At 40.0% G+C, this 144,179-nt stretch overlaps 1 long non-coding RNA gene across 1 annotated transcript; it reads left to right on the top strand.

Annotated features, from left to right (window-relative positions):
• The first annotated feature begins 52,837 nt into the window (after positions 1 to 52,837).
• Positions 52,838 to 112,728, top strand: LOC308608423. Its single transcript, XR_014014164.1, has 33 exons — positions 52,838 to 52,912; positions 56,365 to 56,446; positions 56,577 to 56,649; positions 60,102 to 60,183; positions 60,314 to 60,386; positions 63,839 to 63,920; positions 64,051 to 64,123; positions 67,576 to 67,657; positions 67,788 to 67,860; positions 71,313 to 71,394; positions 71,525 to 71,597; positions 75,050 to 75,131; positions 75,262 to 75,334; positions 78,787 to 78,868; positions 78,999 to 79,071; positions 82,524 to 82,605; positions 82,736 to 82,808; positions 86,260 to 86,341; positions 86,472 to 86,544; positions 89,996 to 90,077; positions 90,208 to 90,280; positions 93,732 to 93,813; positions 93,944 to 94,016; positions 97,468 to 97,549; positions 97,680 to 97,752; positions 101,204 to 101,285; positions 101,416 to 101,488; positions 104,940 to 105,021; positions 105,152 to 105,224; positions 108,676 to 108,757; positions 108,888 to 108,960; positions 112,412 to 112,493; positions 112,624 to 112,728. It is a non-coding gene; the product is annotated as an uncharacterized lncRNA (long non-coding RNA).
• The last annotated feature ends 31,451 nt before the right edge of the window (positions 112,729 to 144,179 follow it).

Genomic DNA, 144,179 nt, shown 5'->3' with positions numbered 1-144,179 from the left:
TTCTCTTTCTCTACACTTTTTGCAGAAATCTTCCTAATCATGTAACAGTTCTGTTTAAAAAATTAATGGCTCCAATTATACTTCCTCCCACCAGTAGCTCCCAAACTTGCACACTCTCTTTTCGCCATGACCTCCATCATGGCCATGCTTTAGTTTTGTTTTTCTTTATTTAGAGTGCCTGTGATGGAGATGACTTATGAGTATCTCAGGTGACAAATAGATAGTATACAGATAGTTAAGCGGGTGAAGCCATACGTTATCCAAAGATATTGTAGATTCAAAGTAATAATAGTGCTTTTATAAATGTTCAGTGTTCGCAAAGAACTCTGACATGCATTATCTCCTTTGAGAGTCACAATTCACAACCATCCTATAAGATAAGCTAATAATTAAATTATTTGATTAAGAAACTGATATTGAGAAGTCTAATTTACTAGTTCAAGGAAGCCCAGGTGTTTATTAGCACAGATAGATTTCATCTCCAAATACTTTTACTACAAATTTCATTCTTTTCACCACAGCAAGCTTGCCTAAGAGGACAAAGGGCGTATATTTGAAGATCTCTTTGAGTTTAAACACTAGCATAGGAAAATAGGGCATTAGAGGACAATGGCCGAGAGGAGTCTGACATTTAGAAGGGTCATCAGTGAAGAGTAATGTTAGGAGAGCAAGGGAGGAAAATGATACAAGTAGGAAAGAAGATAAATAGTAATGTATTACAGAAGTATCATATACAAATTTATGTTGAAATTCACAACAAGAACTGGACAAAAACATAATCAATTAATGAAACAATAAAATTTGAAATTAGTTGACCATAGTGAGTTGACATCAAGGTCTGAATTATGGCTTGGAAGTAAGTGGATGAACAAACCAAAAACACTGTCTAAAAGATGTTGTGTTATATAAATACAGGGGTGGTCAGCATTATTAAGATGTCCAAGAAAGAATAATTGATGTCATAGTGTTATTAGGAAAATAAAAGACATCTTGAAAATCTAGATCAAACTAGAGTTATACCATTAGTTTAATTCTTAGGTCTACCACTGAGTGATGTTGGCTAAAATAGTTTACCTTTCTTAGATTTTTTGTTTGTTTTGTTTTTATTTTAATAAGCTACCTCTAAATTATAAAAATTTTGGATTTCCATAGTGAGTTTTAGATTTTATAGCTATACACATATATTAAGCAAAACATTTGTTATTTAAAATCCTTATAGAAGAGAATAATTTTTATTTGATGCTCTTAAAACTCTTTTCAGCACTCTGCTTCCTTTTTCCATTAAATAATTTTTATAAAACAATGCTTGATGATATGAAATTTCTTATGAACCAAACTAATAAATGAGATGGTAGAGTAGAACTTCAGCATAGAATTGGATTGGGAGTTAGATTTCATCTGGATAGATTTTACAGCCTATTTAAAGTGCTGGGAGTTGACCCCTAATTGCGGAAGATTGAGGAATGAATGGCAAGAGTAGATTTCTGTGTTTAAGAACCTAATATTAAACGAAAAACGATTAAAGGAAAAACTGGCTGGAAAATGAATTTCTGTTCTAGGGATATTTGAGCATATTGTGGTTATGGGAAAATGTCTGTGACATGAGAACAATTAAAGGCACTAAGGAGGAAGGATTACTGATGAACCAAGTCTTGTAAGAAGCTGTCAGAAATAGGGGGCCAGGTATTTGTTGGACCAAACTGACACTAAGAAAGGAGGTTCCTTCTAGAAGTCTGGGAATGGTCTCTTCTATCTGCCATTAGTCACTGATCTTAAGTCCCATTCTATTCCTTAAGGCTTGGGTTTTTCTTGAAATATTTGTCTTCATAAAAGTTATACCACGGGCTTCCCTGGTGGCGCAGTGGTTGAGAGTCCACCTGCCGATGCAGGGGACACGGGTTCGTGCCCCGGTCCGGGAAGATCCCACATTCCGTGGAGCGGCTGGGCCCGTGAGCCATGGCCACTGAGCCTGCGCGTCCAGAGCCTGTGCTCCACAACGGGAGAGGCCACAACAGTGAGAGGCCTGCGTACTGCAAAAAAAAAAAAAAAAAGTTATACCACTCATCTAATATCTATAAAAGGGAATCACTATTAGCAAATCCTTTGATTAGTATTTTATTTTTAGTTCTACCATGATAACCTGGTTTCAGTAATACAAAATGCTATGATACAACTGTCAGCCTCTGGAAATATTGAATAAGCCTGACTTCTTGAGCCAATGAAAAAATGGAGACCTTGAAATAATAGAGTGGTTAAGATATGAGCATGGCTTCTACTCCTGCTACTTACTAGACATGGATCTTGAAAGTATTACTTAAACTAAATGTCAGTTTATAGTTATAATGTATAACTTGGAGAAATTTCAAACTCATAGGGCTCTAATAGAAAAATATTACCATGGAAACTGGCATCCAAGAAGCAATATATTACAGCTGTGATTTCTGTTATTATTTTAATACTCTTTCTTAGCTGATGTACATGATTGTAGATGAAAAGTTCAAACAAAGATGATTTCATTCTTTTTACATGTGTTTCATTTTGTTTACATGGAAGCAAAATATTTAAATAGTTATTAAAACTGTACTGTGATACTATGTTCAGAGATATAATGTAATAATAACACAAACAACAATTCAATTTATATTCACATGGTACATGTTCTTAGAGCTTTATAAAAAGCCCCTGTAGGGCTTCCCTGGTGGCGCAGGTTGAGAGTCCGCCTGCCGATGCAGGGGACACGGGTTCATGCCCCGGTCCGGGCAGATCCCACATGCCACGGAGCGGCTGGGCCCGTGAGTCATGGCCGCTGAGCCTGCACATCCAGAGCCTGTGCTCCGCAACGGGAGAGGCCATAACAGTGAGAGGCCCGTGTACCGCAAAAAAAAAAAAAAAAAAGCCCCTGTAAATGAAATTAGTCTCTTCACATTTTAATTATTTGGTCTCAGGGTATATAATTTGTGGTATCATCATTCCTTCAGATAAAAGCCAAATAAAATGCTTAAGTCTACCAGTCAAGTAGATAACAGGAGATAACCTATTCCAAATGGTTTTGATTTCCTATTTGCATGCAGAAAGTAGTAGTTCGTTAACACCTGAACAATTTAAAAACTGGGTCAGAAATAAGGGCTGCAAAAATCTCAAAAGATTCAGATGATACCTCTGAGGTCCTGATTAAATCTGAATAAAACATTTTCCTAAGAACTAGTGTTCTAATATACGAAGCACTAAATGATTTGTGATCTCCAGACCTTTTACACATTAGTCCGAAAGCATGTCGTTTTTAAATTTATCCTTTTTACCTTTCTTTAAGCAACAAAAAATCTAGTTAAAAAAAAAGAGAGTGGGTATTTATGTCAAGGTAGAATTTAAAGAGCAGAGCAATTGCTCAGTACAAACATATAAGAGTATTGTTGTGGAGACAAGTCTTGATGAAGGCAAAATTATTTTCCAAGTCATGACTCTCAGAAACTGTCACATAAACAAATTAGCTGAATTTAAAAAATTAATCACAAGTAAAAGAAGCAGCCAAAAGAAGCATGATGGGGGATATATGCTAATCTATACACCGTAATTTTTTCCTGTAAGTGAAAATTGAAATGAATTGTGAAAGCCAATGAAGCAGCAAAAAGATGGTTGACTATAAATCCCAGCCAATGTCCTAGATATGTCATTCTCCACGAAAGGCATGCTTTCTGATGTTGCATTTTCCATTAGCAAATGGGGCAGTGGAACACCAAAGTATGTGCTTGCCTGGCTCATTTGCATGTCACCATTTATAACTTTCCACTGCCCTGCGGCATTGTGGCACCCGCCTCCCAAATGAGGAATATGCAACACTAATAATTTTTTGATAACGCCCTAGTAATTACATGACCCTTGAAGGGCTTCTTTTCAAAATTCAAACCTCACCTTCCCTCTCTTGAGTGTGAATTTAATCTCATTCCTGGCTTGGAACCTGGTTATTAACTTTCCTTTTCTTGACAGATAATGGTGGGTGATGGTAGAACAAGTCAGAGAGGAAGGTCAAAAAGAAGGAAGTTGGAACCAATAGATTTACTACAAGTAGCCTAAAGAAAAAAACTTAAAAGATGCTTACCTCTTGGAAAATTGACAGTCACCGAAGAGGGCCTCTACACAGTGACTTAATTTTTATTCTAAATGAAAAAGCAGTATATTATGAATTAAAGGGATTATATTAAGAACAGCAAAAAAAATGCTGGATTTCATATGTGGACATATATGTATTTAAGACTCGAGTAAAATAGGTTCTGACCGTTCAGTAGTGTTTGTTTAACTATGTGGAAATCCCCTTGTAGGTTTTTTTTTGAATTTTATTTTATTTATTTTCTTATACAGCAGGTTCTTATTAGTTATCCATTTTATACATATTAGTGTATATATGTCAATCCCAATCTCCCAATTCATCACACAATCACCACCACCCCTCTGGCTTTCTCCCCTTGGTGTCCATATGTTTGTCCTCTACATCTGTGTCTCAACTTCTGCCCTCCAAACTGGTTCATCTCTACCATTTATCAAGGTTTCACATATATGTGTTAATATATGATATTTGTTTTTCTCTTTCTGACTGACTTCACTCTGTATGACAGTCTCTAGATCCATCCGTGTCTCAACAAATGACCCAATTTCGTTCCTTTTTATAACTGAGTAATATTCCATTGTATATATATACCACATCTTCTTTATCCATTCATCTGTTGATGAGCATTTAGGTTGCTTCTATGACGTGGCTACTGTATATAGTGCTGCATTGAACATTGGGGTGCATGTGTCTTTTTGAATTATGGTTTTCTCTGGGTATATGACAAGTAGTGGGATTGCTGGGTCATGTGGTAGTTCTATTTTTAGTTTTTTAAGGAAGCTCCATACTGTTCTCCATTGTGGCTGTATCAATTTACATTCCCACCAGCAGTGCAAGAGGGTTCGCTTTTTTCCACAACCTCTCCAGCATTTGTTGTTTGTAGATTTTCTGATGATGCTCATTCTAACCAGTGTGAGGTGATACCTCATTGTAGTTTTGATTTGCATTTCTCTAATAATTAGTGATGTTGAGCAGCTTTTCATGTGCTTCTTGGCCATCTGTATGTTTTCTTTGGAGAAATGTCTATTTAAGTCTTCTGCCCATTTTTTGGATTGGGTTGTTTGTTTTTTTAATATTGAGCTGCATGAGCTGTTTATATATTTTGGAGATTAATTTTTTGTCCACTGATTCGTTAGCAAATATTTTCTCCCATTCTGAGGGTTGTCTTTTCATCTTGTTTATGGTTTCCTTTGCTGTGCAAAAGCTTTTAAGTTTCCTTAGGTCCCATTTGTATATTGTTGTTTTTATTTCCATTACTCTAGGAGGTGGATTACAAAAGATCTTGCTGTGATTTATGTCAAAGTATGTTCTTCCTATGTTTTCCTCTAAGAGTTTTATAGTGTCCAGTCTTAAGTTTAGGTCTCTGTTCCATTTTGAGTTTATTTTTGTGTACGGTGTTTGGGAGTGTTCTAATTTCATTCTTTTACATGCAGCTGTCCAGTTTTTCCAGCACCACTTATTGAAGGGACTGTCTTCTATCCATTGTGTATCCTTGCCTCCTTTGTTATAGATTAGTTGACCATAGGTGTATGGGTTTATCTCTGATCTTTCTTATCCTACTCCACTGATCTATATTTCTGTTTTTGTGCCAGTACCATATTGTCTTGATAACTGTAGCTTTGTAGTATAGTCTGAAGTCAGGGAGTCTGATTCCTCCAGCTCGGTTTTTTTTCCCTCAAGAATGCTTTGGCTATTTGGGGTCTTTTGTGTCTCCATACAACTTTTAAGATTGTTTCACTCTAGTTCTGTAATAAATGCCATTGGTAATTTGATAGGGATTGCATTGAATCTGTAGATTACTTTGGGTAGTATAGTCATTTCCACAATATTGATTCTTCCAATCCAAGTACATGGTATATCTCTCCATCTGTATGTATCATCTTTAATTTCTTTCATCAGTGTCTTATAGTTTCCTACATACAGGTTTTTGTCTCCCTTGGTAGGTTTATTCCTAGTTATTTTATTCTTCTTGTTGCAGTGATAAAGGGGAGTGTTTCCTTAATTTCTCTTTCAGATTTTTCATCATTAGTGTATAGCAATGCAGGAGACTTCTGTGCATTACTTTTGTATCCGGTAACTTTACCAAATTCATTGATTAGCTCTAGTAGCTTTCTGGTGGCATCTCTAGGATTCTCCATGTATAGTATCATGTCATCTGCAAACAGTGACAGTTTTACTTCTTCTTTTCCAATTTGTATTCCTTTTCTTTCTTTTTCTTCTCTGATTGCTGTGGCTAGGACTTCCTAAGCTATGTTGTATAATAGTGGTGAGAGTGGACATACTTGTCTTGTTCCTGATCTTAGAGGAAATGCTTTCAGTTTTTCACCATTGAGAATGATCTTTCTTGTGAGTTTGTCATATATGGCCTTTATTATGTTGAGGTAGGTTCCCTCTATGCCCACTTTCTGGAGAGTTTTTATCATAAATCGGTGGTGAATTTTGTCAAAAGCTTTTTCTGCATCTATTGAGATGATCATATGGTTTTCATTCTTCAATTTGTTAATAGGGTGTATCATATTGATTGATTTGCAGATATTGAAGAATCCTTGCATCCCTGGGATAAATCCCACTTGATCATGGTGTATGATCCTTTTAATGTGTTGTTGGATTCTGTTTGCTAGTATTTTGTTGAGGATTTTTGCATCTATATTCATCAGTGATATTGGTCTGTAATTTTCTTTTTTTGTAGTATCTTTGTCTGGTTTTGGTATCAGGGTGATGGTGGCCTCATAGAATGAGTTTGGGAGTGTTCCTTCCTCTGCAATTTTTTGGAAGAGTTTGAGAAGGATGGGTGTTAGCTCTTCTCTAAATGTTTGATAGAATTCACCTGTGAAGCCATCTGGTCTTGGACTTTTGTTTGTTGGAAGATTTTTAATCACAGTTTCAATTTCATTACTTGTGTTTGGTCTGTTCATATTTTCTATTTCTTCCTGGTTCAGTCTTGGAAGGTTGTACCTTTCTAAGAATTTGTCCATATCTTCCAGGCTGTCCATTTTATTCGCATAGGGTTGCTTGTAGTAGTCTCTTAGGATACTTTGTATTTCTGCAGTTTCTGTTGTAAGTTCTGCTTTTTCATTTCTAACTTTATTGATTTGAGTCCTCTCCCTCTTTTTCTTGATGAGTCTGGCTACTGGTTTATCAATTTTGTTTATCTTCTCAAAGAACCAGCTTTTAGTTTTATTGATCTTTGCTATTGTTTTCTTTGTTTCTATTTCATTTATTTCTGCTCTGATCTTTTTGATTTCTTTCCTTCTGCTAACTTTGGGTTTTGTTTGTTCTTCTCTGGTTCCTTTAGGTGTAAGGTTAGATTGTTTATTTGAGACTTTTCCTGTCTCTTGAGGTAGGCTTGTATAGCTATAAACTTCCCTCTTAGAACTGCTTTTGCTGCATCCCATAGGTTTTGGATCATCATGTTTTCCTTGTCATTTGTCTCTAGGTATTTTTTGATTTCCTCTTTAATTTCTTCAGTGATCTCTTGGTTATTTAGTATCGTATTGTTTTGCCTCCGTGTGTTTGTGTATTTTACGTTTTTTTTCCCTGTAATTCATTTCTAATCTCATAGCGTTGTGGTCAGAAAAGATGCTTGATATGATTCCAAGGCTTGATTTGTGACCCATGGCTTGATTTGTGACACAAGATGTGATCTATCCTGGAGAATGTTCTGTGTGCACTTGAGAAGAAAGTGTAATCTGCTGTTTTGGGATGGAATGTCCTATAAATATCAATTAAATCTATCTGGTCTATTGTGTCATTTAAAGCTTGTGTTTCCTTAGTAATTTTCTGTGTGGATGATCTGTCCATTAGTGTAAGTGAGGTGTTAAAGTCCCCCACTATTATTGTGTCACTATCAGTTTCCTATTTTATAGCTGTTAGCAGTTGCCTTATGTATTGAGGTCCTCCTATGTTAGGAGCATATATATTTATAATTGTTATATCTTCTTCTTGGATGGATCCCCTGATCATTATGTCCTTCCTTGTCTCTTGTAACATTCTTTATTTTAAAGTCTATTTTATCTGATATGAGTATTGCTACTCCAGCTTTCTTTTGATTTCCATTTGCCTGGAATATATCTTTCCATCCCCTCACTTTCAGTCTGTATGTGTCCCTAGGTCTGCAGTGTGTCTCTGGTAGAGAGCATGTAGACGGGTCTTGTTTTTGTATTCATTCAGCAAGCCTGTGTCTTTTGGTTGGAGCATTTAATCCATGCTCATTTAAAGTAAGTATCGATATGTATGTTCCTATGACCATTTTCTTAATTGTTTTGGGTTTGTTTTTGTAGGTCCTTTTCTTCTTTTGTGTTTCCCACTTAGTGAAGTTCCTTTAGCATTTGCTGTAGAGCTGGTTTGGTGGTGCTGAATTCCCTTAGCTTTTGCTTGTCTGTAAAGCTTTTCATTTCTCCATCGAATCTGACTGAGTTCATTGCTGGGTAGAGTAATCTTGGTTGTAGTTTCTTCCCTTTCATCATTTAAAATATGTCATGCCACTCCCTTCTGGCTTGTAGAGTTTCTGCTGAGAAATCAGCTGTTAACCTTATGGGAGTTCCCTTGTATGTTATTTGTCATTTTTCCCTTGATGCTTTCAATAATTTTTCTTTGTCTTTAACCTTTGCCAATTTGATTACTACGTGTCTTGGTGTGTTTCTCCTTGGGTTTATCCTGCCTGGGGCTCTATGCACTTTCTGGACTTGGGTGGCTATTTCCTTTCCCATGTTAGGGAAGTTTTTGACTATAATCTCTTCAGATATTTTCTCGGGTCCCTTCTCTCTCTCTTCTCCTTCTCAGATCCCTATAATGTGAATGTTGTTGCATTTAATGTTGTCCCAGAGGTCTCTTAGGCTGTCTTCATTTCTTTTCATTCTTTTTTCTTTATTCTGTTCCACAGCAGTGAATTCCACCATTCTGTCTTCCAGGTCACTTATCCGTTCTTCTGCCTCAGTTATTCTGCTATTGATTCCTTCTAGTGTAGTTTTCATTTCAGTCATTGTATTGTTTATCTCTGTTTGTTTGTTCTTTAATTGTTCTAGGTGTTTGTTCTTTAATTCTTCTAGGTCTTTGTTAAACATTTCTTGCATCTTCTCGATCTTTGCCTCCATTCTTTTTCTGAGGTCCTGGATCATCTTCACTATCATTATTCTGAATTCTTTTTCTGGAAGGTTGCCCATCTCCACTTCATTTATTTGTCTTTCTGGGGTTTTATCTTTTTCCTTCATCTGGTACATAGCTGTCTGCCTTTTCATCTTGTCTGTCTTTCTGTGGTTGTGGTTTTTGTTCCACAGGCTGCAGGATTTTAGTTCTTCTTTCTTCTGCTGTCTGCCCTCTGGTGGATGAAGCTATCTAAGAGGCTTGAGCAGGTTTCCTGATGGGAGGGACTGGTGGTGGGTAGAGCTGGGTGTTGTTCTGTTGGGCAGAGCTCGGTAAAACTTTAATCCACTTGTCTGCTGAGGGGTGGGGCGGGTTCCCTCCCTGTTGGTTGTTTGGCCTGAGGCGACTCAACACTGGAGCATACCCGGGCTCTTTGGTGGGGCTAATGGCAGAATCTGGGAGGGCTCACACCAAGGAGTACTTCCCAGAACTTCTGCTGCCAGTGTCCTTGTCCTCACGGTGAGACAGAGCCACCCCCGCCTCTGCAAGAGACCCTCCAACACTAGTCGGTAGGTCTGGTTCAGTCTCCTATGGGGTCACTGCTCATTCCCTTGGGTCCCGATGCGCACACTCCTTTATGTGTGCCCTCCAAGTGTGGAGTCTCTGTTTCCCCCAGTCCTGTCGAAGTCCTGTAATCAAATCCAGCTAGGCTTCAAAGTCTGATTCCCTAGGAATTCCTCCTCCCATTGCCAGACCCCCAGGTTGGGAAGCCTGACGTGGGGCTCAGAACCTTCACTCCAGTGGGTGGACTTCTGTGGTATAAGTGTTCTCCAGTCTGTGAGTCACCCACCCAGCAGTTATGGGATTTGATTTTATTGGGATTGCGCCCCTCCTACCGTCTCACTGTGGTTCCTCTTTTGTCTTTGGATGTGGGGTATCTTTTTTGGTGAGTTCCAGTGTCTTCCTGTCGATGATTGTTCAGCAGTTAACTGTGATTCTGGTGCTCTTGCAAGAGGGAGTGAGCCCTTGTATTTTATATTTTAGAAATTTAGAATTTTATTTAAAGGAAACTATGCAAATGCAAAGGAAACAAGCCATATACAGTTCATGATTGGCTGTGACACACAATATCTTAAGGAAAACCTTGATTCATCTTCTGATTTTTTTTCAGGCTCTCACATGTACAATGAAAATCCCTAGATCAAAGCATGTTGTCTTGAACTTGTTGGCTATCCGTATACAAATTAGAGTACTTACCTACATAAGTCAAGCAATAAGTGGTTCCCAGCGAAACTTTAAATGATCTTAGATGCTTGGTTAGTAAATCTTAATGCTTCATTGCTAATCACTGAGCTCTCTTAGAAAGGGGGTCATGAACAATGGCCTTTTCTCTGTTGTAGATTCCACTGTTAGTAAACTCCCCTCCCTGCTCTACCTTGGTGGAGAGCCACTCTGTTGTGCCACCCCATTGGCTGCAATGCACTGAACAATTCCATGCAAGTGCTATTTACATACAGAGAAATATGGATGGTGCCCCTTAAGTTACACAAGGCATCAGGCCTACCATGCTAATTTATTAAGCACTTATTTTTTGCCACACATTTGGCTAGGTCCAGAAGATATAAGATGAGAAAAGTTTACATGGCCCTGTTTGTGACAATTAAATGCTAATGGTGGGTTGAGATGTTAGTCAAGTAATTTCATGAAGAAATGCAAATCATAATCATGACAAATACAGTGAAGGAGAGGGTCATGGTTTAGCACTGTGCTATCCAATATGGAAGCCACTAACTATATATGATTTATTAAATTTAAATTTGAATTTAGTAAATATAAATAAAATTTTCAAATTCAGTCCCTCAATCACAGTAGTCACATTCCAAATCCTCAGTAGCTACATGTGGCTATTGACTACCATATTGGACAGCAAAATATAGACGATTTCTATCATTGCAGAAAGTTCTATTGGACAGTGCTGAATAATATATAAAACAGGATCAGGGAAACTTTCCTTTAGGAAGTGACAGTTGAATTGAGAACTGAAAGATGAGCAAGAATTAACTAGGTAAAAAGGAATTTTGGGAAAAAATGGAAAGTATTTTCTTTCTCACAAAACATTAGAAACTTTTAGTTTCTTAGATTTGTCAGTAAGATTGCAAAAAAAATAAAACAAAATCATTACCTGAAAATGTGCAGTTTGATCTCAGAGATTAAAACTTTGTAAACATGGTAAAAATAGCACTCATGTAACAGTTAGATGAGCTCTAAAAGAACAACAGTTTTAATATTTACTGATAAAAAGACTGGGGACCTAAGATGTGTTACCCTGTTCTCTAGTTCTAATAGGTCAAGTTCAAACAGCGGCAGAGTTAGAAAATATGATATAGTCATTGATTCCACTTCTTGTAATAGTCTTAAATTATTTGGACAACTCTAAACATTTCTTAAAAGTATAAATTTACATATATTTATGAACATGTGTAATCATCCTATCATATTTATTGTTCAACTAAATGAATGACAGAGGTTATTCAGTTGTAATTTTGCCTGAATTCATCAAAGATCTGAATGTTAATGGTTGAAAAAGCAGACATAATGTTTTACATGTCTATGTACAGTTTAAGCCATAGTTTAACTTTTTCTGTTGAAAGGTCATGAATAATATGCACCATTATTATTCTTGCTCCATCTATTTGCTGAGTTAAGTGTGAATGTGATTATCACAGTGGTTCAATCTGCTGCTTAAGGTACGGAATCTCTTTCAATTTTTATAGTTTTACCTTGGTTTGCTTGAGGTTTACACAATAGGATATAGTGATTTGCCCTGTGATGAATCACGCTGTGTGTTTACAAACATATTTTTAAATAATTTGATTAAATAAGAGATGTAAAATTGCTACTCTTGTCTGTTGTAATATTGAGAAAGTTATTACTTTTACTCAGCTAACCAATGACCTCTTTTTCTACAGTATCTTATAGAGTCCTACATAATTTATTCTCTTAATGTATAAAAATAATACAATAAGTTAAATTCACTTCATTGTGCTTTTGTATCAAGATTCAATGTAGATTAAATCCATCTAGAAAGATTGTTACCGAAGAAAAAGCCTAAGTAAACTTCTTCAAACAGGAAAACTGGACTATGTGACAGACACACTGTTATGGATACTACAACAGAAGCAATAATCAAAAGAAACAACAAGTCTTTAGTACTTATTAATTAGCTACTTCCATAGAGCTTAAATTCTATTGTGGGAAAAGAGACAGTAAAGAAAATAAAGAAGTAAAACATTATCTGTTGTTAGATGGTGCTAGTATTATGGAGAAACATAAGCCAAGGGAGAGGAACAAGGAGTATGAAGGAGGGTTTGCTGTTTTTAAAAGGGGGGCCAAGAGAGGCCTTATTTAGAGAGTGATATTTGAATAAAAATGAGAAGTAGGTGAGGAAGAAAGTGAGGCATGTGCATATCCAGAACAAAGCAATATAGGCAGATGCAGCAGCAGATGCTAAGGTCATGAATTGAGCTAGTGTTTAGAGTCAAGGAATCACGAAGAGAACAGGTGCCTGAAGAAGAGTGATCAGAGTGGAGATAATAGAAGATGAGGTCAGAGACTTGAAGAGGGGAAAATTCATGACATTTGTTGGCCATTATAATATAGCTTTAGTTTCTACTCTGGTAGAGGGTGCTGGAGAGTTTTGAACAGAGAAGTGATCTGATCTGATCTATTTTTCATGTTCATTCTGGATGTTGTGTTGAGAATAGACTAGGGTAAGGAAAGGTTAGACGTAGGATAGTTAGGAAACTATTGCAGTGGTCCAGGTCAGAAATGCTGATGCCTTGGACTTAGCAATGAAAATGAAGAGAATTAATGAGATTCTGTATATGTTTTGCACTTATATCCCATAAAGTTTGTTAACAGATTGCATGAAGGACATGAAGAAAGAGAGGAGTCGAACCTGACTCCAAGGTGTTTAGCCTAAATAACTAGAGAGATGGAATTGCCAATAATTGGCTTGAGGAAGACTGAGGAACAGGTTTGTGAGGCAAGGTGAAGAGCTGAATTCTATTCATTTTAAGTAGAAGATGTCTCTTAACCATCCAAGCGGAGATGCTGAGTAATCAGTTGAATATATGAGAGTAACTCAGAGAAGAGGACCAGCTTGGAGTTATAAATCATGAAATCGTTGATTCAGAGATTGCTTTTAACGCTTCCTGACACCAAAGTTGAAGGGTTAGAAAGAGAAGAGGTCTAATGATAGCCCTAAATTAGAAGTCATGGACATGAGAAGGAAATACCAAAAATGACTGAGATGACACAGCCAGTGAGTGTGGGTGGGGTTTCCTGCACTCATGTTTTGAAAAACCAAAGTCATAGAAATAGAGAGTAGAATGGTGGTTGCCAGGGGCTGGGGGCTGGGGGCTGGGGGAAATGGGGAGAGGTTGGTGAAATGGTACAAGTTTTCAGTTACAAGAGGAATAAGTTCTGAGGATCTAAAGTACAGCATAGTTAATGGTACTGTATTGTATACTTGAAAGTTGCTAAGAGAGTAGGTCTAAATGTTCTGATCACACACACACACAAAGTAGTCATGTGAGATGATGGATGTGTTAAATAAACTTACTGTGATAATACTTTTGCAATATATACATGGATCAAGTCATCACGTTGTACATCTTAAACTTATGCAGTGTTATATGTCAGTTGTATCTCAATAAAACTGGGGGGGGGAAGTGTTTCAATGAGGAGAGCGTGAACATTTGTCAAATACTGCTGATACATTAAGAAAGATCAGCATGCCAGATTTAGCAATGTGTAGATCATCAATGACCTAGTGAAAGTAGTTTTGGAAGCATGGTGGTTGAAAAACCTGATTGAGAGTTGGGTTTAAGAGCCATCAGGAGGAAAAACAACGGAGGTAATGAGCATATGCACAAGTCTTTCAAGAACTGTGATACGTAAAGGGAAAGAGAGAAATGGAGTGACATCTAGAGGAATAAACTGGAACAAAAGCAATTTTTAAGATGAAATATCAGCATATTTGTGGGATCAATAGAACAAACCAGCTGAAAGGGGAAAATGATGATGCAGGAGACAATGACAAGAATTGTGGGAATAATGGCCTTGAGTAAGTCATCTATGAGGAACCTTGCCCTGGGTGTACAGGTTGTCCCATGTTGGGAACATGGAAACGCCATCCATAATAATAGGAAGGAAGATTGAAGGTAGGTACAAAGATATAGGTATGCGAGTGGATGTTGTGGAGGTAGCTTGTGAATATTCTTCAAGATAGGCTTTATTTTCTCAGTGAAGTAAAATAACAGACCGTGAACTAAGAGAGGGAATGGAGTTGAGGGGCGAGGTATTGGATTCAGGGAAGGTATGAAATGATTTTTAGGAGAGTGAGAATAAATGGACTAAGGGAAAAGGGTATGATTTCTGGGATATATTAAGGGCACACCTGACCAGTCACTGTGGTGGTGTCTTTTTCTTAAATTATATTCAACTACTCAAAAATAAATGCAAAATTGTGGGAGAGTTAGATTTAACCAGAACTGTGGTTTTGTGAGGTGTACAGGCTGAATTGTGTTCCTCCAATATTCATACGTTGTGGTCCTAAAGCCCATTATCACGGAATGTGACTGCCTCTGGAAACAGAGATTTTAAAGATGTAATTAAGGTAAAATGAGGTCATATGTATGGGCCCTAATCCAATATGACTGGTATCTTTATAAAAATAGTAGATTAGGACAATGCACAGACGAAAGATTGTGTGAAGAAAAAGGAAGAAGATGCCTATCTACAAGCCAAGGAGAGAGACCTCAAAAGAAATCAACTCAGTGGACACCTTGACCTCAGATTTCAAGCATCTAGAACTGTGAGGAAGTAAATGTGTTGTTTAAGCTTCCCAGTCTGTGGTATTTGTTACAGCAGGCCAAGCAAAATAATACATTTGATCAGAGGTTTAACCTATCATTCTACTTTCCTCCCAGCAAGGTGTGCAAGTTTTGGTTGGTCTACATCATTTACAAAACTTGATTTTGTCGATCTTATTCATTTTAGCTGTTGTAATGCATGTGTAGTGGGCCTCGTCGTGTTAATATTTTCCTGATGCCTAAAGATGCTGAGCACTTTTTGATAATGATGGTTGACCTTTAATATTCGTTTCTCAGTGAAGTTCCTGCTCAAGTCTATTGACTACTTTTCTTGGGCCCTTTGCTGTTTTATCTTTGACTTGTAGGAGTCCTTTTGATATTGTGCATACAAATCTTTTGTCACATATATGCATTGTGACTATTTTCCTCCCACTATGTAAATGGCCTACCTATTTTCTTAATGATGCCTTTGAATGAACAGAAATTTTAAAATGTTAAGAATTTAATATTTATCTATTATTTTAGTGTTTCCTGGGTTCCATCTAAGAAATGGATGACCTCAAGCTTATGGATATATTCTTCTGTTTTCTTATAGAAATGTTACACATTTTAAAATATTACATGTAGATCTATCATCCATCTTGAACTAATTTATGTGTGGTGACTGGTAGATGTTTATATTCATTATAATCCCTACTTTTATATAGTTGCTTCAGCATCATTTGTTGAAAAAAATTTTTTTCTCCATCACATTGCTTTAGTGCCTTTGTCAAAAATCAGTTTACTGTTTAAACATGGCTTTATTTCTTTGGCCCCTATTGCATTCCATTGATCTATGTATCTATCTTTTTGCCAGTACCGTAGTCTTGACTACTATAGCTTTATATTAAGCTTTATAGTTTTCCTTTTCAAGAGTATTTTGACCATTATAGATCCTTTGACTTTCCATATACATTTTAGAATCAACCTGTGAATTCCTATTTTAAAGAGGCTGCTAGGATTTTGATTTGGATTGCACTGAAATTATAGAGCAATTTAGAAACAGCTCACATTTTAACAATATTGAGTATTCCATTCCATGAACATGTTTTATCTCTCAATTATTAAAGGTCTTTGAAAATTTCTCTCATCAGTGTTTTGTTTATTTTAGTGTAGAAGCCTTAGGCATAAATTGTTAAATTTATCTCTTAATATTTTATTTTTGACACAGTTGTAAGTGGTAATATTTTAACTTTCATTTAATTGTGCATTTTTGTATATTGACCTGGTACATTCTGTGACTTTGCTAAATTCACTTATTTGTTCTGATGGATTGACTGATGATGGATAGGTACGTAGGTAGATAGGTAGGTAGGTAGGTAGATAGATAGGTAGGTAGATGATAGATAGATTTAGATTGCTTTAGTTTTTGTGCATATGTAATCATGTTGAATAAGACACTTCTGCTTCTTCTTCTCCAGTCCTCATGCATTTTTATTTCTTTACCTTGACTTGTTGAACTGTCTAGGACCTCCAATGTAAAGGTGAAGAGAAGTGGGAGTCTCCTTGCTTCATTCCTGATCTTAGGGATATAGCTTTCCCTCCTTCAGCATTGGGTATGCTGGCTGTCTGTCATTCATAGATGCCCTTTATGGGGTGGAGGATCAACTTTGTTCTTAGATTGCTGAGAATTTTTATAATAAATTATTTTTACATTTTTGTCCAATGCTTTACTGAAACTGTTGAGGTAATTACATGATATTTTCGTTATCTTTTTAACATTAATATGCTAAATTACATTGCTTGATTTTAGAATGATAAGTAAACCTTTCTTCCTGGGATAAAGCTTACTTTTTCACTTGGTATTAACCTATGTATTTCAGAATTATTTCTGCTAATACTTATAGATATTTGTGGATGTTCACGAGGTCTAGTTATCTATAATTTTCTTTGATCATGATTTTCTTGTCTGGTTTTGGTATCAGGTTTATATGCTGGCGTCATAAAATGAGTTGGGGAATGTTTGCTCCTCTATCTTCTGGAATAATTTGTTCAGAATTGGTATTTCTTCCTCAAATACTTGGTAGACAATTTATTTTGCAAATTTGTTCTAATATAAGCATGTAAAGCTTCACATTTTATTTTAAGCATTGCTTTATGGCCTTCTACAAATTTGAATATGTTCAGTTTATTTTTATTTAGTTCAAAATATTTTCTAATTTCACTTGTGATTTCCTCTTTTACCCATGGGTTATACAGAAGTGTGTAATTCCTAAATATTTCTAAATACCTGGTAATTTTCCTGGTATCTTTTGCTATTGATTTCCAATTTAATTCATGTAGTCAGAGAACAGACCCTGTACTCTTTTAATCCTTTTCAAACTGTACTGAGGCTTCTTATGACCCAGAATATAGTCTCTATTGGTGAACATGCCATGGGTACCAGAAAAGAATACGCATTCTGTGGATGTTTTGTGTTATGGTTATAAAAAATGTTAATTGGGTAAAGTTGAATATTAGTATAATGCAAATATTTTATATGTACTACTTTTCTGTCTCCTTGTTCTGTAAATTACTGAGAAAAAATGTTGAAAACTACAACTTTAACTGTTGATTTGTCTATTTATCCTTTTAGTTCTGTTAGTGTTTACTTCACGTATGCCTAGATTTATCAATAGGCTATGTACCTTTAGGATTGCTATGTATTTTAAATGAATTCACCATTTTATAACTGTCGTTAACTCTAGTAATATTCCTTATCCTGAAGCCTACTTTGATATTAATATAGATTTTCCAACATTCTTATTTTTATGATTTGTATGTTTTGTCTTTGTCATCATTTTATTTTTATCCTATCTATATCTTTATATTAAAGGTTCACCTGCATGTTTTGTAAACAGCATAGAGTTGTCTTATTGTTTAAAATTTCTGCCTTCTAATTGGAATTTTTAGCCCAAGTACATTTAACTTCATAGTTGATAAGCTTGGGTTTCAGTCTGCCATCTTGCAATTTATTTTCTATTTGACCTATACTTAGTTCTCTGTTACTTTTGCTCCTTTCTTAACTATTTTTGTATTGCATATTTTCTTATGTTTCATTTTATTTCTAATATCACTTATTATTTAAATAACTTTTTTCTTTTTAAAACTATTCCACTATAGTTTATAATGCACATCTTTAAATTATAGTATGCAACATATCAATGTTATATAACTTTGTATATAAGAACATGACACCAGTATACTTCTACTTGTCTCTCTCCAGCCCTTTATGCTATTGTTGATATACACTTTGTTTATTTATTTATTTATGGTATGTGTGTATACACACAAACATATATACTTGATATCCGTCTGTCTACTATCATCTATCAGATCTTTTTTCTCTCTGTGCTCTAATTTGGATAGTTTCCACTGCCCTGTCTTCAGTTCACAGATATTTTCTTCCATACTGCTCTTTCCTAATCTGCTGTTGAGTTTTTACCATTAATTATTCATTTCAGATATTATATCTTTCAGTTATAGAATTCCTCAATTGTTCCTTTTCATAATTTCCATTTTCTATAAGATTCTCATTATGTTTATATCCTTGTTTAAATTAACAAATGTATTTATAACAGATTTTTTAACGTCATTTACTGCTAATCCCATTTCTGCATGTTTCTATTGAATAATTCTTGCCTAGATATAGGTCACAAATTTCTTCTTCTTTTCCTGACCTAGAATATTCTAAGTTATACATGTACAGCTTGGTATTCAGTCAAAGATTCAAGCAGATCCCTAATGCAGATTTTTGGAGCTCCTTCTCTTTATAAAGTCTTCTTTTTTTTTTTTTTTTTTTTTTTTTTTTTTTTTTTTTTTCTTTTTGCGGTATGCGGGCCTCTCACTGTTGTGGCCTCTCCCGTTGCGGAGCACAGGCTCCGGATGCGCAGGCCCAGCGGCCATGGCTCACGGGCCCAGCCGCTCCGCGGCATATGGGATCCTCCCAGACCGGGGCACGAACCCGTATCCCCTGCATCGGCAGGCGGACTCTCAACCACTGCACCACCAGGGAGGCCCTAAAGTCTTCTTTTTTGATACACTGCCCCACAAGTTCCAGCTACTTTGGAAGCTCTGGACAATCTTGGCCTCCCCAGCTCAGCAAGAGATCTTTATGCTCCTTTTGGGATCCAACCCTGTGCCACGATCTAGAAGGTGTTTCCAGACATAAACCCAATCGCTTTGTTTGCCTTCTCTCAGGTGTATCAGTCCTGCCCTGCTTTTTATCTAAGGTCTGTAAATAGTTGTTTCATACACTTTGTCTAGTTTTATAGTTTTTTACATTAGAAGGGCTATTCCAGTGCCAATTATTCCACCAATGACTGGATGCAGAAATCTGTTATTTTTCATTCAATTTTTAAATCAGTTCATTAATTCATTATCTCCCTGAACAGATACTTATTAACAGCAGATGTTGACAGTAGTACACACTGATTAATAAGATACTGTCCCTGCCCTGAAGGAGCTCTCAGGTTACTGGAGTAGAGACTGATAAAATAATTTCAGTGCAATGTGATCAGCATAAAAAGGGAAGATTTAAAAGTGCTCTTAGATAAAAGCACAAGTATTTATTATACATTTCATCCAGACCAAAGTCAAGTTTTATGGTGCCCTTTAAAATCATGGATCTCAACCATGGCTGGAACATTGGAAGCCCTGGGAAGCTCTAAAAAATACTGATGCCCGGGTCCTACCCCAGATTTCTTGACTTAGTTGGTCTGGGGTGTGGCCTGGGCTTTGGACTTTTAAAAGTCTCCTGTTAATATTTGCTTTGAAGCCAAAGTTGAGAATGTTAATCTATGGTGATTTTTATCAGATAGATCTTATGAATAAATGTGTGGATTGGTAAAAACTACTACTGGTGTTCTACAAAAATGTATACTCTGTGTTTTCTGTTGCCAGTGTCTCAAAATGGTTGTTTCATATATTTTTCCAGTATTATAGTTTCACCCTGTTTTGGTTAAATTATATTGATTAAACAAATTGGCAGTGCATCTTTTCATCTAACAAATACTTACTGTGTCATCTTTTTATATTCACTGTGCTAAGTGCTATAGCTTTAACATTGTGGTAAGTTGACCATAGCAAAGGGTAATATGCTACTTGACATTACCTTGACAGTGAAGTTTTCTCATAAGACTGATGTTTCAGAAGTCTGTTGGTCCATGTACATGTACATTCTTGTTAAGGCACAAATACTCTCCACATGTGTTATCTACAGACCATTCAGTATGTCAGTGGTAAATCTTTCTAATCTTGAGCCTCTTAGACCCCTGGGTACAGCAATGACTAGAGAAAATCTGAGATATTTTCATTCTCTATTTCTCTACAGGCCTAAAATCACTTTCTCAGGAATACTTGTAAAAGAAAATAGAGAGTAAAACACCAATTAGCTCTATCTTTTTCCTGTGTCGAATGCCCATCTTCTGATAGATGCTTAAATAATTTAAAGTGACAAAATTATTTCTGTTGAGTTTAATACTTAAATCACTTAGCAGGCTTATATTCATTTTTAGTAAAAATATAGTGATGCTGAAAAGGCTTAATCTTTCCACCAATGTATTCAAATCCAAAGTTCAACCCTGACAAAGAGCACATGCATTAGGGCTGAGAACAATTTAAAATTAATATATATTGTCAATTTCATATTTAGAGCTCTAAGAACCAGATTTTCCCAAGGAGCATTTTAACACTATTTGTTTTTGTCTTTAAAGAGGCAGATAGTAAATATGTTATCTTTTTAAAATTTTTTATGTTTAAAATTTTATTTATTTTTTATTGAAGTATAGTTGATTAAAAATATCGTGTTAGTTTCAGTGTAGAGCACAGTGATTCAGCTATATATGTATATATGTGTGTGTGTGTGTGTGTGTGTGTGTGTGTGTGTGTGTGTGTTTATATATTCCTTTTCAGATTCTTTTCCCTTATAGTTTATTACAAAATATTGATTATAGTTCTCTGTGCTATACAGTAGGTCCTTGTTGGTTATCTTTTTTTTTTTGGCGGTACGTGGGCCTCTCACTGTTGTGGCCTCTCCCGCTGCGGAGCACAGGCTCCGGACGCGCAGGCTCAGCGGCCATGGCTCACGGGTCCAGCCGCTCCGCGGCATGTGGGATCCTCCCGGACCGGGGCACGAACATGTGTCCCCTGCATCGGCAGGCGGACTCTCAACCACTGCACCACCAGGGAAGCCCTGGTTATCTATTTTATATATAGTAGTGTGTATATGTTAATCTCAACCTAATTTATCCCTCCCCCCACCCCTTTTCTCCTTTGGTAACCATAAGTTTGTTTTCTATGTCTGTGAGTCTCTTTCTGTTTTGTAAATAAGTTCATTTGTATCATTTTTTTTTAGATTCCACATATAAGCAATATCATATGATATTTGTCTTTGTCTGGCTCAGTTCACTTAATATGATAATCTCTAGGTCCATCCATTAACGCTATTAAAGTGATTAAAACCAAGTCCTTTTTATGGAAGTTGAAATTAAAACTCATTTTTTAAATTGAAATGTAATTGATATATTACATTAGTTTCAGGTGTACAATACAGTGATTCAATATGCATCTGTACAGTGAAATGATCACCACAGGAAGTCTCGTTAACATCCATCTAGTTTTTTGATGATAGCAAGGAGAAGAGATAGGACTAGAACAAAAAAATGGGTCATTTCACATGGATTCTATGGAAAGATAACACAAAGGTGACCCCACCAGAAAAATGGCTTACTCAGAATTACAGGCAATTAGTAGGTTGCAGGGGACAATATTTATGGCAATATTTTACTTCCAGGGTTGCCTTACTCTCCATAATTAGAGTGTAAGATGACAGTTGGTGAGTTTCATAGGAAAATGTAACACTCTTTTACCCCAAGAACTATCTCGATCTCTTCAACTAGACTCTAAGCTTTAGTGAAAACAAAGTGTGTCTGCTTTGCTTGCTAGTGTATTTCCAGAGCTGGGGGCTGGAATAACTGGATTTGTATGAATTGTAAAGTGTGGTAAAAAGGATCCTTACTGGAAAGTCAAGATACTCCGTTGCCCAAACCTTAAATGGTGCCCTAATATCACTGGACTTCAGACACGAGAAGAGAATGAGAGATTAGATATTTTTTAAGGTTTTCTTCAGCTCTAACATCTGTAACCTTAAACTGATAAACGCCTCAAAATCCTAACTTATAAATTGTGATTCTGCTGCAGATAATGTAGTGTAATGGGAGTATCAGGGCACTTGGAGTTACTTATTCTTAGCAGTGTGGTCTCAGAGATGGCATCAACCTTCTCTGTCCTGCACTTTCTGCTCATATACAGTAAAACTAAAAACAACCTCCAATTTGTTGTTATGATTAAATTAACAGTGTGTTACACAGAAACATAGTAGTTACTCAGTAAATGGTAGCTATTATAACTTTAACATTTTTTGTAAGTAATAATATAAGCTTCGTGGAGGTTGGAGCCATATCTATCCCATTTTGCAAATATCCTCAGTACTTGACCCCGTGCCTCATGTGTAATGGTCATTAATTAAATATATGTTGAAATAAAATTAATGATACTATTAATTATGGAGGAATTGGACTGAAGCCCAAACTCCTTATCTTGGCCTTATAATTCTGTAGCAATCTAGCTTTCAATCAACATTTATCCAGATATTTTTGTGTACATATTTTTGAATCATCATGTGTAATTTGTTTTACCTGGATTATTTTCCTCTCTCTCACCCCTTCTCCCACCTGAACGAAGGAACTGAGGCTTTTTTCTGAATTATCATTTCAGCTTCCTTTTCCTCTGTCCTGGCTGTGGAATGCTGACTACCTGACTCCTGGATAGATGAGGACTTCTTCCTTTGCATTTTGATACCAGGTACCTATTTCTGTGACACGGTAAGTCCTCAATATACATTTTTTTATACTGACTTAGATTTTGAGTGAATAAAGTGAGCAGAATGAATAAGATACATAGTAATTACATTTCAGGTACAAGTTTAGGACAAGATATGCAACAATTTGTTATTTCCTCTCTGTAAAAGGAAACCAGAGGATAAATCAATGTTGGAAATACATTTGTCATGTAACAAAACAGACTGCAAAATGGTTATTTCACCCCACCCACCCCCGCTAGCCCTGCTCACTCCCATGGGTCCTTTTTCAGATGGATCACACTGCTCACTATTATCTTATCTGAAAAGAACCCTTTCATGACTTTTCTGCTTAACTGACATAATCCTAAACGAGTGAGGTTGCCAAGCAGAGGTTGGTAGAGGTTGGTTTAGAGGATTAGAGTTGAGTTAATGTATCTTTATCGTATGATGGATTCAAAATTTAAATTATCCAGAGACGTGGACTTACAGTTTGTATCAAACCACACCCTCATGCTTTCGTTGGAATTGGTTTTTGAATTCACTATTAATTGCTCCAATTTCCCACAAATGTAACAACATGTGAAGGACACAAAAGTAGAAAAATCAATTTTTAATGTTCATTTTGTTCTTTTCTACGATGCTGTAGAAAAGAAAACAGATACTAATTATCTTGTTTACAATCATCTAATTATTGTCAGGAGAGGGACTAAAAACCTCCCCCTAGCAATGTCTCTCTAGATGTAAAACAAACACCACAATTAAGAAAAAATGCAGCAACTCAAAAGAATAAGGTTTTCCTAATTTGAGCATTCCAGGTGCTTAAAATTGTCTTCCAAAATGAACTAGTACTTTAATGAATAGCCCAAATCAAACGAGAAAAGTTACTGAGAATTCTAGTTCCTAGTGTCCAGAGGGAACAAACAGATAACGTAAGCTCTCCTGTCATTTACTAAACCTCACATTCAAAAATTCTGCTAGTAGAAGCTGTTTAACAACTTTAGTCTCTTTTTGCCTCCAGCAACAAAGAGTTCATGTAACAAAAGTACCTATGGAGAACTAGTCTTTTAAACATGTCAGTGGAACACTGAAATAATGTTATAAAGTGAAGGCCGTGAGAGCTGACAGCTGTTGCCCATTTTTCCCTATGTCAAGCCCCATTTGAAGTGTTGTACATACATTATCTAAGTTAAATCTTGGAGGAACAAAATGAAACAAAACATGAAGTAAGTGCTACGATTTTCCTCTTTTATAGATAATAGTGAATAAGTGTGAGGCTTTGTGAGTTGATGAACCTTTGTTTTTTAATTGAAGTATATTTGATTTACAATGTTGTATTAGTTTCAGGTATACAGCAAAGTGACTCAGTTATACATACACACACACACACACACACACATATATATATATGTCATATATATATGTATATATATATATATATAATCTTTTTCAGATTCTTTTCCTTTATAGGTTATTACAAAATATTGAATATAGTTCCCTGTGCTATACAGTGGGTCCTTGTTGGTTATCTATGTTATATATAGTAGTGTGTATCTTTTAATTCCAAACTCCTAACTTATCCCTCCCCCGCACCTTTTGGTAACCATAAGTTTGTTCTCTATGTCTGTGAGTCTATTTCTTTTTTGTAAATAAGTTCATTTGTATCATTTTTTAAGATTTCATATATAACCGGTGTCTTATGATATTTGTCTTTCTCTGTGATGAACCTTGATCAATGTCACACAACATCTACTTCAACACAAGCCCAATCAATCTATCTCTAGGACCCACTTTGTTTACTATTGATCTCACCACTAAGGTCACTTGGTGAGTAGGGAGACACCGTCACAAGAAGAGATGATGAGAGAAAGCAAAACACCATACCACTGATTTGAAATAAGAAGGAAAAAAGACTTCTCCTTTTTTTAAACTTGAGCATGAAGGTAATTAAAGTGTCACACTTCCTTCATTGCCTGATAGAAGTGACACCTCTGTAATTGTTGGAGTTTTCTAACTTCAAATGCTGTCTCAAGTGGCTGATTTAATATCCTGAAAATGTGGTTTATTTCCTCCAGTTTTGGAATTTAGTTGTCAAAATATTGTGTGTTAAAAACACCATGCAGATTTCTCCTTTACCTGCTTCTCCCTCCCTAACCAAAATATGAATAAGGTTTTATTTGTTTTGTTTTGGCTGATTTGTTTTGTTTTGAGTTCTTTTGTTTGTTTCATTTTTGTTTTGTTTTCCACAGGAGAAAATAGATCTTGCACTATGTGACACAAGAACCACAGATACACACATATATACATATTCACACTTTGGGAGCCTCTATATACCATTTTAGCACAATGTAGGCCATAAAGGGGCATTCATTGTAGAATCCTATTAAGAACTAATCTTGAGGGGCTCAAAAGAAGACCAGCAATAATGATTACCTCTTAGCGTCATGAATGATTTTCCTGGCTCCATTCCACACACGTGGCAACAAAAGCTTTGCTTTCATCATGAAAGGCTTGAAAGAAGAGAATTTGGGTTGTGTCCAGAGGAAGTAAATCTGTTTTGCTCTACGCAGAGCAGTTAAAAATCGGATAAAATAGAATAGTCACCCAACTGTTTAAAAGTCTGAAATAAAACAAAAAGCGCCGTCGCCCCAAATAGGACTGAAAACAGTGTCATTTGAGCTCTCTTTTGACCTCATTTGCCTTACAGTTAACAAATCTACCTGGAATCTACTTGCACTGTCCCAAATTGAAATCGATTGTATTTTAAAGGTAGAACTGAACAAGATATATGTTATAATAATAGAAGAAATTGGTTCCAGGATAAAACATTAGTAGAGCTCAAAACTCATGACTAACCATATCCTGTTCGCAGTGGTGTGCAAATGTAGGGCCTTTTGAGGAACAGCTGAAGGCAAAGTTAAGGTAATTAAGACTGTGCCACACACAGTGACCCCTAGCAGGTTTAACAGTGACAGTACCATTACATAGCATGCTGTCCCATTCTTCCTTTGAACCCTGAGTCATGGGATGGAGATAACTCCTGGTCTGCTTGACAAACGGATTAAAAGCAGAAAACGGTGGCATGCAGTATGTATGCAAGTAGAAAATTTTCATCTATTTTTTGAAGTAAATGGAAACTGGATAAGACAGTAGGACAATATTCAAAGAGTCCAAGAAACTGTAACTAAAATATATATTGTTAAAGGAAAGGAATGACTTCATTTATTTATTCAAGTAAAAAATAAACAAATATTAAACAATCTATATACACACAGAATTTTTTAAAGTTAATTGTGTATATTCTTTCTAATTGGAAAAAAAGTAAAATAAGTTTGGGGCCACTATGTGACTTTGAAAGTTTTACCTAAGTTTTAATGCTCATCTGAATAATACCTTTTTTTTTTTTTTTGGCGGTACGTGGGCCTCTCACTGTTGTGGCCTCTCCCGCTGCGGAGCACAGGCTCCGGACGCGCAGGCTCAGCGGCCATGGCTCACGGGCCCAGCCGCTCTGTGGCACGTGGGATCCTCCCGGACCGGGGCACGAACCCGTGTCCCCAGCATCGGCAGGCGGACTCTCAACCACTGCGCCACCAGGGATGCCCCTGAATAATATCTTTTTTTTTTTTTTTTTTTTTTTTTTTTTTTTTTAAGTTTATTTATTCATTTTTTTAATTAGTTTCTGCTTTATAACAAAGTGAATCAGTCATACATATACATCTGTTCCCACATCCCTTCCCTCATGCATCTCCCTCCCTCCCACCCTCCCCATCCCACCCCTCCAGGCGGTCACAAAGCACCGAGCTGATCTCCCTGTGCTCTGCGGCTGCTTCCCACTATCTATCTACCTGACGTTTGGTAGTGTATACACGTCCATGCCTCTCTTTCGCCTTGTCACAGCCCACCCTTCCCCCTCCCCATATCCTCAAGTCCATTCTCAAGTAGGTCTGCGTCTTCATTCCCGTTTTGCCCCTAGGTTCTTCATGACATTTTTTTTTTAAATTCCGTATATATGTGTTAGCATACGGTATTTGTCTTTCTCTTTCTGACTAACTTCACTCTGTATGACAGACTCTAGGTCTATCCACCTCATTACAAATAGCTCAGTTTCGTTTCTTTTTATGGCTGAGTAATATTCCATTGTATATATGTGCCACATCTTCTTTATCCATTCATCCGATGATGGACACTTAGGTTGTTTCCAGCTCCGGGGAATAAAAATAGTGTGTCTTGAGACCAAGAAGAAATGTATCTCATCTGTGCAAAATTAATTTTCAAAATACAGTTCAAGAAGGTGGTAAAATCCTAGATTGTGAAAATTAGCAGTCGTTTTCTCTACAGGGGACAAAAATACACATATACTCTTATTGTCCAAATTTTGCAGATGTTCTCAATCCTGAGTCATTTATTTATAGAACTGTGTTCCTGTTTTGTTCCTCTTTCAACCTCAGCACACAGAGAGAAGCCCAGAACACACACTCTGGAGAAAACATTAACTACTTTATTTTTTGATGAGCAACAATAAAAAGCAAATCCTGGCACCCGTGAAGAGAAAATGAAAGTTTGTTTAAAACAAATCTTGGGTTTTATTGTTTTTCCCCCAAATGTCAGACCCATGATACAAACTCATGGCTAGGAATCTGCTATTTGAAAGAAGCAGTTGGCTGTGGAGAGAGCCAAAGATGCAACTTTATAACCAGCAAAGGTTTGAATTATTCATAAGGAAAGTAGTTTTTTTTAATATATAAATCAGCTACCCAACTGCTAAAGTGAATTAAACTAAACTAAACTGGTCAACAAAAATAAGGACAGTAAAGATTCCAAAGAATGAGCATAGCAAAATATCCTTGGACTCAGCACTTTGCTGGATTGAGAAGAGAGGGTGGAAAATCTTGTACAAAATCTTTGTTTTAAAAGACAGTATGAATGTTTGGGTTGGAATTTTCTTTGCAGTGCTATTACTTGTGAATATTATCCTGTTAAATGTGTGTTCCCTAAATATTGCCAAGTGAGATTTCCCATTCCTAAAACAAATGCTGAAAAATATCATCTTCACTGGGTGAGCCCATTTATGTCTTGAATGCAGTATCTCACATTCTTTGGATGTGTTGATAAAGCCCTAGGTACTTGTCTATGAAGGTCAGAAGAAACATAATAAATATTTATGATTCCCTGACAACTTGGCTTTGGAACAACATTTTGATAGCATTTTTGATAATTGAGAAGATTTTTAAAGCCTGTTTTCACAAATCTTTTAATGCCTTCATTTTTTAAACTAGAGCAAGCAGATACCCATCTGTAAATACGAAATAATCCCCAAAGTCTTGTCGGTATAATTTGTCATACAAAAGATTTTAAAACTCAAAATATGTAAAATACATGTGGGTATACATGCATACATACATTTCTATACATTTTATATTTATATACATTGGGTCTATAAATGTATATTTATATACATTATGTATATAAATATATACATATTTATATACATACATTTTAAGTAACAGCTCATCCCAACATTTCCTTTGTCTTATATCTCTAAAATGCACAAGCATATAAACTCATTGCTGGGCTTCCCTGGTGGCACAGTGGTTAAGAATCTGCCTGCCAATGCAGGGGACACGGGTTCGAGCCCTGGTCCGGGAAGCTCCCACATGCCGAGGAGCAACTAAGCCCATGTGCCACAACTACTGAACCTGCACTCTGGAGCCCGCGAGCCACAACTACGGAAGCTCGCGTGCCTAGAGCCCATGCTCCGCAACCAGAAAAGCCAACGCAATGAGAAGCCCACGCACCGCAACAAAGAGTGGCCCCCACTCGCAACTAGAGAAAGCATGCACGCAGCAAGGAAGACCCAACGCAGCCAAAAATAAATAAACAAACTCATTGCTGTCGGTGAGGAAAAAAAACTGAAAATACTTGACCCGGTTTATTGCTCCTCTATGAATATTTATATTAATCTGAAATGCTCTCAATGAATGGTGCATTTTCAACTAAGTCTGCTCTGAGAAGAATGCATTGAATAATCTTAGTCTGGAATGAGCAAGACCAGTAAAGAGAGTAAATATTGATGAGGTTGATGGCAGAATAGACTTGTGAGGAATGGAGTCTAGACTGAAGAATGAGGCTTTGGCAACAACACCTAGAGTAATGCAATGTCAGAGAGAGTGAAGTGTCACCAATATTATTGCCAAATAAAGCCACGAGGAAAGAGCACTTTGGGAGTGGCACCTGTATGTGAGTCTACCTGAAGCCAATAAGTAGAAGGTTGTAAGGATTGTGTGATCGATCCATATGGACCAGTGAAATGTCAATCTCTTTTTTGGAACATTACATTGGCCTAAGGGTTAAAGTTCGATGGTACTGTCGGTGGATCAACCAATCAGTAATATTTGCAGGGACTCCATTATCTACTTAATACAGTAATGATTGTTTTTACCGAGGGTTGCTGTCAGAAAATAACTCAACACTTCCCACAGAAATAAACAAAGAAGAATGGTTGATCTGATCCTATTCTCCATTAGAGTAGTTCCCATAAAGACAGATGAGTGGCCAGGGTAAGTTCTTTGGACTTGATCCTGGAAGCCTGAGGGGTGAGAGGAATTGACACTTTGTAAATAGGGCTCACCTCTGCTCCTGGTAAACCGAGTAGGGGCTCAAGCCAACCTACATTGTTATTGTTTTGTCCCTACCTTTTCATACACTTCAGGTGGATCTTTCTCAGGACCTTTAAAGTACAGTCATAAGAGACGGCCAGGCTGAACCAGCTCACTGCAGATTAACCCAGAAAGTACCCAATGATTGGAGGAATTCTTTGCGGTATCGATCCCACCACAACCCCGGCTCAGGTCAGTTCCTTCTAGCTGTACATTGGGGTAGAAGACAGGCCTTTTGGCTTTTATTTGGCTCAGGGTGAACTTTCCAAGGTGCTTTTCCAACAAGCACTTCAAGGATTCTGCAGTTAGATTTCAGCATTTCCTCTTGACAGTGTCTGAACTTAGCAGGGGAGCTTGGCTCAAACACACATTGATTTCTATAATATATATCCTTGCAAAGTTCAGAGTACATACACCAACCAGATTTCCAAAAGAGTTAATTCAGGATTCTTAAGCAAATATACTGTAATGAAGAGATGACTAGGTTTGAATAAAGAGGGACTAACCCCTAGTAAGTTATATTCTTGGATATGCCCGTCCAAGAAAGCCTATCCAGTCTCTGATTGTGGAAGCTTCTGCAGATTTTAGGATAATCTGAGGGTGGATCTTATTTTCTAGAAATTATGGTCTAGTGGTTTTGAGTGGCACATAGTAGGCACACAACCATTATTTGTTGTATAAACTCATTTAACTGAAAATCTATTCACCTAACATCCAAATATGTATTTGCCCTTTTAAAATGTACCTCTTGGTTAATATTTAGTCATTTGCCATATAATCCGTAATCATTGACTATAAAGAAACCAAGTTAGATGTAAGTAATTGCCTGCTCCACCTACTCGTTAGATTAATTCATCAAATATTTATTAAGTACTAACCATGTACTAGGCACTACTGTGGGCATTTGTAATACATAAGTGAATAAAGAAGATCCATTTTTCTAACAATATTCTACATATTTTTCAAATAGTCTGAAAGTGAATGGGTCATCAGCAAATGTCTTTGATTCACATTTTTATAACTGATCCTATTTTTAACCATGTTTTAGCTGGGTAAAATTCTGTACCTCATGATAGCTAAGTTGCTTTGAATATTACTATGTCAATAATAAAAATAGAACCATAGGATAAGTACATAATGTATTTGTATTCAGTAGTATACACTAAAGTTTACAGTCAGAGCTTGACTTTTGACAAGTTAAAAGCATCTTGAATTGCCCCAGGTTGAGAAAAATTATTAAATGAAGCAGAGTTGTTACACTGATTTTATTTCAACTTTCTATTTGATAAGTGTTCTGAATACAGATTAATAAGTGTACTTTATTTGCTCAATGTTTATTGTTCTGCCTGACTTAATAAGAGAACTAAATTATTAAATGTCTTAAAATGTAAAAGTGCTATGAAAATAATTTTATTTTTGGGTGCTCTCAGTACTGCTATGTCACTTTTCCTGAACCCTGAAGAATAGTTAATTTAGTATAATTTAATGATTTCCAAATATATTTTTCTATGATTTTCTATGCTTGTGACTTATAAACATGACCTTGTTTTTATATATGCAAACTTCTTGGTAATAACTTTCATTAATCCTAGCTTTTCACCCACATTTCTTTTTTTTTTTTTTTTGCAGTATGCGGGCCTCTCACTGCTGTGGCCTCTCCCGTTGCGGAGCACAGGCTCCGGACGCGCAGGCTCAGCGGCCATGGCTCACGGGCCCAGCCGCTCCGCGGCATGTGGGATCTTCCCAGACCAGGGCACGAACCCGTGTCCGCCGCATCGGCAGGCAGACTCTCAACCACTGCGCCACCAGGGAAGCCCTCCAAAACAATTTTGGCTTCATTGAAGAAATAAACATTGATCAAGTTATGTAAAAGATAACATAATTTAGGGCTCCCCTCGTGGTGCAGTGGTTGAGAGTTCGCCTGCCGATTCAGGGGACGCAGGTTCGTGCCCCGGTCTGGGAGGATCCCACATGCCGCGGAGCGGCTAGGCCCGTGAGCCATGGCCGCTGAGCCTGCGCGTCCGGAGCCAGTGCTCCGCAACGGGAGAGGCCACAACAGTGAGAGGCCCGCATACCGCAAAAAAAAAAAAAAAAAAAGGATAACATAATTTAATTTCCTTAGGCTCACGTGTTTCAAATTAGAATATGAGGAATGTATAAATTCATTGAACAACCTATGTGTAACAAAGTGCCAAGGAAAAACTCAGAAGGTAGCTAATAATCAGTAATCATCTGTGGCTGAGAGTTTAAGCTCACAGAAACTCCGTTAACCATCTACATTTTATCTCTACTTATTCCAACCTATAAAAGATGATGCTCAGTTCTCCTCAGTCAGATTCATTTTGTCTTCCCTTTTTTTATTGTTTGCTGTATTTGATTTTTGATGGTACGTTAATATTCTTAGTTATAACTCCTCCTCTAGCATTCATTCTTTCAACTGCAATCTGACCTCAATTAACACTCCATATCAGCTCAGCAAAAAGGACCCGAGCATGTGTTTTCTCTTGAGAAAACTATGCAATAGTCACCAAACTTGAAGTAAAAGAAAGATGGAAGATGTAGCATTTATTTTTTGTTGGTCCAAGCCTCTCCTAATTATAGCTAATGGTTGTTGCTAGACAGGAAAAAAAAAAGTCATGTACTTAATATTTAATATTCTGCTCATGGGAGGCTTGTTATATGAGAATTTATTTACAAACAAAAAATAAAGAGGTGGAAAAAAGAAAATAAAAGGTGATGGGATAATGAAGAATCCAGGGCTGCCATGAACACTTGTACAAGATGTGCCTCAATCAAAAGTATTTGGCATTGAGGCAAGTGAGACTGAAATCCAGTTAGACTTCAGCTTTAGAGCGTATGCTTCCACCTGAGAAAATGGGCATTTTTCTAAATTTCACGAAGATGCTGAAACTGTGGATAAGCATTAGTTAAAACGATTTCACATGTAACCTGCTGTCACTAATCAAGGTCATTTTAATTGTTGCTACAAAAACCTTGCGTGTCCTCCAAGCAGCTCCTGGCTTAATAAGATGTTTGCCCAAGTTGTTTTCTAGGAACTTGGCGTCAGCTGGTCTAGCTCCAGCTGAGCTTGTTAAGAGTGGGTGTGACCACCAACCCTTCAACTGAGCATGCGCCAGTGTCCGTTGGGTGACCTTTGGCATGTGCGAGGGCCTGTAGCTTAGTTACACCTGCGCAGAACGAGGATTAACACACCTTTTTCCAATCACTACTCCGCATGCTCCCCATGCCTCAGACCATCTGCTGCTTTATTTGCTATCCCATAAATACCGCAAGCCTCTTGCCGTCCGGAGTTGAAACTGTGGCGTCTCTCCTCTCCTGGCTGCCTTGCGAATGAACCCTCGCTGCTGCAGACCTTGAGTCAGCGTTTTGTCTTGCTGTGCGTTGCGCAAGAAAAAGGTAAGTCCTGGGCGATGGGAGTGAGGTTGTTGTTTGTTTTTGAGATTTATGTTTTATTCGGCGGGAAGTGTTAGGACTTCAAGCCCGGGAGGCAACATCTCACCCTGAGAGAACTGCTCTGAAGGGGCGAGGTTATATAGAAGCCAGGTTATAGAGAAGTTTTGCAACAAAGGGCAGGCAGTCTTAACATCAAAAGATTATTGTTAATTAAGGAAAACCAGATATGTCAAGTTAAGGAATTTAGCACTTTTCTATGTACGGGAAGATGCAAGAGATTATTTTGTTTGTTCAGAGCAACGAATGTAATAAACCATTTTTAACCCTCCCCTCAATGATTTAGATAGGTGTTTTCCTCCTTTCTTTTGCCTTTCTCTTTTCTCTTCCTTTTAAAAAATCTCCATGACTTTTAACTTCCTATGAGCTTCTGAGGCTAATGAGGTAATCAGCAAACAACGACCCATGGGCCAAACTTCAGCGCATATGTTTTTTGTATGGCCTGCAGGCTAAAAAAGGTTTTTACATTTTTAAATGGTTGGGAACATTAAATGTCTTACGATATCTGGCAATTACATGAAATTCATATTTCAGTGTCCATAGACAAAGTTTTATTATAACGCAGCCCTGCCCACTTATTTATGTTTTGTCTATGGATCCTTTGGTGCTACTACCAGAGGTGAGTAGGTGTGCTGAAAACTGTATGCCTGCTAAGCCAAAAATATTTTAGTTTCTGGGCCTTTACGTGAAAAGTTTGCTGACCCATGAGCTAGCAGGAGTTGAAACTGTGGAGTTGAAATTAATCCTGTTAATTCACGTGTCGTATTGTTTTATTGTGTCTGTATTTCCACTGAGACCTTATCCTGGAAGTACAAAAATCTGAACTCATCACGGGTAGTCAGAACTCTTGGCAATATGGTTCCAAAGAGTCATTCAGTTCTCTGTTCGGCCCTAAGCACGATCTTCACACCCCCCCCCACTCCAATCACACTTAACATAAGCTTCCTGAGCATGTACTGTCACACCTCAGAGGATTTGCAGGTGCTCTGGGTTCAGGCCAGGGCTCAAGTCCCTTCTCTGGAACTTGAAAGTTTATGGCTTTACACAATTGCTTACTCATTTAGGTTCATGTTGTTGTCATTGTAGTAGTTTAATTTTTAAAAGAGAGTTGCTAATTTTCACAGAGTTGTTGTGATAAATTACAGAATGTGAATTGCCTGGAAAGTTATCTGATACATAGTTTCTTTTACTTTCCTTCAACTTGTTTTTCCTTGGGAAATACAATTCAAATTTCAAGGCAATTCAGGTGTCACCTCCTCTGGGCAGTCACCTTGGATCCTCTCAGGTAGAGCGAGGCAGTTTTCCAGCAATGCTGTCTGCTGCCCTGTGGTCCCATTGTCCTCCCAAAAGGGGATTTGGGACATAACAGTAGAAATACTTATAAGGTTGTTATAGAGGCTAATGATCTGTTATGAAAATGTCTTGTCAAAGTGTAAGCTCTCAATAAATGGTCACTGTTGATACATTAGTCCTTATTTGTAGCCCAGCTACTCACCTAATACCTAGCATGTGGTAAGAAGTTAGAAATACATGTGATAGATGAGTGAATAAATAAATGCATGAATGAATGGACTAGAGGAGAGTTCTCAAATTTTGGTTTACATCAGAATGAACCACAGGACTTGTGAAAACCCAGGTTGCCAGGTTGTCAACCTTAGAGTTTTTGATTCAGGAGGTCTGAGATGTGAGTCACTAATTTGCATTTCTGACAAGCTCCAATGATGGTGACAGTGCTGGTCTGGAGACTGCAATTTGAGAAGCACGAGATTAGATAATAAACTGAAGTAGTTCTCAGTACAAACTATTCTGTCACTTACCTGACGATCCAGCTTTTTCTGTTTTGTTTTTCACATTTGTCTTTTTAGCGCCAAAATACTCTACACTTGTTTAGCCACATTTTTACTGAAATGATAGGTGGAAGATAGGCAAGCGTACTTGGTTAAATTAGAAAATATTTTATGAAGTGTGGATTCGAATCTTATTTGTAAATAGTACTTTGCCACTTAAAGAAAAATAAGAGGTAAAAGGAAACCCATGATACCATATCATTAGTTCATATTTCAATAAATGAAATATTTTAATAAAATGAAAGGTTGAATACTTAAAATATTTAAAACTGTAAAATTAAAAATCATTGCTAAAGATCCATCCACCTTACTACAAATAACTCAATTTCATTTCTTTTTATGGCTGAGTAATATTCCATTGTATGTATGTGCCACATCTTCTTTATCCATTCATCTGTCGATGGACACTTAGGCTTCCATGTCCTGGCTATTGTAAACAGAGGTGCAATGAACATTGTGGTACATGCCTCTTCTTGAATTATGGTTTTCTCAGGGTATATGCCCAATCTGTCATGCAGAGTGAAGTAAATCAGAAAGAGAAAAATATATATGGAATCTAAAAAAAAAAAAAAAGGTTATGAAGAACCTAGGGGCAGGACAGGAATAAAGACGCAGATGTAGAGAATTGACTTGAGGACACAGAGAGGAGGAAGGATAAGCTGGGAAGAAATGAGAGAGTGGCATGGACATATATACACTACCAAACGTAAAACAGATAGCTAGTGGGAAGCAGCCGCATAGCACAGGGAGATCAGCTCGGTGCTTTGTGACCACCTAGAGGGGTGGGATAGGGAGGGTGGGAGGGAGACACAAGAGGAAGGAGATATGGGGATATATGTATATGTATAGCTGATTCACTTTATTATAGAGCAGAAAGTAACACACCATAGTAAAGCAATTTTACTCCAATAAAGATGTTTAAAAAAAATCATTGCTAAAGGTGATTTTTAAAAGAGATCATAAGTTGAGGTAGAATTTTACTGGCACTAGTGCACTGTCTCAAATGAAACTTCAACCTGCAATTCAATGTTTAAATTCACTGTGCTTATTTCTTTTTTTCATTTTTTAAATGAAGTATAGTTGATTTACAATGTTGTATTAATTTCCACTGTACAGCAAAGTGATTCAGCCATACATATACATATATTCTTTTCCATTATGGTTTATCATAGGGTATTGAATATAGTTCCCTGGGCTAAACAGTAGCACCTTGTTGTTTATCCATTCTATATATAATAGTTTGCATCTGCTAACCCCAACTTCCCACTCCATCCCTCCCCCATACCCCTCCCCCTTGGCAACCACAGGTCTGTTCTCTATGTCTGTGAGTCTGTTTCTGTTCCGTAGATAGGCTCATTTGTGTCATGTTTTAGATTCCACATGTAAGTGATATCCTACAGTATTTGTCTTTCTTTTTCTGACCTACTTTACTCAGTATGATAATCTCTAGGTCCATCGATGTTGCTGCAAATGGCATTATTTCATTCTTTTTTATGGCTGAGTCGTATTCCATTGTACCTATGTACCTCATCTTCTTTATTCATTCCTCTGTCAATGGACAGAAAGGTTGTTGTTTATCTATTTTACATATACTAAAGTTTGTGTCTACTAATCCCAAACTCCTTATTTATCCCTCCCCCACCCCTTTCTGCTTTGATAACTGTAAGTTTGTTTTCTATGTCTCTGAGTTTATTTCTGTTTTGTAATAAGTTCATCTGTATCACTTTTTTAGATTCCACATATAAGCAATATCATACGATATTTGTCATTCTCTATCTGGCTTGCTTCATTTACTATGATAATCTCTAGTTCCACCCATGTTACTGCAAATAGCATTATTTCATTCTTTTTTATGGCTGAGTGTGCTTGTTTCTTTATATTCTCTGAAAAGACTTTTTTTTTAACTATGGAAAATGATTATCAGCAGTATTCTAAAATTGTTTATTTCATATGTTTTTATTGGTGAATGACTTTTTTACAGAGATATATACCAATAAAATTTTTATAGATGGAGAAACATTTAGGGCCTTAAATTGACTGTAAAGTATACATCGCACACTGGAGATTGACACTTCATTATGATAGGATAATTCACATCTCAAGTGGCTGTGACTTTACTTGCTAGATGATATAGGGGAGAAAACAATTTTCCCTCTACCCTTCTAGGTTCTTGGTCAAGACTTCCCTGAAATAGAAAGATGGATTAACAGGAGAAAAACAAACAGATGTTTAATAACATGTATATTATATATGTGTGTATATACACATATATGTACATATATGTGTGTATGCATATATATACACACATATATATGTACATATATGTGTGTATGCATATATATATATAGATATAGATATATATAGGAGATACTCAGGAAAACTGAGTACCCTGAAATGGCCCAAGCCATTACCTTAAATACCACCTCCAGCTGAAGACAAAAGATGTTGGGGTGGAGGAGGATTCATTTATGGGAGGTAATCAAGGAAAAGCACATTAAACAAGGTTATAGTTGTTATGCAGATTTAAGTCTTTGCCTTCTCCATTTATAAGAGTTTCTAGAGATTTAGTCATCCTCTTTTCCTTAAAAATGGAGATTTGCCTCATAAATGTAAATGTCTCTTAGAAACGTTAACTTCTACTTGATTTTCAGAGCTTCTCCTATGTCTGGTGTTTCTTAAATAACTAGCTCAAAATAATCTTAATGCCAGAGACGTATTTTGGGGTGAGATATTAAATTCCCCTCCAATGAGCATGTTGGTTATGGCAGAAAGTGAAATAACTTTTTTCCATTTTATTTTTCTAAAGTCTGCATGTTAGAGGTCAAAGTGGATGCAAATTCATGTCATGAGCTGATTCCACAGGAGTCCAAGAAGGTACCTAAATCTACTTCTCCTTTAATGAAGGAGAAACTGAATAAATCCAGCACATCAAAGATAATACACGCACAGTTACGTGAACAATTACCTGCACGTGATTGAGTAACACCTTCAACACTTTAGAGTGGTCAGATAAGAAGAGTATTACATCTTGTGAATGTTGAGTCCTTCATGCTATTCTGGACTAGTCTGTTTACTTTATAAGAATATTTAGAATCAAAAGACAAAAATGAAAATGATCTTTTTAATTCTAAACTGTGCATATTTGTGAATTTCTAAGCTCATCTGACCTTTACAAGGCTGTTTCTGTTATCAGTGAGAACCAGCCATAGGGGCAGGTTAGTTACGTAATCTCCCTGAGCAGCCTTAGGGGAAATAGTCTGAGGAAGAAAAGTTGTATGTCATTCCTTTTCAGGAAACTTTTGTTCTGCACCCAAATCAGTAGCAGCATGCAAGTACTAGTAGGATGAATGGCAGAGAAACAGATGGGTACTCGCATATCTCTTGTTTATCGGAAAATAATGACCCAGTATTTCTCTTGGAGAGATTCTTTCGCAGATTGGCTAAGTGCAGGACTCTGCAATCAAAAAGATCTGCACTTTGCTGTACACCTGAAACTAGTACAACACTGTAAATCAACTGTACTCTAGTACAGATTAAAAACAAAAATTTAAGGAGGAAAAATGAAAAGACCTGCCCTTAATTCTCAACTCTACCACTTCTGGTCAAATGATTTTGTGCAAGTTTCTTAAACTTTCTGGAACTTTGTAATCTGCTTAGTGGGCACAATGACATAGACTTAGGTACCTTTTTTTTTGTGGCAGTGTCCTAGAGCTAGTGTGTAATTTGTACAATATGGTAATAAATATGGTAATAGTCACTATTTTCTACTCAGGTAATAATATCATAATTTTTAAGTCATTCACTTAAATAATGTTAATAATTTCATAGTTTTTAAGTATAAATTAGTGATTCTAACATAGGGCTTATTTAAATGGGAAAAAGACAAACTATTTAATGATGATATACATTTATTCTAAGTTCCATATGGGTATAGTGATAAGAAATATGGGTGGGCATTATTTAGAAAAGCTGGTCTGGAAACAGATGGTCAGCCATGTGGCAAGGGAGAGGAAGAATGTTCGAGGCAGAAGAAACAGTGTGAAGAACAGCCCTGATGGGGAAATAACATGAGAAAGTTCACTATTAGCAATAGTATTAAGATAAATTGAATAAGTTTCACCATACATACATTCCATTATTTAGACATGTGCTTGGGGGGAAAAATGTACACAAATAATTTTGATTTTAGAAAACATTAAGAGTCTAAAGTTTTTATACATACTGGCCATTGGTTTAACACTGTTAAAGAAACAATTATTCTGATTTTGTTAAAATGTTAAGCATGACTATTCAAGACTATTGTGACAGATATGAAGACTATGGCAGTAGGTGAGTGATGGGGCTCGACTTTGAATACGGTAAAGACAGCTGGAGATACATCATGACAGAAAAAGAGAAGTTTGCTCTACCCATCTAGGTTCTTTTTGGCTGGTCTAAGAAATTGACTTGAGACAGATGAACAGGAGAGTCTAATTTTGTACATAAGGGAACCCCACATACATGAGAGGTTCAGAGACAAGAAGGTAAAGTAAGGTGTATATGGCATCCTGAGCTAAGGAATGGGATAGGGGCCTGGGGCTTCCAAGGACAGGAGGGTCATTTACAGGACACTAAGATTGGATGTTTGCCCTGTTATATACATGGGGCCACTTATATAAAATTATCCTTTCTGGGAAAAATTCCCAGTTTAAATTCTTTTAGTTTAAGGGAGTAACAGCAGTTTTTCTTGAGCTTACAGGATCTTGATAGCCTTTAACTCAGAATAATCCTCATGCAAAAGTGACACACTTTGGGGAGGCCTATTCTGAACTCCTATAGTTCCCTCCTCTGACTTCCCTGGAAGTTTCACAGTCCAGAAGTTGGGTTGATAGATGGCTCCATCTCACTGAACCAGTCTCCTAGTCCTGAGAGTAGGTCAGTTCAGCTTAATAGTTGCCTTTTATTTCAGGAGGTGGTGATGCAGGTGGGCTCCCACAGTTAGGCTTCTGTTGCAAACAGGTATTTAATAAAAGGCATTTCTATGGAAACAAAAGACAAACAATGGTTAATGATTAGAACAGGCTATAATTTCAACTGCTGAGTTCTGAGGGGTGTCAGTAGAGAAGATGTCAGGCTGGAAGCATCCTCAGATGGAGTGAGGGAGGCAGTGGCAACCTGACAGATTTTCCTGGGATGCAGTTGGAATGTCTCTGATCTTTCTGAGTGATCCACACAGCAATAGACACAAAGACTGTCTGTATGTGAGTCATTGCGGTGATTTCTCTGAAACTTACATCAAGTTGTCCAACTTCAGCTTTCAAGGCTCCAGGAGAAGGGCAATTTTAGTCTCAATAATGGCCAAGTCAAAAGAATGGGAGAAAAACTATAAACGTCAGTTTGGGGAGTCATAGCCAGATATTGGAGGAAGCTGGAAGAATTCAGGATCTACCCGGTTTTTAGGTAAATAATAAAACCTCAAAGATAATTAATAGCACTAAAATCTAATATCCACAAAGATATTGCTGAAACATATTTTTTTCTCTAAAATGACCCCTATTTCTACCAAAGATAGTCAAATAAATAGTTTATTCACAAAAATAAGTCTGGTTTCAATAAACTTGGCCCGATTATTTACATAAGTGTAACAAGAATTTTTTTTCCTTTTCACAAGGAATCTCAGACTAAACTTTTTTTTTTTTTCCCCCTGTAGGCGGGCCTCTCACTGTTGTGGCCTCTCCCGTTGCGGAGCACAGGCTCCGGACGCGAAGGCTCAGCGGCCATGGCTCACGGGCCCAGCTGCTCCGAGGCATGTGGGATCCTCCTGGACAGGGGCACGAACCCGTGTCCCCTGCGTCGTCAGGCGGGCTCTCAACCACTGTGCCACCAGGGAAGCCCTCAGACTAAACTTTTAAAGGCCTCTTGAGGCGAGGAAAGACAAGCCAAAGACTGGCCATCAGATTTTGCCTGTATTACCTATAGATTTGGGTGAATTCCTCTCTTCTTGAGGTAACAAAAATATTTTGAGTTTCCTGCACCTGCCAGGAAGTGACCTTCCTTACTCATCTGGTAAGGCTGCTGGGAAGTCTTGTCAGCAAGGTCCCAGGCTGTTTTTCCAAAGGTTTAAGGGTTTTAGGGCTCCATAAAATCAACCTTAGTTGCTTCAAGCTGTCTGATCGTATATGAGTCTACATGTGTCTCTGCCAAATAAGACATTCCAGTCAAAGCCTTGGCAATATTATCAGTGTTTCCAATTGTGTCCTGCTATAAGGAGAACAGATTCTTATTGAACTTTTGCAAATAACTATATTGCCAAGAAAATAAATACTCATTGAGAGTTTCTGAATTCTGGAGGAATCAAGCAGAGAGAAAAAGATAAATGTTTCAGTTCTGCTTGCAAAGGTATAATTTGCCAAATTGCTCTAAGTCTTTTTTCCTTGTATCTGGAAACCAAAAGATTAAAAGTAATATTTTAGACAAAAAGTCATATAAATTAAGATCATATTCATCAGTTCATTCAGTCCTGTGTAATTGTTGTTTTGCTTGTGTGCAGTTTTTCTATTCTGTTAAAATTGCCTGATGATTGAGAGTGACAGGGACAGTGAATTTCAAGAAGTTTAGAAGACTTTTGTTAAGGCTTGTATGATTTGCTTAGTGAAGTGTGTGCCTTGATCACTGGAGTCTGCAAAAGTTATACCTCAAGTGGGAAACACATTTTCTTACAGTTTCTTAGCCACTTTGACGGCATCAGCCTTGCAGCAAGGGAAGGCTTCAACCCATCAAGAAAACAAACATAAAATAACGGGAACATTTTGATAACCCATACTGAATGGCAGTTGAAGTCCAGCTGCAGGTATTCAAAGGGTCCAAAAGGGAGTAGGGCTGAGGCCTCTGGGAAGAAATTTTTTCCAGGGTGTGGACCTGACAGGCCAGACACTGCTGGTAGGTTGTTTGCACAACTTTACAGAAATCTCTCCACCCGTGTCTATTTAAAATTTGAGTCATCTTAAGTGCACTATGGTGGGTGACGAAATGCAAAAACCAAAAAGGATTTTCCAGGGAGCCAGGAAGAACCAAGCAGCTGTCTTGGTTTTCCCCATAGCCATGACTGTTGGTTTAATTTACAGCTATTGTTTATCCATTTTAATTTCTCTGGTTTAGGAGCAGAGTGCTGCCATGTTACAAGGTCATCAGGATGGTAAAAGTCTGTTGCTGCTGTCTTTGAATTAAAGTCACCTAGGGCGTTTCCCCAGCTTTCAGGTTCAATCCTTTTAGTGTGAGACCCAGTTTTGATGACATAACATTTTACACCAGCACATATCAGAAATGCCAGGAATTTCACACAATTTCTAGAACACTTACAACACATAAATATACGGACAAAACATAAGGCTTAATGTTACTACTTACTTGATAATGCTTCCCGTATAATTTAACATATCAAATAAGCCTAATTAGCTGAAAATCTCCATTTTTATAAAGAAAGAAAACAAATCTGAGATATTTCAGGGGCCCTCAAATACATCATATCTCATAGTTCTGAGTCAAAAATACTTCATTTAGAATCTGATATTGTGAAGCTTGTCAAAAATATCCAAAATCTTTTAAAACACTTTGTTTCACAGTGACCTGGGATCGTATTTGACAATGCTTAGTTATCCATTGAACCAGAATAACAACTAAAGGCTTCATAGGCAAATACAGAAGGTTATAAAGAGCAAACGTAAAAGAGCAAAACTTACCAGATCATTGGAAAATAAAACTTTGTCCTTTTAACAGAAAGCACCAAATTCCAATTCTGTACCAGTTTGCTTTCAATATTAAAACTCATTTACTTAATTAAATTCATTCCAATCTTATTCAGCCCTGACCACACATAAAATTCTTCCCCCAAATTCCTTTTTCACAAATATTTTACGGAAAACACACATCCTACTTTTCTTGCATAGAAAGATGTTTCCCTTATTTTTTTCACTAGCTTCAATCACATATATTAGAATTAAAAAAAAAAAACCTTAAAAGCCTTTAATTGCTAGTGAAAAGTAAAAAGAAAGCAATTATGAACCATCTTTCACATTAGCATACTGTAAATTGGTAAACATAAATATTTTTGTAATTTGTAGAAATGTGTTTTCTCATAGAAAATTGCTCAGCATGGCACCAAATATGTTTACTAATAGTCCCAAATGTCTTTGGTTTGTCTGTAAAGCCTATGTTCAGTAATGTTTCAGTATCTTCTCTTATTTGAGAATGATCTAGGTATTCAAATGAATTTAAATTAACTCATTATTTAACTTAATTTAACAAAACTCTAAGGGTGTAAGTTGCCAGAGAGATTTGGGAATCTCTTTTAAGCAGACATAATCATAAAAAAAATCACAGCTAAAAATTTACCTAAACTCTTTTCTCATTAATATTTAATTAATTCGTGTCACAACCATGTTTAGATTACCTTTAAAAAAAAGTGATTAGACTTTAGACAGCATCAGTCAAGACCTTAATACGTTTTTGTGGATGACAGATTTTGTAAAAGAGAAAACATCAACTTACTTGACTTTTAGAAAACCTAGGTAGAAAAAGTATTGTACTTAATGTTTAAATCTAAAGATGTCAGTATTATAACAACAAACTTAAATAATCTTTTATTTACAGAAGACTAATTCTAGATTATGTAAACTGGAAAATCATGTAGATTCAGCTACATTTTTGAGTGAAAACTCAATTATTATAGTGATTATTTTTAAGCCAATTAAAAATAGATACTTTGCAAATTAATTTTAGCAATACAATCAGGAGGTAGAAAAAAATAACACACATCAATAACACATGGGTATATATGGACATACATAACCATAGAGACAAATGCAAACAGAGACCTTATAGTTTTTGTTGTAAATTTTCCTTGAACTAGCTTGTTGGGCAAAAGTGCTTCCATAGTACTTTGTATTTCCTAAAACTCACCTTTCCCCTTGATTGATTGATTGATTGATTTTAGGAACTGGAAATGGTCTAGATAAGAGTTCCTGGAGAGCTTACATGTCTTTTGAGATAAGGATGGGAGGTTCTGGGATTGATGGAAAGGAATAGGTGAAATTTGGACTGCTGCTAGATCTGAATTTCCTGTTTTGCAGAGATTGGTAAGATGTAACTTAAGTGAAATCCCAGGTTGATCCACCCATCCACGTAAGTTATCCTCAGTCGGCTTTTTTTTTTTTAAATATCAGGGAGATTTCTAACTAGGATGGAAATCAAAAGATTGTTGTGTTCGGCTCAAGCAATTTTGGTGGTTTCCTTTAACATGTGCCATTAATATTGCTTGAAGGGTGGACTTGCATGCCTTCTGTCTCACAATACCAGTGAGGGGAAACATTCCCCATTGAGATACAGTGACCATGCCCATAATGCAATCAGGTAAAAGGCATGCAACCATTTCTATAAAAAAGCTTATTAGGATGTACCAGTTCTCCTATACATGTCTTAACCTTAATTCCATCAACCCTTACATTTAAAATCGTAGTCTCCATTAGGACTGCAGGAACACGTTTTGGTTTTACAATGTTGGGAAGGAGACGTGTTGCAGTGAGACATACCTATTCCCATAAAACTTTCAGGCAAAGTTGACATAACTTCTTTTTTTGTTGTTGTTGTTGTGGCCTCTCCCATTACGGAGCACAGGCTCCAGATGCACAGGCTCCAGATGCGCAGGCTCAGCGGCCATGGCTCATGGGCCCAGCCGCTCCACGGCACGTGGGATCTTCCCGGACCGGGGCACGAACCCGTGTCCCGTGCATCGGCAGGTGAACTCTCAACCACTGTGCCACCTGGGAAGCCCCTGACATAACTTCTTTACATAAAGCCTGTTATGGCATTCCAGTTTTCATAATCTTATTAATCCTTGCATTTCTGTATTCTTTCAGTCTTAATTGTAGCCTGAGTCATAGCTTCACCACTGGGTTTTGGTACCACAGTTCATGAAACTCCCATATCAAGGGGTCTTGGAACCTTGACTTTTCTATTCCCCTGACCATTTTGCTCATTCTTGTGCAAAAGGCTCTGGATCTGAAGAGAGGGCTCAGGCCCAGTGAGCCAGCCCTTTTGTGAATATTTAAACTGACTGACTAGTTGTTTGCCCCAAGTGATCGCTAGTCAGATTTCCCATTGTAATCTCTGCCTTCTGCTTTTTTTTTTTTTCTTGCGGTACACGGGCCTCTCACTGTTGTGGCGTCTCCCGTTGCGGAGCACAGGCTCCAGACGCGCAGGCTCAGCGGCCATGGCTCACGGGCCCAACTGCTCGGCAGCATGTGGGATCTTCCCGGACCGGGGCACGAACCCACATCCCCTGCATCGCAGACTCTCAACCACCGTGCCACCAGGGAAGCCCTGCCTTCTGCTTTTTAAATGTCTTCAAACTGAGGTAAATAGATGGCACTTGTTTGGGTTCTTGTAATGATGCTGGACCAACAGGAGGATTTCTTGGTGCACCTAGCCTTTGGCAATGCTGTGTTACCACATTTGTTTAAATCCCATCAAAGTTTCTTTACTTCATCTCAATTATTTATTGCCTTTTTGGTTTATTCATTAATGTCAGGAAGTAATGTCTTTGTAAAAACTTTTGAGGATACTCCCTGGGGTGAAGAAAAATATATTTAAAAAAATATTTTCTTTGTTTTAAAAAAATTAATTTATTTTTATACAGCAGGTTCTTATTACTTATCTATTTTATACATATTAATGTATCCATGTCAATCCCAATCTCCCAATTCATCACACCCCCACCCCCAGCACTTTCCCCCCTTGGTGTCCATACGTTTGTTCTCTACATCTGTGTCTCAATTTCTGCCCTGCAAACCAGTTCATATGTACCATTTTTCTAGATTCCATATATATGCGTTAATATAAGATACTTGTTTTTCTCTTTCTGACTTACTTCACTCTGTATGACAGTCTCTAGATCCATCTATGTCTCTACAAATAACTCAATTTGTTCCTTTTTATGGCTGAGTAATATTGCATTGTATACATGTACCACATCTTCTTTATCCATTCATCTGTCGATGGACACTTAGGTTGCTTCCATGACCTGGCTGTTGTAAATAGTGCTGCAATGAACATTGGGGGGCATGTGTCTCTTTGATTTATGGTTTTCTTAGGGTGTATGCCCAGTAGTGGGATTGCTGGGTTGTATGGTAGTTCTATTTTTAGTTTTTTAAGGAACCTCCTCACTGTTCTCCATAGTGGCTGTATCAGTTTACATTCATACCAACAGTGCAGGAGGGTTCCCTTTTCTCTACACCCTCTCCAGTATTTGTTGTTTATAGATTTTCTGATGATGCCTATTCTAACTGGTGTGAGGTGATACCTCATTGTACCTTTGATTTGCAGTTCTCTAATAATTAGTGATGTTGAGCAGCTTTTCATGTGCTTCTTGGCCATGTGTATGTCTTCTTCGGAGAAATGTCTATTTAGGTCCTCTTCCCAGTTTTTTTTCTTTATTTTTTAATTTTTTAATTTTTTAGGACCCCAGGTGGAGGCCACTCTCTCCCCACCTCCACCATGAAGAAATTTATTCAACAGACTGTACCCCAAATAAGTATTCCTAGCAGTTCTAATGTGGCCATACAGTCAAAAGTTCTTTGTAAACTGTGATACACATTACAAAGGCAGGTGGCACCTAGTAAGGTTATGTAGTACCTTGGATCTGGACCACAGTTATATCTTCACAGGGCCTAGACTTATTAAACATTTGTTGAACAAATGAGTCAAATAGCCTACAAATAATACCTTACTTTTTAAAAATTTTTAATTTAATTTTTTTATACAGCAGGTTCTTATTAGTCATCCATTTTATACATATCAGTATATAAATGTCAATCCCAGTATCCCAATTCATCACACACTCACCCCCACCGCCCACCACTTTCCCCCTTTGGTGTCCATACATTTGTTCTGTACATCTGTGTCTCCATTTCTGCACTGCAAGCTGGTTCATGTGTACCATTGTATTTGTTTTTCTCCTTCTGACTTACTTTACTCTGTATGACAGTCTCTAGATCCATCCATATCTCTACAAAAGACCCAATTTCGTTCCCTTTTATGGCTGAGTAATATTCCATTATATATATGTATGGCATGTTCTTTCTCCATTCGTCTGTCAATGGGCATTTAAGTTGCTTCCATGACCTGACTATTGTAAATAGTGCCGCAGTGAATATTGGGGTGCATGTGTCTTTTTGAATTAAGGTTTTTTTTGGGTATATGCCCAGTAGTGGGATTGCTGGGTCATGTGGTAATTCTCTTTTTAGTTTTCTAAGGAACCTCCATACTGTTCTCCATAGTGGCTGTATCAATTTACATTCCCACCAAGAGTGCAAGAGGGTTCCCTTTTCTCCACACCCACGCCAGCACTCGTTTTTTGTAGATTTTCTGATGATGCCCATTCTAACTGGTGTGAGGTGACACCTCATTGTAGTTTTGATTTGCAGTTCTCTAATAATTAGTGATGTTGAGCAGATTTTCATGTGCTTCTTGGCCACCTGTATGTCTTCTTTCGAGAAATGTCTTTTTAGGTCTGCTATCCATTTTTGGATTAGGTTGTTTGTTTTATTAATATTGAGCTGCATGAGCTGTTTATATATTTTGGAGATTAATCCTTAGTCCATTGATTCATTTGCAAATATTTTCTCCCATGTTGAAGGTTGTCTTCTTGTCATCTTTATGATTTCCTTTGCTGTACAAAAGCTTTTAAGTTTCATTAGATGCCATTTGTTCATTTTTGTTTTTACTTCATTTACTCTAGGAGGTGGATCAAAAACGATCTTGCTGTGATTTATGTCAAAGAGTGTTCTTCTGATGTTTTCCTCTAAGAGTTTTATACTGTCTGGTCATACATTTAGCTCTGTAATCCATTTTGAGTTTCTTTTTGTTTAAGGAGATTGGGTGTGTTCTAATTTCGTTCTTTTACATGTAGCTGTACAGTTTTCCCAGCACCACTTATTGAAGAGACTGTCTTTTCTCCACTGTGTATCCTTGCCTGCTTTGTCATAGATTAGGTGACCACGGGTGCCTGGCTTTACCTCTGGGCTTTCTATCCTGTTGCATTGATCTGTATTTCTGTTTTTGTGCCAGTACCATCCTTTCTTGATTACTGTAGCTTTGTACTACAGTCTGAAGTCAGGGAGTGTGATTCCTCCACCTCCGTTTTTTTCCCCTCAAGACTGCTTTGGCCATTCGGGGTTTTTTGTGTCTCCCTATGAATTTGAAGATTTTTTGTTCTAGTTCTGTAAAAAAAAAAAAAATGCCATTGGTAATTTGATAGGGATTGTGTTGAATATGTAGACTGCTTTGGGTAGTATAGTCATTTTCGTAAGATTGATTCTTCCAATCCAAGAACATGGTATGTCTCTCCATCTGTTTGTATCATCTTTAATTTCGTTCATCAGTGTCTTATAGTTTCCTGCATACAGGTCTTTTGTCTCTCTAGGTAGCTTTATTCCTAGGTATTTTATTTTTCTTGCAATGGTAAATGGGAGTGCTTCCTTAATTTCTCTTTCAGAATTTTCTTCATTAATATATAGGAATGCAAGGGATTTCTGTGCATTAAATTTGTGTCCCGCCATGTCACCAAATCCATGGACTAGCTCTAGTAGTTTTCAGGTGGCATCTTTAGGATTCTCTAAGTATAGTATCATGTCATACGCAAACAGTGACAGTGTTAATTCTTCATTTCCAATTGGGGTTCCTTTTATTTCTTTTGGTGCTCTGATTGCCGTGGCTAGGACTTCCAAAACTATGTTGAATAATAGTGGCGAGAGTGGTCATCCTTGTCTTGTTTCTGATCTTAGAGGACATACTTACAGTTTTTCACCATTGAGAATATTTGCTGTGGGTTTGTTGTATATGGCCTTGATTAAGTTGAGTGAGGTTCCCTCTATGCCCACTTTCTGGAAGGTTTTTATAATAAGTGACTGTTGAGTTTTGTCCCAAGATTTTTCTGCATTGATTGAGATGATCGTCTGCTTTTTAGTCTTAATTTGTTAATAGGGTGTATCACATTGCTTTGCGTATAGTGAAGCATCCTTGCATCCCTGGGATAATCTGCTTGATCATGATATTTGATAGTTTTAATGTGGTGTTGGATTCTGTTCACTACTGTTTTGTTGAGCAGCTTTGCATATATGTTCATCAGTGATATTGTTGTGTCACTTTATTTTTTTGTACTATCTTTGTCTGGTTTTGGTATCAGGGTGATGGTGGCCTGATAGAAAGAGTTTGGGAGTGTTCCTTCCTCGCCAGTTTTTTGGAACAGTTTGAGAAGGATGGGTGTTAGCTCTTTTCTAAATGTTGGATAGAATTAACCTGTGAAGCTACCTGGTCCTGGACTTTTGTTAGAGGATTTTTCATCAGAGTTTTAAGTTCATTACTTGTACTGGCTCTCTTTATATTTTCCATTTTTTCCTTGTTCAGACTTGGAAGTTTGTACCTTTAAAAGAATTTGTCCATTTCTTCCAGATTGTCCATTTTATTATCAGAGTTGCTTGTCGAAGTCTCTTATGATGTTTTCTATTTCTGTGTTGTCCGTTGGAACTTCTTTTTCATTTCTAATTTTACTGACTTCAGTCCTTCTTTATCTTGATGAGTGTGGCTAAAAATTTATCAATATTGTTTATCTTCTCAAAGAACCAGCTTTTACTTTTGTTGATCATTGCTATTGTTTTCCTTGTTACTATTTCAGTTATTTCTTTTTTTCCCAACTTTTTTATTGACAACCCCAACTACCTTCAGAGTTTATTGTCTATTTACTAAATGACCAGTTCAAATGAGCACATATTTTTCATTTTATCATATTATTTGAAGTTTTCAATGTATTTTAGTTTTTTATACAGTAGGTTCTTATTAGTTATCCATTTTATACATATTATTGTATATGTGTCAATCGCAATCTCCGAGTTCATTACACAACCACCACACACCCATCATTTTCCCCGCTTGGTGGGGATACGGTGGTTCTCCACATCTGTGTATCAGTTCTATCCTACACACCGGTTCATCTGTACCACTTCTGTAGGTTGCATATATCTGCCTTTATATATAACACCTGATTTTCTCTTTCTGACTGGCTTCACTCTGTATGACAGTGTCTAGGTCTATCCACGCCTGTACAGATGAACCAACTCAGTTCCCTTTCCTGGCTGAGTAATATTCCATCGTATATAGGTACCACATCTTCTTTATCCATTCGTCTGGGGATGGGCCTTTAGGGTGTTTCCATGACCTGGCTATTGTAAATAGTGCTGCAGTGAACACTGGGGTGCATGTGTCTTTTTTCTTTTTTTTATTATTAGTTTCTGCTTCAGAACAAAGTGAATCAGTCATACCTATACATCTGTTCCCACATCCCTTCCCTCCTGCGTCTCTCTCCCTCCCAGCCTCCCCATCCCACCCCTCCAGGCGGTCACAAAGCACCGAGCCGATCTCCCGGTGCTATGCGGCTGCTTCCCACTCTCTATCTACCTGACGTTTGGTACTGTATATATGTCCCTGCCTCTCTCTCGCTTTGTCACAGCTTACCCTTCCCCCTCCCCATATCCTCAAGTCCATTCTCAAGTAGGTCTGTGTCTTTATTCCTGTCTTACCCCTAGGTTCTTCGTCACATTTTTTCCCCTTAAATTCCATACATATGTGTCGGCATACGGGATTTGTCTTTCTCTTTCTGACTTACTTCACCCTGTATGACGGACTCTAGGTCTGTCCACCTCGTTACAGATAGATCAGTTTCGTTGCTTTTTATGGCCGAGTAATAGTCCATTGTATGTAGGTGCCACGTCTTCTTTATCCATTCAGCCGATGATGGACGCTTAGGTTGTCTCCCTCTCCGGGCTGTCGTGAATAGAGCTGCGATGAACATTTTGGTACATGTCTCTCTTTGAATTCTGGTTTCCTCAGGGTATACGCCTAGTAGTGGGATCGCTGGGTCATGTGGTAGTTCTAGTTTTAGTTTCTTAAGGAACCTCCTTACTCTTCTCCCTAGTGGCTGTATCCATCGGTGTATGCCACCGACAGTGCAAGAGCGTTCTCTCTGCTCCACACCGTGTCCAGCAGTTGTTCTTTGTTGATTTTCCGATGATGCCCTTTCTAAATGGTGTGAGGGGATAGCTCGGTGTAGTTGTGGTGTGCATCTCTCTAATGGTTAGTGAAGTAGAGCCGGTGTTTACGTGCTTGTTGGCCAGCTCTGTGTCTTCTTTGGAGCATCGGCTGTTTAGGGCTTCTGCCCATTTTTAGAGCGCGTTGTTGGCTTTTTTAATACCGAGCAGCATGGGCTGTTTATATGTTTTGGAGATTGATCCCGAGTCCGCTGCTTCGTATGCAAATACTTTTCCCGTTCTGAGGGTTGTGTTTTCCTCTTGTTCTTAGTTTCCTGTGCTTAGCAAAAGCTTTTAAGTTTCCTTAGGTCCCAGTTGTACATTTTTGTTTTTATTTCCATGACTCTAGGAGGAGGATTACAAAAGATCTTGTTGTGATTTACGTCAAAGCCTGTTCTTCCTGTGTTCGCCTCTAAGAGTTTCACAGTGTACAGTCCTGAGTTTAGGTCTCTGTTCCATTTTCAGATTATTTTTGTGTACGGTGTATGGGAGTGTTCTTACTTCATTGTTTTACATGTCTTGGTCCAGTTTCCCCAGAACCACTTACTGAAGAGACTCTTCTTTCTGCACTGTGTATCCCTGCCTCCTTTGTCATAGATTAGTTGACCATAGGTGCGTGGCATTATCTGAGGGCTTTCTATCCGGTTGCATGGATCTGTATTTCTGTTTTTGTGCCAGGCCCGTCCTGTCTTGATTACTGTAGCTTTGTAGTACAGTGTGAAGTCGTGGAGTCTGATTCCTCCAGCTCCGTTTTTTTCCCATCAAACTGCTTTGGCTATTGGGGGATTTTTGTGTCTCCATACAGATTTTCAGATTTTTTCGTTCTAGCTCTGTTTTAAAAAAAAAAAAAATGCCATTGGCAATTTGAGAGGGATTGCATTGACTATGTAGACTGCGTTGGGTAGTATAGTCATTTTCATAAGATGGATTCTTCCGATCCAAGAACATGGTATGTCTCTCCATCTGTGTGTATCTTCAGTCTCATTCATCAGTGTCTTATAGTTTTCTGCATACAGCTCTTTTGTCTCCCTAGGTAGGTTTATTCCTAGGTATTTTATTCCTTTTCCTGCAGGGGTAAATGGGAGTCCTTCCTGATTTCTCTTTCTGTGTTTCCTTCATTAATGTATAGGAATGCAAGGGATTTCTGTGCATTCATTTTGTGTCCTGCCACGTCACCAAATCCATGGACTAGCTCTACTAGTTTTATGGTGGCCTCTTTAGGATTCTCTAAGTATAGTATCATGTCCTATGCCAAGAGGGACAGTGTTGCTTCTTCTTTTCCAATTTGTCTTCCTTTTATTTCTTGTGCTGCTCTGATTGCCGTGGCCAGAACTTCCAAAACCATGTTGAATAACAGTGATGAGAGTGGTCATCCTTGTCTTGTTGCTGATCTTAGAGGACATGCTTTCAGTTCTTCACCAGTGAAAATGTTTGCTGTGGGTTTGTCGTATACGTCCCTGATTAAATTGAGTGAGTTTCCCTCTAAGCCCACATTCTGGAGGGTTTTTTGTTTGTTTGTTTTCTTTATCGTAAATGTGTGCTGACATTTGTCCCAAGTTTTTCTGCATCGATTGGCATGATCCTATGGTTTTTCCTCTTCAGTTTGTTCGTAGGGGGTATCACGTTGATCTGCGTATTTTGAAGATTCCGTGCATGCCTGCGATAAAGCCCACTTGATCATGAGGTATGACACTTTTAATATGGTGTTGGATTCTGTTGGCTCCTATTTTGTTGAGCCGCTTTGCTTCTAAGCTCATCAGTGATATCGGGGTGTAACTTCTTTTCTACTCTCTTTTGCCTGGTTCTCGTAACAGGGTGATGGTGGCCTCATAGAAAGAGTTTCGGAGTGTTCCCTCCACGCCAGTCCTTTGGAAGAGTTTGAGAAAGGTGGGTGTTCTTTCTCTTCTACGTGTTGGATAGCATTAACCTGTGAAGCCATCTGGTACTGGACTTTTATTTGTTGGACGATTTGTAATCAGACTCTCAGGTTCATTACTCGCACTGGGTCTGTTCATACTCTCTGTTTCTTCCCACTTCAGTCTTGGAAGGTCGTCGTACCTCTCTAAGAATGTGTCCATTTCTTCCAGATTGTCCATTTTATGAGCATAGAGTGCTTGTAGTCGTCTCTTAGGATGTTTTGTATTTCTGTGTTGTCCGGTGTAACTTCTTTTCCATTTCTAATTGTATTGATTTCAGTCCTCTCCCTCTTTATCTTGATGAGTCTGGCTAAAGGTTTACCAGGATGGTTCATCTTCTCAAAGAACCAGCTTTTAGTTTCTTTGGTCTTTGATAGTGTTTTCTTTGTTGCTGTTCCAGTAATTTCTTTCATTTTTTTCTCTAACTTTTTATTGACAGTCCCAACTACCTTCAGAGTTGGTTGTCTATTTAGTAAACGATCAGTTGAGATGAACACATCTTCCTTTTATCGTATGGGCTTTTGAGTTTTTGACGTTCACTTCATTTTTTTATACAGCAGGTTCTTATTAGTTATCCATCTTACACATAGTACTGTATGTATGCCAATCCCAATCTCCGAATTCATCACACGAGCACCAGCACCCCGTCCACGTTCCCCCCTCGGTGGCCATACGTTGGTCCTCCACATCTGCGTGTCAGTTCTATCCTGCACACCGGTTCATCTGTACCATTTTTCTAGGTTGCATGTATGTGCGTTTATATACGACACCTGATTTTCTCTTTCTGACTGGCTTCACTCTGTATGACAGTGTCTAGGTCTATCCACGCCTGTACAGATGAACCAACTCAGTTCCCTTTCCTGGCTGAGTAATATTCCATCGTATATAGGTACCACATCTTCTTTATCCATTCGTCTGGGGATGGGCCTTTAGGGTGTTTCCATGACCTGGCTATTGTAAATCGTGCTGCAGTGAACACTGGGGTGCATGTGTCTTTTTTCTTTTTTTTATTATTAGTTTCTGCTTCAGAACAAAGTGAATCAGTCATACCTATACATCTGTTCCCACATCCCTTCCCTCCTGCGTCTCTCTCCCTCCCAGCCTCCCCATCCCACCCCTCCAGGCGGTCACAAAGCACCGAGCCGATCTCCCGGTGCTATGCGGCTGCTTCCCACTCTCTATCTACCTGACGTTTGGTACTGTATATATGTCCCTGCCTCTCTCTCGCTTTGTCACAGCTTACCCTTCCCCCTCCCCATATCCTCAAGTCCATTCTCAAGTAGGTCTGTGTCTTTATTCCTGTCTTACCCCTAGGTTCTTCGTCACATTTTTTCCCCTTAAATTCCATACATATGTGTCGGCATACGGGATTTGTCTTTCTCTTTCTGACTTACTTCACCCTGTATGACGGACTCTAGGTCTGTCCACCTCGTTACAGATAGATCAGTTTCGTTGCTTTTTATGGCCGAGTAATAGTCCATTGTATGTAGGTGCCACGTCTTCTTTATCCATTCAGCCGATGATGGACGCTTAGGTTGTCTCCCTCTCCGGGCTGTCGTGAATAGAGCTGCGATGAACATTTTGGTACATGTCTCTCTTTGAATTCTGGTTTCCTCAGGGTATACGCCTAGTAGTGGGATCGCTGGGTCATGTGGTAGTTCTAGTTTTAGTTTCTTAAGGAACCTCCTTACTCTTCTCCCTAGTGGCTGTATCCATCGGTGTATCCCACCGACAGTGCAAGAGCGTTCTCTCTGCTCCACACCGTGTCCAGCAGTTGTTCTTTGTTGATTTTCCGATGATGCCCTTTCTAAATGGTGTGAGGGGATAGCTCGGTGTAGTTGTGGTGTGCATCTCTCTAATGGTTAGTGAAGTAGAGCCGGTGTTTACGTGCTTGTTGGCCAGCTCTGTGTCTTCTTTGGAGCATCGGCTGTTTAGGGCTTCTGCCCATTTTTAGAGCGCGTTGTTGGCTTTTTTAATACCGAGCAGCATGGGCTGTTTATATGTTTTGGAGATTGATCCCGAGTCCGCTGCTTCGTATGCAAATACTTTTCCCGTTCTGAGGGTTGTGTTTTCCTCTTGTTCTTAGTTTCCTGTGCTTAGCAAAAGCTTTTAAGTTTCCTTAGGCCCCAGTTGTACATTTTTGTTTTTATTTCCATGACTCTAGGAGGAGGATTACAAAAGATCTTGTTGTGATTTACGTCAAAGCCTGTTCTTCCTGTGTTCGCCTCTAAGAGTTTCACAGTGCACAGTCCTGAGTTTAGGTCTCTGTTCCATTTTCAGATTATTTTTCTGTACGGTGTATGGGAGTGTTCTTACTTCATTGTTTTACATGTCTTGGTCCAGTTTCCCCAGAACCACTTACTGAAGAGACTCTTCTTTCTGCACTGTGTATCCCTGCCTCCTTTGTCATAGATTAGTTGACCATAGGTGCGTGGCATTATCTGAGGGCTTTCTATCCGGTTGCATGGATCTGTATTTATTGTTTTTGTGCCAGGCCCGTCCTGTCTTGATTACTGTAGCTTTGTAGTACAGTGTGAAGTCGTGGAGTCTGATTCCTCCAGCTCCGTTTTTTTCCCATCAAACTGCTTTGGCTATTGGGGGATTTTTGTGTCTCCATACAGATTTTCAGATTTTTTCGTTCTAGCTCTGTTTTAAAAAAAAAAAAAAAAAATGCCATTGGCAATTTGAGAGGGATTGCATTGACTATGTAGACTGCGTTGGGTAGTATAGTCATTTTCATAAGATGGATTCTTCCGATCCAAGAACATGGTATGTCTCTCCATCTGTGTGTATCTTCAGTCTCATTCATCAGTGTCTTATAGTTTTCTGCATACAGCTCTTTTGTCTCCCTAGGTAGGTTTATTCCTAGGTATTTTATTCCTTTTCCTGCAGGGGTAAATGGGAGTCCTTCCTGATTTCTCTTTCTGTGTTTCCTTCATTAATGTATAGGAATGCAAGGGATTTCTGTGCATTCATTTTGTGTCCTGCCACGTCACCAAATCCATGGACTAGCTCTACTAGTTTTATGGTGGCCTCTTTAGGATTCTCTAAGTATAGTATCATGTCCTATGCCAAGAGGGACAGTGTTGCTTCTTCTTTTCCAATTTGTCTTCCTTTTATTTCTTGTGCTGCTCTGATTGCCGTGGCCAGAACTTCCAAAACCATGTTGAATAACAGTGATGAGAGTGGTCATCCTTGTCTCGTTGCTGATCTTAGAGGACATGCTTTCAGTTCTTCACCAGTGAAAATGTTTGCTGTGGGTTTGTCGTATACGTCCCTGATTAAATTGAGTGAGTTTCCCTCTAAGCCCACATTCTGGAGGGTTTTTTCTTTGTTTGTTTTCTTTATCGTAAATGTGTGCTGACATTTGTCCCAAGTTTTTCTGCATCGATTGGCATGATCCTATGGTTTTTCCTCTTTCAGTTTGTTCGTAGGGGGTATCACGTTGATCTGCGTATTTTGAAGATTCCGTGCATGCCTGCGATAGAGCCCACTTGATCATGAGGTATGACACTTTTAATATGGTGTTGGATTCTGTTGGCTCCTATTTTGTTGAGCCGCTTTGCATCTAAGCTCATCAGTGATATCGGGGTGTAACTTCTTTTCTACTCTCTTTTGCCTGGTTCTCGTAACAGGGTGATGGTGGCCTCATAGAAAGAGTTTCGGAGTGTTCCCTCCACGCCAGTCCTTTGGAAGAGTTTGAGAAAGGTGGGTGTTCTTTCTCTTCTACGTGTTGGATAGCATTAACCTGTGAAGCCATCTGGTACTGGACTTTTATTTGTTGGACGATTTGTAATCAGACTCTCAGGTTCATTACTCGCACTGGGTCTGTTCATACTCTCTGTTTCTTCCCGCTTCAGTCTTGGAAGGTCGTCGTACCTCTCTAAGAATGTGTCCATTTCTTCCAGATTGTCCATTTTATGAGCATAGAGTGCTTGTAGTCGTCTCTTAGGATGTTTTGTATTTCTGTGTTGTCCGGTGTAACTTCTTTTCCATTTCTAATTGTATTGATTTCAGTCCTCTCCCTCTTTATCTTGATGAGTCTGGCTAAAGGTTTACCAGGATGGTTCATCTTCTCAAAGAACCAGCTTTTAGTTTCTTTGGTCTTTGATAGTGTTTTCTTTGTTGCTGTTCCAGTAATTTCTTTCATTTTTTTCTCTAACTTTTTATTGACAGTCCCAACTACCTTCAGAGTTGGTTGTCTATTTAGTAAACGATCAGTTGAGATGAACACATCTTCCTTTTATCGTATGGGCTTTTGAGTTTTTGACGTTCACTTCATTTTTTTATACAGCAGGTTCTTATTAGTTATCCATCTTACACATAGTACTGTATGTATGCCAATCCCAATCTCCGAATTCATCACACGAGCACCAGCACCCCGTCCACGTTCCCCCCTCGGTGGCCATACGTTGGTCCTCCACATCTGCGTGTCAGTTCTATCCTGCACACCGGTTCATCTGTACCATTTTTCTAGGTTGCATGTATGTGCGTTTATATACGACACCTGATTTTCTCTTTCTGACTGGCTTCACTCTGTATGACAGTGTCTAGGTCTATCCACGCCTGTACAGATGAACCAACTCAGTTCCCTTTCCGGGCTGAGTAATATTCCATCGTATATAGGTACCACATCTTCTTTATCCATTCGTCTGGGGATGGGCCTTTAGGGTGTTTCCATGACCTGGCTATTGTAAATCGTGCTGCAGTGAACACTGGGGTGCATGTGTCTTTTTTCTTTTTTTTATTATTAGTTTCTGCTTCAGAACAAAGTGAATCAGTCATACCTATACATCTGTTCCCACATCCCTTCCCTCCTGCGTCTCTCTCCCTCCCAGCCTCCCCATCCCACCCCTCCAGGCGGTCACAAAGCACCGAGCCGATCTCCCGGTGCTATGCGGCTGCTTCCCACTCTCTACCTACCTGACGTTTGGTACTGTATATATGTCCCTGCCTCTCTCTCGCTTTGTCACAGCTTACCCTTCCCCCTCCCCATATCCTCAAGTCCATTCTCAAGTAGGTCTGTGTCTTTATTCCTGTCTTACCCCTAGGTTCTTCGTCACATTTTTTCCCCTTAAATTCCATACATATGTGTCGGCATACGGGATTTGTCTTTCTCTTTCTGACTTACTTCACCCTGTATGACGGACTCTAGGTCTGTCCACCTCGTTACAGATAGATCAGTTTCGTTGCTTTTTATGGCCGAGTAATAGTCCATTGTATGTAGGTGCCACGTCTTCTTTATCCATTCAGCCGATGATGGACGCTTAGGTTGTCTCCCTCTCCGGGCTGTCGTGAATAGAGCTGCGATGAACATTTTGGTACATGTCTCTCTTTGAATTCTGGTTTCCTCAGGGTATACGCCTAGTAGTGGGATCGCTGGGTCATGTGGTAGTTCTAGTTTTAGTTTCTTAAGGAACCTCCTTACTCTTCTCCCTAGTGGCTGTATCCATCGGTGTATCCCACCGACAGTGCAAGAGCGTTCTCTCTGCTCCACACCGTGTCCAGCAGTTGTTCTTTGTTGATTTTCCGATGATGCCCTTTCTAAATGGTGTGAGGGGATAGCTCGGTGTAGTTGTGGTGTGCATCTCTCTAATGGTTAGTGAAGTAGAGCCGGTGTTTACGTGCTTGTTGGCCAGCTCTGTGTCTTCTTTGGAGCATCGGCTGTTTAGGGCTTCTGCCCATTTTTAGAGCGCGTTGTTGGCTTTTTTAATACCGAGCAGCATGGGCTGTTTATATGTTTTGGAGATTGATCCCGAGTCCGCTGCTTCGTATGCAAATACTTTTCCCGTTCTGAGGGTTGTGTTTTCCTCTTGTTCTTAGTTTCCTGTGCTTAGCAAAAGCTTTTAAGTTTCCTTAGGCCCCAGTTGTACATTTTTGTTTTTATTTCCATGACTCTAGGAGGAGGATTACAAAAGATCTTGTTGTGATTTACGTCAAAGCCTGTTCTTCCTGTGTTCGCCTCTAAGAGTTTCACAGTGCACAGTCCTGAGTTTAGGTCTCTGTTCCATTTTCAGATTATTTTTCTGTACGGTGTATGGGAGTGTTCTTACTTCATTGTTTTACATGTCTTGGTCCAGTTTCCCCAGAACCACTTACTGAAGAGACTCTTCTTTCTGCACTGTGTATCCCTGCCTCCTTTGTCATAGATTAGTTGACCATAGGTGCGTGGCATTATCTGAGGGCTTTCTATCCGGTTGCATGGATCTGTATTTATTGTTTTTGTGCCAGGCCCGTCCTGTCTTGATTACTGTAGCTTTGTAGTACAGTGTGAAGTCGTGGAGTCTGATTCCTCCAGCTCCGTTTTTTTCCCATCAAACTGCTTTGGCTATTGGGGGATTTTTGTGTCTCCATACAGATTTTCAGATTTTTTCGTTCTAGCTCTGTTTTAAAAAAAAAAAAAAAAAATGCCATTGGCAATTTGAGAGGGATTGCATTGACTATGTAGACTGCGTTGGGTAGTATAGTCATTTTCATAAGATGGATTCTTCCGATCCAAGAACATGGTATGTCTCTCCATCTGTGTGTATCTTCAGTCTCATTCATCAGTGTCTTATAGTTTTCTGCATACAGCTCTTTTGTCTCCCTAGGTAGGTTTATTCCTAGGTATTTTATTCCTTTTCCTGCAGGGGTAAATGGGAGTCCTTCCTGATTTCTCTTTCTGTGTTTCCTTCATTAATGTATAGGAATGCAAGGGATTTCTGTGCATTCATTTTGTGTCCTGCCACGTCACCAAATCCATGGACTAGCTCTACTAGTTTTATGGTGGCCTCTTTAGGATTCTCTAAGTATAGTATCATGTCCTATGCCAAGAGGGACAGTGTTGCTTCTTCTTTTCCAATTTGTCTTCCTTTTATTTCTTGTGCTGCTCTGATTGCCGTGGCCAGAACTTCCAAAACCATGTTGAATAACAGTGATGAGAGTGGTCATCCTTGTCTCGTTGCTGATCTTAGAGGACATGCTTTCAGTTCTTCACCAGTGAAAATGTTTGCTGTGGGTTTGTCGTATACGTCCCTGATTAAATTGAGTGAGTTTCCCTCTAAGCCCACATTCTGGAGGGTTTTTTCTTTGTTTGTTTTCTTTATCGTAAATGTGTGCTGACATTTGTCCCAAGTTTTTCTGCATCGATTGGCATGATCCTATGGTTTTTCCTCTTTCAGTTTGTTCGTAGGGGGTATCACGTTGATCTGCGTATTTTGAAGATTCCGTGCATGCCTGCGATAGAGCCCACTTGATCATGAGGTATGACACTTTTAATATGGTGTTGGATTCTGTTGGCTCCTATTTTGTTGAGCCGCTTTGCATCTAAGCTCATCAGTGATATCGGGGTGTAACTTCTTTTCTACTCTCTTTTGCCTGGTTCTCGTAACAGGGTGATGGTGGCCTCATAGAAAGAGTTTCGGAGTGTTCCCTCCACGCCAGTCCTTTGGAAGAGTTTGAGAAAGGTGGGTGTTCTTTCTCTTCTACGTGTTGGATAGCATTAACCTGTGAAGCCATCTGGTACTGGACTTTTATTTGTTGGACGATTTGTAATCAGACTCTCAGGTTCATTACTCGCACTGGGTCTGTTCATACTCTCTGTTTCTTCCCGCTTCAGTCTTGGAAGGTCGTCGTACCTCTCTAAGAATGTGTCCATTTCTTCCAGATTGTCCATTTTATGAGCATAGAGTGCTTGTAGTCGTCTCTTAGGATGTTTTGTATTTCTGTGTTGTCCGGTGTAACTTCTTTTCCATTTCTAATTGTATTGATTTCAGTCCTCTCCCTCTTTATCTTGATGAGTCTGGCTAAAGGTTTACCAGGATGGTTCATCTTCTCAAAGAACCAGCTTTTAGTTTCTTTGGTCTTTGATAGTGTTTTCTTTGTTGCTGTTCCAGTAATTTCTTTCATTTTTTTCTCTAACTTTTTATTGACAGTCCCAACTACCTTCAGAGTTGGTTGTCTATTTAGTAAACGATCAGTTGAGATGAACACATCTTCCTTTTATCGTATGGGCTTTTGAGTTTTTGACGTTCACTTCATTTTTTTATACAGCAGGTTCTTATTAGTTATCCATCTTACACATAGTACTGTATGTATGCCAATCCCAATCTCCGAATTCATCACACGAGCACCAGCACCCCGTCCACGTTCCCCCCTCGGTGGCCATACGTTGGTCCTCCACATCTGCGTGTCAGTTCTATCCTGCACACCGGTTCATCTGTACCATTTTTCTAGGTTGCATGTATGTGCGTTTATATACGACACCTGATTTTCTCTTTCTGACTGGCTTCACTCTGTATGACAGTGTCTAGGTCTATCCACGCCTGTACAGATGAACCAACTCAGTTCCCTTTCCGGGCTGAGTAATATTCCATCGTATATAGGTACCACATCTTCTTTATCCATTCGTCTGGGGATGGGCCTTTAGGGTGTTTCCATGACCTGGCTATTGTAAATCGTGCTGCAGTGAACACTGGGGTGCATGTGTCTTTTTTCTTTTTTTTATTATTAGTTTCTGCTTCAGAACAAAGTGAATCAGTCATACCTATACATCTGTTCCCACATCCCTTCCCTCCTGCGTCTCTCTCCCTCCCAGCCTCCCCATCCCACCCCTCCAGGCGGTCACAAAGCACCGAGCCGATCTCCCGGTGCTATGCGGCTGCTTCCCACTCTCTACCTACCTGACGTTTGGTACTGTATATATGTCCCTGCCTCTCTCTCGCTTTGTCACAGCTTACCCTTCCCCCTCCCCATATCCTCAAGTCCATTCTCAAGTAGGTCTGTGTCTTTATTCCTGTCTTACCCCTAGGTTCTTCGTCACATTTTTTCCCCTTAAATTCCATACATATGTGTCGGCATACGGGATTTGTCTTTCTCTTTCTGACTTACTTCACCCTGTATGACGGACTCTAGGTCTGTCCACCTCGTTACAGATAGATCAGTTTCGTTGCTTTTTATGGCCGAGTAATAGTCCATTGTATGTAGGTGCCACGTCTTCTTTATCCATTCAGCCGATGATGGACGCTTAGGTTGTCTCCCTCTCCGGGCTGTCGTGAATAGAGCTGCGATGAACATTTTGGTACATGTCTCTCTTTGAATTCTGGTTTCCTCAGGGTATACGCCTAGTAGTGGGATCGCTGGGTCATGTGGTAGTTCTAGTTTTAGTTTCTTAAGGAACCTCCTTACTCTTCTCCCTAGTGGCTGTATCCATCGGTGTATCCCACCGACAGTGCAAGAGCGTTCTCTCTGCTCCACACCGTGTCCAGCAGTTGTTCTTTGTTGATTTTCCGATGATGCCCTTTCTAAATGGTGTGAGGGGATAGCTCGGTGTAGTTGTGGTGTGCATCTCTCTAATGGTTAGTGAAGTAGAGCCGGTGTTTACGTGCTTGTTGGCCAGCTCTGTGTCTTCTTTGGAGCATCGGCTGTTTAGGGCTTCTGCCCATTTTTAGAGCGCGTTGTTGGCTTTTTTAATACCGAGCAGCATGGGCTGTTTATATGTTTTGGAGATTGATCCCGAGTCCGCTGCTTCGTATGCAAATACTTTTCCCGTTCTGAGGGTTGTGTTTTCCTCTTGTTCTTAGTTTCCTGTGCTTAGCAAAAGCTTTTAAGTTTCCTTAGGCCCCAGTTGTACATTTTTGTTTTTATTTCCATGACTCTAGGAGGAGGATTACAAAAGATCTTGTTGTGATTTACGTCAAAGCCTGTTCTTCCTGTGTTCGCCTCTAAGAGTTTCACAGTGCACAGTCCTGAGTTTAGGTCTCTGTTCCATTTTCAGATTATTTTTCTGTACGGTGTATGGGAGTGTTCTTACTTCATTGTTTTACATGTCTTGGTCCAGTTTCCCCAGAACCACTTACTGAAGAGACTCTTCTTTCTGCACTGTGTATCCCTGCCTCCTTTGTCATAGATTAGTTGACCATAGGTGCGTGGCATTATCTGAGGGCTTTCTATCCGGTTGCATGGATCTGTATTTATTGTTTTTGTGCCAGGCCCGTCCTGTCTTGATTACTGTAGCTTTGTAGTACAGTGTGAAGTCGTGGAGTCTGATTCCTCCAGCTCCGTTTTTTTCCCATCAAACTGCTTTGGCTATTGGGGGATTTTTGTGTCTCCATACAGATTTTCAGATTTTTTCGTTCTAGCTCTGTTTTAAAAAAAAAAAAAAAAAATGCCATTGGCAATTTGAGAGGGATTGCATTGACTATGTAGACTGCGTTGGGTAGTATAGTCATTTTCATAAGATGGATTCTTCCGATCCAAGAACATGGTATGTCTCTCCATCTGTGTGTATCTTCAGTCTCATTCATCAGTGTCTTATAGTTTTCTGCATACAGCTCTTTTGTCTCCCTAGGTAGGTTTATTCCTAGGTATTTTATTCCTTTTCCTGCAGGGGTAAATGGGAGTCCTTCCTGATTTCTCTTTCTGTGTTTCCTTCATTAATGTATAGGAATGCAAGGGATTTCTGTGCATTCATTTTGTGTCCTGCCACGTCACCAAATCCATGGACTAGCTCTACTAGTTTTATGGTGGCCTCTTTAGGATTCTCTAAGTATAGTATCATGTCCTATGCCAAGAGGGACAGTGTTGCTTCTTCTTTTCCAATTTGTCTTCCTTTTATTTCTTGTGCTGCTCTGATTGCCGTGGCCAGAACTTCCAAAACCATGTTGAATAACAGTGATGAGAGTGGTCATCCTTGTCTCGTTGCTGATCTTAGAGGACATGCTTTCAGTTCTTCACCAGTGAAAATGTTTGCTGTGGGTTTGTCGTATACGTCCCTGATTAAATTGAGTGAGTTTCCCTCTAAGCCCACATTCTGGAGGGTTTTTTCTTTGTTTGTTTTCTTTATCGTAAATGTGTGCTGACATTTGTCCCAAGTTTTTCTGCATCGATTGGCATGATCCTATGGTTTTTCCTCTTTCAGTTTGTTCGTAGGGGGTATCACGTTGATCTGCGTATTTTGAAGATTCCGTGCATGCCTGCGATAGAGCCCACTTGATCATGAGGTATGACACTTTTAATATGGTGTTGGATTCTGTTGGCTCCTATTTTGTTGAGCCGCTTTGCATCTAAGCTCATCAGTGATATCGGGGTGTAACTTCTTTTCTACTCTCTTTTGCCTGGTTCTCGTAACAGGGTGATGGTGGCCTCATAGAAAGAGTTTCGGAGTGTTCCCTCCACGCCAGTCCTTTGGAAGAGTTTGAGAAAGGTGGGTGTTCTTTCTCTTCTACGTGTTGGATAGCATTAACCTGTGAAGCCATCTGGTACTGGACTTTTATTTGTTGGACGATTTGTAATCAGACTCTCAGGTTCATTACTCGCACTGGGTCTGTTCATACTCTCTGTTTCTTCCCGCTTCAGTCTTGGAAGGTCGTCGTACCTCTCTAAGAATGTGTCCATTTCTTCCAGATTGTCCATTTTATGAGCATAGAGTGCTTGTAGTCGTCTCTTAGGATGTTTTGTATTTCTGTGTTGTCCGGTGTAACTTCTTTTCCATTTCTAATTGTATTGATTTCAGTCCTCTCCCTCTTTATCTTGATGAGTCTGGCTAAAGGTTTACCAGGATGGTTCATCTTCTCAAAGAACCAGCTTTTAGTTTCTTTGGTCTTTGATAGTGTTTTCTTTGTTGCTGTTCCAGTAATTTCTTTCATTTTTTTCTCTAACTTTTTATTGACAGTCCCAACTACCTTCAGAGTTGGTTGTCTATTTAGTAAACGATCAGTTGAGATGAACACATCTTCCTTTTATCGTATGGGCTTTTGAGTTTTTGACGTTCACTTCATTTTTTTATACAGCAGGTTCTTATTAGTTATCCATCTTACACATAGTACTGTATGTATGCCAATCCCAATCTCCGAATTCATCACACGAGCACCAGCACCCCGTCCACGTTCCCCCCTCGGTGGCCATACGTTGGTCCTCCACATCTGCGTGTCAGTTCTATCCTGCACACCGGTTCATCTGTACCATTTTTCTAGGTTGCATGTATGTGCGTTTATATACGACACCTGATTTTCTCTTTCTGACTGGCTTCACTCTGTATGACAGTGTCTAGGTCTATCCACGCCTGTACAGATGAACCAACTCAGTTCCCTTTCCGGGCTGAGTAATATTCCATCGTATATAGGTACCACATCTTCTTTATCCATTCGTCTGGGGATGGGCCTTTAGGGTGTTTCCATGACCTGGCTATTGTAAATCGTGCTGCAGTGAACACTGGGGTGCATGTGTCTTTTTTCTTTTTTTTATTATTAGTTTCTGCTTCAGAACAAAGTGAATCAGTCATACCTATACATCTGTTCCCACATCCCTTCCCTCCTGCGTCTCTCTCCCTCCCAGCCTCCCCATCCCACCCCTCCAGGCGGTCACAAAGCACCGAGCCGATCTCCCGGTGCTATGCGGCTGCTTCCCACTCTCTACCTACCTGACGTTTGGTACTGTATATATGTCCCTGCCTCTCTCTCGCTTTGTCACAGCTTACCCTTCCCCCTCCCCATATCCTCAAGTCCATTCTCAAGTAGGTCTGTGTCTTTATTCCTGTCTTACCCCTAGGTTCTTCGTCACATTTTTTCCCCTTAAATTCCATACATATGTGTCGGCATACGGGATTTGTCTTTCTCTTTCTGACTTACTTCACCCTGTATGACGGACTCTAGGTCTGTCCACCTCGTTACAGATAGATCAGTTTCGTTGCTTTTTATGGCCGAGTAATAGTCCATTGTATGTAGGTGCCACGTCTTCTTTATCCATTCAGCCGATGATGGACGCTTAGGTTGTCTCCCTCTCCGGGCTGTCGTGAATAGAGCTGCGATGAACATTTTGGTACATGTCTCTCTTTGAATTCTGGTTTCCTCAGGGTATACGCCTAGTAGTGGGATCGCTGGGTCATGTGGTAGTTCTAGTTTTAGTTTCTTAAGGAACCTCCTTACTCTTCTCCCTAGTGGCTGTATCCATCGGTGTATCCCACCGACAGTGCAAGAGCGTTCTCTCTGCTCCACACCGTGTCCAGCAGTTGTTCTTTGTTGATTTTCCGATGATGCCCTTTCTAAATGGTGTGAGGGGATAGCTCGGTGTAGTTGTGGTGTGCATCTCTCTAATGGTTAGTGAAGTAGAGCCGGTGTTTACGTGCTTGTTGGCCAGCTCTGTGTCTTCTTTGGAGCATCGGCTGTTTAGGGCTTCTGCCCATTTTTAGAGCGCGTTGTTGGCTTTTTTAATACCGAGCAGCATGGGCTGTTTATATGTTTTGGAGATTGATCCCGAGTCCGCTGCTTCGTATGCAAATACTTTTCCCGTTCTGAGGGTTGTGTTTTCCTCTTGTTCTTAGTTTCCTGTGCTTAGCAAAAGCTTTTAAGTTTCCTTAGGCCCCAGTTGTACATTTTTGTTTTTATTTCCATGACTCTAGGAGGAGGATTACAAAAGATCTTGTTGTGATTTACGTCAAAGCCTGTTCTTCCTGTGTTCGCCTCTAAGAGTTTCACAGTGCACAGTCCTGAGTTTAGGTCTCTGTTCCATTTTCAGATTATTTTTCTGTACGGTGTATGGGAGTGTTCTTACTTCATTGTTTTACATGTCTTGGTCCAGTTTCCCCAGAACCACTTACTGAAGAGACTCTTCTTTCTGCACTGTGTATCCCTGCCTCCTTTGTCATAGATTAGTTGACCATAGGTGCGTGGCATTATCTGAGGGCTTTCTATCCGGTTGCATGGATCTGTATTTATTGTTTTTGTGCCAGGCCCGTCCTGTCTTGATTACTGTAGCTTTGTAGTACAGTGTGAAGTCGTGGAGTCTGATTCCTCCAGCTCCGTTTTTTTCCCATCAAACTGCTTTGGCTATTGGGGGATTTTTGTGTCTCCATACAGATTTTCAGATTTTTTCGTTCTAGCTCTGTTTTAAAAAAAAAAAAAAAAAATGCCATTGGCAATTTGAGAGGGATTGCATTGACTATGTAGACTGCGTTGGGTAGTATAGTCATTTTCATAAGATGGATTCTTCCGATCCAAGAACATGGTATGTCTCTCCATCTGTGTGTATCTTCAGTCTCATTCATCAGTGTCTTATAGTTTTCTGCATACAGCTCTTTTGTCTCCCTAGGTAGGTTTATTCCTAGGTATTTTATTCCTTTTCCTGCAGGGGTAAATGGGAGTCCTTCCTGATTTCTCTTTCTGTGTTTCCTTCATTAATGTATAGGAATGCAAGGGATTTCTGTGCATTCATTTTGTGTCCTGCCACGTCACCAAATCCATGGACTAGCTCTACTAGTTTTATGGTGGCCTCTTTAGGATTCTCTAAGTATAGTATCATGTCCTATGCCAAGAGGGACAGTGTTGCTTCTTCTTTTCCAATTTGTCTTCCTTTTATTTCTTGTGCTGCTCTGATTGCCGTGGCCAGAACTTCCAAAACCATGTTGAATAACAGTGATGAGAGTGGTCATCCTTGTCTCGTTGCTGATCTTAGAGGACATGCTTTCAGTTCTTCACCAGTGAAAATGTTTGCTGTGGGTTTGTCGTATACGTCCCTGATTAAATTGAGTGAGTTTCCCTCTAAGCCCACATTCTGGAGGGTTTTTTCTTTGTTTGTTTTCTTTATCGTAAATGTGTGCTGACATTTGTCCCAAGTTTTTCTGCATCGATTGGCATGATCCTATGGTTTTTCCTCTTTCAGTTTGTTCGTAGGGGGTATCACGTTGATCTGCGTATTTTGAAGATTCCGTGCATGCCTGCGATAGAGCCCACTTGATCATGAGGTATGACACTTTTAATATGGTGTTGGATTCTGTTGGCTCCTATTTTGTTGAGCCGCTTTGCATCTAAGCTCATCAGTGATATCGGGGTGTAACTTCTTTTCTACTCTCTTTTGCCTGGTTCTCGTAACAGGGTGATGGTGGCCTCATAGAAAGAGTTTCGGAGTGTTCCCTCCACGCCAGTCCTTTGGAAGAGTTTGAGAAAGGTGGGTGTTCTTTCTCTTCTACGTGTTGGATAGCATTAACCTGTGAAGCCATCTGGTACTGGACTTTTATTTGTTGGACGATTTGTAATCAGACTCTCAGGTTCATTACTCGCACTGGGTCTGTTCATACTCTCTGTTTCTTCCCGCTTCAGTCTTGGAAGGTCGTCGTACCTCTCTAAGAATGTGTCCATTTCTTCCAGATTGTCCATTTTATGAGCATAGAGTGCTTGTAGTCGTCTCTTAGGATGTTTTGTATTTCTGTGTTGTCCGGTGTAACTTCTTTTCCATTTCTAATTGTATTGATTTCAGTCCTCTCCCTCTTTATCTTGATGAGTCTGGCTAAAGGTTTACCAGGATGGTTCATCTTCTCAAAGAACCAGCTTTTAGTTTCTTTGGTCTTTGATAGTGTTTTCTTTGTTGCTGTTCCAGTAATTTCTTTCATTTTTTTCTCTAACTTTTTATTGACAGTCCCAACTACCTTCAGAGTTGGTTGTCTATTTAGTAAACGATCAGTTGAGATGAACACATCTTCCTTTTATCGTATGGGCTTTTGAGTTTTTGACGTTCACTTCATTTTTTTATACAGCAGGTTCTTATTAGTTATCCATCTTACACATAGTACTGTATGTATGCCAATCCCAATCTCCGAATTCATCACACGAGCACCAGCACCCCGTCCACGTTCCCCCCTCGGTGGCCATACGTTGGTCCTCCACATCTGCGTGTCAGTTCTATCCTGCACACCGGTTCATCTGTACCATTTTTCTAGGTTGCATGTATGTGCGTTTATATACGACACCTGATTTTCTCTTTCTGACTGGCTTCACTCTGTATGACAGTGTCTAGGTCTATCCACGCCTGTACAGATGAACCAACTCAGTTCCCTTTCCGGGCTGAGTAATATTCCATCGTATATAGGTACCACATCTTCTTTATCCATTCGTCTGGGGATGGGCCTTTAGGGTGTTTCCATGACCTGGCTATTGTAAATCGTGCTGCAGTGAACACTGGGGTGCATGTGTCTTTTTTCTTTTTTTTATTATTAGTTTCTGCTTCAGAACAAAGTGAATCAGTCATACCTATACATCTGTTCCCACATCCCTTCCCTCCTGCGTCTCTCTCCCTCCCAGCCTCCCCATCCCACCCCTCCAGGCGGTCACAAAGCACCGAGCCGATCTCCCGGTGCTATGCGGCTGCTTCCCACTCTCTACCTACCTGACGTTTGGTACTGTATATATGTCCCTGCCTCTCTCTCGCTTTGTCACAGCTTACCCTTCCCCCTCCCCATATCCTCAAGTCCATTCTCAAGTAGGTCTGTGTCTTTATTCCTGTCTTACCCCTAGGTTCTTCGTCACATTTTTTCCCCTTAAATTCCATACATATGTGTCGGCATACGGGATTTGTCTTTCTCTTTCTGACTTACTTCACCCTGTATGACGGACTCTAGGTCTGTCCACCTCGTTACAGATAGATCAGTTTCGTTGCTTTTTATGGCCGAGTAATAGTCCATTGTATGTAGGTGCCACGTCTTCTTTATCCATTCAGCCGATGATGGACGCTTAGGTTGTCTCCCTCTCCGGGCTGTCGTGAATAGAGCTGCGATGAACATTTTGGTACATGTCTCTCTTTGAATTCTGGTTTCCTCAGGGTATACGCCTAGTAGTGGGATCGCTGGGTCATGTGGTAGTTCTAGTTTTAGTTTCTTAAGGAACCTCCTTACTCTTCTCCCTAGTGGCTGTATCCATCGGTGTATCCCACCGACAGTGCAAGAGCGTTCTCTCTGCTCCACACCGTGTCCAGCAGTTGTTCTTTGTTGATTTTCCGATGATGCCCTTTCTAAATGGTGTGAGGGGATAGCTCGGTGTAGTTGTGGTGTGCATCTCTCTAATGGTTAGTGAAGTAGAGCCGGTGTTTACGTGCTTGTTGGCCAGCTCTGTGTCTTCTTTGGAGCATCGGCTGTTTAGGGCTTCTGCCCATTTTTAGAGCGCGTTGTTGGCTTTTTTAATACCGAGCAGCATGGGCTGTTTATATGTTTTGGAGATTGATCCCGAGTCCGCTGCTTCGTATGCAAATACTTTTCCCGTTCTGAGGGTTGTGTTTTCCTCTTGTTCTTAGTTTCCTGTGCTTAGCAAAAGCTTTTAAGTTTCCTTAGGCCCCAGTTGTACATTTTTGTTTTTATTTCCATGACTCTAGGAGGAGGATTACAAAAGATCTTGTTGTGATTTACGTCAAAGCCTGTTCTTCCTGTGTTCGCCTCTAAGAGTTTCACAGTGCACAGTCCTGAGTTTAGGTCTCTGTTCCATTTTCAGATTATTTTTCTGTACGGTGTATGGGAGTGTTCTTACTTCATTGTTTTACATGTCTTGGTCCAGTTTCCCCAGAACCACTTACTGAAGAGACTCTTCTTTCTGCACTGTGTATCCCTGCCTCCTTTGTCATAGATTAGTTGACCATAGGTGCGTGGCATTATCTGAGGGCTTTCTATCCGGTTGCATGGATCTGTATTTATTGTTTTTGTGCCAGGCCCGTCCTGTCTTGATTACTGTAGCTTTGTAGTACAGTGTGAAGTCGTGGAGTCTGATTCCTCCAGCTCCGTTTTTTTCCCATCAAACTGCTTTGGCTATTGGGGGATTTTTGTGTCTCCATACAGATTTTCAGATTTTTTCGTTCTAGCTCTGTTTTAAAAAAAAAAAAAAAAAATGCCATTGGCAATTTGAGAGGGATTGCATTGACTATGTAGACTGCGTTGGGTAGTATAGTCATTTTCATAAGATGGATTCTTCCGATCCAAGAACATGGTATGTCTCTCCATCTGTGTGTATCTTCAGTCTCATTCATCAGTGTCTTATAGTTTTCTGCATACAGCTCTTTTGTCTCCCTAGGTAGGTTTATTCCTAGGTATTTTATTCCTTTTCCTGCAGGGGTAAATGGGAGTCCTTCCTGATTTCTCTTTCTGTGTTTCCTTCATTAATGTATAGGAATGCAAGGGATTTCTGTGCATTCATTTTGTGTCCTGCCACGTCACCAAATCCATGGACTAGCTCTACTAGTTTTATGGTGGCCTCTTTAGGATTCTCTAAGTATAGTATCATGTCCTATGCCAAGAGGGACAGTGTTGCTTCTTCTTTTCCAATTTGTCTTCCTTTTATTTCTTGTGCTGCTCTGATTGCCGTGGCCAGAACTTCCAAAACCATGTTGAATAACAGTGATGAGAGTGGTCATCCTTGTCTCGTTGCTGATCTTAGAGGACATGCTTTCAGTTCTTCACCAGTGAAAATGTTTGCTGTGGGTTTGTCGTATACGTCCCTGATTAAATTGAGTGAGTTTCCCTCTAAGCCCACATTCTGGAGGGTTTTTTCTTTGTTTGTTTTCTTTATCGTAAATGTGTGCTGACATTTGTCCCAAGTTTTTCTGCATCGATTGGCATGATCCTATGGTTTTTCCTCTTTCAGTTTGTTCGTAGGGGGTATCACGTTGATCTGCGTATTTTGAAGATTCCGTGCATGCCTGCGATAGAGCCCACTTGATCATGAGGTATGACACTTTTAATATGGTGTTGGATTCTGTTGGCTCCTATTTTGTTGAGCCGCTTTGCATCTAAGCTCATCAGTGATATCGGGGTGTAACTTCTTTTCTACTCTCTTTTGCCTGGTTCTCGTAACAGGGTGATGGTGGCCTCATAGAAAGAGTTTCGGAGTGTTCCCTCCACGCCAGTCCTTTGGAAGAGTTTGAGAAAGGTGGGTGTTCTTTCTCTTCTACGTGTTGGATAGCATTAACCTGTGAAGCCATCTGGTACTGGACTTTTATTTGTTGGACGATTTGTAATCAGACTCTCAGGTTCATTACTCGCACTGGGTCTGTTCATACTCTCTGTTTCTTCCCGCTTCAGTCTTGGAAGGTCGTCGTACCTCTCTAAGAATGTGTCCATTTCTTCCAGATTGTCCATTTTATGAGCATAGAGTGCTTGTAGTCGTCTCTTAGGATGTTTTGTATTTCTGTGTTGTCCGGTGTAACTTCTTTTCCATTTCTAATTGTATTGATTTCAGTCCTCTCCCTCTTTATCTTGATGAGTCTGGCTAAAGGTTTACCAGGATGGTTCATCTTCTCAAAGAACCAGCTTTTAGTTTCTTTGGTCTTTGATAGTGTTTTCTTTGTTGCTGTTCCAGTAATTTCTTTCATTTTTTTCTCTAACTTTTTATTGACAGTCCCAACTACCTTCAGAGTTGGTTGTCTATTTAGTAAACGATCAGTTGAGATGAACACATCTTCCTTTTATCGTATGGGCTTTTGAGTTTTTGACGTTCACTTCATTTTTTTATACAGCAGGTTCTTATTAGTTATCCATCTTACACATAGTACTGTATGTATGCCAATCCCAATCTCCGAATTCATCACACGAGCACCAGCACCCCGTCCACGTTCCCCCCTCGGTGGCCATACGTTGGTCCTCCACATCTGCGTGTCAGTTCTATCCTGCACACCGGTTCATCTGTACCATTTTTCTAGGTTGCATGTATGTGCGTTTATATACGACACCTGATTTTCTCTTTCTGACTGGCTTCACTCTGTATGACAGTGTCTAGGTCTATCCACGCCTGTACAGATGAACCAACTCAGTTCCCTTTCCGGGCTGAGTAATATTCCATCGTATATAGGTACCACATCTTCTTTATCCATTCGTCTGGGGATGGGCCTTTAGGGTGTTTCCATGACCTGGCTATTGTAAATCGTGCTGCAGTGAACACTGGGGTGCATGTGTCTTTTTTCTTTTTTTTATTATTAGTTTCTGCTTCAGAACAAAGTGAATCAGTCATACCTATACATCTGTTCCCACATCCCTTCCCTCCTGCGTCTCTCTCCCTCCCAGCCTCCCCATCCCACCCCTCCAGGCGGTCACAAAGCACCGAGCCGATCTCCCGGTGCTATGCGGCTGCTTCCCACTCTCTACCTACCTGACGTTTGGTACTGTATATATGTCCCTGCCTCTCTCTCGCTTTGTCACAGCTTACCCTTCCCCCTCCCCATATCCTCAAGTCCATTCTCAAGTAGGTCTGTGTCTTTATTCCTGTCTTACCCCTAGGTTCTTCGTCACATTTTTTCCCCTTAAATTCCATACATATGTGTCGGCATACGGGATTTGTCTTTCTCTTTCTGACTTACTTCACCCTGTATGACGGACTCTAGGTCTGTCCACCTCGTTACAGATAGATCAGTTTCGTTGCTTTTTATGGCCGAGTAATAGTCCATTGTATGTAGGTGCCACGTCTTCTTTATCCATTCAGCCGATGATGGACGCTTAGGTTGTCTCCCTCTCCGGGCTGTCGTGAATAGAGCTGCGATGAACATTTTGGTACATGTCTCTCTTTGAATTCTGGTTTCCTCAGGGTATACGCCTAGTAGTGGGATCGCTGGGTCATGTGGTAGTTCTAGTTTTAGTTTCTTAAGGAACCTCCTTACTCTTCTCCCTAGTGGCTGTATCCATCGGTGTATCCCACCGACAGTGCAAGAGCGTTCTCTCTGCTCCACACCGTGTCCAGCAGTTGTTCTTTGTTGATTTTCCGATGATGCCCTTTCTAAATGGTGTGAGGGGATAGCTCGGTGTAGTTGTGGTGTGCATCTCTCTAATGGTTAGTGAAGTAGAGCCGGTGTTTACGTGCTTGTTGGCCAGCTCTGTGTCTTCTTTGGAGCATCGGCTGTTTAGGGCTTCTGCCCATTTTTAGAGCGCGTTGTTGGCTTTTTTAATACCGAGCAGCATGGGCTGTTTATATGTTTTGGAGATTGATCCCGAGTCCGCTGCTTCGTATGCAAATACTTTTCCCGTTCTGAGGGTTGTGTTTTCCTCTTGTTCTTAGTTTCCTGTGCTTAGCAAAAGCTTTTAAGTTTCCTTAGGCCCCAGTTGTACATTTTTGTTTTTATTTCCATGACTCTAGGAGGAGGATTACAAAAGATCTTGTTGTGATTTACGTCAAAGCCTGTTCTTCCTGTGTTCGCCTCTAAGAGTTTCACAGTGCACAGTCCTGAGTTTAGGTCTCTGTTCCATTTTCAGATTATTTTTCTGTACGGTGTATGGGAGTGTTCTTACTTCATTGTTTTACATGTCTTGGTCCAGTTTCCCCAGAACCACTTACTGAAGAGACTCTTCTTTCTGCACTGTGTATCCCTGCCTCCTTTGTCATAGATTAGTTGACCATAGGTGCGTGGCATTATCTGAGGGCTTTCTATCCGGTTGCATGGATCTGTATTTATTGTTTTTGTGCCAGGCCCGTCCTGTCTTGATTACTGTAGCTTTGTAGTACAGTGTGAAGTCGTGGAGTCTGATTCCTCCAGCTCCGTTTTTTTCCCATCAAACTGCTTTGGCTATTGGGGGATTTTTGTGTCTCCATACAGATTTTCAGATTTTTTCGTTCTAGCTCTGTTTTAAAAAAAAAAAAAAAAAATGCCATTGGCAATTTGAGAGGGATTGCATTGACTATGTAGACTGCGTTGGGTAGTATAGTCATTTTCATAAGATGGATTCTTCCGATCCAAGAACATGGTATGTCTCTCCATCTGTGTGTATCTTCAGTCTCATTCATCAGTGTCTTATAGTTTTCTGCATACAGCTCTTTTGTCTCCCTAGGTAGGTTTATTCCTAGGTATTTTATTCCTTTTCCTGCAGGGGTAAATGGGAGTCCTTCCTGATTTCTCTTTCTGTGTTTCCTTCATTAATGTATAGGAATGCAAGGGATTTCTGTGCATTCATTTTGTGTCCTGCCACGTCACCAAATCCATGGACTAGCTCTACTAGTTTTATGGTGGCCTCTTTAGGATTCTCTAAGTATAGTATCATGTCCTATGCCAAGAGGGACAGTGTTGCTTCTTCTTTTCCAATTTGTCTTCCTTTTATTTCTTGTGCTGCTCTGATTGCCGTGGCCAGAACTTCCAAAACCATGTTGAATAACAGTGATGAGAGTGGTCATCCTTGTCTCGTTGCTGATCTTAGAGGACATGCTTTCAGTTCTTCACCAGTGAAAATGTTTGCTGTGGGTTTGTCGTATACATCCCTGATTAAATTGAGTGAGTTTCCCTCTAAGCCCACATTCTGGAGGGTTTTTTCTTTGTTTGTTTTCTTTATCGTAAATGTGTGCTGACATTTGTCCCAAGTTTTTCTGCATCGATTGGCATGATCCTATGGTTTTTCCTCTTTCAGTTTGTTCGTAGGGGGTATCACGTTGATCTGCGTATTTTGAAGATTCCGTGCATGCCTGCGATAGAGCCCACTTGATCATGAGGTATGACACTTTTAATATGGTGTTGGATTCTGTTGGCTCCTATTTTGTTGAGCCGCTTTGCATCTAAGCTCATCAGTGATATCGGGGTGTAACTTCTTTTCTACTCTCTTTTGCCTGGTTCTCGTAACAGGGTGATGGTGGCCTCATAGAAAGAGTTTCGGAGTGTTCCCTCCACGCCAGTCCTTTGGAAGAGTTTGAGAAAGGTGGGTGTTCTTTCTCTTCTACGTGTTGGATAGCATTAACCTGTGAAGCCATCTGGTACTGGACTTTTATTTGTTGGACGATTTGTAATCAGACTCTCAGGTTCATTACTCGCACTGGGTCTGTTCATACTCTCTGTTTCTTCCCGCTTCAGTCTTGGAAGGTCGTCGTACCTCTCTAAGAATGTGTCCATTTCTTCCAGATTGTCCATTTTATGAGCATAGAGTGCTTGTAGTCGTCTCTTAGGATGTTTTGTATTTCTGTGTTGTCCGGTGTAACTTCTTTTCCATTTCTAATTGTATTGATTTCAGTCCTCTCCCTCTTTATCTTGATGAGTCTGGCTAAAGGTTTACCAGGATGGTTCATCTTCTCAAAGAACCAGCTTTTAGTTTCTTTGGTCTTTGATAGTGTTTTCTTTGTTGCTGTTCCAGTAATTTCTTTCATTTTTTTCTCTAACTTTTTATTGACAGTCCCAACTACCTTCAGAGTTGGTTGTCTATTTAGTAAACGATCAGTTGAGATGAACACATCTTCCTTTTATCGTATGGGCTTTTGAGTTTTTGACGTTCACTTCATTTTTTTATACAGCAGGTTCTTATTAGTTATCCATCTTACACATAGTACTGTATGTATGCCAATCCCAATCTCCGAATTCATCACACGAGCACCAGCACCCCGTCCACGTTCCCCCCTCGGTGGCCATACGTTGGTCCTCCACATCTGCGTGTCAGTTCTATCCTGCACACCGGTTCATCTGTACCATTTTTCTAGGTTGCATGTATGTGCGTTTATATACGACACCTGATTTTCTCTTTCTGACTGGCTTCACTCTGTATGACAGTGTCTAGGTCTATCCACGCCTGTACAGATGAACCAACTCAGTTCCCTTTCCTGGCTGAGTAATATTCCATCGTATATAGGTACCACATCTTCTTTATCCATTCGTCTGGGGATGGGCCTTTAGGGTGTTTCCATGACCTGGCTATTGTAAATCGTGCTGCAGTGAACACTGGGGTGCATGTGTCTTTTTTCTTTTTTTTATTATTAGTTTCTGCTTCAGAACAAAGTGAATCAGTCATACCTATACATCTGTTCCCACATCCCTTCCCTCCTGCGTCTCTCTCCCTCCCAGCCTCCCCATCCCACCCCTCCAGGCGGTCACAAAGCACCGAGCCGATCTCCCGGTGCTATGCGGCTGCTTCCCACTCTCTACCTACCTGACGTTTGGTACTGTATATATGTCCCTGCCTCTCTCTCGCTTTGTCACAGCTTACCCTTCCCCCTCCCCATATCCTCAAGTCCATTCTCAAGTAGGTCTGTGTCTTTATTCCTGTCTTACCCCTAGGTTCTTCGTCACATTTTTTCCCCTTAAATTCCATACATATGTGTCGGCATACGGGATTTGTCTTTCTCTTTCTGACTTACTTCACCCTGTATGACGGACTCTAGGTCTGTCCACCTCGTTACAGATAGATCAGTTTCGTTGCTTTTTATGGCCGAGTAATAGTCCATTGTATGTAGGTGCCACGTCTTCTTTATCCATTCAGCCGATGATGGACGCTTAGGTTGTCTCCCTCTCCGGGCTGTCGTGAATAGAGCTGCGATGAACATTTTGGTACATGTCTCTCTTTGAATTCTGGTTTCCTCAGGGTATACGCCTAGTAGTGGGATCGCTGGGTCATGTGGTAGTTCTAGTTTTAGTTTCTTAAGGAACCTCCTTACTCTTCTCCCTAGTGGCTGTATCCATCGGTGTATCCCACCGACAGTGCAAGAGCGTTCTCTCTGCTCCACACCGTGTCCAGCAGTTGTTCTTTGTTGATTTTCCGATGATGCCCTTTCTAAATGGTGTGAGGGGATAGCTCGGTGTAGTTGTGGTGTGCATCTCTCTAATGGTTAGTGAAGTAGAGCCGGTGTTTACGTGCTTGTTGGCCAGCTCTGTGTCTTCTTTGGAGCATCGGCTGTTTAGGGCTTCTGCCCATTTTTAGAGCGCGTTGTTGGCTTTTTTAATACCGAGCAGCATGGGCTGTTTATATGTTTTGGAGATTGATCCCGAGTCCGCTGCTTCGTATGCAAATACTTTTCCCGTTCTGAGGGTTGTGTTTTCCTCTTGTTCTTAGTTTCCTGTGCTTAGCAAAAGCTTTTAAGTTTCCTTAGGCCCCAGTTGTACATTTTTGTTTTTATTTCCATGACTCTAGGAGGAGGATTACAAAAGATCTTGTTGTGATTTACGTCAAAGCCTGTTCTTCCTGTGTTCGCCTCTAAGAGTTTCACAGTGCACAGTCCTGAGTTTAGGTCTCTGTTCCATTTTCAGATTATTTTTCTGTACGGTGTATGGGAGTGTTCTTACTTCATTGTTTTACATGTCTTGGTCCAGTTTCCCCAGAACCACTTACTGAAGAGACTCTTCTTTCTGCACTGTGTATCCCTGCCTCCTTTGTCATAGATTAGTTGACCATAGGTGCGTGGCATTATCTGAGGGCTTTCTATCCGGTTGCATGGATCTGTATTTATTGTTTTTGTGCCAGGCCCGTCCTGTCTTGATTACTGTAGCTTTGTAGTACAGTGTGAAGTCGTGGAGTCTGATTCCTCCAGCTCCGTTTTTTTCCCATCAAACTGCTTTGGCTATTGGGGGATTTTTGTGTCTCCATACAGATTTTCAGATTTTTTCGTTCTAGCTCTGTTTTAAAAAAAAAAAAAAAAAATGCCATTGGCAATTTGAGAGGGATTGCATTGACTATGTAGACTGCGTTGGGTAGTATAGTCATTTTCATAAGATGGATTCTTCCGATCCAAGAACATGGTATGTCTCTCCATCTGTGTGTATCTTCAGTCTCATTCATCAGTGTCTTATAGTTTTCTGCATACAGCTCTTTTGTCTCCCTAGGTAGGTTTATTCCTAGGTATTTTATTCCTTTTCCTGCAGGGGTAAATGGGAGTCCTTCCTGATTTCTCTTTCTGTGTTTCCTTCATTAATGTATAGGAATGCAAGGGATTTCTGTGCATTCATTTTGTGTCCTGCCACGTCACCAAATCCATGGACTAGCTCTACTAGTTTTATGGTGGCCTCTTTAGGATTCTCTAAGTATAGTATCATGTCCTATGCCAAGAGGGACAGTGTTGCTTCTTCTTTTCCAATTTGTCTTCCTTTTATTTCTTGTGCTGCTCTGATTGCCGTGGCCAGAACTTCCAAAACCATGTTGAATAACAGTGATGAGAGTGGTCATCCTTGTCTCGTTGCTGATCTTAGAGGACATGCTTTCAGTTCTTCACCAGTGAAAATGTTTGCTGTGGGTTTGTCGTATACGTCCCTGATTAAATTGAGTGAGTTTCCCTCTAAGCCCACATTCTGGAGGGTTTTTTCTTTGTTTGTTTTCTTTATCGTAAATGTGTGCTGACATTTGTCCCAAGTTTTTCTGCATCGATTGGCATGATCCTATGGTTTTTCCTCTTTCAGTTTGTTCGTAGGGGGTATCACGTTGATCTGCGTATTTTGAAGATTCCGTGCATGCCTGCGATAGAGCCCACTTGATCATGAGGTATGACACTTTTAATATGGTGTTGGATTCTGTTGGCTCCTATTTTGTTGAGCCGCTTTGCATCTAAGCTCATCAGTGATATCGGGGTGTAACTTCTTTTCTACTCTCTTTTGCCTGGTTCTCGTAACAGGGTGATGGTGGCCTCATAGAAAGAGTTTCGGAGTGTTCCCTCCACGCCAGTCCTTTGGAAGAGTTTGAGAAAGGTGGGTGTTCTTTCTCTTCTACGTGTTGGATAGCATTAACCTGTGAAGCCATCTGGTACTGGACTTTTATTTGTTGGACGATTTGTAATCAGACTCTCAGGTTCATTACTCGCACTGGGTCTGTTCATACTCTCTGTTTCTTCCCGCTTCAGTCTTGGAAGGTCGTCGTACCTCTCTAAGAATGTGTCCATTTCTTCCAGATTGTCCATTTTATGAGCATAGAGTGCTTGTAGTCGTCTCTTAGGATGTTTTGTATTTCTGTGTTGTCCGGTGTAACTTCTTTTCCATTTCTAATTGTATTGATTTCAGTCCTCTCCCTCTTTATCTTGATGAGTCTGGCTAAAGGTTTACCAGGATGGTTCATCTTCTCAAAGAACCAGCTTTTAGTTTCTTTGGTCTTTGATAGTGTTTTCTTTGTTGCTGTTCCAGTAATTTCTTTCATTTTTTTCTCTAACTTTTTATTGACAGTCCCAACTACCTTCAGAGTTGGTTGTCTATTTAGTAAACGATCAGTTGAGATGAACACATCTTCCTTTTATCGTATGGGCTTTTGAGTTTTTGACGTTCACTTCATTTTTTTATACAGCAGGTTCTTATTAGTTATCCATCTTACACATAGTACTGTATGTATGCCAATCCCAATCTCCGAATTCATCACACGAGCACCAGCACCCCGTCCACGTTCCCCCCTCGGTGGCCATACGTTGGTCCTCCACATCTGCGTGTCAGTTCTATCCTGCACACCGGTTCATCTGTACCATTTTTCTAGGTTGCATGTATGTGCGTTTATATACGACACCTGATTTTCTCTTTCTGACTGGCTTCACTCTGTATGACAGTGTCTAGGTCTATCCACGCCTGTACAGATGAACCAACTCAGTTCCCTTTCCTGGCTGAGTAATATTCCATCGTATATAGGTACCACATCTTCTTTATCCATTCGTCTGGGGATGGGCCTTTAGGGTGTTTCCATGACCTGGCTATTGTAAATCGTGCTGCAGTGAACACTGGGGTGCATGTGTCTTTTTTCTTTTTTTTATTATTAGTTTCTGCTTCAGAACAAAGTGAATCAGTCATACCTATACATCTGTTCCCACATCCCTTCCCTCCTGCGTCTCTCTCCCTCCCAGCCTCCCCATCCCACCCCTCCAGGCGGTCACAAAGCACCGAGCCGATCTCCCGGTGCTATGCGGCTGCTTCCCACTCTCTACCTACCTGACGTTTGGTACTGTATATATGTCCCTGCCTCTCTCTCGCTTTGTCACAGCTTACCCTTCCCCCTCCCCATATCCTCAAGTCCATTCTCAAGTAGGTCTGTGTCTTTATTCCTGTCTTACCCCTAGGTTCTTCGTCACATTTTTTCCCCTTAAATTCCATACATATGTGTCGGCATACGGGATTTGTCTTTCTCTTTCTGACTTACTTCACCCTGTATGACGGACTCTAGGTCTGTCCACCTCGTTACAGATAGATCAGTTTCGTTGCTTTTTATGGCCGAGTAATAGTCCATTGTATGTAGGTGCCACGTCTTCTTTATCCATTCAGCCGATGATGGACGCTTAGGTTGTCTCCCTCTCCGGGCTGTCGTGAATAGAGCTGCGATGAACATTTTGGTACATGTCTCTCTTTGAATTCTGGTTTCCTCAGGGTATACGCCTAGTAGTGGGATCGCTGGGTCATGTGGTAGTTCTAGTTTTAGTTTCTTAAGGAACCTCCTTACTCTTCTCCCTAGTGGCTGTATCCATCGGTGTATCCCACCGACAGTGCAAGAGCGTTCTCTCTGCTCCACACCGTGTCCAGCAGTTGTTCTTTGTTGATTTTCCGATGATGCCCTTTCTAAATGGTGTGAGGGGATAGCTCGGTGTAGTTGTGGTGTGCATCTCTCTAATGGTTAGTGAAGTAGAGCCGGTGTTTACGTGCTTGTTGGCCAGCTCTGTGTCTTCTTTGGAGCATCGGCTGTTTAGGGCTTCTGCCCATTTTTAGAGCGCGTTGTTGGCTTTTTTAATACCGAGCAGCATGGGCTGTTTATATGTTTTGGAGATTGATCCCGAGTCCGCTGCTTCGTATGCAAATACTTTTCCCGTTCTGAGGGTTGTGTTTTCCTCTTGTTCTTAGTTTCCTGTGCTTAGCAAAAGCTTTTAAGTTTCCTTAGGCCCCAGTTGTACATTTTTGTTTTTATTTCCATGACTCTAGGAGGAGGATTACAAAAGATCTTGTTGTGATTTACGTCAAAGCCTGTTCTTCCTGTGTTCGCCTCTAAGAGTTTCACAGTGCACAGTCCTGAGTTTAGGTCTCTGTTCCATTTTCAGATTATTTTTCTGTACGGTGTATGGGAGTGTTCTTACTTCATTGTTTTACATGTCTTGGTCCAGTTTCCCCAGAACCACTTACTGAAGAGACTCTTCTTTCTGCACTGTGTATCCCTGCCTCCTTTGTCATAGATTAGTTGACCATAGGTGCGTGGCATTATCTGAGGGCTTTCTATCCGGTTGCATGGATCTGTATTTATTGTTTTTGTGCCAGGCCCGTCCTGTCTTGATTACTGTAGCTTTGTAGTACAGTGTGAAGTCGTGGAGTCTGATTCCTCCAGCTCCGTTTTTTTCCCATCAAACTGCTTTGGCTATTGGGGGATTTTTGTGTCTCCATACAGATTTTCAGATTTTTTCGTTCTAGCTCTGTTTTAAAAAAAAAAAAAAAAAATGCCATTGGCAATTTGAGAGGGATTGCATTGACTATGTAGACTGCGTTGGGTAGTATAGTCATTTTCATAAGATGGATTCTTCCGATCCAAGAACATGGTATGTCTCTCCATCTGTGTGTATCTTCAGTCTCATTCATCAGTGTCTTATAGTTTTCTGCATACAGCTCTTTTGTCTCCCTAGGTAGGTTTATTCCTAGGTATTTTATTCCTTTTCCTGCAGGGGTAAATGGGAGTCCTTCCTGATTTCTCTTTCTGTGTTTCCTTCATTAATGTATAGGAATGCAAGGGATTTCTGTGCATTCATTTTGTGTCCTGCCACGTCACCAAATCCATGGACTAGCTCTACTAGTTTTATGGTGGCCTCTTTAGGATTCTCTAAGTATAGTATCATGTCCTATGCCAAGAGGGACAGTGTTGCTTCTTCTTTTCCAATTTGTCTTCCTTTTATTTCTTGTGCTGCTCTGATTGCCGTGGCCAGAACTTCCAAAACCATGTTGAATAACAGTGATGAGAGTGGTCATCCTTGTCTCGTTGCTGATCTTAGAGGACATGCTTTCAGTTCTTCACCAGTGAAAATGTTTGCTGTGGGTTTGTCGTATACGTCCCTGATTAAATTGAGTGAGTTTCCCTCTAAGCCCACATTCTGGAGGGTTTTTTCTTTGTTTGTTTTCTTTATCGTAAATGTGTGCTGACATTTGTCCCAAGTTTTTCTGCATCGATTGGCATGATCCTATGGTTTTTCCTCTTTCAGTTTGTTCGTAGGGGGTATCACGTTGATCTGCGTATTTTGAAGATTCCGTGCATGCCTGCGATAGAGCCCACTTGATCATGAGGTATGACACTTTTAATATGGTGTTGGATTCTGTTGGCTCCTATTTTGTTGAGCCGCTTTGCATCTAAGCTCATCAGTGATATCGGGGTGTAACTTCTTTTCTACTCTCTTTTGCCTGGTTCTCGTAACAGGGTGATGGTGGCCTCATAGAAAGAGTTTCGGAGTGTTCCCTCCACGCCAGTCCTTTGGAAGAGTTTGAGAAAGGTGGGTGTTCTTTCTCTTCTACGTGTTGGATAGCATTAACCTGTGAAGCCATCTGGTACTGGACTTTTATTTGTTGGACGATTTGTAATCAGACTCTCAGGTTCATTACTCGCACTGGGTCTGTTCATACTCTCTGTTTCTTCCCGCTTCAGTCTTGGAAGGTCGTCGTACCTCTCTAAGAATGTGTCCATTTCTTCCAGATTGTCCATTTTATGAGCATAGAGTGCTTGTAGTCGTCTCTTAGGATGTTTTGTATTTCTGTGTTGTCCGGTGTAACTTCTTTTCCATTTCTAATTGTATTGATTTCAGTCCTCTCCCTCTTTATCTTGATGAGTCTGGCTAAAGGTTTACCAGGATGGTTCATCTTCTCAAAGAACCAGCTTTTAGTTTCTTTGGTCTTTGATAGTGTTTTCTTTGTTGCTGTTCCAGTAATTTCTTTCATTTTTTTCTCTAACTTTTTATTGACAGTCCCAACTACCTTCAGAGTTGGTTGTCTATTTAGTAAACGATCAGTTGAGATGAACACATCTTCCTTTTATCGTATGGGCTTTTGAGTTTTTGACGTTCACTTCATTTTTTTATACAGCAGGTTCTTATTAGTTATCCATCTTACACATAGTACTGTATGTATGCCAATCCCAATCTCCGAATTCATCACACGAGCACCAGCACCCCGTCCACGTTCCCCCCTCGGTGGCCATACGTTGGTCCTCCACATCTGCGTGTCAGTTCTATCCTGCACACCGGTTCATCTGTACCATTTTTCTAGGTTGCATGTATGTGCGTTTATATACGACACCTGATTTTCTCTTTCTGACTGGCTTCACTCTGTATGACAGTGTCTAGGTCTATCCACGCCTGTACAGATGAACCAACTCAGTTCCCTTTCCTGGCTGAGTAATATTCCATCGTATATAGGTACCACATCTTCTTTATCCATTCGTCTGGGGATGGGCCTTTAGGGTGTTTCCATGACCTGGCTATTGTAAATCGTGCTGCAGTGAACACTGGGGTGCATGTGTCTTTTTTCTTTTTTTTATTATTAGTTTCTGCTTCAGAACAAAGTGAATCAGTCATACCTATACATCTGTTCCCACATCCCTTCCCTCCTGCGTCTCTCTCCCTCCCAGCCTCCCCATCCCACCCCTCCAGGCGGTCACAAAGCACCGAGCCGATCTCCCGGTGCTATGCGGCTGCTTCCCACTCTCTATCTACCTGACGTTTGGTACTGTATATATGTCCCTGCCTCTCTCTCGCTTTGTCACAGCTTACCCTTCCCCCTCCCCATATCCTCAAGTCCATTCTCAAGTAGGTCTGTGTCTTTATTCCTGTCTTACCCCTAGGTTCTTCGTCACATTTTTTCCCCTTAAATTCCATACATATGTGTCGGCATACGGGATTTGTCTTTCTCTTTCTGACTTACTTCACCCTGTATGACGGACTCTAGGTCTGTCCACCTCGTTACAGATAGATCAGTTTCGTTGCTTTTTATGGCCGAGTAATAGTCCATTGTATGTAGGTGCCACGTCTTCTTTATCCATTCAGCCGATGATGGACGCTTAGGTTGTCTCCCTCTCCGGGCTGTCGTGAATAGAGCTGCGATGAACATTTTGGTACATGTCTCTCTTTGAATTCTGGTTTCCTCAGGGTATACGCCTAGTAGTGGGATCGCTGGGTCATGTGGTAGTTCTAGTTTTAGTTTCTTAAGGAACCTCCTTACTCTTCTCCCTAGTGGCTGTATCCATCGGTGTATCCCACCGACAGTGCAAGAGCGTTCTCTCTGCTCCACACCGTGTCCAGCAGTTGTTCTTTGTTGATTTTCCGATGATGCCCTTTCTAAATGGTGTGAGGGGATAGCTCGGTGTAGTTGTGGTGTGCATCTCTCTAATGGTTAGTGAAGTAGAGCCGGTGTTTACGTGCTTGTTGGCCAGCTCTGTGTCTTCTTTGGAGCATCGGCTGTTTAGGGCTTCTGCCCATTTTTAGAGCGCGTTGTTGGCTTTTTTAATACCGAGCAGCATGGGCTGTTTATATGTTTTGGAGATTGATCCCGAGTCCGCTGCTTCGTATGCAAATACTTTTCCCGTTCTGAGGGTTGTGTTTTCCTCTTGTTCTTAGTTTCCTGTGCTTAGCAAAAGCTTTTAAGTTTCCTTAGGCCCCAGTTGTACATTTTTGTTTTTATTTCCATGACTCTAGGAGGAGGATTACAAAAGATCTTGTTGTGATTTACGTCAAAGCCTGTTCTTCCTGTGTTCGCCTCTAAGAGTTTCACAGTGCACAGTCCTGAGTTTAGGTCTCTGTTCCATTTTCAGATTATTTTTCTGTACGGTGTATGGGAGTGTTCTTACTTCATTGTTTTACATGTCTTGGTCCAGTTTCCCCAGAACCACTTACTGAAGAGACTCTTCTTTCTGCACTGTGTATCCCTGCCTCCTTTGTCATAGATTAGTTGACCATAGGTGCGTGGCATTATCTGAGGGCTTTCTATCCGGTTGCATGGATCTGTATTTATTGTTTTTGTGCCAGGCCCGTCCTGTCTTGATTACTGTAGCTTTGTAGTACAGTGTGAAGTCGTGGAGTCTGATTCCTCCAGCTCCGTTTTTTTCCCATCAAACTGCTTTGGCTATTGGGGGATTTTTGTGTCTCCATACAGATTTTCAGATTTTTTCGTTCTAGCTCTGTTTTAAAAAAAAAAAAAAAAATGCCATTGGCAATTTGAGAGGGATTGCATTGACTATGTAGACTGCGTTGGGTAGTATAGTCATTTTCATAAGATGGATTCTTCCGATCCAAGAACATGGTATGTCTCTCCATCTGTGTGTATCTTCAGTCTCATTCATCAGTGTCTTATAGTTTTCTGCATACAGCTCTTTTGTCTCCCTAGGTAGGTTTATTCCTAGGTATTTTATTCCTTTTCCTGCAGGGGTAAATGGGAGTCCTTCCTGATTTCTCTTTCTGTGTTTCCTTCATTAATGTATAGGAATGCAAGGGATTTCTGTGCATTCATTTTGTGTCCTGCCACGTCACCAAATCCATGGACTAGCTCTACTAGTTTTATGGTGGCCTCTTTAGGATTCTCTAAGTATAGTATCATGTCCTATGCCAAGAGGGACAGTGTTGCTTCTTCTTTTCCAATTTGTCTTCCTTTTATTTCTTGTGCTGCTCTGATTGCCGTGGCCAGAACTTCCAAAACCATGTTGAATAACAGTGATGAGAGTGGTCATCCTTGTCTCGTTGCTGATCTTAGAGGACATGCTTTCAGTTCTTCACCAGTGAAAATGTTTGCTGTGGGTTTGTCGTATACGTCCCTGATTAAATTGAGTGAGTTTCCCTCTAAGCCCACATTCTGGAGGGTTTTTTCTTTGTTTGTTTTCTTTATCGTAAATGTGTGCTGACATTTGTCCCAAGTTTTTCTGCATCGATTGGCATGATCCTATGGTTTTTCCTCTTTCAGTTTGTTCGTAGGGGGTATCACGTTGATCTGCGTATTTTGAAGATTCCGTGCATGCCTGCGATAGAGCCCACTTGATCATGAGGTATGACACTTTTAATATGGTGTTGGATTCTGTTGGCTCCTATTTTGTTGAGCCGCTTTGCATCTAAGCTCATCAGTGATATCGGGGTGTAACTTCTTTTCTACTCTCTTTTGCCTGGTTCTCGTAACAGGGTGATGGTGGCCTCATAGAAAGAGTTTCGGAGTGTTCCCTCCACGCCAGTCCTTTGGAAGAGTTTGAGAAAGGTGGGTGTTCTTTCTCTTCTACGTGTTGGATAGCATTAACCTGTGAAGCCATCTGGTACTGGACTTTTATTTGTTGGACGATTTGTAATCAGACTCTCAGGTTCATTACTCGCACTGGGTCTGTTCATACTCTCTGTTTCTTCCCGCTTCAGTCTTGGAAGGTCGTCGTACCTCTCTAAGAATGTGTCCATTTCTTCCAGATTGTCCATTTTATGAGCATAGAGTGCTTGTAGTCGTCTCTTAGGATGTTTTGTATTTCTGTGTTGTCCGGTGTAACTTCTTTTCCATTTCTAATTGTATTGATTTCAGTCCTCTCCCTCTTTATCTTGATGAGTCTGGCTAAAGGTTTACCAGGATGGTTCATCTTCTCAAAGAACCAGCTTTTAGTTTCTTTGGTCTTTGATAGTGTTTTCTTTGTTGCTGTTCCAGTAATTTCTTTCATTTTTTTCTCTAACTTTTTATTGACAGTCCCAACTACCTTCAGAGTTGGTTGTCTATTTAGTAAACGATCAGTTGAGATGAACACATCTTCCTTTTATCGTATGGGCTTTTGAGTTTTTGACGTTCACTTCATTTTTTTATACAGCAGGTTCTTATTAGTTATCCATCTTACACATAGTACTGTATGTATGCCAATCCCAATCTCCGAATTCATCACACGAGCACCAGCACCCCGTCCACGTTCCCCCCTCGGTGGCCATACGTTGGTCCTCCACATCTGCGTGTCAGTTCTATCCTGCACACCGGTTCATCTGTACCATTTTTCTAGGTTGCATGTATGTGCGTTTATATACGACACCTGATTTTCTCTTTCTGACTGGCTTCACTCTGTATGACAGTGTCTAGGTCTATCCACGCCTGTACAGATGAACCAACTCAGTTCCCTTTCCTGGCTGAGTAATATTCCATCGTATATAGGTACCACATCTTCTTTATCCATTCGTCTGGGGATGGGCCTTTAGGGTGTTTCCATGACCTGGCTATTGTAAATCGTGCTGCAGTGAACACTGGGGTGCATGTGTCTTTTTTCTTTTTTTTATTATTAGTTTCTGCTTCAGAACAAAGTGAATCAGTCATACCTATACATCTGTTCCCACATCCCTTCCCTCCTGCGTCTCTCTCCCTCCCAGCCTCCCCATCCCACCCCTCCAGGCGGTCACAAAGCACCGAGCCGATCTCCCGGTGCTATGCGGCTGCTTCCCACTCTCTACCTACCTGACGTTTGGTACTGTATATATGTCCCTGCCTCTCTCTCGCTTTGTCACAGCTTACCCTTCCCCCTCCCCATATCCTCAAGTCCATTCTCAAGTAGGTCTGTGTCTTTATTCCTGTCTTACCCCTAGGTTCTTCGTCACATTTTTTCCCCTTAAATTCCATACATATGTGTCGGCATACGGGATTTGTCTTTCTCTTTCTGACTTACTTCACCCTGTATGACGGACTCTAGGTCTGTCCACCTCGTTACAGATAGATCAGTTTCGTTGCTTTTTATGGCCGAGTAATAGTCCATTGTATGTAGGTGCCACGTCTTCTTTATCCATTCAGCCGATGATGGACGCTTAGGTTGTCTCCCTCTCCGGGCTGTCGTGAATAGAGCTGCGATGAACATTTTGGTACATGTCTCTCTTTGAATTCTGGTTTCCTCAGGGTATACGCCTAGTAGTGGGATCGCTGGGTCATGTGGTAGTTCTAGTTTTAGTTTCTTAAGGAACCTCCTTACTCTTCTCCCTAGTGGCTGTATCCATCGGTGTATCCCACCGACAGTGCAAGAGCGTTCTCTCTGCTCCACACCGTGTCCAGCAGTTGTTCTTTGTTGATTTTCCGATGATGCCCTTTCTAAATGGTGTGAGGGGATAGCTCGGTGTAGTTGTGGTGTGCATCTCTCTAATGGTTAGTGAAGTAGAGCCGGTGTTTACGTGCTTGTTGGCCAGCTCTGTGTCTTCTTTGGAGCATCGGCTGTTTAGGGCTTCTGCCCATTTTTAGAGCGCGTTGTTGGCTTTTTTAATACCGAGCAGCATGGGCTGTTTATATGTTTTGGAGATTGATCCCGAGTCCGCTGCTTCGTATGCAAATACTTTTCCCGTTCTGAGGGTTGTGTTTTCCTCTTGTTCTTAGTTTCCTGTGCTTAGCAAAAGCTTTTAAGTTTCCTTAGGCCCCAGTTGTACATTTTTGTTTTTATTTCCATGACTCTAGGAGGAGGATTACAAAAGATCTTGTTGTGATTTACGTCAAAGCCTGTTCTTCCTGTGTTCGCCTCTAAGAGTTTCACAGTGCACAGTCCTGAGTTTAGGTCTCTGTTCCATTTTCAGATTATTTTTCTGTACGGTGTATGGGAGTGTTCTTACTTCATTGTTTTACATGTCTTGGTCCAGTTTCCCCAGAACCACTTACTGAAGAGACTCTTCTTTCTGCACTGTGTATCCCTGCCTCCTTTGTCATAGATTAGTTGACCATAGGTGCGTGGCATTATCTGAGGGCTTTCTATCCGGTTGCATGGATCTGTATTTATTGTTTTTGTGCCAGGCCCGTCCTGTCTTGATTACTGTAGCTTTGTAGTACAGTGTGAAGTCGTGGAGTCTGATTCCTCCAGCTCCGTTTTTTTCCCATCAAACTGCTTTGGCTATTGGGGGATTTTTGTGTCTCCATACAGATTTTCAGATTTTTTCGTTCTAGCTCTGTTTTAAAAAAAAAAAAAAAAATGCCATTGGCAATTTGAGAGGGATTGCATTGACTATGTAGACTGCGTTGGGTAGTATAGTCATTTTCATAAGATGGATTCTTCCGATCCAAGAACATGGTATGTCTCTCCATCTGTGTGTATCTTCAGTCTCATTCATCAGTGTCTTATAGTTTTCTGCATACAGCTCTTTTGTCTCCCTAGGTAGGTTTATTCCTAGGTATTTTATTCCTTTTCCTGCAGGGGTAAATGGGAGTCCTTCCTGATTTCTCTTTCTGTGTTTCCTTCATTAATGTATAGGAATGCAAGGGATTTCTGTGCATTCATTTTGTGTCCTGCCACGTCACCAAATCCATGGACTAGCTCTACTAGTTTTATGGTGGCCTCTTTAGGATTCTCTAAGTATAGTATCATGTCCTATGCCAAGAGGGACAGTGTTGCTTCTTCTTTTCCAATTTGTCTTCCTTTTATTTCTTGTGCTGCTCTGATTGCCGTGGCCAGAACTTCCAAAACCATGTTGAATAACAGTGATGAGAGTGGTCATCCTTGTCTCGTTGCTGATCTTAGAGGACATGCTTTCAGTTCTTCACCAGTGAAAATGTTTGCTGTGGGTTTGTCGTATACGTCCCTGATTAAATTGAGTGAGTTTCCCTCTAAGCCCACATTCTGGAGGGTTTTTTCTTTGTTTGTTTTCTTTATCGTAAATGTGTGCTGACATTTGTCCCAAGTTTTTCTGCATCGATTGGCATGATCCTATGGTTTTTCCTCTTTCAGTTTGTTCGTAGGGGGTATCACGTTGATCTGCGTATTTTGAAGATTCCGTGCATGCCTGCGATAGAGCCCACTTGATCATGAGGTATGACACTTTTAATATGGTGTTGGATTCTGTTGGCTCCTATTTTGTTGAGCCGCTTTGCATCTAAGCTCATCAGTGATATCGGGGTGTAACTTCTTTTCTACTCTCTTTTGCCTGGTTCTCGTAACAGGGTGATGGTGGCCTCATAGAAAGAGTTTCGGAGTGTTCCCTCCACGCCAGTCCTTTGGAAGAGTTTGAGAAAGGTGGGTGTTCTTTCTCTTCTACGTGTTGGATAGCATTAACCTGTGAAGCCATCTGGTACTGGACTTTTATTTGTTGGACGATTTGTAATCAGACTCTCAGGTTCATTACTCGCACTGGGTCTGTTCATACTCTCTGTTTCTTCCCGCTTCAGTCTTGGAAGGTCGTCGTACCTCTCTAAGAATGTGTCCATTTCTTCCAGATTGTCCATTTTATGAGCATAGAGTGCTTGTAGTCGTCTCTTAGGATGTTTTGTATTTCTGTGTTGTCCGGTGTAACTTCTTTTCCATTTCTAATTGTATTGATTTCAGTCCTCTCCCTCTTTATCTTGATGAGTCTGGCTAAAGGTTTACCAGGATGGTTCATCTTCTCAAAGAACCAGCTTTTAGTTTCTTTGGTCTTTGATAGTGTTTTCTTTGTTGCTGTTCCAGTAATTTCTTTCATTTTTTTCTCTAACTTTTTATTGACAGTCCCAACTACCTTCAGAGTTGGTTGTCTATTTAGTAAACGATCAGTTGAGATGAACACATCTTCCTTTTATCGTATGGGCTTTTGAGTTTTTGACGTTCACTTCATTTTTTTATACAGCAGGTTCTTATTAGTTATCCATCTTACACATAGTACTGTATGTATGCCAATCCCAATCTCCGAATTCATCACACGAGCACCAGCACCCCGTCCACGTTCCCCCCTCGGTGGCCATACGTTGGTCCTCCACATCTGCGTGTCAGTTCTATCCTGCACACCGGTTCATCTGTACCATTTTTCTAGGTTGCATGTATGTGCGTTTATATACGACACCTGATTTTCTCTTTCTGACTGGCTTCACTCTGTATGACAGTGTCTAGGTCTATCCACGCCTGTACAGATGAACCAACTCAGTTCCCTTTCCTGGCTGAGTAATATTCCATCGTATATAGGTACCACATCTTCTTTATCCATTCGTCTGGGGATGGGCCTTTAGGGTGTTTCCATGACCTGGCTATTGTAAATCGTGCTGCAGTGAACACTGGGGTGCATGTGTCTTTTTTCTTTTTTTTATTATTAGTTTCTGCTTCAGAACAAAGTGAATCAGTCATACCTATACATCTGTTCCCACATCCCTTCCCTCCTGCGTCTCTCTCCCTCCCAGCCTCCCCATCCCACCCCTCCAGGCGGTCACAAAGCACCGAGCCGATCTCCCGGTGCTATGCGGCTGCTTCCCACTCTCTACCTACCTGACGTTTGGTACTGTATATATGTCCCTGCCTCTCTCTCGCTTTGTCACAGCTTACCCTTCCCCCTCCCCATATCCTCAAGTCCATTCTCAAGTAGGTCTGTGTCTTTATTCCTGTCTTACCCCTAGGTTCTTCGTCACATTTTTTCCCCTTAAATTCCATACATATGTGTCGGCATACGGGATTTGTCTTTCTCTTTCTGACTTACTTCACCCTGTATGACGGACTCTAGGTCTGTCCACCTCGTTACAGATAGATCAGTTTCGTTGCTTTTTATGGCCGAGTAATAGTCCATTGTATGTAGGTGCCACGTCTTCTTTATCCATTCAGCCGATGATGGACGCTTAGGTTGTCTCCCTCTCCGGGCTGTCGTGAATAGAGCTGCGATGAACATTTTGGTACATGTCTCTCTTTGAATTCTGGTTTCCTCAGGGTATACGCCTAGTAGTGGGATCGCTGGGTCATGTGGTAGTTCTAGTTTTAGTTTCTTAAGGAACCTCCTTACTCTTCTCCCTAGTGGCTGTATCCATCGGTGTATCCCACCGACAGTGCAAGAGCGTTCTCTCTGCTCCACACCGTGTCCAGCAGTTGTTCTTTGTTGATTTTCCGATGATGCCCTTTCTAAATGGTGTGAGGGGATAGCTCGGTGTAGTTGTGGTGTGCATCTCTCTAATGGTTAGTGAAGTAGAGCCGGTGTTTACGTGCTTGTTGGCCAGCTCTGTGTCTTCTTTGGAGCATCGGCTGTTTAGGGCTTCTGCCCATTTTTAGAGCGCGTTGTTGGCTTTTTTAATACCGAGCAGCATGGGCTGTTTATATGTTTTGGAGATTGATCCCGAGTCCGCTGCTTCGTATGCAAATACTTTTCCCGTTCTGAGGGTTGTGTTTTCCTCTTGTTCTTAGTTTCCTGTGCTTAGCAAAAGCTTTTAAGTTTCCTTAGGCCCCAGTTGTACATTTTTGTTTTTATTTCCATGACTCTAGGAGGAGGATTACAAAAGATCTTGTTGTGATTTACGTCAAAGCCTGTTCTTCCTGTGTTCGCCTCTAAGAGTTTCACAGTGCACAGTCCTGAGTTTAGGTCTCTGTTCCATTTTCAGATTATTTTTCTGTACGGTGTATGGGAGTGTTCTTACTTCATTGTTTTACATGTCTTGGTCCAGTTTCCCCAGAACCACTTACTGAAGAGACTCTTCTTTCTGCACTGTGTATCCCTGCCTCCTTTGTCATAGATTAGTTGACCATAGGTGCGTGGCATTATCTGAGGGCTTTCTATCCGGTTGCATGGATCTGTATTTATTGTTTTTGTGCCAGGCCCGTCCTGTCTTGATTACTGTAGCTTTGTAGTACAGTGTGAAGTCGTGGAGTCTGATTCCTCCAGCTCCGTTTTTTTCCCATCAAACTGCTTTGGCTATTGGGGGATTTTTGTGTCTCCATACAGATTTTCAGATTTTTTCGTTCTAGCTCTGTTTTAAAAAAAAAAAAAAAAATGCCATTGGCAATTTGAGAGGGATTGCATTGACTATGTAGACTGCGTTGGGTAGTATAGTCATTTTCATAAGATGGATTCTTCCGATCCAAGAACATGGTATGTCTCTCCATCTGTGTGTATCTTCAGTCTCATTCATCAGTGTCTTATAGTTTTCTGCATACAGCTCTTTTGTCTCCCTAGGTAGGTTTATTCCTAGGTATTTTATTCCTTTTCCTGCAGGGGTAAATGGGAGTCCTTCCTGATTTCTCTTTCTGTGTTTCCTTCATTAATGTATAGGAATGCAAGGGATTTCTGTGCATTCATTTTGTGTCCTGCCACGTCACCAAATCCATGGACTAGCTCTACTAGTTTTATGGTGGCCTCTTTAGGATTCTCTAAGTATAGTATCATGTCCTATGCCAAGAGGGACAGTGTTGCTTCTTCTTTTCCAATTTGTCTTCCTTTTATTTCTTGTGCTGCTCTGATTGCCGTGGCCAGAACTTCCAAAACCATGTTGAATAACAGTGATGAGAGTGGTCATCCTTGTCTCGTTGCTGATCTTAGAGGACATGCTTTCAGTTCTTCACCAGTGAAAATGTTTGCTGTGGGTTTGTCGTATACGTCCCTGATTAAATTGAGTGAGTTTCCCTCTAAGCCCACATTCTGGAGGGTTTTTTCTTTGTTTGTTTTCTTTATCGTAAATGTGTGCTGACATTTGTCCCAAGTTTTTCTGCATCGATTGGCATGATCCTATGGTTTTTCCTCTTTCAGTTTGTTCGTAGGGGGTATCACGTTGATCTGCGTATTTTGAAGATTCCGTGCATGCCTGCGATAGAGCCCACTTGATCATGAGGTATGACACTTTTAATATGGTGTTGGATTCTGTTGGCTCCTATTTTGTTGAGCCGCTTTGCATCTAAGCTCATCAGTGATATCGGGGTGTAACTTCTTTTCTACTCTCTTTTGCCTGGTTCTCGTAACAGGGTGATGGTGGCCTCATAGAAAGAGTTTCGGAGTGTTCCCTCCACGCCAGTCCTTTGGAAGAGTTTGAGAAAGGTGGGTGTTCTTTCTCTTCTACGTGTTGGATAGCATTAACCTGTGAAGCCATCTGGTACTGGACTTTTATTTGTTGGACGATTTGTAATCAGACTCTCAGGTTCATTACTCGCACTGGGTCTGTTCATACTCTCTGTTTCTTCCCGCTTCAGTCTTGGAAGGTCGTCGTACCTCTCTAAGAATGTGTCCATTTCTTCCAGATTGTCCATTTTATGAGCATAGAGTGCTTGTAGTCGTCTCTTAGGATGTTTTGTATTTCTGTGTTGTCCGGTGTAACTTCTTTTCCATTTCTAATTGTATTGATTTCAGTCCTCTCCCTCTTTATCTTGATGAGTCTGGCTAAAGGTTTACCAGGATGGTTCATCTTCTCAAAGAACCAGCTTTTAGTTTCTTTGGTCTTTGATAGTGTTTTCTTTGTTGCTGTTCCAGTAATTTCTTTCATTTTTTTCTCTAACTTTTTATTGACAGTCCCAACTACCTTCAGAGTTGGTTGTCTATTTAGTAAACGATCAGTTGAGATGAACACATCTTCCTTTTATCGTATGGGCTTTTGAGTTTTTGACGTTCACTTCATTTTTTTATACAGCAGGTTCTTATTAGTTATCCATCTTACACATAGTACTGTATGTATGCCAATCCCAATCTCCGAATTCATCACACGAGCACCAGCACCCCGTCCACGTTCCCCCCTCGGTGGCCATACGTTGGTCCTCCACATCTGCGTGTCAGTTCTATCCTGCACACCGGTTCATCTGTACCATTTTTCTAGGTTGCATGTATGTGCGTTTATATACGACACCTGATTTTCTCTTTCTGACTGGCTTCACTCTGTATGACAGTGTCTAGGTCTATCCACGCCTGTACAGATGAACCAACTCAGTTCCCTTTCCTGGCTGAGTAATATTCCATCGTATATAGGTACCACATCTTCTTTATCCATTCGTCTGGGGATGGGCCTTTAGGGTGTTTCCATGACCTGGCTATTGTAAATCGTGCTGCAGTGAACACTGGGGTGCATGTGTCTTTTTTCTTTTTTTTATTATTAGTTTCTGCTTCAGAACAAAGTGAATCAGTCATACCTATACATCTGTTCCCACATCCCTTCCCTCCTGCGTCTCTCTCCCTCCCAGCCTCCCCATCCCACCCCTCCAGGCGGTCACAAAGCACCGAGCCGATCTCCCGGTGCTATGCGGCTGCTTCCCACTCTCTACCTACCTGACGTTTGGTACTGTATATATGTCCCTGCCTCTCTCTCGCTTTGTCACAGCTTACCCTTCCCCCTCCCCATATCCTCAAGTCCATTCTCAAGTAGGTCTGTGTCTTTATTCCTGTCTTACCCCTAGGTTCTTCGTCACATTTTTTCCCCTTAAATTCCATACATATGTGTCGGCATACGGGATTTGTCTTTCTCTTTCTGACTTACTTCACCCTGTATGACGGACTCTAGGTCTGTCCACCTCGTTACAGATAGATCAGTTTCGTTGCTTTTTATGGCCGAGTAATAGTCCATTGTATGTAGGTGCCACGTCTTCTTTATCCATTCAGCCGATGATGGACGCTTAGGTTGTCTCCCTCTCCGGGCTGTCGTGAATAGAGCTGCGATGAACATTTTGGTACATGTCTCTCTTTGAATTCTGGTTTCCTCAGGGTATACGCCTAGTAGTGGGATTGCTGGGTCATGTGGTAGTTCTAGTTTTAGTTTCTTAAGGAACCTCCTTACTCTTCTCCCTAGTGGCTGTATCCATCGGTGTATCCCACCGACAGTGCAAGAGCGTTCTCTCTGCTCCACACCGTGTCCAGCAGTTGTTCTTTGTTGATTTTCCGATGATGCCCTTTCTAAATGGTGTGAGGGGATAGCTCGGTGTAGTTGTGGTGTGCATCTCTCTAATGGTTAGTGAAGTAGAGCCGGTGTTTACGTGCTTGTTGGCCAGCTCTGTGTCTTCTTTGGAGCATCGGCTGTTTAGGGCTTCTGCCCATTTTTAGAGCGCGTTGTTGGCTTTTTTAATACCGAGCAGCATGGGCTGTTTATATGTTTTGGAGATTGATCCCGAGTCCGCTGCTTCGTATGCAAATACTTTTCCCGTTCTGAGGGTTGTGTTTTCCTCTTGTTCTTAGTTTCCTGTGCTTAGCAAAAGCTTTTAAGTTTCCTTAGGCCCCAGTTGTACATTTTTGTTTTTATTTCCATGACTCTAGGAGGAGGATTACAAAAGATCTTGTTGTGATTTACGTCAAAGCCTGTTCTTCCTGTGTTCGCCTCTAAGAGTTTCACAGTGCACAGTCCTGAGTTTAGGTCTCTGTTCCATTTTCAGATTATTTTTCTGTACGGTGTATGGGAGTGTTCTTACTTCATTGTTTTACATGTCTTGGTCCAGTTTCCCCAGAACCACTTACTGAAGAGACTCTTCTTTCTGCACTGTGTATCCCTGCCTCCTTTGTCATAGATTAGTTGACCATAGGTGCGTGGCATTATCTGAGGGCTTTCTATCCGGTTGCATGGATCTGTATTTATTGTTTTTGTGCCAGGCCCGTCCTGTCTTGATTACTGTAGCTTTGTAGTACAGTGTGAAGTCGTGGAGTCTGATTCCTCCAGCTCCGTTTTTTTCCCATCAAACTGCTTTGGCTATTGGGGGATTTTTGTGTCTCCATACAGATTTTCAGATTTTTTCGTTCTAGCTCTGTTTAAAAAAAAAAAAAAAAAATGCCATTGGCAATTTGAGAGGGATTGCATTGACTATGTAGACTGCGTTGGGTAGTATAGTCATTTTCATAAGATGGATTCTTCCGATCCAAGAACATGGTATGTCTCTCCATCTGTGTGTATCTTCAGTCTCATTCATCAGTGTCTTATAGTTTTCTGCATACAGCTCTTTTGTCTCCCTAGGTAGGTTTATTCCTAGGTATTTTATTCCTTTTCCTGCAGGGGTAAATGGGAGTCCTTCCTGATTTCTCTTTCTGTGTTTCCTTCATTAATGTATAGGAATGCAAGGGATTTCTGTGCATTCATTTTGTGTCCTGCCACGTCACCAAATCCATGGACTAGCTCTACTAGTTTTATGGTGGCCTCTTTAGGATTCTCTAAGTATAGTATCATGTCCTATGCCAAGAGGGACAGTGTTGCTTCTTCTTTTCCAATTTGTCTTCCTTTTATTTCTTGTGCTGCTCTGATTGCCGTGGCCAGAACTTCCAAAACCATGTTGAATAACAGTGATGAGAGTGGTCATCCTTGTCTCGTTGCTGATCTTAGAGGACATGCTTTCAGTTCTTCACCAGTGAAAATGTTTGCTGTGGGTTTGTCGTATACGTCCCTGATTAAATTGAGTGAGTTTCCCTCTAAGCCCACATTCTGGAGGGTTTTTTCTTTGTTTGTTTTCTTTATCGTAAATGTGTGCTGACATTTGTCCCAAGTTTTTCTGCATCGATTGGCATGATCCTATGGTTTTTCCTCTTTCAGTTTGTTCGTAGGGGGTATCACGTTGATCTGCGTATTTTGAAGATTCCGTGCATGCCTGCGATAGAGCCCACTTGATCATGAGGTATGACACTTTTAATATGGTGTTGGATTCTGTTGGCTCCTATTTTGTTGAGCCGCTTTGCATCTAAGCTCATCAGTGATATCGGGGTGTAACTTCTTTTCTACTCTCTTTTGCCTGGTTCTCGTAACAGGGTGATGGTGGCCTCATAGAAAGAGTTTCGGAGTGTTCCCTCCACGCCAGTCCTTTGGAAGAGTTTGAGAAAGGTGGGTGTTCTTTCTCTTCTACGTGTTGGATAGCATTAACCTGTGAAGCCATCTGGTACTGGACTTTTATTTGTTGGACGATTTGTAATCAGACTCTCAGGTTCATTACTCGCACTGGGTCTGTTCATACTCTCTGTTTCTTCCCGCTTCAGTCTTGGAAGGTCGTCGTACCTCTCTAAGAATGTGTCCATTTCTTCCAGATTGTCCATTTTATGAGCATAGAGTGCTTGTAGTCGTCTCTTAGGATGTTTTGTATTTCTGTGTTGTCCGGTGTAACTTCTTTTCCATTTCTAATTGTATTGATTTCAGTCCTCTCCCTCTTTATCTTGATGAGTCTGGCTAAAGGTTTACCAGGATGGTTCATCTTCTCAAAGAACCAGCTTTTAGTTTCTTTGGTCTTTGATAGTGTTTTCTTTGTTGCTGTTCCAGTAATTTCTTTCATTTTTTTCTCTAACTTTTTATTGACAGTCCCAACTACCTTCAGAGTTGGTTGTCTATTTAGTAAACGATCAGTTGAGATGAACACATCTTCCTTTTATCGTATGGGCTTTTGAGTTTTTGACGTTCACTTCATTTTTTTATACAGCAGGTTCTTATTAGTTATCCATCTTACACATAGTACTGTATGTATGCCAATCCCAATCTCCGAATTCATCACACGAGCACCAGCACCCCGTCCACGTTCCCCCCTCGGTGGCCATACGTTGGTCCTCCACATCTGCGTGTCAGTTCTATCCTGCACACCGGTTCATCTGTACCATTTTTCTAGGTTGCATGTATGTGCGTTTATATACGACACCTGATTTTCTCTTTCTGACTGGCTTCACTCTGTATGACAGTGTCTAGGTCTATCCACGCCTGTACAGATGAACCAACTCAGTTCCCTTTCCTGGCTGAGTAATATTCCATCGTATATAGGTACCACATCTTCTTTATCCATTCGTCTGGGGATGGGCCTTTAGGGTGTTTCCATGACCTGGCTATTGTAAATCGTGCTGCAGTGAACACTGGGGTGCATGTGTCTTTTTTCTTTTTTTTATTATTAGTTTCTGCTTCAGAACAAAGTGAATCAGTCATACCTATACATCTGTTCCCACATCCCTTCCCTCCTGCGTCTCTCTCCCTCCCAGCCTCCCCATCCCACCCCTCCAGGCGGTCACAAAGCACCGAGCCGATCTCCCGGTGCTATGCGGCTGCTTCCCACTCTCTACCTACCTGACGTTTGGTACTGTATATATGTCCCTGCCTCTCTCTCGCTTTGTCACAGCTTACCCTTCCCCCTCCCCATATCCTCAAGTCCATTCTCAAGTAGGTCTGTGTCTTTATTCCTGTCTTACCCCTAGGTTCTTCGTCACATTTTTTCCCCTTAAATTCCATACATATGTGTCGGCATACGGGATTTGTCTTTCTCTTTCTGACTTACTTCACCCTGTATGACGGACTCTAGGTCTGTCCACCTCGTTACAGATAGATCAGTTTCGTTGCTTTTTATGGCCGAGTAATAGTCCATTGTATGTAGGTGCCACGTCTTCTTTATCCATTCAGCCGATGATGGACGCTTAGGTTGTCTCCCTCTCCGGGCTGTCGTGAATAGAGCTGCGATGAACATTTTGGTACATGTCTCTCTTTGAATTCTGGTTTCCTCAGGGTATACGCCTAGTAGTGGGATCGCTGGGTCATGTGGTAGTTCTAGTTTTAGTTTCTTAAGGAACCTCCTTACTCTTCTCCCTAGTGGCTGTATCCATCGGTGTATCCCACCGACAGTGCAAGAGCGTTCTCTCTGCTCCACACCGTGTCCAGCAGTTGTTCTTTGTTGATTTTCCGATGATGCCCTTTCTAAATGGTGTGAGGGGATAGCTCGGTGTAGTTGTGGTGTGCATCTCTCTAATGGTTAGTGAAGTAGAGCCGGTGTTTACGTGCTTGTTGGCCAGCTCTGTGTCTTCTTTGGAGCATCGGCTGTTTAGGGCTTCTGCCCATTTTTAGAGCGCGTTGTTGGCTTTTTTAATACCGAGCAGCATGGGCTGTTTATATGTTTTGGAGATTGATCCCGAGTCCGCTGCTTCGTATGCAAATACTTTTCCCGTTCTGAGGGTTGTGTTTTCCTCTTGTTCTTAGTTTCCTGTGCTTAGCAAAAGCTTTTAAGTTTCCTTAGGCCCCAGTTGTACATTTTTGTTTTTATTTCCATGACTCTAGGAGGAGGATTACAAAAGATCTTGTTGTGATTTACGTCAAAGCCTGTTCTTCCTGTGTTCGCCTCTAAGAGTTTCACAGTGCACAGTCCTGAGTTTAGGTCTCTGTTCCATTTTCAGATTATTTTTCTGTACGGTGTATGGGAGTGTTCTTACTTCATTGTTTTACATGTCTTGGTCCAGTTTCCCCAGAACCACTTACTGAAGAGACTCTTCTTTCTGCACTGTGTATCCCTGCCTCCTTTGTCATAGATTAGTTGACCATAGGTGCGTGGCATTATCTGAGGGCTTTCTATCCGGTTGCATGGATCTGTATTTATTGTTTTTGTGCCAGGCCCGTCCTGTCTTGATTACTGTAGCTTTGTAGTACAGTGTGAAGTCGTGGAGTCTGATTCCTCCAGCTCCGTTTTTTTCCCATCAAACTGCTTTGGCTATTGGGGGATTTTTGTGTCTCCATACAGATTTTCAGATTTTTTCGTTCTAGCTCTGTTTTAAAAAAAAAAAAAAAAATGCCATTGGCAATTTGAGAGGGATTGCATTGACTATGTAGACTGCGTTGGGTAGTATAGTCATTTTCATAAGATGGATTCTTCCGATCCAAGAACATGGTATGTCTCTCCATCTGTGTGTATCTTCAGTCTCATTCATCAGTGTCTTATAGTTTTCTGCATACAGCTCTTTTGTCTCCCTAGGTAGGTTTATTCCTAGGTATTTTATTCCTTTTCCTGCAGGGGTAAATGGGAGTCCTTCCTGATTTCTCTTTCTGTGTTTCCTTCATTAATGTATAGGAATGCAAGGGATTTCTGTGCATTCATTTTGTGTCCTGCCACGTCACCAAATCCATGGACTAGCTCTACTAGTTTTATGGTGGCCTCTTTAGGATTCTCTAAGTATAGTATCATGTCCTATGCCAAGAGGGACAGTGTTGCTTCTTCTTTTCCAATTTGTCTTCCTTTTATTTCTTGTGCTGCTCTGATTGCCGTGGCCAGAACTTCCAAAACCATGTTGAATAACAGTGATGAGAGTGGTCATCCTTGTCTCGTTGCTGATCTTAGAGGACATGCTTTCAGTTCTTCACCAGTGAAAATGTTTGCTGTGGGTTTGTCGTATACGTCCCTGATTAAATTGAGTGAGTTTCCCTCTAAGCCCACATTCTGGAGGGTTTTTTCTTTGTTTGTTTTCTTTATCGTAAATGTGTGCTGACATTTGTCCCAAGTTTTTCTGCATCGATTGGCATGATCCTATGGTTTTTCCTCTTTCAGTTTGTTCGTAGGGGGTATCACGTTGATCTGCGTATTTTGAAGATTCCGTGCATGCCTGCGATAGAGCCCACTTGATCATGAGGTATGACACTTTTAATATGGTGTTGGATTCTGTTGGCTCCTATTTTGTTGAGCCGCTTTGCATCTAAGCTCATCAGTGATATCGGGGTGTAACTTCTTTTCTACTCTCTTTTGCCTGGTTCTCGTAACAGGGTGATGGTGGCCTCATAGAAAGAGTTTCGGAGTGTTCCCTCCACGCCAGTCCTTTGGAAGAGTTTGAGAAAGGTGGGTGTTCTTTCTCTTCTACGTGTTGGATAGCATTAACCTGTGAAGCCATCTGGTACTGGACTTTTATTTGTTGGACGATTTGTAATCAGACTCTCAGGTTCATTACTCGCACTGGGTCTGTTCATACTCTCTGTTTCTTCCCGCTTCAGTCTTGGAAGGTCGTCGTACCTCTCTAAGAATGTGTCCATTTCTTCCAGATTGTCCATTTTATGAGCATAGAGTGCTTGTAGTCGTCTCTTAGGATGTTTTGTATTTCTGTGTTGTCCGGTGTAACTTCTTTTCCATTTCTAATTGTATTGATTTCAGTCCTCTCCCTCTTTATCTTGATGAGTCTGGCTAAAGGTTTACCAGGATGGTTCATCTTCTCAAAGAACCAGCTTTTAGTTTCTTTGGTCTTTGATAGTGTTTTCTTTGTTGCTGTTCCAGTAATTTCTTTCATTTTTTTCTCTAACTTTTTATTGACAGTCCCAACTACCTTCAGAGTTGGTTGTCTATTTAGTAAACGATCAGTTGAGATGAACACATCTTCCTTTTATCGTATGGGCTTTTGAGTTTTTGACGTTCACTTCATTTTTTTATACAGCAGGTTCTTATTAGTTATCCATCTTACACATAGTACTGTATGTATGCCAATCCCAATCTCCGAATTCATCACACGAGCACCAGCACCCCGTCCACGTTCCCCCCTCGGTGGCCATACGTTGGTCCTCCACATCTGCGTGTCAGTTCTATCCTGCACACCGGTTCATCTGTACCATTTTTCTAGGTTGCATGTATGTGCGTTTATATACGACACCTGATTTTCTCTTTCTGACTGGCTTCACTCTGTATGACAGTGTCTAGGTCTATCCACACCTGTACAGATGAACCAACTCAGTTCCCTTTCCTGGCTGAGTAATATTCCATCGTATATAGGTACCACATCTTCTTTATCCATTCGTCTGGGGATGGGCCTTTAGGGTGTTTCCATGACCTGGCTATTGTAAATCGTGCTGCAGTGAACACTGGGGTGCATGTGTCTTTTTTCTTTTTTTTATTATTAGTTTCTGCTTCAGAACAAAGTGAATCAGTCATACCTATACATCTGTTCCCACATCCCTTCCCTCCTGCGTCTCTCTCCCTCCCAGCCTCCCCATCCCACCCCTCCAGGCGGTCACAAAGCACCGAGCCGATCTCCCGGTGCTATGCGGCTGCTTCCCACTCTCTATCTACCTGACGTTTGGTACTGTATATATGTCCCTGCCTCTCTCTCGCTTTGTCACAGCTTACCCTTCCCCCTCCCCATATCCTCAAGTCCATTCTCAAGTAGGTCTGTGTCTTTATTCCTGTCTTACCCCTAGGTTCTTCGTCACATTTTTTCCCCTTAAATTCCATACATATGTGTCGGCATACGGGATTTGTCTTTCTCTTTCTGACTTACTTCACCCTGTATGACGGACTCTAGGTCTGTCCACCTCGTTACAGATAGATCAGTTTCGTTGCTTTTTATGGCCGAGTAATAGTCCATTGTATGTAGGTGCCACGTCTTCTTTATCCATTCAGCCGATGATGGACGCTTAGGTTGTCTCCCTCTCCGGGCTGTCGTGAATAGAGCTGCGATGAACATTTTGGTACATGTCTCTCTTTGAATTCTGGTTTCCTCAGGGTATACGCCTAGTAGTGGGATCGCTGGGTCATGTGGTAGTTCTAGTTTTAGTTTCTTAAGGAACCTCCTTACTCTTCTCCCTAGTGGCTGTATCCATCGGTGTATCCCACCGACAGTGCAAGAGCGTTCTCTCTGCTCCACACCGTGTCCAGCAGTTGTTCTTTGTTGATTTTCCGATGATGCCCTTTCTAAATGGTGTGAGGGGATAGCTCGGTGTAGTTGTGGTGTGCATCTCTCTAATGGTTAGTGAAGTAGAGCCGGTGTTTACGTGCTTGTTGGCCAGCTCTGTGTCTTCTTTGGAGCATCGGCTGTTTAGGGCTTCTGCCCATTTTTAGAGCGCGTTGTTGGCTTTTTTAATACCGAGCAGCATGGGCTGTTTATATGTTTTGGAGATTGATCCCGAGTCCGCTGCTTCGTATGCAAATACTTTTCCCGTTCTGAGGGTTGTGTTTTCCTCTTGTTCTTAGTTTCCTGTGCTTAGCAAAAGCTTTTAAGTTTCCTTAGGCCCCAGTTGTACATTTTTGTTTTTATTTCCATGACTCTAGGAGGAGGATTACAAAAGATCTTGTTGTGATTTACGTCAAAGCCTGTTCTTCCTGTGTTCGCCTCTAAGAGTTTCACAGTGCACAGTCCTGAGTTTAGGTCTCTGTTCCATTTTCAGATTATTTTTCTGTACGGTGTATGGGAGTGTTCTTACTTCATTGTTTTACATGTCTTGGTCCAGTTTCCCCAGAACCACTTACTGAAGAGACTCTTCTTTCTGCACTGTGTATCCCTGCCTCCTTTGTCATAGATTAGTTGACCATAGGTGCGTGGCATTATCTGAGGGCTTTCTATCCGGTTGCATGGATCTGTATTTATTGTTTTTGTGCCAGGCCCGTCCTGTCTTGATTACTGTAGCTTTGTAGTACAGTGTGAAGTCGTGGAGTCTGATTCCTCCAGCTCCGTTTTTTTCCCATCAAACTGCTTTGGCTATTGGGGGATTTTTGTGTCTCCATACAGATTTTCAGATTTTTTCGTTCTAGCTCTGTTTTAAAAAAAAAAAAAAAAATGCCATTGGCAATTTGAGAGGGATTGCATTGACTATGTAGACTGCGTTGGGTAGTATAGTCATTTTCATAAGATGGATTCTTCCGATCCAAGAACATGGTATGTCTCTCCATCTGTGTGTATCTTCAGTCTCATTCATCAGTGTCTTATAGTTTTCTGCATACAGCTCTTTTGTCTCCCTAGGTAGGTTTATTCCTAGGTATTTTATTCCTTTTCCTGCAGGGGTAAATGGGAGTCCTTCCTGATTTCTCTTTCTGTGTTTCCTTCATTAATGTATAGGAATGCAAGGGATTTCTGTGCATTCATTTTGTGTCCTGCCACGTCACCAAATCCATGGACTAGCTCTACTAGTTTTATGGTGGCCTCTTTAGGATTCTCTAAGTATAGTATCATGTCCTATGCCAAGAGGGACAGTGTTGCTTCTTCTTTTCCAATTTGTCTTCCTTTTATTTCTTGTGCTGCTCTGATTGCCGTGGCCAGAACTTCCAAAACCATGTTGAATAACAGTGATGAGAGTGGTCATCCTTGTCTCGTTGCTGATCTTAGAGGACATGCTTTCAGTTCTTCACCAGTGAAAATGTTTGCTGTGGGTTTGTCGTATACGTCCCTGATTAAATTGAGTGAGTTTCCCTCTAAGCCCACATTCTGGAGGGTTTTTTCTTTGTTTGTTTTCTTTATCGTAAATGTGTGCTGACATTTGTCCCAAGTTTTTCTGCATCGATTGGCATGATCCTATGGTTTTTCCTCTTTCAGTTTGTTCGTAGGGGGTATCACGTTGATCTGCGTATTTTGAAGATTCCGTGCATGCCTGCGATAGAGCCCACTTGATCATGAGGTATGACACTTTTAATATGGTGTTGGATTCTGTTGGCTCCTATTTTGTTGAGCCGCTTTGCATCTAAGCTCATCAGTGATATCGGGGTGTAACTTCTTTTCTACTCTCTTTTGCCTGGTTCTCGTAACAGGGTGATGGTGGCCTCATAGAAAGAGTTTCGGAGTGTTCCCTCCACGCCAGTCCTTTGGAAGAGTTTGAGAAAGGTGGGTGTTCTTTCTCTTCTACGTGTTGGATAGCATTAACCTGTGAAGCCATCTGGTACTGGACTTTTATTTGTTGGACGATTTGTAATCAGACTCTCAGGTTCATTACTCGCACTGGGTCTGTTCATACTCTCTGTTTCTTCCCGCTTCAGTCTTGGAAGGTCGTCGTACCTCTCTAAGAATGTGTCCATTTCTTCCAGATTGTCCATTTTATGAGCATAGAGTGCTTGTAGTCGTCTCTTAGGATGTTTTGTATTTCTGTGTTGTCCGGTGTAACTTCTTTTCCATTTCTAATTGTATTGATTTCAGTCCTCTCCCTCTTTATCTTGATGAGTCTGGCTAAAGGTTTACCAGGATGGTTCATCTTCTCAAAGAACCAGCTTTTAGTTTCTTTGGTCTTTGATAGTGTTTTCTTTGTTGCTGTTCCAGTAATTTCTTTCATTTTTTTCTCTAACTTTTTATTGACAGTCCCAACTACCTTCAGAGTTGGTTGTCTATTTAGTAAACGATCAGTTGAGATGAACACATCTTCCTTTTATCGTATGGGCTTTTGAGTTTTTGACGTTCACTTCATTTTTTTATACAGCAGGTTCTTATTAGTTATCCATCTTACACATAGTACTGTATGTATGCCAATCCCAATCTCCGAATTCATCACACGAGCACCAGCACCCCGTCCACGTTCCCCCCTCGGTGGCCATACGTTGGTCCTCCACATCTGCGTGTCAGTTCTATCCTGCACACCGGTTCATCTGTACCATTTTTCTAGGTTGCATGTATGTGCGTTTATATACGACACCTGATTTTCTCTTTCTGACTGGCTTCACTCTGTATGACAGTGTCTAGGTCTATCCACGCCTGTACAGATGAACCAACTCAGTTCCCTTTCCTGGCTGAGTAATATTCCATCGTATATAGGTACCACATCTTCTTTATCCATTCGTCTGGGGATGGGCCTTTAGGGTGTTTCCATGACCTGGCTATTGTAAATCGTGCTGCAGTGAACACTGGGGTGCATGTGTCTTTTTTCTTTTTTTTATTATTAGTTTCTGCTTCAGAACAAAGTGAATCAGTCATACCTATACATCTGTTCCCACATCCCTTCCCTCCTGCGTCTCTCTCCCTCCCAGCCTCCCCATCCCACCCCTCCAGGCGGTCACAAAGCACCGAGCCGATCTCCCGGTGCTATGCGGCTGCTTCCCACTCTCTATCTACCTGACGTTTGGTACTGTATATATGTCCCTGCCTCTCTCTCGCTTTGTCACAGCTTACCCTTCCCCCTCCCCATATCCTCAAGTCCATTCTCAAGTAGGTCTGTGTCTTTATTCCTGTCTTACCCCTAGGTTCTTCGTCACATTTTTTCCCCTTAAATTCCATACATATGTGTCGGCATACGGGATTTGTCTTTCTCTTTCTGACTTACTTCACCCTGTATGACGGACTCTAGGTCTGTCCACCTCGTTACAGATAGATCAGTTTCGTTGCTTTTTATGGCCGAGTAATAGTCCATTGTATGTAGGTGCCACGTCTTCTTTATCCATTCAGCCGATGATGGACGCTTAGGTTGTCTCCCTCTCCGGGCTGTCGTGAATAGAGCTGCGATGAACATTTTGGTACATGTCTCTCTTTGAATTCTGGTTTCCTCAGGGTATACGCCTAGTAGTGGGATCGCTGGGTCATGTGGTAGTTCTAGTTTTAGTTTCTTAAGGAACCTCCTTACTCTTCTCCCTAGTGGCTGTATCCATCGGTGTATCCCACCGACAGTGCAAGAGCGTTCTCTCTGCTCCACACCGTGTCCAGCAGTTGTTCTTTGTTGATTTTCCGATGATGCCCTTTCTAAATGGTGTGAGGGGATAGCTCGGTGTAGTTGTGGTGTGCATCTCTCTAATGGTTAGTGAAGTAGAGCCGGTGTTTACGTGCTTGTTGGCCAGCTCTGTGTCTTCTTTGGAGCATCGGCTGTTTAGGGCTTCTGCCCATTTTTAGAGCGCGTTGTTGGCTTTTTTAATACCGAGCAGCATGGGCTGTTTATATGTTTTGGAGATTGATCCCGAGTCCGCTGCTTCGTATGCAAATACTTTTCCCGTTCTGAGGGTTGTGTTTTCCTCTTGTTCTTAGTTTCCTGTGCTTAGCAAAAGCTTTTAAGTTTCCTTAGGCCCCAGTTGTACATTTTTGTTTTTATTTCCATGACTCTAGGAGGAGGATTACAAAAGATCTTGTTGTGATTTACGTCAAAGCCTGTTCTTCCTGTGTTCGCCTCTAAGAGTTTCACAGTGCACAGTCCTGAGTTTAGGTCTCTGTTCCATTTTCAGATTATTTTTCTGTACGGTGTATGGGAGTGTTCTTACTTCATTGTTTTACATGTCTTGGTCCAGTTTCCCCAGAACCACTTACTGAAGAGACTCTTCTTTCTGCACTGTGTATCCCTGCCTCCTTTGTCATAGATTAGTTGACCATAGGTGCGTGGCATTATCTGAGGGCTTTCTATCCGGTTGCATGGATCTGTATTTATTGTTTTTGTGCCAGGCCCGTCCTGTCTTGATTACTGTAGCTTTGTAGTACAGTGTGAAGTCGTGGAGTCTGATTCCTCCAGCTCCGTTTTTTTCCCATCAAACTGCTTTGGCTATTGGGGGATTTTTGTGTCTCCATACAGATTTTCAGATTTTTTCGTTCTAGCTCTGTTTTAAAAAAAAAAAAAAAAATGCCATTGGCAATTTGAGAGGGATTGCATTGACTATGTAGACTGCGTTGGGTAGTATAGTCATTTTCATAAGATGGATTCTTCCGATCCAAGAACATGGTATGTCTCTCCATCTGTGTGTATCTTCAGTCTCATTCATCAGTGTCTTATAGTTTTCTGCATACAGCTCTTTTGTCTCCCTAGGTAGGTTTATTCCTAGGTATTTTATTCCTTTTCCTGCAGGGGTAAATGGGAGTCCTTCCTGATTTCTCTTTCTGTGTTTCCTTCATTAATGTATAGGAATGCAAGGGATTTCTGTGCATTCATTTTGTGTCCTGCCACGTCACCAAATCCATGGACTAGCTCTACTAGTTTTATGGTGGCCTCTTTAGGATTCTCTAAGTATAGTATCATGTCCTATGCCAAGAGGGACAGTGTTGCTTCTTCTTTTCCAATTTGTCTTCCTTTTATTTCTTGTGCTGCTCTGATTGCCGTGGCCAGAACTTCCAAAACCATGTTGAATAACAGTGATGAGAGTGGTCATCCTTGTCTCGTTGCTGATCTTAGAGGACATGCTTTCAGTTCTTCACCAGTGAAAATGTTTGCTGTGGGTTTGTCGTATACGTCCCTGATTAAATTGAGTGAGTTTCCCTCTAAGCCCACATTCTGGAGGGTTTTTTCTTTGTTTGTTTTCTTTATCGTAAATGTGTGCTGACATTTGTCCCAAGTTTTTCTGCATCGATTGGCATGATCCTATGGTTTTTCCTCTTTCAGTTTGTTCGTAGGGGGTATCACGTTGATCTGCGTATTTTGAAGATTCCGTGCATGCCTGCGATAGAGCCCACTTGATCATGAGGTATGACACTTTTAATATGGTGTTGGATTCTGTTGGCTCCTATTTTGTTGAGCCGCTTTGCATCTAAGCTCATCAGTGATATCGGGGTGTAACTTCTTTTCTACTCTCTTTTGCCTGGTTCTCGTAACAGGGTGATGGTGGCCTCATAGAAAGAGTTTCGGAGTGTTCCCTCCACGCCAGTCCTTTGGAAGAGTTTGAGAAAGGTGGGTGTTCTTTCTCTTCTACGTGTTGGATAGCATTAACCTGTGAAGCCATCTGGTACTGGACTTTTATTTGTTGGACGATTTGTAATCAGACTCTCAGGTTCATTACTCGCACTGGGTCTGTTCATACTCTCTGTTTCTTCCCGCTTCAGTCTTGGAAGGTCGTCGTACCTCTCTAAGAATGTGTCCATTTCTTCCAGATTGTCCATTTTATGAGCATAGAGTGCTTGTAGTCGTCTCTTAGGATGTTTTGTATTTCTGTGTTGTCCGGTGTAACTTCTTTTCCATTTCTAATTGTATTGATTTCAGTCCTCTCCCTCTTTATCTTGATGAGTCTGGCTAAAGGTTTACCAGGATGGTTCATCTTCTCAAAGAACCAGCTTTTAGTTTCTTTGGTCTTTGATAGTGTTTTCTTTGTTGCTGTTCCAGTAATTTCTTTCATTTTTTTCTCTAACTTTTTATTGACAGTCCCAACTACCTTCAGAGTTGGTTGTCTATTTAGTAAACGATCAGTTGAGATGAACACATCTTCCTTTTATCGTATGGGCTTTTGAGTTTTTGACGTTCACTTCATTTTTTTATACAGCAGGTTCTTATTAGTTATCCATCTTACACATAGTACTGTATGTATGCCAATCCCAATCTCCGAATTCATCACACGAGCACCAGCACCCCGTCCACGTTCCCCCCTCGGTGGCCATACGTTGGTCCTCCACATCTGCGTGTCAGTTCTATCCTGCACACCGGTTCATCTGTACCATTTTTCTAGGTTGCATGTATGTGCGTTTATATACGACACCTGATTTTCTCTTTCTGACTGGCTTCACTCTGTATGACAGTGTCTAGGTCTATCCACACCTGTACAGATGAACCAACTCAGTTCCCTTTCCTGGCTGAGTAATATTCCATCGTATATAGGTACCACATCTTCTTTATCCATTCGTCTGGGGATGGGCCTTTAGGGTGTTTCCATGACCTGGCTATTGTAAATCGTGCTGCAGTGAACACTGGGGTGCATGTGTCTTTTTTCTTTTTTTTATTATTAGTTTCTGCTTCAGAACAAAGTGAATCAGTCATACCTATACATCTGTTCCCACATCCCTTCCCTCCTGCGTCTCTCTCCCTCCCAGCCTCCCCATCCCACCCCTCCAGGCGGTCACAAAGCACCGAGCCGATCTCCCGGTGCTATGCGGCTGCTTCCCACTCTCTATCTACCTGACGTTTGGTACTGTATATATGTCCCTGCCTCTCTCTCGCTTTGTCACAGCTTACCCTTCCCCCTCCCCATATCCTCAAGTCCATTCTCAAGTAGGTCTGTGTCTTTATTCCTGTCTTACCCCTAGGTTCTTCGTCACATTTTTTCCCCTTAAATTCCATACATATGTGTCGGCATACGGGATTTGTCTTTCTCTTTCTGACTTACTTCACCCTGTATGACGGACTCTAGGTCTGTCCACCTCGTTACAGATAGATCAGTTTCGTTGCTTTTTATGGCCGAGTAATAGTCCATTGTATGTAGGTGCCACGTCTTCTTTATCCATTCAGCCGATGATGGACGCTTAGGTTGTCTCCCTCTCCGGGCTGTCGTGAATAGAGCTGCGATGAACATTTTGGTACATGTCTCTCTTTGAATTCTGGTTTCCTCAGGGTATACGCCTAGTAGTGGGATCGCTGGGTCATGTGGTAGTTCTAGTTTTAGTTTCTTAAGGAACCTCCTTACTCTTCTCCCTAGTGGCTGTATCCATCGGTGTATCCCACCGACAGTGCAAGAGCGTTCTCTCTGCTCCACACCGTGTCCAGCAGTTGTTCTTTGTTGATTTTCCGATGATGCCCTTTCTAAATGGTGTGAGGGGATAGCTCGGTGTAGTTGTGGTGTGCATCTCTCTAATGGTTAGTGAAGTAGAGCCGGTGTTTACGTGCTTGTTGGCCAGCTCTGTGTCTTCTTTGGAGCATCGGCTGTTTAGGGCTTCTGCCCATTTTTAGAGCGCGTTGTTGGCTTTTTTAATACCGAGCAGCATGGGCTGTTTATATGTTTTGGAGATTGATCCCGAGTCCGCTGCTTCGTATGCAAATACTTTTCCCGTTCTGAGGGTTGTGTTTTCCTCTTGTTCTTAGTTTCCTGTGCTTAGCAAAAGCTTTTAAGTTTCCTTAGGCCCCAGTTGTACATTTTTGTTTTTATTTCCATGACTCTAGGAGGAGGATTACAAAAGATCTTGTTGTGATTTACGTCAAAGCCTGTTCTTCCTGTGTTCGCCTCTAAGAGTTTCACAGTGCACAGTCCTGAGTTTAGGTCTCTGTTCCATTTTCAGATTATTTTTCTGTACGGTGTATGGGAGTGTTCTTACTTCATTGTTTTACATGTCTTGGTCCAGTTTCCCCAGAACCACTTACTGAAGAGACTCTTCTTTCTGCACTGTGTATCCCTGCCTCCTTTGTCATAGATTAGTTGACCATAGGTGCGTGGCATTATCTGAGGGCTTTCTATCCGGTTGCATGGATCTGTATTTATTGTTTTTGTGCCAGGCCCGTCCTGTCTTGATTACTGTAGCTTTGTAGTACAGTGTGAAGTCGTGGAGTCTGATTCCTCCAGCTCCGTTTTTTTCCCATCAAACTGCTTTGGCTATTGGGGGATTTTTGTGTCTCCATACAGATTTTCAGATTTTTTCGTTCTAGCTCTGTTTTAAAAAAAAAAAAAAAAATGCCATTGGCAATTTGAGAGGGATTGCATTGACTATGTAGACTGCGTTGGGTAGTATAGTCATTTTCATAAGATGGATTCTTCCGATCCAAGAACATGGTATGTCTCTCCATCTGTGTGTATCTTCAGTCTCATTCATCAGTGTCTTATAGTTTTCTGCATACAGCTCTTTTGTCTCCCTAGGTAGGTTTATTCCTAGGTATTTTATTCCTTTTCCTGCAGGGGTAAATGGGAGTCCTTCCTGATTTCTCTTTCTGTGTTTCCTTCATTAATGTATAGGAATGCAAGGGATTTCTGTGCATTCATTTTGTGTCCTGCCACGTCACCAAATCCATGGACTAGCTCTACTAGTTTTATGGTGGCCTCTTTAGGATTCTCTAAGTATAGTATCATGTCCTATGCCAAGAGGGACAGTGTTGCTTCTTCTTTTCCAATTTGTCTTCCTTTTATTTCTTGTGCTGCTCTGATTGCCGTGGCCAGAACTTCCAAAACCATGTTGAATAACAGTGATGAGAGTGGTCATCCTTGTCTCGTTGCTGATCTTAGAGGACATGCTTTCAGTTCTTCACCAGTGAAAATGTTTGCTGTGGGTTTGTCGTATACGTCCCTGATTAAATTGAGTGAGTTTCCCTCTAAGCCCACATTCTGGAGGGTTTTTTCTTTGTTTGTTTTCTTTATCGTAAATGTGTGCTGACATTTGTCCCAAGTTTTTCTGCATCGATTGGCATGATCCTATGGTTTTTCCTCTTTCAGTTTGTTCGTAGGGGGTATCACGTTGATCTGCGTATTTTGAAGATTCCGTGCATGCCTGCGATAGAGCCCACTTGATCATGAGGTATGACACTTTTAATATGGTGTTGGATTCTGTTGGCTCCTATTTTGTTGAGCCGCTTTGCATCTAAGCTCATCAGTGATATCGGGGTGTAACTTCTTTTCTACTCTCTTTTGCCTGGTTCTCGTAACAGGGTGATGGTGGCCTCATAGAAAGAGTTTCGGAGTGTTCCCTCCACGCCAGTCCTTTGGAAGAGTTTGAGAAAGGTGGGTGTTCTTTCTCTTCTACGTGTTGGATAGCATTAACCTGTGAAGCCATCTGGTACTGGACTTTTATTTGTTGGACGATTTGTAATCAGACTCTCAGGTTCATTACTCGCACTGGGTCTGTTCATACTCTCTGTTTCTTCCCGCTTCAGTCTTGGAAGGTCGTCGTACCTCTCTAAGAATGTGTCCATTTCTTCCAGATTGTCCATTTTATGAGCATAGAGTGCTTGTAGTCGTCTCTTAGGATGTTTTGTATTTCTGTGTTGTCCGGTGTAACTTCTTTTCCATTTCTAATTGTATTGATTTCAGTCCTCTCCCTCTTTATCTTGATGAGTCTGGCTAAAGGTTTACCAGGATGGTTCATCTTCTCAAAGAACCAGCTTTTAGTTTCTTTGGTCTTTGATAGTGTTTTCTTTGTTGCTGTTCCAGTAATTTCTTTCATTTTTTTCTCTAACTTTTTATTGACAGTCCCAACTACCTTCAGAGTTGGTTGTCTATTTAGTAAACGATCAGTTGAGATGAACACATCTTCCTTTTATCGTATGGGCTTTTGAGTTTTTGACGTTCACTTCATTTTTTTATACAGCAGGTTCTTATTAGTTATCCATCTTACACATAGTACTGTATGTATGCCAATCCCAATCTCCGAATTCATCACACGAGCACCAGCACCCCTCTCCGTAGCCCTATAGAGGGCTGTGGGAAGCCAGGAATTTGCTTGTGAGGAACAAGATGTGCTGCCTTATCCCTGAGGCACGACAGGGAGGGCAAACTGAGGACTGCTCCAGTGGCTGCCAGCTTTCCCATGGGTTCCTCAACAAGTGCCGGAAGCAAGTGAGTGTTACCTCCCTGCTTCCTCCATGTTCCAGCACAGTATTGGCTGTAGGGCTGCCATGACCAGGGAAAGAGTTCAACTGTGGTACGCACGGATGCTTTGGTCCCAGGGCAGAGGCCATCGTTGTTGTTTACTCAAGTGGTGCCTCAGAAGCAGCTGGTCATCTATAGCTCATACCCTGATACAAGCCAAAAGCCCACATAGGCTAAAGCCTGCCCTGCTGTGCCATGCCACATCAGGGTGAGGGCAGCAGGAACTGAAGGGAGTGATCAGCTCTGAGGTACACAGGAGACTTGCACCTGAGGCTCTGTTTGAGTAGAGCAAGGGAAATAATTGCTGGCACCTCCAAAGGTGGCACATCAGAGGCAGCTTATACGGCTGGCTTTGGCTGACAAGAAAAGAGATCCTGTGCTGAACCCCTTGCTACAGCACTTCCTCCCTCTGAGGCTAGGGTTCTGGTGCTGGGAGAAGGGAAAACACACATAAATGGAACAGAGGCAGCTCTCACACAACCCTCAGGGTTTCTGCTCCAGCAACTTGGGATCAGACCCTGCCCCCGACAGAGCAGTGACAGCCACTGAGCAGAGGGAAGGTCCTCCCTCTAGCCCCTCAATTTGCAGTCCCATCCCCTACCAAGGTGATAGCTGCCAGCACACCCTGAGGAAAGTTGTGACTTGTGTACACGTTAAATCCAGCTCTTCCACTAAAGGCACTGCATACATGCAGTCTGTACAGGGGACACTCCCACATCATAGAACACCGACAAGTCCACACTAGATAACTGTTTCCTAAATTCACACAGGAAGAGAACGTTAAGGAAAATGAAAAGGCAGAGGTGGTATTCTCAATTTAAAGAGCAAAACCCTGAAAAAACTAATGAAACAAATAAATTTACCAGATAAAGAATTCAAAACATCGCTAATAAGAATGTTAACTGAATTAGGGAAAAGAATAGATGAACAACACAGTGAACATTTTAACAAGGAACTAGAAAATATAAAAAAGACCCAATCAGAAATGAAGTATTCAATAGCTGAAATAAAAAGACACTAGAAGTAATGAATATCAGACTAAGTGATACAACAGAACACATACAGGATCTGGAAGTTAGAATAATGGAAATCACCCAATCAGAGCAGCAGAAAGCAAAACTGATTTCATTTTTGAAAATTTGCTTTTAAGAGATCTCTGAGATAACACAACATTCACATTATAGGGCTCCCAGAAGGAGAAGACAGGGAGAAGTGGATCAAGAATGTATTTGGGGAAATTATGGCTGAAACGTTCCCAAACCTGATGAAGGAAACAGATATCCAGATACAGGAAGCACAGAGGGTCCCAAACAAGATAAACTGAAACAAGACATGTCATCATTAAAATGGCAAAAGAGAAGTCTAAAGGCAGCAAGAGAAAAAGTCAAACACAAGGGAGTCTCCATAAGGCTATCTGCTCATTTTGCTGCGGAAACTTTGCAGGTCAGAAAGGAGTGGCATGATATTATAATTCAAAGTGCTGAAATGGAAAAACCTCACAGCAAGATTAGCATTTAGAATGGAAGGAGAGAGAAGTTACCTGACAAGCAAAAACTAAGAGAGTTTATCAATGCTAAACTTACCCTAAAGGAAATGTTGAAGGGTCTTCTCTAAGTGGAAAAGTTAGAAAGAATCTATAGAAAAGGGAAAATCCCACTAGGAAACGCACATATGTAGTAAGCACTGAGGCTCAACCACGTAAATAAGCCAGTTTGTAGATTAAAAGGCAAAAAAACCAACCATTAAATAACAGTGAAGGGATAAGCATAAAATTGTAAAATATGAGATCAAAAACACAAAATGGAGGGGAGTACAAAATGTAGATCTTTTAGAAAGAGTGTGAACTTAAATGACTACCAGTTTAAACCAAGTAGCTATAATTTATAAGTCAACATATATGAACCCCATGGAAATCACAACTCAAACACCTACAACAAACACACAAAAACTAGAAAGGAACACAAGCATGCTACTAAAGAAAATCATCAAACCACAAGGGAAGAAACAAAAAGAAGAAATGAACAGAGAAGAGCTACAATATACTATATAAAATAGATAAGCAACAAGGGTATATTGCATAGCACAGGGAATTATAGCCATTATCTTGTAATACATTTTAATGGAGTATAATCTATAAAAATACTGAATATTTTGTTGTATACCTGAAACTAATATAATATTGTAAATCTATACTTCAGTAAAAAGTTTAGAGCAGAAATAAAAATAGAAAAAACAATAGAAACACATCAACAGAACAGTTGGTTTTTTGAAAGATAAACAAAATTTATAAACCCTTAGCTAGACTAAGAAAAACAGAAGACTCAGATAAATCAGAAATAAAAGAGGAGATATTACAACTGATACCATGGAAATACAAAGGATCATGAGACTATTAACAATTATATACCAACATTTGGATAACCTAGAAGAAATGGGTAAATTCCTAGAAACAAAAATTTTCCAAGACTGTCCATTGACAGATGAACGGATAAAGAAGATGTGGTGTGTGTGTGTATATATATATATATATATATATATATACACACAACGGAATATTACTCAGCCATAAAAAAAGAATGAAATAATGCCATTTGCAGCAACATGGATGGACCTAGAGATCATCATACTAAGTGAAGTTAAGTCAGACAGAAAGACAAATACCATATGATATCATGGAATGTAAAATATGGCACAAATGAGCATATCTATGAAACAGAGTCACAGACATAGAGAACAGACTTGTGGTTCCCAAGGGGGAGGAGGGGTGAGGGGAAGGATTGGGAGTTTGGGATTAGCAGAGGCAAGCTTTTATATATGGAATGGATAAACAAGGTCCTACTGTATAGCACAGAGAAGTTATATTCAATATCCTGTGACAACCCATAATGGAAAAGAATATGAAAAGCAATGAATATATATGTATAACCGAGTCACTTTGCTGTACAGCAGAAATGAACGTGACATTGTAAATCGTAAATCAGCTACACTTCAATATATTTTAAAAAACAAAAGAAAAAAATTATTTTACCTGATATGCTAGTTTCACTAAAAAGAGATTCAAAATTGTTACCAGCTTTAAGCATCAATATTAGTGTAATTTGTGCTGGCTACTGTGCTATATTCTTACTGGGGGTGAACCATATACATGGAACTCTTTCTTCTGTGTCAGTATTGATCAAAACTTGTTACTGTTTGTAGTTATTTTTCACCACTTAATTGATTTTTATTGCAAACTTTCTGAAATTGGCAAATAGCACGGTTGTGTTCTACCATGTAGTATAAGTATATAGTCATAAAGTAATAGCTGGAAAAATTTAAATATGATGAAATTGTAAATAGTATATGTATGATTCCATATACATACTTTAAAAGTATCAGCAACACAATCTATATGAGGAAAACTACAAAACACTAATAAAAGAACCCAAAACAGAACTAAATAAATGTAGAGATATTTCATGTTCATCAATAGGAAGATTTGTTATTGCCAAGATGTCACTTCAGCCCAACTTGATCTATAGATTCAACACAATCTCAATCAAAATCTCAGAAAGTTATTTTGTAGATATCAACAAATTGATTCTAAAGCTTATATGGAGAAGCAAAAGACTCAAAATGGCCAACACAATATTAAAGGAAAAGAACAAAGTCAGAGGACTGACACTATCAAAGAATAGATGAATAGACCAATGGAACAGAATAGAGAGCCCAGAAATAGACCCACATAAATATAGTCAGTTCATCTTTGACAAAAAAGTAAAGACAATACATTTCAGAAAAGATAATCTCTTTTTCAACAAATGATGCCAAACAGCTAGGCATCCACATGCAAAAAAAAAAAAAAAATAGAATCCAGACACAGAACTTAGACCCATCACAAAAAAATAAATCAAAATGGATCATAGAACTAAATGTAAAATGCGAAACTATAAAATTACTAGAAGGTAACATAGGAGAAAATGTGGATGACCTTGGGCATGGTGATGACTTTTTAGAAGCAACACCAAAGGCACGATCCATGAAAGAAACAATTGATAAATTGGACGTTATTAAAATTAAAAACTTCTTCTCTGTGGAAGAAACTGTCAAGAGAATGAGAAGACAAGCCACAGACTGGGAGAAACTACTTGCAAAACACACGTCTGATAAAGGGCTGTTATGTAAAATACATAAAGAATTCTTAAACTCAACAATAAGAAAACAAACAACCTGATTTTAAAATGAGCAAAAGATTTGAATAGAAAGCTCATCAGATACCTCACAGATGGCAAATAAACATATAAAAAGATGTTCCACATTGTATGTCATTAGGGAAATGAAAATTAAAACAACTCTGAGATAACACTACACACCTAAAACCCAAACACTGACAACACCAAATGCTGGCGAGGATGTGGAGCAACATGAACAATCATTCATTGCCGGTGGGAATGCAAAATAGTACAGCCCCTTTGGAAGATGGTCTGGTGATTTCTTACAAAACTGAACATATTCTTATCATATGATCCAGCCATTGTACTACTTGGTACTTACCCAAATGAATTGAAACTTATGTCTACGCAAAAACCTGCACACAGATCTTCATAGCAGGTTTATTGCCAAAACTTGGAAGCAACCAAGAGGTCCTTCAGTAGGTAACTGCATAATAAACTATGGTGCATCCAGACAGTGTATAGTATTCACCACCAAAAAAAATAAGCTACCAAGCTGTGAAGAGACATGGCGGAACTTTAAATGCATATTACCAAATAAAAGAAGCCAACTGGAAAGGCTACATACTGTATGATTCCAACATTCTGGAAAAGATAAAACAATGGAGATAGTATTAAAAAGATCAGTGGATGCCAGGGGTTGGGGCAAGGGAGAGATGATAGTTTCACTGCCCTAAAAATACTGTGCGCTCTACGCTGTACCATACTACAATGGTGGATACATATCATTATACATCTGACCAAACCCACAGAATGTTCAACACCAAGGTAACCAAATCCCAGGGTAAACTATGGTGATAATGAGGTGTCTGTGTAGATTCATTGATGGTGACAAGTGTACAACTCTGGTGGGGGATATTGATAGTAGGGGAGGCTGTGTGTATGTGGAGGCCAGGGGTATATGGGAAATCTCTGTACCTTGTACTCCATTTTCCTGTGAATCTAAAACTATTCTAAAAAATCGTCTATTTAAAAGTGGGAAAAAAGCAGCAAAAACAAAACAAAAAATTACCCAGACTGAATCATGATGAAATATAAAATCTGAACAGACCAATGATGTATAAAGAGATTGAATCAGTAATCAAAGACCTCCCAACAAAAGTCCAGGACCAGATATCTTCCCAGGTGGATTCCACCAAACATTTAAGGAAGAAATAACAAAAATACTTTCTAAAACACTGAAGAGAAGGGAAGACTTTCAGACTCATTTTATGTGGCCAGCATACTACCCTTATGCAAAAGCCAGACAGAGACAGCATAAGAAAACTACAAGCCAATATACCTATTCAACGTAGTTATAAAAATCCTCCACAAAATACTAGCAAGCCAAATTTGACAGTACGTTAAAAGAATAATACACCATGACCAAATGGGAGATATCCCTGGGATGCAAGGATGGTTCAATGTATGTGAATCAATAAATGTGTACATCACATTAACACAATAAAGAGTAAAAGTCACATAATCATCTCAATAGATGCAAGCAAAGCATGTGACAAAATTCATCACCCTTTCTCATGATAGAAACTCTCAACAAACTAGGCATAGAAGGTATTTACCTCAGCATAACAAAGGCTTTACATGACCAGCCCACAAGTAATATCATACTCAATGGTGAAAAAGTTAAAAGTTTTCCTCTAAGATCAGGAATAAGACTAGGATGTCCACTAATCGCCACGTCAATTCAACAGAGTATTGGAAGTTCCAGCCAGTGCAATTAGGCAAGTAAAAGATTTAAAAGGCATCCAAATTGGGAAAGAAGTAAATTACCTGTTTGCAGATGACATGATTTTATACGTAGAGAAGCCTATATAGACTCCACACATACACCGAAAATCCTGTTGAAACTAATAAATGAATTCAGTAAAGTGGAAGGATACAAAATCAACATACAAAAATCAACTGTATTTCTGAACACTAACAACAAACTGTCCCCAAAAGAAAGTATTAAAAATTCTCATTTACAATAACATGAAAAAGAATAAAATACTTAGAAATAAACCTAACCAAGGAGGTAAAAGCCTCTAATACTGAAAACTTAAAACATTGCTGAAAGAAATTAAAGACACAAATAAATCGAAGGATATCCATGTTCATGAATTAGAAGACTTAAAATTGTTAAAATGCCTACACTACCCTAAGTGGTCTACAGATTCAATTTAAACCCTATCAAAATCCCATGACAATTTTTTTCTACTGAAAAAGTAATCCTAAAATTCATATGGAACCACAAAAGATCCAACTATCCAAAGAAATCTTGAGGAAGAACAAAGCTGGAGGCATCATATTTCCTGATTTCAAAATCTACTATAAAAATACAGTAATTAAAACAGTATGTTATTGGTATAAAAACAGGCAGATCAATGGAACAGAACTCAGAAATAAACCGATATATATATATATATATATATATATATATATATATATATGAGATCAACTAATCTTCAAAAAGGGCACCAAGAATACACCATGGTGTTGGGAAAACTGAGCATCTACATGCCAAAGAATGAAACTGGACACTTGCACTTTATACAAAAATCAACTCAAAATGGATTCATGATTTAAACATAAAATTTCAAACTGTAAACTCCTAAAGTAATACATAGGGGGAAAGCTTTATGACATTGGTCTCGTCAATGAGTTTTTGGATTTGAAAACAAAAACACAAACAACAAAAGCAAAAACAGACAAGTGACTACATCAAAGGAAATAAGGGTAAAAAGACAACCTACTGAATGGGAGAAAATATTTGGAAGCCATATCTTCAATAAGGGCTTAATATCCAAAATATTCAAGTAACTCCTACATCTCAACAGCAGAAAAACAAAGAACCTGATTAAAAAATGATTAAAGAACTTGAATAGACATTTTCCAAAGAAGACATACAAAATGGACATTAGCTAGCTAGCTAATGCTAGCTTTGCAACTCCCAACCCGTGAGCTGGGGGACTAAATCACCTGTCCAAAATTCCCCAGCTAGCAGTGGCTGACTTAACAGTTTGGTTTGGAGATGGACTAAAATGAACAGTTTTACTGTTTTACTTAACAGTTAAAGCCCGTATCCCCTAGTTCTTAATCCAGAGGTCTTTTCAAGGTAACATTTACTTTATCGCCTGGGGGGTGGGGGTGGGGGTTAGTTGGGTTTGAAAAATCAATGGAAAAAATTTGCTCTAGCTGATATAAAAGGGCCTAACCATATTTTTGAGCATAAATTAAGATTTTGATTGTATGAGTTTAAAAATACAAGTTTCAACTGAAAATGTTTTGTTGTTTTAGCCTAAAAGCCTAAAAGAAACCAACAAAACAATAAGTTTTCAAAAATCAAGATAAAACATGTTTTTTTAATTGAAGTATAACTGATGTACAATATTATATTACAGGTGTACAATATAGTGATTCACAATTTTTAAAGGTTATGCTCCATTCATAGTTACTTTAAAGTACTGGCTCTACTCCCTGAGTTGTACAATACATCCTTATAGCTTATTTTATATATAATAGTATGTACCTTTTAATCCCCTACCCCTATATTGCCCCTCCCCACTTCCCCCCTTCCCACTGGTAACAACTAGTGTGTTCTTTCTGTGAGCCTGTTTTTGTTATATTCACTAGTTAAGTGATAACATACCATATTTGTCTTTCTCTAACTCATTTCACTTAGTATAATGTCCTCCAAGTCCATCCATGTTGTTGCAAATGGCAAAATTTCATTCTTTTTAAGATAAAACATGTTTTAAGTCACCTTTTATGAACGAAAATTTATGTTTTCATTTGCTTCCAAGACCCTCAACTACTGATATAAAAAGTGGATATTAGTAATAGCAATAACCATTCATACTTAGCATATATTTTTTCAAGAATTTTAGTCTCGGGCTTCCCTGGTGGCGCAGTGGTTGAGAATCTGCCTGCCAATGCAGGGGACACGGGTTCGAGCCCTGGTCTGGGAAGATCCCACATGCCGCGGAGCAACTAGGCCCGTGAGCCACAATTACTGAGCCTGTGCGTCTGGAGCCTGTGCTCCGCAACAAGAGAGGCCGCAACAGTGAGGCCCTTAACACCGCGATGAAGAGTGGCCCCCGCTTGCCACAACTAGAGAAAGCCCTCGCACAGAAACAAAGACCCAACACAGCCATAAATAAATAAATAATTTAAAAAAAAGAATTTTAGTCTCAACATAACTCTTTGTAGTAGGCTCAGATATATTCCGATTATACAGATGAGAAACCCAAAGAAAGGAAAGATGGTTCAAATAACTTCCCTAAGCTCAGAGCTGATGAATGTCACCCCCTATATTCAAACAGTGTGTAAATAGAAGTCTCCTGGGCTTTGGTGCTACATAAACTCTGACATAGGATGTATACTTTATAGTGAAAGAATGGCACAAATCTTTCATTCATTAGTACTCATCATTACGTTTTTATATATAATACTGGAGAAAAGAAGATGAGTAAAGAAGTTTATCATTGCAAAGTGGTCTGTAAGCTTAAAATTACAACTTTCAATATTTATTTAATAGAACTGGCAATTTTACAGTCACTTTTAAGGAAGAAAACATTTAAGGTATTTTTCTTTGTAACTACTGTAGCAAGTTACTGTAGTTACTACAATTAATTTTGACACTACCATGATTTTGAGTATTACTCCATTAAAATAGGAATGAAAGACAGAACTATCATATGGCAACATGAAATGAAATAAAAATCCAATTTTGAAAACTATATATGACTTTTGACTTTGAGGAGACACTTCACTCATATTTATGAAACACTTCTAAGGGTTTGAGAACTTAAAAGTTTTTGTCAAAGAGCTGTAACTTCTGGGCTTCCCTGGTGGCGCAGTTGAGAGTCCGCCTGCCGATGCAGGGGACACGGGTTCGTGCCCCGGTCTGGGAGGATCCCCCATGCCGCAGAGCGGCTGGGCCCGTGAGCCATGGCTGCGGAGCCTGCGCGTCCGGAGCCTGTGCTCCGCAACGGGAGAGGCCACAACAGTGAGAGGCCCGCGTACCGCAAAAAAAAAAAAAAAAAAAAAGCTGTAAACTTCTGGAAAACAATACATAAACGTTTATAGGCAGGAGTACAACCGTGGAATTTGTTCATAGCATAAATGATTTTCACATGAACCTTAAAGTCATAAAGCTCATATTCTGGAAGCCTAATTTTTAAAAAGCTCTATTTAAATATTCTTGGCTTCCCTTGCTTGATTTAGGACTGCAGGGCAGCTCTGCGCCAAGTCAATAAAATAACAACATAAAGGAGCTCAGTTTTGTATTGTGCAAACCAGGTGCATAATTAAGTCTGGGCTTTGGTTGAGTTGTTTTGATCTTTCCCCACTGTCTCGTATGGACCCTGTGTGCCAACATCTGCCCATTAGTCCCTGAAATCTGTCCTGCCATTTAATGAACCTTCTCATCTTTTTAGCATTTTTCTGTATTTGACCAAAACATTCTTGATGCTTAAGTAAACATCATCTTAGTCTGAACCACCACTACCACCTCCACTCCCAAATACACTGATATATACATATAATGGAACAAGAAAAAAAAGACTGAAGGTTCCTTCAGGACTGAGTTCTACTAATCTCTTCCTAATTTGCGGTTGGAGGAAATTTTGCAAAAAGAAAAGCTTCTTTGAAAGTACTTCATTTTAGCCCATCTCCAAACCAACTGGCATTCACTCTCAGAAGCGCACTCTCAGTTATTAGGAATAATACTTGTAGCTGATTATGTTAATTATGCTTAAAGGATAATTTAAACAGAGTTTGATAGGAGTGGTCATTGACTTAAAGAGGAAGAGCTCTTTGTCCTTGTTTTAGGAAGGAGAAAGCAATTGCAGTTTAATTAGTTTAATTAAAATGCACAAGCCATCAGTTGGAGATAACAGAGAGGCTCACACTAAAATGAACTGAAGGTATCAGATATATATTAAGCAAAACGGTATTAAAATATTCATCCCAGCAGCTAGGGATACAGTCATATTTACTGTATCCCAGCAGCGGACCCTCAACTAGCCAGAACCTCTTCCAGAACCCCCCTAAGGGCCAGGGCAGCTAAGCACGGTCCCAACCCCACCCCCTGGCTCTTTTGGTCACCAGGAGGCAGTCTCCCTTCAGGGATGGGTCTGGAATTAGGGTGTGGAAGGACCGAGCCCTGGGCCTGCCTGCAGCTGGGCCCGTGCCTTGACCTGTGCTCTCAACCCAACATGTACAGTTGGCGCTTGGCCACGAGACCCACATCTCTGCTTCTCTTCAGGGTTAAGCATTTAAAAAAAGAAAAAACCCAGCAGGAGGGATACAGTTATGTTTACTATATCCAACGTATGGAAGATTTGTATAAACATATGGTAGACCAGTTTACACTTATGGAAACTTTCTCCTCTCCCCTCCGTCCTTTCCTATGGGATAGAGTTTTTCTGGGGTTAACAAAGCAATAGGAATCTGACATAGAATATAAGAGACTTGTATGTTCAAAGCAGGCTAGCAAGTGTACGTTCAGACGTGGTTCTAGGCCCCACAGGAAAGATCAAGTGGCTACAGTGTTTGTTGGCTAGAGCATTATATATTCAAGAAAATCCTAATATTTTACCTTTAGTAAATAGCATTCATTACGCTTCTATTGGATTTTCAGCATTCTAGGAATAGTTTCTCTTTAAACCGGGGTTAATCTGGCAGCCACAGAAAGATAAGGGCTCTATGGATAGAATTCAAGTGACCCCTGAACTTGGAAGGAAAAACTGTTTTCATTAGGTTTAACTGAAATTGATCTTTTTCTTTTATCATGACTAAGTAATAAATCACAGTACTAGTAGTAACTATGATTTTGTAACCAGCAGAAGTCACAGATAGTCTATCATATTGTATTTGTCACAGATCTCCTAAAATGTGTTTTATGGTTATAATGACTTAAAAATTACTAGTGGGCTTCCCTGGTGGCGCAGTGGTTGAGAGTCCGCCTGCCGATGCAGGGGACGCTGGTTCGTGCCCCGGTCCGGGAGGATCCCGCATGCCGCGGAGCGGCTGGGCCCGTGGTCCATGGCTGCTGGGCCTGCGCGTCTGGAGCCTGTGCTCCGCAACGGGAGGGGCCACAGCGGTGAGAGGCCTGCGTACCGCAAAAAAAAAAAAAAAAAAAAAAAAAAAAAAAAATTACTAGTTATTAAGCCTGCCAATAGATATTGTTATTAAAAGCATTAATACAGAAATGTACATGCCCTTGTCTCACAAATTTAATATTTTGATGATTGCATTCCAAATGGTTCCATTTTAATCCGATGCATTTAATTTTATGCACTTATCGAGTTATAGTTAGTTATATAGTTATTCTGAGATAGCATATATATATATCACCAGAAGTCCAAGGAGTTTGTGACTTTTAAAAGGTTAAGGACCCCTACTTTAAATACCTCAAAAAATTCCAAGTTTCCAAAAAGAGTTGTAGGCAACCCTATCTGACCACAGGCTAGATATGGCCCTTAATGCAAGAATTTGCTTAGTTTGAAATGCAAAACTGACAATGATTTGAAACCGACCATATCTGACCACAGGCTAGATATGGCCCTTAATGCAAGAATTTGCTTAGTTTGAAATGCAAAACTGACAATGATTTGAAACCGAAATACAGTTAATGATGTATCAGAGATCTAAGCTTTAGCTACTCTGTCACCATCTGTGGAATTTACATGTTTCCAGGCATGTCAGAGAATCGGAAAGTGCTTATAAGCAGCATTCAAAATGTATACGGGACTAAACAAAGGAGTAAAGTTACAGGTGGTGCTGGGAACTTAAAAAGTGTCAGCACATATCCAATGGACCTACACATACTTCCAAAAACGTATATACACACATCTAAGAATTTTAATCCCCCACTGATCTAAATGTAAATATCTGGCCATGTGCACAGGAACCATTCCTGGGTCAATCCCTAAAGCGATGTTTCATCTGCATCTAATTTTCACATATCTTTGACAGTTTAAACCATAAAATTGACATTTTAATCTTAAACTTCTATACATAAAACTGACACTACAATCTTAAAATTGACATTCTGTTCTGCTGAACTGGCAGTTTAAGTTGTCATGAAAATGCTAATTGGCTTTAAGTTTGGTTGTTTTTGTTTTTTTAATTAGTACATAGGTCATTGGAGGAAGTTTTTCTTACCAAAGGGTTTTAGCAAATTGTTTTCCAGTAAATTTGCTTCAATCTCAGTGACCAGTGGATGTGACAGCACTCCGAGGGAATGACAGCAGTGCTCTGCATGGGCAATAGTACCCAGAAGAATTGTCCCAAGTTTTAGAACAAAGCCACAGAGAAACTGGCTAAATATGATCATATTTGTCTTAGCCTAGGTTCACTGGGGAACAGAGCCCGTGCTGAAACTGTTTTGGGGAGTATGAAAAGCAAGAGCACAAGAAAAGTGAAGACAGGGAAGAGGGAGGAGCAAATACTGAGGGTCTCAAATGCCAATTCTAAAGAAGGCAAAGACGAAGAGACGAAGCAGAAAGCTGTGGCTCAGAGATTTCAGCAGGCAACAAGGCTTCACAAATTAAAATTGCTGTCGAAACTATCAAGAACATGAGCCAGAACAAGAGGGGCCAAGGTCCAGAGATGAGAGAATCTAGAAAACTATGTATAACACAGCCTCGATTCTAAAACCTAAACCTAAACCCAATTCTAAAACCTAAAGCACGATAATTATAAATACAATCTTAAATAAGTATATTATAGTTCAACTGATGAAAATCAAATATAAAGACGAAGTCTTGAAGGAGGCAGATGAAAAGGTATGCTACCTTCATATAATAAGATTGAAAGTTGATTTTTTCAACAGAAAATATGAAACAATGGAACGCCTTTTTAAAAATAGAAACAACGCCTAATCTAGAATTCCCTACCCATTTAAAAACCTCCCAAAATCAAGATGAAATTTAGATTTTGATATAGAAAACAAGTGAGAAAGCTCATGACCAGCAGAACTGCCTTATAATATATGCAAAGGGACTTCTTCAGGCAGAAAAAACATCATCCTAGGTAGACGCCTTTGTTCCTGGAAATTCAGGAACAAAGGAAGAAAATGGCAAAGGATTAAGAGATTTTTTTTACATAAATTACTATAGAATATTATAAACAATGCTCATTATATCTTATGGCATTAAATAAGTGTAAAATTAAAATATATAACAATACTACAAAAGGTGAGAAGGCAATAAATATAGATAAAATGTTCAAACTTTCTAATATTGTCTGGAAAGTTAAAAAATACTAAATTATAGTCAACTGTAATAAGCCACCAAAAAGATAATGGTAATAAAAGGATAACCTAACAAGCTGAAAGGAAGGGGCAATTGAATTAAAAAAGAAAAACTTTATCATTCCAAATGTGGGCAAAAATGAGAGAAAAATGGACTAAATAATATCACTAATGAAAAACAGTGTAAGAATGATTTCTTAAGTCAAAATCCAAGGGTATCAGGAGAATGAGAAGACGAGCCACAGACTGGGGGGAAATATTTGCTAAAGACATACCTGATGAAAGACTGTTATCCAAAATATACAAAGAACTCCTAAAATTCAACAATAAGACAACACACACAATTAAAACTTGGGCCAAAGACCTTAACAGATGCCCTCACCAAAGAAGATACACAGGTGACATATAAAAATATGCCACACATCATACGTCATCAGGGAAATGCAAATTAAAACAACAATGAACTACTATTACACATCTATTAGAAGGCCCAAAATCTGGAACACTGACAACACCAAATGCTGGGAAGGATATGGAACAATAGGGAACACTCATTCATTGATGGCTGGTATATAAAATGGTACAGCCACTTTGGAAGTCAGTTTGGCAGTTTCTTACAAAACCTAAACATAGTCTTACCATAAGATCCAGCAATTGGGCCTCCCTGGTGGCGCAGTGGTTGAGAGTCCGCCTGCCGATGCAGGGGATACGGGTTCGTGCCCCGGTCTGGGAGGATCCCATATGCCGCGGAGCGGCTGGGCCCGTGAGCCGTGGCCGCTGGGCCTGCGCATCCGGAGCCTGTGCTCCGCAACGGGAGAGGCCACAACAGTGAGAGGCCCGCATACCGCAAAAAGAAAAAAAAAAAAAAAAAAAAAAAAGATCCAGCAATTGCACACCTTGGTATTTACCCAAAGGAATTAAAAGCTTATGTCCATACAAAAACCTGCACATGGATGTTTACAGCAGCTCTATTCATAATCGTCAAAACTTAGAAGCAATCAAGATGTCCTTCAGTAGGTGAATGGATAAATAAATTGTGGTACATCCAGACAATAATATTACTCAGTGCTAAAAAGAAGTGACTTATTAAGCCATGACAAGACGTGGAGGAACAATAAATTTATATTACTAAGTGGAAGAAACCAATCTGAAAAGTCTACATAGTTTATGACTGCGAGTATATGACATTGTGGAAAAAGCAAAACTGTAGAGACAGTAAAAAGATCAGTAGCTGCCAGGGGCTGGGGTAAGGGAGGGATGAATAGGTGGAGCACAGAGGATTTTTAGAGCAATGAAAATGCTCTGTATGATACCATAATGATGGATACATGTCATCATACATTTGCTCAAACTCATATACTGTACAATACCAAGAGTGAACTATAATGTAAACTATGGACTTGTGTGATTATGATGTGCCATCATAGGTTCATCCTTGGTAAAAACTGTGTCATTCTGGTGAATGATGTTGATAATAAAGGAGGTTGTGCATGTTTGGGGACAGGAGTTGTAAAGAAAATCTCTGTACCTTCTCCTCAATTTTGCTGTGTACCTAAAATTGCTGTGAAAAATAAAGTCTTAATTTAAATAAACAATTATACAAAAAATCAAGGTGAAAAGATTCAAGAAGATTGACTACTTAAACACTATGTAAAAGAAAATTGATGTAACAATATTTCGGTCAAAATAGACTTCAAGGCAAAACACAAGACTAGAGGCAAAGAGGGACTTCTCATAATGATAAGAGAGCCAGTCTATCAGGAGATATGATTCTAAATTTAGATGAATCTAATAACAGTTTCAAAATAGATAAAGCAAAACAGACAAAGAGAAATAAACCAATCAACAAACATAGTGAGAGATTTCAATACACCTTTTGTAATAACTGATTATGTAGACAAAAAATTAGTAAGGATGCAGAACAAGATTAATAGTTCTGACTTAGTAGACACATAAAATGCTGTAAACAACAACTTCTAGAATATATATTGTTTGAAGTGCTTTTGGAAAAAATACTCAAATTGACCATGAATCATAAAGCAAACCTCAAAAATGTTGAAAGGACTGACAGGGTTTGAGTATTCTCTCTGACCACAGTGGAATCAAATCAAAAACAAAAGCAATGATAAGGCCAAGATATCCCTAAATGTTTGTAAATTAGGCAATATACTACTAAATAATCCATTGGTGACAGAAGAATCATAATCATACTTAGAAAATATTTTAACTGAATAACAAAAACATGACATAGAAAATCATGAGGAAAGCAGCGAAAGCTGTGCTCAGAGTAGCAATAGCCTCCTAAAATTCATATATTTGAAATGAAAATATGCAGAAATTCATTGAATTAATCTTCTGTCCACCAATGAACCCAAACAAACCACAGACTAAACCCACAGAGTAAGAAAACAGGTAATATACATAAGAAATTAATGGAGATCAATATACAATAGAATCAACCAAGTCAAAATTTGGTTCTTTAGAATCTCAAAAGTATGATGATTCAAAAAAGAAAAGGCACAAATTACCATTATCAGAAATCACTGGCATATCACACATACCCAATAGAGGTATTTCAAAATAAGAGAATGTTGTGAACAACTGTATATGATTAAATTTAAAATTTTAGATGTAATGAAATGTATAAATTCACTGAAAAACACAACTTACCCAACTTGGCACAGGAAAAATCCCCAACATTCTGAAAAAAAAAAAGTTGTATATACATATATAATGATTTATTTCTGTTAAAGTGAACCCATAATTTAAAATACTTTAAGAAAATATCAGGATGAGATAGCCTCTTCACTGCATTCTTCTAAATAGTTCAGTAAGCAGTAAAAAAAAAATCATACACAAACGTTTCCAAGGTCGGGGGAGAATATGAATGAATCTCTTGTTTCATGAGGCCAGAATAACTATGATGTGAAAATCAGACCAAAACATTACAAGAAAGAAATTTACAGGCCAATCTGAACATAGAAACAGAAATCCTCAACAAGACATTAGCAAATTAAATCAAGTAATATTTTAAAAGAATTACACACCACAAGTTGGTTTTATTTCAAAGAATCAAGATTGTCTTAACATAAGATCTGTCAATATAATTCACCACATTAACAGAATATAAGAGAAAAATATCTTTTCACATACAGGAATTTTATAAAATTCAGCACCTAATAAAAATCTCTGAGCAAACCAAGAATAGAAGGACATTTGTTTAATCTGATAAAAAGTATCTATCAGGAATTCCCTGGTGCTCCAGCAGTTAAGGCTCTGCGCTTCCACTGCAGGGGGCGCAGGTTCGATCCCTGGTCGGGAAACCAAGATCCCACATGCCGCGCAGCCAAAAAAAAAAAAAAAACAACAGAAGTATCTATCAAAAACAGCAACATCTGGGGACTTCCCTGGTGGTCCAGTGGTAAAGAATCTGCCTCCCAATGAGGGGATGTGGGTTCGATCCCTGGTCCAGGAACTAAGATCCCACATGCCGAGGGGCAACTAAGCCCGTGGGCCTCAACTAGAGAGCCCGCCTGACGCAAACTACAGAGCCCACGTGCTCTGGAGCCCTCACACCACAACTAGAGAGAAGCCAGTGCACCGCAATGAAAGATCCAGACAGCCACAAACTAAGACCCGACACAGCCCAAAATAAATAAAATAAAATAGTAAAATAATAATTTAAAAAATAGCCATATCTGGGCTTCCCTGGTGGCGCAGTGGTTGAGAGTCCGCCTGCCGATGCAGGGGACGCGGGTTCGTTCCCCGGTCCGGGAAGATCCCACGTGCCGCGGAGCGGCTGGGCCCATGAGCCATGGCCGCTGAGCCTGCGCGTCCGGAGCCTGTGCTCCGCAACGGGAGAAGCCACAACAGTGAGAGGCCCGAGTACCGCAAAAAAAAAAAAAAAAAAAGCCACATCTGTAATCTCATGCTTGCTTAAAAATAAATGCTTGCTTAAAATGCAGAGCCTGGAAGAGCTGTCCCATTATTTAAACTGGTAACTCATACCCCGGCTGGAGATTAAGGAGGGTAACTGGGCTGATCACTTTGGGTAGAAAAAAATCACCCTGGAGAAACTAGAAACCTAAGCCTTTGATATGCATGGGAGTGGGTTTGCACTTGGTCTCTGAGGGTAGGAAATCACAGTCAAGGAATTACCATGATAATTGGTCCAGCACTGTGGACTTATACAGATAAAACCAAAAAATCCTGCATTGGAATGGCTCTACAGTCAAGAACAAGGAGAAATTACAGAGAAAAATAAAAATCCAACTCAAGTACATAGTTAAAAATTATAAATCTTTCAAGGAAACTAAGCCATCATAAAAACTGAAAGAATGAATACTTTGAAGAAGTAGAGATAATAGATCTGAATGGCCATTTAAGATAAGTGTTTATTGTTAATGCATCACAAGTATAATAAATTATAATAAATTTAATAAAACGAAAAAAGTGTGTTTAAATTCAAAGAACCTAATTGCATATTAATAAATGACTGGAGAAATAAATTGTGGTACATTTGTGCAATGGGATTTTACACTGTGTTTAAATGAGGCAGCTCCATATATTATGAGATGAAACATTCTTTGAGATATAGTTTGGGGATTTAAAAAAAGGTACAGAGCAGTGTTTACAGTATGCCATCTTTTCTGAGAAAGAAATATGACTACACACACACACACAAACATGAAAATTCAATCATATCTTTGGAAGAAAACATATGACACTCCGAACACTGTTTACCACTCTAGAAAAGAACTGAGTGGGCAGGCAATAGGAGTGAGAGGAAAACCATTTGGACAGCTATTATATCCTTTGAATTTTACTTCTTATTTGTGTATCACCAAGTACCAAAACTTTAAAAATTCTTATTAAAAATTAAAATACAATGTAAAATTTTGAGAGAAACGATGGTTACAAAACCAAGCAATGGCAGAGAAACATAAAATACGAGTCAGCTTTTTAAAAATTTATTTATTTAATTTATTTTTGGCCGCGTTGGGTCTTCGTTGCTGCGCGCGGGCTTTCTCTAGTTGCGGAGAGCAGGGGCTACTCTTCGTTGCAGTGCACGGGCTTCTCATTGCAGTGGCTTCTTTTGTTGCGGAGCATGGGCTCTAGGCGCACTGGCTTCAGTAGTTGTGGCACTTGGGCTCAGTAGTTGTGGGGCATGGGCTTAGCTGTTCCACGGCATGTGGGATCTTCCCAGACCAGGGCTTGAACCCGTGTGCCCTGCATTGGCAGGTGGATTCTTAACCACTGCACCACCAGGGAAGCCCTACTGGTCAGCTTTTAATTTGTGTGTGCACGTGTGCTCAAATGGATTTCCTAGAATCATCCTTTAATAGTTGGTCTGAAAGGCTCTGCGGAGTGGTGTTTTGAGCTAGCTACTGCTCTTCCCTACTGGGAACTCTGAGAGCAAGGATAAGTACTGTCTCATACAAAACCATAGCTAAGGGCTTCCCTGGTGGCGCAGTGGTTGAGAGTCCGCCTGCCGATGCAGGGGACACGGGTTCATGCCCCGGTCCGGGAAGATCCCACATGCTGCGGAGCGGCTGGGCCCGTGAGCCATGGCTGCGGAGCCTGCGCGTCCGGAGCCTGTGCTCTGCAACGGGAGAGGCCACAACAGTGAGAGGCCTGCGTAGCGCAAAAACAAAACAAAACAAAAAATCGTAGCTAACCCTAGAGACAATGTATGCGGAATGCAGCAGTTTTTAAGCCTAACTCTCCCATTCCTCCCTTCATTAAAAAGGTAGCTGATAAACCATGTCTTTTCTCGTCAATTCTTCTGTTTCCAGGGGCCTCGAGTCATCCTCAAAATTAATGTTAACAATTTGAGTTTTTGCAGACATAATTTCCAAACTCCTGCAAGTTTATACTGAGATAGCAGACTGAAAGATGTCAGGATTTCACATAGCATTTCTCCGTGTTCCATGCACATTCCCCCACCTTTCTCTTTTTTTTGTTGTTAGCTGAAGCTGCTCTGGTTTCTTTCTTGTTGCCAGTTCCTTTCCCTATTCCTTCATAACTGCTGTCCAAAAGTCTAAGGATAATTACAAAATAGCTATAAAGAGAAAAATTATTAATGGGCCATTCTCAGGAATGAGTTTGAATGATGATGAATTTTGGTAGATGGAAGAAAGAAAGTTCAGATATTAGAACTGCTGCCCATGAATTCTATGACACCTTAGTTTTCATTTTTGAAACTGTTTAATGAGGCAACAGATACAAAGTTTCAAGACATCAAACAGAGAGAAGAAGGCTGCATGCTGTTGGTGGAAATGTAAACCGGGACAGCCACGATGGAAAACAGTATGCCCTTTCCTCCACAAGTTAAAAATAGAACTACCACATGCTCCAGGAATCCCCCTTCTGGGTATATATCCAAAAGAATTTAGATCAGATTCACTGCACCATTATTCACAATAGCCAAGAGGTGGAAACAACCTAAATGTCCATCAGTAGACGAATGGACAAAGAAAATGGGGTGTATGCATACAATGGAATATCATTTCAACATTTCAAAAAGAAGAAAATGCTACCATTTGTGATAACATGGATGGACCTGGAAGACGTTACGATAAGTGAAGTACTGAATAGGACAGACACAAGGACAAATACTGCATGATTCCACTTATATGAGGAATCTAAAATCCACAGTCAAACTTACAGAAACAGAGAGTAGAGTGATGGGTTGTGTAACTGAGCAGGGCCCTTTGAGACCTTCCCAGAATAGACGCCCTCCCATGTCCTCCGCCTGCCTTTTGTTTGGGGAAAAACTTTAGTCGCCGAATAAAATTTAATCAGAGAGGTGAGAAAATGCAGAAAGAAAGGAAAACAGTCAAGCAAGACAAAATAATAATTCTTTAGCCATGAAACAAAGTCAGGGACCTTTAGTTCTTCCCCAAGGACTATAGGTAATATTCTGAGCCATGTCCTCTGAGCTGTTTTGCAGATACTAAAACCTCCCCCCATCCCAGGTGAAAGAAGTTAACCGTATGCTGCCCACAAGCACGTACACCCCAGACGGGTTGGAACCAGAAGGCTGATGATGCTGAGTCCCCATTACCTCACCATCAACCAGTCAGAAGAGTGTCCACGAGCTGATCACGCCCTGCTCCTTGAGCACTGTAAACTCCTCACTACCCCCTCCAGGGCGGGACACACAGTCTTGAGTGCATTAGCCTGCTGTGGCCCCCTTTGCCTGGCAAAGCAGTAAAGCTATTTCTTTCTACTTCACCCAAAAGTGTCTGTGAGATTTAATCCTGCACCGGTGTACAGAGGCCAAATTTCAGTAACAGTTGCCAGGGGCTGGGAGGAGAGGGGAAAGGGGGAGCTACTGTTTAACAGATATAACCTTTCAGATAGATATATAGAGAAATAAGTTCTAACGATCTGCTGTCCAACACAGTGCATGTAGTTAACAGTACTGTATTGTGGACTTAAAATTTTGTTAAAAGGGTAGATCTCATGTTTAGTGTTTGTAAGAACACTTTCTCTGGTAACGGAGCCAACAGCTGTCAGATTAAAAAAGCAACTAAAAAGACACTGTGGATATCAAAAGCTGCATTTCCAATTGCTAAAATCAGGGAAAAGAGCTCCCCCTCCAAACTGGTGTATTTTCAAATGTGAAAGTCCATTACGTTTGGCGATCAGGCATTTCAAAGTCAGAGTAAAGGCCACTGCATTATAAACCACAATTTCCTTGAACAGATTTTTTTTGGTAGGATTATGCCTACAGACTGCAATTCAGGTGTTAGCAGGGGGCTGACTCCTGTCAAGAAAAAAAGAGCTTGAGCAGAAAGTCCGCCACTGTCACTGCAGTCTGTGCGAGTCGACGTCACCTTCACTTGAGGCACTGCAGTCACTGACAAAACAAGTTTTGACCTCAAATTATTCTATTCTTAAATATAATTATTACCATAGGAGAAAAAAGTTTTGGTAGTTATTTAATATCTACCTTTTCTTGTGAAGTTTTTCGAGGTAAGGATGTTTTACTTGTAAATTTAAGCTACAACAAAAAATAGCTAAATTTTACTAAGTGCTTGCTCTGTGACACACTTTTCTGAAGTCTATACGTACATTACTTCATTAACTTATTTTTTTACTTTTATTTTTCTTCCAGTTTTACTGAGATGTAACTGACATACGGTACCATATAAGTTCAGTGTGTACAACATAATGATTTGACTTCCATTTGTAACCACAGAACCAGCCCGAAACTGGCCCTATCCTGTTTCTAACAAGACACTGTTTCTAACAAGAACTGTTTCTCCGAGACAGCAGAACAACCGCAAGTCATGCAGCCGAAGCAGGCACAGCCGAGAAAATCTTGACCTCAAACAACACACGGAACCCTTTCAGAAGGGGAGGGTCCATTGTCCAAGAAGATCCCATGCTGAAACCCCTTCCCCGTACTTTACCATACATGGCCAGGTTCCAAAACCTTCTAATCGAAACTTGCACCCCAGCGCTTCCAAATACCTATCCTCCCCTAACTCACAGAAGTTTGATGGAAGCCCCCCATCAGAGAAGCTCATTAGAGCCGTGCCCTCCTGTCTCCTTGCTGGTTGACCTTGCAATAGAGCTTTCTCTTTTCTCAAAAGCAGATGCTATAGTATTGGCTTCTACACACACCGGAAAGCAAGCCCTTTGCTCGGTAACACGTACATCATGAAATGATTATCACAGTAAGTTTACTGAACATCTATTATATAGGTACAAAAATATTTTTCCTTGTGATGAGAATTCTTAGGATTTACTCTACTGACAACTTTCATATATAACATGCAACAGTGCTAATTATATTTATTATGTGGGGCTTCATTAACTTTTCATGACCCACAGGAGGTACTACTATTAGCATCATTTTACAGGGGACAAAACTGATCATAGGAGAAGTGAAGTAACTTGCCCAAAGTTACAGTTAGTAGTAAACCAGGAACTGAATACCCATTACACAATCCCAAAATTGTAATTTTTCTAGAACAGCACACCACTTTGCCAAATACTTTTTCACCACTGTATGTTGTTGATTTCATGTAATTAGGTGAATTTCTTTTGACAGTGGAATGAAGATAAGATTAGAAGGATCAAGAAACACTATCTAAAATATTGAGACTACTTTATGAAACATATCCTAATCTTTAATTATATATATTGGCTTGAGCTTTATTTGTATATTTATTTGTTGATTTTCCATCTTCTCAAATATATAAGCCTTATAAAGAGGAAAAAAAACTCTGTTCTCCAAAGTATCTCCATCACTTAGAACACAGACTAGCACGTGGTAAATGTAAACTGTTTGATGAATGAATGACTTAATGACAAGACAACATATTTACTATTTCCTTAATTTTTTCTTCAGAAGTGTCTCTATTTATAGTTTTAATTTTTATTGAAATATAGTTGATGTACCTTAATTTGTATTTTAATTCACATTGTATGTAACATTTAATCCTTTTTTCCCTATCTCTACCAGATATTAGTATGCTATGAAAGTGCTTTAAATTTCATAAGCATTTCCTGAATCATAATAAAATGTTCACAAACAGCATATGTTTCTCAAAATTGCGAACTCTTCCCTCATCTGTCTGTTCCTGCTCTTATGTGCCCTTCCAGGAGCTCCACTTAGCAATTTTCAGAGTGAAGATCTGGAAATGGCGAAATTAGTGAAAGGTAAGGGAGAACAAGAGACACGTGACATGATACTTGTGATACTTGTTCTTAAGAAATTGTGAAAACATGCAGTAAAAGCACAGAGTAGAAGAAGCCTGTAGTAGTAAGTGGAGAAGTTTATAGCGAGGGTCAAGTTTAGGCTATCCAGGAAACTATAAACAGATTGTGAGGAGACCACTAGAAGAGCTCCTTGTAAATGGACTTCCCATCTTTGGCTACATATATTGGTCAACCAGACAGGCAATGCTATTTAGGCAGAAGCAGCCCAGGTCCATCTGACACTCAACAGCTATTGTGAGAGAATGGCGATTCTTACCTTGTGACCTCTGAGGTTTTCCAGTCGGTGTATTTGTCATTATTTTTCTGTTACCAAACAGCTAGGAGGTGGGGAAGGTAAAGGAACGGCTCTCCCAGGCATTCGGCTGTAAGGCATGAGGGAATATCTCCCAGGCTGCCAGCCCTGGTAACACAGGTGTTAAGAATTCATTTCTGGTGCCTGTAAAGCCTACATTTTGGGGAGGAGGTGGGGGGGACACTTGTCAAGTGTCAGTAATTAGGGAAAGCCATTGCTGCAGAGTTCGTGATGGCCATCTGGAGTTTCTCTGACTTTTCTCTTCAAGTTAAGAGTCAGCAGAGGCACAGCCATTAGGCACTTAAAAAACATATTTTCACTATACCTTGTTGACCACACACCTGCACTATTATTAGGCTGTTACAAAAATGATGAGTGTAAAATGTTCTCCTACTTTGCCTAGCAGGAACAGAACAGTAAACAGAAATGCCTGATGGGTTTCAAGGTGACATGCCGTTTCCCAATCATCTCTTTCATGGCGCACTGTTTGCACTTAGGTACACCAAAGCAATGTAATTAAAGCATTAAAGTGTCATTTCATTGCTTCACCTTTTAGGATCCAATCTATCTGGCCGGGTTTTTTTTTAACCAGTAGTTTGAAGCTCAGATCTTTGCAACTCTCAGAACAGATGGCACAGCCATATTAGCAGTGACACTATATATACACACCAAGTGAACTAGTTGTATTATCTGGTTAAGTGGCTGTCAGCATTTCCATTACAAACCCAGCTTTCAAGGGTCTATAATTCAGATACTTTAAATAACATCTGGCTGAAACTTGGTGTATAGAAGTGATGAGTGTTGAGTAAAAATTAGTATAATTTTGTAAATGCCTGAATACTTCTGAAAGCTTGATCAATTGGGTCTTTTTTTAGCGACGACTTCCACTTATCAGTATATTTGGGGATTTTTAGCACATGACAATCATTTATTCAGTCATTCATTCAGCAGATATTTATTTCCCATTTCCCATGTGCCAGGCCCTTTTCTAAGTGGTGGAGATCCTCTGGAGAATAAGCGGACAGAGTTCCTTCTCCCCATAGGGCTTTTATATTCGTGAAGAAATTGAAAATCAGCAAGTAAAATATACAAACAAATAAATATCAAGCCAGTATGTACAGCTAGGGATTAGAGTATGTTTCATAAAGTATTCTCAGTATTTTAAATAGTACATCTTGATCCTTCTAATCTTATTTTCATTCCACTGTCAAAAAAAGGAGCAATATCTCCTTTGATATTTATATTGTCTCGGTCATAGTTAACAAAAATAAATGCAAAGCACACCTCAAAAGAATTTTAGCTGCCATGGTAGAACAGAATTTTTCTTATCTGACATCACAGATTTTAAATGGACCAAAAGATCCAAAACACATAGAAACTGGGCTTTTCGAAGAAATCACGTTAGTTTTATGAATAACTACTGTATAACAGCTGGAGGGGAAGGGGAACCCAGGTTTTGTAGGGCTAGAGGCTTATACAATTTGGGGAGTCCCCTTTTATGAAAATGGACCTCCAGTAACAAATACAAACTTAAGTAAAAAAGTTAATATTTAGAATGAGAAAGGGAATAAAAAGTTACAAATTGAAGAAAGCTCCCACATCTCCCAACATCAAAAAACCCAGGGCCCGTAGAGAAACCCCGGTAAGTGACAGTCTCCGAAGCTTTAGCTTTACGTCCTTCACAGTAAGTTAGTCACAGAGTAGAGGAATTGCCCTTAGCCCATATGGTGATTTGACACCAATCTTATAACCAAAGAATCTCAAAACAGCTCCAACAGATGTAGAGAACAAACATATGGACACCAAGGGGGGAAAGTGGCGGGGGGGTGGGGGGGTGGTGATGTGCTGAATTGGGAGATTGGGATTGACATGTATACACTGATGACTAATAAGAACCTGATGTATAAAAAAAATAAATTTTTTAAAAAGCTGCAAGTTTGAAAGAAAATAGAAGACATGCTGAATACTGAGTGAATTATAATAAATGAGAAGCAAACATTTAAGTAACATAAAAGAAACCAGAAGAAATTACACTTTTAAACTTCTGCCTGGTGCCTAAGATTTTTTTTCCTTTAAACCACATAGCGTTGTCTGAAAAGTTCTATTTTCAAGGCTAGAGTACTGCTTTCTCTCTACTTGATAAATTAATAACATGTAGCAAAAATTGTCAATTCCAGCAACTGTGACTGTTGGGCACCTAAGAGAGGGTTCCTATGGCCATGTTTCATCTGGGTGAAAAAGAGCATTATAATAAGATAAAGGTCACCTGTCACATGAGTGATCATGGGTGGCCCCCAAATTTTAATTGTTAAGGAAAAAGGATGTAGAGGAAAGAGGGCAGGCTTGGGAGTCGGACAGTTTTGAGTCAAACATAAGTTTTCATACATATTAGGTGAGAGTCCTGAGGTAAATTAATTTCTCTCTCAATCTCAGCTGTAATAATAATATCTCCATTGTAAGGATATTTTAAGGCTTAAATGAGATGCCTATGCCTAGAGAACCAAGCACAGAGTGGATAGTCAACAAATACTATCTTCGCCTCCATCCACACTTGTAAGTAGCACTGAATGATGAACGTGTAGTAAAGCAACATATGTTGTCTATAACTCCATCTCCTTCCTGGTAACTCACAAGCTTCTTTCTCTTCACAATCTTCTTCCTGGTAGTGCCCAGTCACCATCAGGCGATGTCTGCTATGACACTATCTCTCAGCACTGAATGATAATGTCTTCTATTATAAGAGCTTGCTGGGACTTACTCTATTCTCCTCTTCTAGAAAAAAGGAACAGCCACCTCTGTGCATTACAAAGTTATTTATCATGCATACTATCCTATAGGTATAATGATCACAGTTCCTTTGTTCAAAGATATCCCATTAGCCAGCCAATTATGTTGGTGATCTGTTATTCTCCTTTACAGCCCAAATGCTCCCTGCTCTCCAATTCACATGAACCTTTAAGAATGCCATCTGTTCAAACTGCTTCACTCTGTACTTAGTCCCTTTCCTCCCATTATCCCCATCTGTGTAACTGCATGCTTTGGGGAATGCGTACTTAACTTTTCATTGGTTTTAAATCCAAGTTACTGCCCAGTTTATTTACATGTGCTTTCTTTAATTGCTTTCTTCGGGTATTTCGTGTTTACTTGACTAAAAATCTTGGTTAAAACAGTCTGTTCTGAGAAAATGTGGAAAGTTTCCAAGTTGACCATCTTACTCCTAGTTTGCACTTCTACGGACAAGACCATTTAATTCTCAATGTGGTTGATGAAACACATCCTGTCTTTGTTCCTGCATCGCTGCAAAAGTAGTTCTAAGTCTACAATTCCTACAGTTATCTCATCTTCCTTTTATTCATGCCATTTAGCTTAGGTGAGCAAAAGACCTAAGGTCTTTTAATTAATTAAATATCATTAATAATGACATCATTTAAAGTCAAATAATAGCTATATGACTGGTGGTGGGGTGTTACCAAAATGATGCAATCATTAATCTTATCATTTGAAAGGTTTCAATAAACCTTGAGAATATCTGATTGACTTTTCATTAATATCAGCACTGTTTCAGTATTTGCTTTAAGATTGATTTTGACTATTTTTTAAATTTATTTTTATTAATTTATTTTTATTTTTGGCTGCTTTGGGTCTTTATTGCTGTGCACGGGCTTTCGCTGGTTGCGGCGAGCTGGGACTACTCTTCGTTGCGGTCCGTGGGCTTCTCATTGCAGTGGCTTCTCTTGTTGTGAAGCATGGGCTCTAGGCACGTACCACAACTAGGCTTCAGTAGTTGTGGCACGTGGGCTCAGTAGCTGTGGCATGCAGGCTTTAGAGCGCAGGCTCAGTAGTTGAGGCACATGGGCTTAGTTGCTCCACGGCATGTGGGATCCTCCTCGACCAGGGCTCAAACCCGTGTCCCATGCATTGGCAGGTGGATTCTTAACCAATGCGCCACCAGGGTAGCCCCTTGACTGTCTCTTTAAATGGAAACATCCACATCATATTTCTATATCCCTGAAGAACTGGCTGGTGTACATGGTAAAGACAGAATTATTTAAATGGTTACATTTCTTTGGATCAAAATTGTATTTTTGGTAAAGAGTTTTCTGAAGTCTGACAGGAGAACTTTTTGCCATTGTTCTGCAATGGAGGCAGTTTAATAGAAGACTTTTGTCCCCTGGCGCTACATTATGAAAGGAGTAAATGATTTCATGAATGATACTGGATTATCCTTCTGCAGTATATAGCATGTAATAAGAAAATATGGAAACATATTGTAAAGCTATTGGGGCCAAGTTTCTTCCTGTTTAGAGGCAAAGGTTTTGCTATGTATTTCAGAATGCAGTGTTTCTAAGAGCAGAATATGGTGGACTTCAGGAAGGCATTCTAAAAGCCCAACCCAAATTTTAAGCTAATTTATGAGTCCCCTTACTAGTGGATAGATGTGAGGTTCACAGAAGAAGTATTATTTTGCCCCTGCTTCTGAAATTGGAGCTCCATAGACACATCTCAGGAACTGCCAAGTGAACACAAAGCCCAAGATTAAGTATAATGCATCTTCTGTGAATGTTGATTCTACATGAAATGTTGGGGGGAAGAAAATCAAATAATTTAATTGCAAATAATTTCTTTTTAAATCAACACCTACAGATATATTATTGAATAGAATGTAAAGTCTTTCTGACTAGACATGAGACTTCAAAAATATTCCAGTCTGGTAGTGAGCTCCTATGTGTAATGACCTGTTGCTGCAGGGGGAACATGGCCATTCTCTGCTGCCCCTAGCGTTACCTTAACAGGAATGCTTTATAAAGTATACCCTTACATAATTTGAAGTATCGTTCCATTGTCTCTCTTAGCAAAGCCTATCCAGAAGGGTATTCCAAAGGTTAATATGTTTGTCCATAAAGAAATATTTGTTAATTCCTATCTATACGGAATACACAATTAAGAAGACAAGTTGGGAAAACCAGAGATACTATACACTGCCTTTCTATATCTTGTTTCCACCGTAGATGTTTGCCAGTAAAGGGCAGTGATCATAACACCGACATATTAAGGAAAAATAACATCAATTCAGACATATATAATTTTTATACCAATTTTATTTGAACCACATACTCAAACTGAGGTAGGACCAACCATCACTGTACTTATTATGATAATGAAACAGTGAGTAATTGGTACCTGAACTGAGGTAATTCTGGAACAATATCCTATATAAGTACTCATAAGGCAGTTGGACTAGGTTAAGAGGCTGAATACAAAATTCAGGTTATTAGTACTTTTTTTATATAAAATATTTTGTTTTTCTGGTAAAGTAAAATTACTTTGAGGAACACAAGATAATATTATTATGTAAATGAGCAGGACCCTATGGGGCCTTCCTGGGGCAGGCCATTCCCCCATATCCTCTGCTCTGAGGTAGCCAGATAATAGTAACTCATGCATATTTCCTGAGTTTTTCAGATGCTAAAACCCACCACCAAGTGGGAGAAATTAACTACTTTTTGATCATGAGCACATAGCCCCAGACCTACTGGCGCCTAAGGATTGATAAGTTAACCGCCCTGTTACTTCACCATCAACCAATCAGAATTGTGCATGACCTGATCACGTACCCTGTGAGCCCCACCTCCCTCACCTGGCCTTTAAAAAATGCTTTCCTGAAACCCTTTGGGGAGTTGGGGGGAGGGTTTGGGCATAAGCCACCCGTCTCCAGCTTGGTCCTGCAATAAGCCTTTCTCTGCTCCAAACTCCCAACATTTCGGTATTGTTTGGCTTCACTGTATGTCAGGCACACCAACTTGTGTACACTAGCAATTACACAATAATCCTCATTCATTACAACCTCAGTCAATGGAAATTAATGATAATTTGACTATGCTGTACTGAACTGAGCTTTTACACTATTTACCCAGATAGTAAAATTACCATGCAAGATTTCACAATGACTGACTCATATGAGGGAAGAAATGTCATTGATATTTCACTGCCATAATGTCAAATAAGAAGCACATGCTAATTACACAATTAATTTGGTTCAATGAAATTATTATTTAGCAGAAACCTCAAATTTTTCATCTTATGTGCATAAGCTAGAGATGTAAGATTGCATTCCTAAAGGTGGTAATTTGTGTTAAGCTTTTCTCTAATTCACAATTCCATTTTCTAATTGGTCTAAATTATAGAAATCACATATATCAAAATACTGATACCTAAATCCAATCATAAGAGATTTGTTCTAATTTGTATCTAGTATTCCTATATTTATAGCCTCTGAGGCTGACCATGAAATTGTAGCTTCCCATTGTCCAGATAACACTTACATATAATTTTGACTAATAAAAGAAAACTAGACAGAAACAGGGAAAAAAGAATATATTTCATAAATATTACCTTTTATTTAGATTTCTCTTATTATGGACTACATATATAAAATTCTCCCTTAAAAGCTGTTGGCATCAGTCCACTCACAGTACTCATTCTCTCCCCTTGGCCTCCTGCGCCTCCTCTTCCTCCTCTCTCCCTCCCTCCTTCTATCGACTTTAAAAGGAAAATAACTTTAAAGATACACATTGCTAAAAAACAAATCAATGAGTAACTGAATAAAACGATCAAACACTTAAGGTGCTTAGGAAAAAAAACAAAACTGCTTTGCCTTTTCTGGATTAGGGGGTCAACACATAATTCCAAGCCTCCTGTAGGGGGAGCTGCCGCACTACTGAACTAGACCCCGGCCTTCAGTTAGGTATCTATAATTTTAAGCCTACCTTACATAAACAGAAAAGAAATACTAACGACTTTTAACATGTAATTGCAGAACACTGTTTTTTCTTTCTTCACAATGTCACAGATGTCGACTGAATGTGTCTAAGGAAGTTGATACTACAATCTGTTGGTAAAACACAGTATTTTTTTGTTTTGTATTTGGAAGAACATAGACCAGGTGACAAGGCAATGTATTAAATGTGGGCTGCATAATACACAAAAGGATAAGTTTACAAAAGAATAAAATGATACAATTTCAGAAAAGTGAGGGCCAAAGAAGTGACCCCTTCTGCCCCCCCATTCTTCTGCACTAATAGCAAGGGGAAATATCACAATAAAAATTTTAATAAATTTATGTCAGAACTTAATGACTGA

Source organism: Mesoplodon bidens (genome assembly GCF_964165515.1).
Source record: "Mesoplodon bidens genome assembly, chromosome: X".
NCBI classification, from domain to species: domain Eukaryota; kingdom Metazoa; phylum Chordata; class Mammalia; order Artiodactyla; family Ziphiidae; genus Mesoplodon; species Mesoplodon bidens.
The sequence above is the reverse complement of the archived record's forward strand: the minus strand, read 5'-3'. Positions and strand labels throughout refer to the sequence as shown.